The sequence below is a fragment of the Pangasianodon hypophthalmus genome, chromosome 13 (assembly GCF_027358585.1).
Source record: "Pangasianodon hypophthalmus isolate fPanHyp1 chromosome 13, fPanHyp1.pri, whole genome shotgun sequence".
In the NCBI taxonomy this organism is placed as follows: domain Eukaryota; kingdom Metazoa; phylum Chordata; class Actinopteri; order Siluriformes; family Pangasiidae; genus Pangasianodon; species Pangasianodon hypophthalmus.
The window spans coordinates 22,161,706-22,305,884 of NC_069722.1; the positions used below are offsets into that span (position 1 = coordinate 22,161,706).

The following is a 144,179-nucleotide window of genomic DNA, read 5'->3' on the forward strand; positions in this document are numbered from 1 at the left end:
TGGAATGGATCAATTTAATTTACTATGATGGGGATATTGCTAAGAAAGAATCACTTAAAGACAAGTTTGTCGTCTCTCAAGACACTTCCAGTAACACCGTGACCTTACGAGGACAGAACATGCAGACTGAAGACACAGCTGTGTATTACTGCACTCGAAGACCACACTGACACGACAAGCTGCAGCGCTGCACAAAAACATCATCTTCATCACAATGCAGTTCTGTATATAAATAATAACTACAATTAACTGATTAACTAATCCCCACGTTACATACACTTCAACCCAAACATTTAGATCATTTAATCATTTAAAAAAACTAATGCAAAAGTTTACTCAGTTCATAGTTATTATTAATAATATATTATTCTTATTTATCTTTTTAAATGAAATGCATCTGAATGTCCAGTTAATATTCCACTTGCTTCACATATTTGAAAGCAGTTTTTGACTTCATATAATTTAATTGAAATGATACTCACAATAATAGGCATGAAAAAAAAAATTGTTCTCTCAATGACTAATTCTTGATGTTGATTTAACACATAACTCATAAGAGAGAGGTATTAGAGGAATAACACACTTCAGCACATGCTACTGTAGGAAAATAAATAACTTTAAGGGGCAACAATAACACCACTTCAAGTGACACAGCATCCCACCACCCTGCCCTTGATTATTTTCCTATAACAGCATGCCCACAAGTGTTTTATTCCTTAATGAATCTGTCACTGAGCTACTCTGCCTCTGTGGTATTTATGGTAAAGGTGTTCATGTATTTTATCAGAAATATGCAACAGCAGTTTATTATGAATATCGGACCTAGTTACTGGTGTTTTATGGCTTGAGAGGGCAGTCTGTGTAAACTAAACCATCTCTAACTGCTCATTAATACACATTCAGCTTCTTTCTCCTCACAGACTGCAATGATTCACCATCATCTCACTCACATTAAACAACTGAAAGATAATCGCTCTTTGTTGCTAACATGATCATAGTATTATTGTGTTTTTCATTACACTTCTCTGCATAGGGAATAATAAATAACTCTAAATGCTTTAAACTATATCCTCATTCACGAAGCTTTAAGAACAGACAAGTGATTGGCATGAGCTCCTGACTGAATGAGTCAGTGATGATTTGTGACCTGCATTATTTCTGGAACTACATTCAGTTTCTATTCGATACAGTTTCTGAAATATTTGTGTTGTTCAGTGATTGTTAGTCAGAAAACTTCAGGTTCTTCTGAGTGTTACAGTGACACACAGTGATGTACTAAAAGGACATGATATCTAATGAGTAAAGAGCAGTTATGGACTTGACAGCATGAAACACAGCAGGAGTCTTACAGTGAGCTTTTTCTCTTCATGGCTATTCCTCTGGGAATCGTTTTATGTCTCTAGTGGGCGTGCCATGCAAACCAAATCCTGTGTTTGAACCATTTATGCTGATATACATTCAGCTCGACAACATACCATCAGTTTGTGTTCAGTTACAGCAACAGTAATCATTTTAATTCTGTGAGATGGGACTAGGCAGAGTTTTGAGTTTCTTTACTCTAGCAATGTTCATTCAATGTTAATATTAATATTTATTTCATATTTGAAAAAAAAAATATTTTTTACTTTAACACCTATCTTTGTGGGTATTCTTCTGTTTCAGATTCCTGCAGTCAGACACTGATTGAGTCTGATTCGGTGATCATTAAACCTGATCAATCTCATAAACTGACCTGCACAGCATCTGGATTGGACGTTAGTGGTTATTACATGGCTTGGATCAGACAGGCTCCTGGAAAAGGACTGAAATGGGTTGCAGCAATCTACTCTAGCAGTTACATATATTACTCCAGTGCAGCTAATGGCTGCTTCACCATCTCCAGAGACAACAGTAAGCTGCAGGTGTATCTGCACATGAACAGCGTGAGGACAGAAGACAATGCTGTGTATTACTGCGCTCGTGACCCACAGTGATACTTCTCCTTAGACATCAGTTCAAAAACACATGCTTGCTATAGTCATACGACAAGCTCACATTTTCATAGGCAGTATATTCATGGAGCTCAAAGAACCAAAATGTTTTGACTTTTACTGCATGTGGCTTATTGTAAACATTGTCTGGACATTTATGCTGGTATAAGATTACTTAGGTCAGAGTCAGTTCTGAATATATATATATATATATATATATGGTACAGAGGGTAATGTTGCCACCTCACAGCTTCAGGGCCCTCGGTTTGATCCTGGTCATACAAAATGCTCCAAATTATAATTCTTACTTCTTTTACTTACTACTTTAGTTCTATTTGAGTTTATTTTAACAAGTTGCCTTAAAGTTGCTTCACTTATTTTAGATCTGAATATTTTGAAAACTGGACCTTTTTGCCTCTAGAGGGCAGTCTTTGCAAACTCAACCATCTCAGTCTGTTGCTATCTGCACTTTTAGGCCCCGTCTCTTTTCACAGGCTGCTATGACTGCATCCAGCACCATGACTCTCAGATTAAACTCCAGGAAGATAATTGCTTGTTGTTGCTTATATCATTACTTTTGCAGAGTCTTGTGAGACAAAATATAATTAAATAAATGCAATGCTATTCCTTTTTATCTTCATTCTAAATTTATTCTTTATCCAATCAGAATGAGTCGGCGATGATGTGTGGTCTGCATTATTTCTGTAACCATATTAATTAATCAAAAAACATTAATGTCATTGTGTATAGTTCTGTGCTATAGAAGCAGATATGGTAATGGGGCAAAATAGCTCTTAAAGGCTTAATTGTAAAATACAGCTTGAGTCTTGCAATAAACATTTGCCCCTTAATGGCTATTTCTGTAATGTTTTTACACCTCTATTTCTAATGCAAATTAAGTGCCATGTTTAAAACCATATATGCTGATATATTCAGGAAATGTATTCATTTAGAGAACGTGCTATTTTTATTCCTTGAGATGCATCTGAGGAGAGTTTTGAGCTATGTTGCTGCATCACTGAGCATTGATTTTTGGTTTCACTCTTCATTAAATTTATTCTAAACATAAAAATGTGGTTTTATATAAGTACATATATTTATATAAGACCTGTCTCTGAATGTTATTGTTTTCAGATTCATGCAGTCAGACAATGATTGAATCAGACTCAGTGACCATCAAAGTTGGTGAATCACACACCCTGACCTGTACAGCCTCTGGATTTGATTTTAGTAGCTCTTGGATGGCTTGGGTCAAACATGTGCCTGGAAAAGGGCTGGAATTAATGGCTGCTTCACAATCTTCAGAGACAACAGTAAGATACAGGCGTATCTGCACATGAACGGAGTGAGGACAGAAGACACTGCAGTGTATTACTGCGCTAGAGAAGCACAGTGACAAATGAGGTTGCAGAGCTGTACACAAACCCCTTCATAATATGGAAGTATATCTTTTTTTTTTTATCTTAGTCACTTCAGAGCATATTTATAAGGAAAATCTTTTTCCAAATATTAAAAGTACAAAGACACGCCACATGGCAGCTTTCTCTAAAATATTAAACAAAAAGCATTTGTGTGTTAGTAAAACAGTGAGAGCAGCCATGTGGGAGAAGTCAATTACCCAGAATTCTCCAGGCTGATTAACCTGGATTGCCTGCAGCTGCCAGGCAGTTTACTTAAGGCCAGCCTTGAACACAACCCTTTGTCACACCTTTGTAGAGGGGTGACTGGTATGGTATGTTAGGACATTGCTTGAAGTAAGAGTATAAGGAAAAAGAAACAGAATATAAGACTTAAAAAGAATTACAAAAGAAAAGCAGAAAGAAAGGATAAGAGAGATTTAAGCATGGCCAAGAAAAGAGAATGAAACTAAGAAAAGATATAAGATACAGTTGAAAATGCAACAATTGAAAAGTGCACAAAACACACCCAGACCCTTCCCTAAACCTTCATCTTATCTATATATAAACTCTACTTGCCCATTTATCTCTAAGCAAGCAGGGGTTTTTCACTCCACGTTTGGTACCACACTGAGCTGTCCTGTAACAATAACAGCATGTCCCAAAGTGTTTTATTCCTCTATCACACTGTTTTGGGAAAAACTACATTTTTTTTTAATTAATTCAAGACTTGTGTTATAGCAGCATCAGCAGTTGGTCCCTCACCAGCCTCTCTCTTTTTCTCTCTCATGAAGTTGCAGCTTATGTTACTGAGAAACCACAAAGCCTTCCATTATCAAGACTTTCTGAAAACTTAGTTACAGCTTTACCTCTGACTGATACAAAGTCCTGACACTGGAGACTCCTTCCATGAATGCTAAACAAACATCTCTTCATAGAAACTCTCACCATATCAACAATTACACACATTTTTATTTATCTGTTTATGTGAAGAGCCATACAGTTATAAACCTTGCAGCCAGCACTACTGCCAGAGCTGCTGTTCTAGAAAATTAATCCACACCTTCTGACCAATCAGAACTGAGAATTCAACAGCACTGTGGTTTAAGAGACTTTAATCATCAGCACATTCAGTGTGTCTGACGGCACAGAACACAACAGTAATAAAATGTAAAGCGCAAGATTTTAAAACAATTTAAGTACTTTAATTGAATGAAGGACACTAGGGAAGAATACAGAGTAGACAGAAACTGGTCAAAAAAACTGAGTGACAAGAAAACAAATACAAAATTCATAAGTATTGCAGTTTGTTTACCTCCAGGCTTCACAGAGCGTTGGCCTTGAACTTGGTCCTCCTGCAGCTCTGCCTGTGTCACATCTCTCCCTAGTGGAGTGTGGAGTGTGACCCTGGACAGCCTGTGGCTGAGAATTTAATGCCTCTGAGTGGTCATAGACACGACACACCCTATTTAAATAGAGTGGGGTATATAAAGAATGTTTTTGGCTGTGTTGGTTATTCATTTTCTCTCTGATAACTACTCTGTGGAGCAGAAATTGCAGAAGGATGGTTTTAGGATATTGTATTGTATTGGTGTTAATTTCATGTAAGTTCCTGATTATCAGGTTTATTACTAGGAACCTCAAACATTTTCTCTTGATTGTCAGAAAATTATAATTATTTCTTTATTAATTAATTTGCTTTTATCATTATCTGCCAGATTCTTTTGGACAGTCCCTGACCTCCTCTGCTTCTGTGGTGAAGAGACCTGGAGAGTCAGTCACTCTGTCCTGTACTGTCTCCGGATTCTCAATGAGCAGCTACCACATGCACTGGATCCGTCAGAAACCAGGAAAAGGACTGGAGTGGATTGAATACATTGATAGTGGCAGTAGCACTAGCACAACATTCTCTCAGCCTCTGCAGGGCCAGTTCTCCATCACTAGAGACACCAATAAAAACATGCTGTACCTAGAAGTGAAGAGTCTGAAAGCTGAAGACACAGCTGTTTATTACTGTGCATGACACTCACACTGACACAACAGACTCCAGAGCTGTACAAAAACTTACACAAGCACGTCCTCATGAGCTGTAAATATTCCCTCAGCAGGAAGCTGAACCTCAGACACATTTTATTATATACAATATCCATTCATTTTAGTGCTCAGTTTTATTTCTCCTTTTGTCCAATTCCTCTGTAAAATTCTCAGCCTTTTCTTTTCATTATCTCTGGCTGGTGCTTAAGACTGAAGACAAACATGAAAGCAAAATTAAGTAAAAGCAAGGACATATTAAATGATAAAATGTAATTACGTTACATTAATTCTTAAAAGAAAAAAAAACTTAAAATATAACTCAAATCTTTTTGCAAATTTTTTCTTTTCTGTACTGTACTGTAGAAAGACTGCCATAATAACTGTTACAAAATGCATAACCCATACTGCATGCAAATCTCCCCAACCTCGTCTCCTGCTGAGGTTAAACCTCCTGGAGCCTCAGTGAAGTTGTCCTGTCAGATTTCTGGCTATGCCCTCACTAGCTACGGCACAGGCTGGATCAGGCAGCCTCCAGAAAAAGGCTTGGAGTGGATTGGGATCATATGGAGTGGTGGAAGCATAGACTCTGGAGCTTCCTTTAAAACTCGCTTCAGCATCTCCAGAGACACGAGCAACAATGTGCTTTACTTAGATATCAGCAGCCTGGTGCCAGAAGACATGGCTGTTTATTATTGTGCAAGATACACACAGCCGTACACCTCATTGAGAGGACTGTACAAAAATTAAACCCCACATACAGTATGTGTGATGTTTGTTTTGAGATCAAACATAAAAGGTACAATTTATGGAAGTCCATCACATCCTATAGACATAAATAAATATTAAATGATTTTAGACAAGATGAAAGCATCATAAATAATAGATGGATAGAAAAATCTATCCATCCCTAACATTTCACTAGTAGCTTTTCATTATGTCCTCTGAGTGGCGCTCTTTCTCTACTTACACACCATCTACCCAACATGTTGAGGTTGAAATGACAGAGATTAAAAGGAGTGAGAGAGGACTGATGTCCTCCCGGGATTTCCATCAAAGTCATAAAATCTATTTACACCATTGTTTAAAAACTAAGACATTACAGATCTATTATATCAGTGTCTCATTAAACCAGGCGGCATAATCCACACTGTTCGATGAATTAGTAAGTAAATAGTAGTAGTTATTATATTTTGTGAATGTGTACATCTTTTAATTTGCAGGAAATGTAGTTTGTCTTTAGTTCTGTTGCACCTTTGTGAAATCCTGTGATGCAAATGTGAACACTGTCTTTCAATGTCCTATAAAATATTAGAGGTGTTCTCGGTTTATATGTTTATATTGTGGGAAATAGAGCCAACTGAGTGTATTAGACAATGTTGCAATCAAGATCAAATAAAAATACACATGGAAGTGGGTAGGAGAGGAATTAAATAACAGTCCCATACACCTCTAGTATGAATGCTAACCGCCCCTAACCCTAATTTTGGCCTTTATAAAACGTTAGATAATTTATCTGTGGTGAGGATATCGGTATCATCACCCTAAATTAAGTATCTCTATATGTCCAGTTCCCTCTGTTATTGATATATGAATAACAAAAATTGGTAAAGGGTTTCTATAATGGAAAAGCAGATCTTTTCTATTACAACGCCACATATTCTCCATAAGATGAATCTCCACCTCATGATTTAAATACATTTAAAATACGTTCTCCTCCCATCATCAGCAGATAAGCAAATACAAGCGTCAGGGCTGGATATCACTCTATTTATGTGATGTGATGGTCTCTGTTAAACTGTGGAGAACAGAGAAGACCCCAGTACAAACAACACACACCATGTTCTCTACATCTCTACTGCTCCTGCTGGCAGCTGCTTCCTGTGAGTGCTTTATCACATTCATTCATTTACTACAATAACAATAAATGTGCAGCAGATATTGTGTGAGATATCACCATGTGTTTTTCTCCACAGATGTGCATGGTTTTGAACTGACTCAGCCTGCTTCCATGACAGTCCAGCCAGGCCAGAGTCTCTCCATCCCCTGCAAGGTTTCATATTCAGTTACGAGCGAGCATACAGGTTGGATCCGACAACCTGCAGGAAAAGCTCTGGAGTGGATTGGATACATCTATACCGATGGGAGTACATATTACAGTGACAAACTGAAAAAGTAGTTCAGCATCTCCAGAGACACGGCTACTAACACACTAACAATTCGAGGACAAAATCTGCAAACTGAAGACACAGCTGTGTATTACTGCGCAAAAGAGTCACAGTAACACAGAATAGTGGATTCCCCTTACAAAAACTTTCAGACATGTTAGAGACATCCTCTCAATGCAAATAATAAACCATCTCACTCACACTTTTACTTTTTATCCAGTTGAATGAATTTGTAATAGTTTCTGGCACTTTTAAACACACGAACATTTGATTTAAAATTTTAAAAAAATCTTCTAAAGAGGGTTCTTTTTTAAAACCATTATTAATCCCTTCATTAACAGAGTATTTAATCAACAGCTGGAATAAAAGGTTTAATATAATTCGGCTTCTATGAATGATTTCAACAAGGATTTAGCTCATTAATAAAATAGAATATCATTTAGCTTCTTGAACAGCATTTGCCTTTTATTATTAACACCATCGTGAAAGTCTTTCATTAACATACATTTTGTAGTATTTCCTACACTAGATCAGAGACAGGCTAAACTCTAATATCTATTAAAAGCTTGCCAATTAAAGCATTAGTGTTGAGTAATGCACTGATTCACGAGATCTCATCCATGGGCATAATAAGAATAATGTAGGGTAAACTATTACACACAATTAAAGAACAGACAGCTGCATTTCTATTTTTTTTTTTTTTTTTTTTTTTTTTTTTTTAAAAAGTGTTTCAAATCCATAATGTCCACATTGATTCCTCCACTGTGTGTTTCCTCTAAATAACAAACATGGTAAATAGGTTATGGTCAAACCAACAAAACAATAGAAGTGCAGTTTGTGTTTGTCCTTTTGTGTAATTTGTACTTTGATTAAACAATGTGTAATTAATACAACTACTTTTAGTTTCTCCTCTAAAGGCATTTTGGGGGAAAAAAGGAAGTTAGAGTAAATAATCAAGAAATCTATTCTCTGACATCAAGTAATTAATGAATAGCCAGAGAAAAATAATGCAGTTGTTTCTAGATCTCTAAATAAAAAGAGTGTATCTTATAATGGAGTTGTCTGAGCTAGTTGTTAAATTCAGATTAATTCACTAGACTCCGTGAAAACAATAAAGAAAGCAGTTAAAGCCTCTGAAAACACTGTTACTGATAGAACAATAAGTTTTGGTTACTTATAGCTTTTTGCTTTTACAACATTCAAATAACTTTTCTTTAACAGGTGTTCACTGTGTTGAGCTGATCCAGACCGGATCCACAGTATTAACCCCTGGTCAGTCAATGACTCTGACCTGTAAAGTGTCTGGATATTCAGTAACTGATAGCAGCTACTGTACACACTGGATACGACAACCTGCAGGAAAAACTCTGGAGTGGGTCGGATCTAATATGTGGGGGCGGTGACACTACAGTGAGAAACTGAAAAGCAGGTTTCAGATTTCCAGAGACACGTCCAGGAGCACAGTAACATTTAACAGGGCAGAAGATGCAGCTGTGTATTACTGCGCTCGTAATCCACACAGTGAGACAGATCAACAACATCCCTGTACAAAAACACCTCAAACAGTCTAAATTATAACAATGTCCACAAGACACAACACTTATCTTTCCAAGTCTAACTAAAAAAATAATTAATCTCACAAATTACAAGAAAAAGATTGAAGTTAGGTATTTTATAAATTGTTTGTAGTGTACATTTTAAACCATAATTCTACATCTCTAGCATTGCTGCACATTATACACACTATTATAATCACATCACTAATAAGACCTTGTTATACTGTAGCATCTTTGGCTGACAATCACTTCAACAAATTAGAGTTTGTGTGATCATTTGTGACAAAGTTTTGGAGCATTTTGTAATGACTTTTAAGAGAGAATTTTTCCATTATCATGATCCCAATATCCTCAAGCATAGATAATTATTATAATGCTAAATGTAGTATTTAAACCTTGTTGTGAATTTCACTGACACTTTAATATTTTATTGAAAATTATAGTATTTCTTAAAGAGAAATTTTACTTCCTTTCTTTAGAATGAAGTTGTAATAGTTTGTGTTGTAATTTAATAATAGTTATTTTTAAATGCAGTCGTTTTTAAATTTAAAAAATACGTTTTTCAACGATTGATCATTTTGAACTATTATTAATCCCTTCATTTTACAGAATATTCAACGAACAGTTGGAAGCAATGTGGAAGCAGTCTGGATTTTGTCTTTTTTTTTTTCCCCACTATTTGCATGATTTATGATTTTTTTTTGTGTGTTTCTCCTTACCTAAATTTACTTCCAATATGTAACAGCTTTAAAAAGCAAAATGAATGAAAAATTAAAAAGAACAAAAGAACTGAAAAAATATACAACCTACCCTCTTTTATCTCCGTCATCAGCAGGATGATCTTAAACCTCTGCTGGATTTGAGTGTTTCACAGTAACACAGTAGATGAACATGTTGTTGTGTTGACGGTTTAGTTGCTGTTCCCCTCTGTTACATCATCAGAACACGTTTATTCCATCATGACGTCACAGACCAAAACTCTCTTCCATTTTAATGAGAGATTTTTAGCAGCAATGTTTAAATAAGGTTTTAAGATCTAAATTCTCATTATATACTTTATGAATGGGGAATGAATGCTTTTCAACAGTGATTTAGCTCTTTACAAAAGTTTAATCCAGTTTTCAAGACTGTTGAAGGCTTTCAGTCAGTGATTATTGAACACATACACCATCAAGACTATTGAAAATGAATCATTGCCTTATTGCTTTGGAGTGTCACTCTGATGGATGGATGTCTCTGTAGGACACTACATTAATGCTGAGTCAGCACATACTGAGTTTCACTAGAACAAGGTCAGTGTTTAACTCTCTCCTGTACGGTCTCCTGGGTTTCACTTCCTGACTGGACAGAAGTGGAAAAGTGGAGAAGACTGGAAGAATTTGTTGCACTGGAGGAACAGGAGGAGTAGCGAATTTTTAACTTTAATAGTGTAATAGCAAATACTTTATTCTTTAACATGAAACTACTGTTTCATCATCATAAGCTGAATTCATGTAACCATATATTTGTCTTTTAATTTGAGGCGTATGTTTTCTTCTATACGTTTCTCTGTAATCTTGAGATGAGGACATGAGACTGATACTATTGCAAGGACATTCTGGTGTCTACTTTTGATAAACGCTGACTAACAAGTAAGACATATCTGTTAACTGGTTCCACTTTAACTTCTCACTAGAAACAGCTTCAGGGCCCTCGGTTTGATCCTGAGATTGGGTTACTGCCTGTGTGGAGTTTCATCTACTCCCTGTGTTAGTGCTGGTTTCCTCTGAGTTCTCTGTGTCCTTCCCACTGTCTAAAAACATACTGTTAGATAAATTAGGCATTATGTGAATGCGTGTGTGAATGGTGTCCTGTGATAGAATGGTGTCCCATCCAGGTTGTATTCTCGCATCGCTCCCAGTATTTCCTAGAATAGTCTCCAGATCCACTGCAACCCTGAACAGGATAAAGTCTTTAGTGTAGATGAATGAAGGAATATTTCCTTCAAATGTTATGTGCTCTCTCAAACCACTGCTGTTGTCTTTTAGTGACAAATGTTCGACATTGACGGATGTCTATGCCCATATAATAAAGTCTATTAAGGATTATTTAACAAGCGAAACTTGTTTGAGACAAGTGAGTGATCATTCACTCAAGGTTTGTATCATTCACATGATGCAAACCTTCACCACTTACAGCTGCATATAGAGAAATATCAGCCTCGGTCACTGTGGGCTTTGGAGAATTTAGCACTGCTTTTAGTTAAACGATGTTCCTTCCATTTTTGCTGCTGCTGGCAGCTTCATCCTGTGAGTTTCACTTCAGTAATGAACTCAGAGCTGCTAGCAGATTATTGCAGTTATAGCCTACTGTACATACATTTTTGACTGAAATTGTGACATCTCTTTTTTCAGATGTGGAATGTGCAGTAGAACTCACTCAGGTCACCTCAGTGATGTTAAAGCCAGGAGATTCTTTAACCCTCAGCTGTAAAGTATCCGGCTACTCTGTAACTGATAACAGCTACGCCACAGCTTGGATCTTGGAGTGGATAAACAACATTTGGGGTGGTGGAAATATTTTTAATAAAGAGTCTCTAAAAAGCAAGTTCAGTATTTCTAAAGATGGCTCCAGCAGCACGGTGACTGAGAGGACAGAATCTGCAGACAGAAGACACAGCTGTGTATTACTGCGCCCGTATACACACACTGATGCTTCTACTTAGCTGTCAATACAAAAACACATGCATGCTGTAGTCACAAACTGAGCTCATAGTTTCATCTTCGGCGAATTAGAACTAGGGGAACATTAAGACTAATACTGAACTCTATGACTTTCCTCTGCATTTAAAATCTGTTTATGTGAAACGTCCACAATTCAAGTTGTGTGTAAGTTGTTACTGTGGAATGATAAAGTATTACAATAAGCTAATTATTATAAACCTGTGATTTGCATTTCTATAACTGTCAGAGGTGCTTTTATAGAAAATTGATCAACACATTCTGACTAATCAGATTTGAGAATTCAACTGTACTGTGGTGTAAGTGTATTTAATATATTTAAATTTCTGTGAAGCTTCTTTATTTTGCTCTTTAAATTACATTTGAGAAGCACACTTCAGAGAGTGAAGAACAAACTCCATCATAAAGACACGGTTATAAATGACTTCATTTACCACTGATACTGTATCTGAGTGCTTTCTCTCTTTTAAACAAATACGTGGTGATACAAATGCTCCAATTAGGAATTCACACTTTCTTAATTTATCTTGCTGCTCCATGTGAGAAATTTTTATTGACAGCAAGAACATGTAAACCTTTTTCTTTAAAATGACTCATTCTAGTTGTGGATATTCTGAAAACTGGACCTTTGTGCCTCTAGAGGGCAGTCTGTACAAACTCAACCATCTCAATCTGTTGCTATCTGCACATTTAGGCATTCTCTCTGTTCACATTCTGCTATGACTGCATCCAGCACCATGACACTCAGATTAAACACAATTACATATCACATATTAGCAACCTGTGTAGTGTTGATCAGTAGATAAGGCTGTTTGTTATGGAGAACCTGATTTTATGGAAAATTCACAAGGATTTAACTGAGCAAGACGATTGAGTGTCTAATTTTATACAAATAAAACACTGCTTAAACTTTTTATTTGAAATGTGAATTTATATGAGGTTATAGTGTCCAACCATATACTTTTTTTTTTTCATTTGGAGACACTCTTATTAAAAATGATTTAAGGGTTCTTTAAAGGTTCACTGAAATATTAAGGGTTCTTGGTGCTTGCATCCCTTTCTGATTGTGAAACATTCTGTTGTGAACCTTATAATCATCCACTTATCTATGCAGCAGCCTGTGGTTGTGGATTTAATACATCCATAGTGGTCATGGACACTCCCTATTCAAATAGAGTCAGGTATAAACAGCATGTTCTTGGCTGTTCTAGTTTCCAGTGAGCTCTGTGATAGATAACACTTCCATACACTTTAAATATGGGTGAAGCAGAGTTCAGAGAAGGATGATTTTAGGATATTGTATTTTATTTGTACTAAATTCATGTAAGTTTGTTTTTTCATGTGATGAGCCATTCTGTCTTTATAAGCATTATAGCACAACATTACCTAGTTATACTCTTCTCTTCCAGATTCTTATGGACAGTCCCTGACCTCCTCTGCTTCTGTGGTGAAGAGACCTGGAGAGTCAGTCACTCTGTCCTGTACTGTCTCTGAATTCTCGCTGAGCAGCTACTACATGCACTGGATCCGTCAGAAACCAGGAAAAGGACTGGAGTGGATTGGATACATTGATAGTGGCAGTAGCACTAGCACTGTATTTGCTCAGTCTCTGCAGGGCCAGTTCTCCATCACTAGAGACACCAATAAAAACATGCTGTACCTAGAAGTGAAGAGTCTGAAAGCTGAAGACACGGCTGTTTATTACTGTGCAGGAGACTCACACTGACACAACGGACTCCAGAGCTGTACAAAAACTTGCACAAGCACATCCTCATATTCCCTCAGCAGGAAACTGAACCTCAGTTTATTATTTATAATAAACAACATCCATTCATTTTAGTGCTCAGTTTTATTTCTCCTTTTGACTCCATTAACAGTCAAAATTCCTCTGTAAAATTCTCAGCCTTTTCTTTTCATTATCTCTGGCTGGTGCTTAAAGCTGAAGACAAACATGTAAGCAAAATTAAGTAAAAGCAAAGACATATTAAATGATAAAACATTTAATTACATTACATTAATTCCTAAAAAAAAAGAGAGAGAAATCTTCTTGCTAATTTATTCTTTTATTCATATACAACACTGAAAATGTATTTGATTTATTTGTTCATTTGTTCCTTTAAGAACTTGTCTACACAATTTGATGAATAAAATGTTTGGAGAAATGCTGTACTGTAGAAAGACTGCCATAATAAGTGTTAAAAATCCATAACCCATACTGCATGCAAATCTCCCCAACCTCAGACAGATATAAATACACTGCAAGTACACAGCAGTCTCTGTATTTGGTCGAGTACAGCAGAGGAATCATGAGCTGGCCTCTTCTTCTGATATCCTCTGTGTCCTGTGAGTAAACACGTCTCTCCACACCTTACTCACCTTTTATACGCTCCATATTTCAGTCTGAGTTGAAGTGAAGTGTGTTTAATAACTTCTGTATGTTTTACCGCTCTCCTCTTCTCAGATGTGCATGGCATCAGTCTGACCTCGTCTCCTGCTGAGGTTAAACCTCCCGGAGCCTCAGTGAAGTTGTCCTGTCAGATTTCTGGCTATGCCCTCACTAGCTACGGCACAGGCTGGATCAGGCAGCCTCCAGGAAAAGGCTTGGAGTGGATCGGGATCATATGGAGTGGTGGAAGCATAGACTCTGGAGCTTCCTTTAAAACTCGCTTCAGCATCTCCAGAGACACGAGCAACAATGTGCTCTTAGATATCAGCAGCCTGGTGCCAGAAGACACGGCTGTTTATTATTGTGCAAGACACACACACAGCTGTACACCTCAGTGAGAGGACTGTACAGAAATTAAAACTCACATGTGTTGAGGTTAAAATGACTGAGAGATTAAAAAGGACTGAGAGAGGACTGATGTCCTCCTGGGATTTCCATCAAAGTCATAAAATTAATTTACACCATTGCTTAAAAACTACGACATTACAGATCTATCATATCAGTGTTTCATTAAACCAGGCTGCATAATCCACACTGTTTGAATTAGTAAGTAAATAGTAGTAGTTCTTATATTTTGTGAATGTGTACGTTTTAATTTGCAGGAAATGTAGGTTGTCTTTAGTTCTGTTACACCTTTATGAACTCCTAAACACTGTCATGCAAATCAAACCTCCTATAAAATATTAGCGGTGTTCTCAGTTTATATGTTTATATTGTGGGAAATAGAGCCTGTATAATAGATTGTATTAGACAATGTTGCAATCAAGTTCAAACAGAAATACACACAGAAGTGGCAGGAGAGGAATTTAAAAAAAACAAACAGTCCCATACACACACCTCTAGTATGAATGCTAACCGCCCCTAACCCTAATTTTGGCCTTTATAAAACATTGTTAGATAATACTAATATTCTCAACACAGATACATTATCCACCTAAATTTACTATCTGATCCTTGTTGCCAATTTCTCTATATGTACAGTTCCCTCTGTTATTGATGTATGAATAATGGAAGTTGGTAAAGATGTTTCTGTCAAGGAAAAGCAGGTCTGTTCTTTTATAAAACCACATAATCTCCATAAGATGAATCTCCACCTCATTTAAATATGCTTTAAATATGTTCTCCTCCCATCATCAGCAGATAAGCAAATACAAGCGTCAGGGCTGGATATCACTCTATTTATGTGATGTGATGGTCTCTGTTAAACTGTGGAGAACAGAGAAGATCCCAGTACAAACAACACGCAACATGTTCTCTACATCTCTACTGCTTCTGCTGGTAGCTGCTTCCTGTGAGTGCTTTATCAAATTCATTCATTTACTACAATAACAATAAATGTGCAGCAGACATTGTGTGAGATATCACCATGTGTTTTCCTCCACAGATGTGCATGGTTATGAACTGATTCAGCCTGCTTCCATCACAGCCAGGCCAGAGTCTCTCCATTCCCTGCAAGGTTTCATATTCAGTTACGAGTTCTGCTACATCTTGGATCCGACAACCTGCAGGAAAAGCTCTGGAGTGGATTGGAATCATCAGTAGTGGTGGGAGTACATATTACAGTGACAAACTGAAAAACAAAACAAGTTCAGCATCTCCAGAGACACTGCTACTAACACTAACAATTTGAGGACAGAATCTGCAAACTGAAGACACAGCTGTGTATTACTGCGCAAGAAACTCACAGTGACACAGAATAGTGGATTCCCCTTACAAAAACTTTGAGACATGTTAGAGACATCCTCTCAATGCAACTAATAAACCATCTCATTCAAACTTTTACTTTCTTTCACTGAAATGAATTTGTAATAGTTTCTGTCACTTTTAAACAGACAAACAGTATTTTTCCAGAATTGCGTCATTGAATTTTTTAATCCCTTCATTTTACTGAAATTTTAACCAATAGCTGGAATTAATTAATGTTTATTCAGTGGATTCAGGAATAATACAGCATGTTTCCAGCAGTGTGTTGTGTTTAACACACAGTCTGTTCTCATAGTTTGAGGTGCAATATTTAAAACAGCTGAAGGAGGCAGCAGAGCTCAACAAATAAAGTACAAAAAAAAGAATTCACAAACTGCATTCTCATGAGACTCATTCAGTATCACTTATTATCAAACACAAATCTGGATTTTGTCTTTTTGTTTCTTTAAACAGACGCTTTCACTGTTTGCATAAACTATTATTTATTATTTGTGTTTAACTCAGGATATGTAACATTTTGAAAATTAAAATAAATGAAGTTCTAATTAGGAACAAAAATACAGAATAAAATATACATATGCACATCAAGACTGTTGAAGGCTTTCAGTCAGTGGTTATTGAACACATACACTATCAAGACTAGTGAAAATGAATCATTGCCTTGTTGCTTTGGAGTGTCACTCTGATGAATGTATGTCTTTGTAGGAGACTATTCTCACTAGAAACAGTATAAAGAGCTATTAGAGAAAGACTGTTCTGAAGATGCTTTGTAAGTGTCTATTCTTCCTTTGAGTGATTGACAATAAATTAAGGTTGCTCATATGGGTTCATCACTTCATCAGTATGGAGGAGAATCCACAGCACAGGTTGAACAAATTAAAACACTACAAGGACAGAAACTGAAGACACAGTTGTGTATTATCTTTATTATGTAAAATGCAGGTTGTCATGTTACTGAGAATCCTCACACCACAGAAGGATGCTTCTGTCGTGTGAGGATTCTCAGTAACATGACAAGATGCCCTTTACAATGCTGTTAAATTGCAAAAAAAAATTAATGAATAAAACATGAGAATTAATAAATAAAAATAGATTTTCCTGCTCTTGATGAATACAAATTGCTGGTATATTGCTGTGTATGTTTCATGATATAATTTCTAACCTGAAAACACTTTATAGTACATAAATTTACCCATTAACAACTGCATAAAGCTTCATATTAGTTCAAACATAAACTCAAACAGGGTTGATAGATATACAGTATCTAAAAATAGACATTATGCAATGTTCCAAATTATGTACATATTTAAAATTTACTGATTAGACATGTTTGAAAGATGGGGCGGTTTACTCACATAGAAGAAGCCATCAAATGTACCCTAAGATAAGGAGTGTGTCTATGCAAAAGTCCTTCCCTGTTATATATTTAAGCAATGAAGACCGAGAGCTTTTACTTATTTTGATTCAACACACACCATGATCTCTACATCCCTACTGCTGCTGCTGCTGCTGGCAGCCGTACACTGTAAGCGTTTTTCCATTTGACATATAATCCAGTTTTGGTTACTTATAGCTTTTTGCTTTTACAACATTAAAAGAACTTTTCTTTAACAGGTGTTCACTGTGTTGAGTCAGTGATTTGTGACCTGCATTATTTCTGGAACTACATTCAGTTTCTGTTGGATAACCTGGATTAGACACACAGCTGAAAAAATGACAGTTTCTAAAATGTTTGTGGTGTTCAACGATTATCAGTGATCAGAAAACTTCATGTTCTTCTGGGTGTTACAGTGACACACAGTGATGTACTAAAAGAACATGATATCTAATGAGTAAAGAGCAGTTATGGACTTGACAGCGTGAAACACAGTTGGAGTCTTACAGTAAACTTTTTCTCTTCATGGCTATTCCTCTGGGAATCGTTTTATGTCTCTAGTGGGCGTGCCATGCAAACCAAATCCTGTGTTTGAACCATTTATGCTGATATACATTCAGCTCAACAACAGACCAGCAGTTTGTGTTCAGTTACAGCAACAATAATCATTTTAATTCTGTGAGATGGGACTAGGCAGAGTTTTAAGTTACTTTGCTCTAGCAAAGTTCATTCAATGATTATTATTTTTTATTATTTATTTTTTATTTATTATTTATTAATATTTTAAGTGTTATTATTTATTTCATAATTTAAAAAAAAACTTTTCTTTCTGTCTTTTTTTTTTTTTTACTTTAACATCTATCTTTCTGTATTCTTGTATTTCAGATTCCTGCAGTCAGACACTGATTGAGTCTGATTCGGTGATCATTAAACCTGATCAATCTCATAAACTGACCTGCACAGCATCTGGATTTGACTTTAGTAGACATTACATGGCTCGTATCAGACAGGCGTCTGGAAAAGGGCTGGAATTTGTTGCAACTATCGAGTATGATAGTGATAGGAAGTATTACTCCAGTGCAGTTAATGGCCGCTTCTCCATCTCCAGATACAACAGTAAGATGCAGGTGTATCTGCACATGAACAGAGTGAGGACAGAAGACACTGCAGTGTATTACAGCGCTAGAGAAGCACAGGGACACAGGAGGTTGCAGAGCTGTACACAAACCCCTTCATAATATGGGAGCATATCTTTTTTTTTTTTTTTTCATCCTAGTCACTTCAGAACATATTTATAAGGAAAACCTTTTTTCCCCAATATTTAAAGTAGAAAGACACTCCACATGTCAGCTTTCTCTAAAATATTAAACAAAAAGCATTTGTAATATTAGTAAGGAATAAAACACTTGGAGGCGTGCTGAAAATAATCAACAACAGGGTGGTGTTATGAAGCTTTGCTGAGTTCATCGTACCACTCTGAAGTTCATTATGTTCCTCTAACTGTAAGAGGACGCGCTACACCGCCGGCAGTCAGCAGAGGGCGGCAGCGGCGCACAGTGAGAGCGGCCATGTGGGAGAACTCAGTTACCCAGAATTCTCCAGCCTGATTAACCTGGATTGCCTGCAGCTGCCAGGCAGGTTACTTAAGGCCAGCCTTGAACACAGCCCTTTGTCGCACCTTTGTAGAGGGGTGACTGGTATGGTATGTCAGGGCTTTGCTTGAGGAAAAGGAAAAAGAAACAGAAGAAAGGGCTAAAAAAGAATTACTGAAAAGAAAAGCAGAAAGAAAATGGAGGAATGAAGGGACAAGAGAGATTTAAGGCATGGCCAAGAAAAGAGAATGAAACTAAGACAAAGATATAAGGCACAATTGAAAAGTGCACAAAACACACCCTGACCCTTCCCTAAACCTTCATCTTATCTATATATAAACGCTGCTTGCCCATTTTTCTTAAAACATCATTTTGCCAATTTATTCTTTCTTCACAAAGGACACTGAATAAATATTCAGATCAAATTTAATTCAATTATTTGTTCATTTGTTCCTTTAAGAACTTGAAAATGTTTGGAGAAATGCTGTACTGTAGAAAGACTGCCATAATAACTGTTGTTAAATACATAAGCCATACTGCATGCAAATCTCCCCAACCTCAGACAGATACAAATACACAGGCACAGCTGTACACCTCGGTGGGAGGGCTGTACAAAATAAAAAAAAAAAAATTACCCTCAGTAAAAATGCAAGAATGATCAAATTGACAAATACATTAGAATGCCAAAAACTTAAACTCTCCTTCACCAAAACACACAGTGAAACATATGTAAAGACTGTAAAGGGCAACACTGCAATATATTATATACACACCTTACATTTTTACAATGTGATTTGTGCTTAATGTGAAGATCACTTTTATATTTTGTCCCTTTAAAATAAGGATCAATTATTAAATTGACAAGTTTCACTAAACTTCACTTTCTAAAAATAATATAGTCCAGTCATTGTTGCATATAGTTTGGACGTTCTGCTGAAGCAATACGAGTTTGACCTAATATTAAGTCACGTGCATGCGTCACTTTTTATCCACTCCAAAACCTAATAATTAAAATATTTTCCACGACATTAAAAGAAGCACACACCACTTGACACATCAACATCAATTAGAACATCCTCAGCTTGTGGTTGAGGATTTATTACATCCATAGTGGTCATGGACACTCCTTATTCAAATAAAGTCTGGTATAAACAGCATGTTCATGGCTGGTCTGGTTATCAGTGTGCTCTAACACTTCCATACACTTTAAAACTGTTTGCAGACGAACTTTGAGAATGATTTTAGGATACTGTATTTTATTTGTGCTAATTTCATGTACGTTTCAGAGGTTTTCACACGATCCTAACAAGGAAAATTAAATATCTTCTCAGTGTTTGGCTCTGAGCATCATAACATTTATTCATAATCTCTCTTTTTTCAGATTCTTATGGACAGTCCCTGACCTCCTCTGCTTCTGTGGTGAAGAGACCTGGAGAGTCAGTCACTCTGTCCTGTACCGTGTCTGGACTCTCGCTTAGCTGGTTGCACTGGATCCGTCAGAAACCAGGACAAGGGCTGGAGTGGATCGGGCGCATTGACAGTGGCACTGGCACTATATTCTCTCAGTCTCTGCAGGGCCAGTTCTCCATTACTAAAGACACCAATAAAAACATGCTGTACCTAGAAGTGAAGAGTCTGAAAGCTGAAGACACGGCTGTTTATTACTGTGCACGAGACTCACACTGACACAACAGACTCCAGAGCTGTACAAAAACTTGCACAAGCACGTCCTCATGAGCTGTAAATATTCCCTCAGTAGGAAACTGCACCACAAACATTTATTATAAACACCACATTAACAGGGACTTGAATGCGAACCCGAAGGTGAACCTGAAGGTTGTGGGTTCGAGTCTCAGATCCGGCAGGGATTGTAGGTGGGGGGAGTGAATGACCAGCGCTCTCTCCCACCCTCAATACCACGACTGAGGTGAGACCCTTGAGCAAGGCACCGAACCCCCAACTTGCTCCCCGGGCGCCGCAGCGAAAAAAAAAAAAAAAGGCTGCCCCCTGCTCCGGGTGTGTGTTCACGGTGTGTGTGTGTTCACTACTGTGTATGTGCAATAAAAAAAAAGAATTTGGGTTAAATGCAGACCACAAATTCCGAATATGGGTCACCATACTTGGCCACAAGTCACTTCACTTTCAGTAAATATGTATCAAGAGAGGCTGCTTATATATGCTATAACATGAATGGTAACAGGAACTGGTTTTGTGGATTGTAACTATTACATGATGTGGCATTAGATGTGGCATTAGAGTAATAAGGCACCTAAGGATGTGCTGTTGGAGGAAAATACCAATAACCAACAGCATGACCAATACTGCATGCAAATCTCCACACCTCGCACAGATAAATAGACAGAGTTTTTCATATAACTGCCTTGTTATGCAAATTCCTCATTCCACCCATTCTCCACATGAAATGTTTTATGCAGTGGGTTAAATGCTTCCACATCTTAATTTTAATAATAATCACTAGCTGAAGATGTTAACTATGATTGAACTACATTTGTCTTTTTCAGAAGTCAAATGTTACATTATCATTATAAAATTGATTTTCATACTTATCATAGCAAGCATAATCAACTAAAATTTGTAAAGCATCTACAAAACATGAATCAGTGACGTTACCTTTTAATTAATAACCTTTTGCCGATTAGTTTATCGATATAAATGAGAATTTGAGGTGGTTATGCTTTGCTTCGTCAGTCTCTGAATGTCTTTAGCTAGTCTCTGGTCTGATGAGCTGCCTTTTACTAAATTTATATAAATGCATGTGTGATTGGACAAACTGCAACAGAGGATCTACCAAAGAAGCCACGATAGACATATGAAAAGAAAGCGACTCAAATCATTAACTATCAATACGGTCTGCTTAAATGTACATCCATGCTGCCAATGTTTGTTCACACTGGCAATTCCCTTGTACAGTATTCTACTCCATTCCATGCGCTCTACAAATGCTGGCTTCTTTGTACAGCTCACTTGCTGGGTTTAGCTTGTTGGGTCAGGTAGCTGGGTTCCCGTGACCCAAATTTGGGTTGACAATGGGGAAACCTCCAGCATGCTGGGTTGGGTATGCGGACCTGAAAGATTCATTTTCTGGAATTTTCTCCACTTCGTCTATCGAGACAGAACAACAGCCAGAAAAAGTCTGAAGTAAAATAAATCAGGTGCAGCTGTAAGAACGTTTTTATTCACATATAACTTAATTTTTAAATTTAGTTGAATCTTTTGAAATTACATTAACATTGTCAAACTTTTAACGTATAGGTAATGTTAGCCAAAAATGTACACCGGCTAACGTTATCTGAGGGGAAAAATGTTATATAGTAGCTCTAAATTAGATTACTTGGTGTAAATTTACATTTGATATTAATTTAGGGCTGTTATATAACTAGTAAAGCTACTTCTAGCTAGTTAAATGACCTCGTGTTTTCTGTCTAACATTAGCTCGCTAGCACTGGAGTCGCGTTAATGCTAATCCTGCGTTTGACATTCGTTAGCCTTCTGACAAAAAGTACGCTTGCTAACGTTATATGAGGGGAAAATATTGATGTTTGCATTTTACATACTTAATATCAAACCGCCTGATTTAGGGCTGCTATATGAATTGTCACTTCTGGCTAGTTAAAATTATCGTGTTTTCTTTTTGTATCTGGTTAGTTTCTTTGTAGAGTTGAATTAATGCTAATTCTGCGTCTGATATTCGTCACTTATGTGAGATAAAATGTACACTGATATAAGACGCTTTCACGCTACGTGTTTTTTGTAGAGAAAAACACCCCGAAGCTTCCTTTATGCTGATAAAAAGCTCATGTAACCACATTTTAGCCATAACAATTAAATTGGTGAGGCAATGTAGACCAAAAAGAAAGAAAAAACCCTCAACATGCTGAAGCTGTTTTGTTATCCAGATTATAGGCTACATTTTAAAAGAAAGAAAAAAGCCTGTCTAATGAATGGGTTTGTCAGTTACCACACACTGGAGATACATAACTGAACCTTGTAAAGTTCTAGACAGCTTTGTAGGTTTAAAAAAAATACATACTGAAGTAACAAAAAGTGTAGGCTTGAGAATAATACCACCCCAGCAACATGTTCAGTAGCTTTCATTCTGCGAGTACAGACCTTTTACTGATATCAAGTTCACAGTACATCACTGTTAAGTAGTCACATAGTGTAATGAATTAAAGGACTTCTGTACCTTGATGGGTGGGTTATCATGCAAATGTTGCACCGATTTACTTTTAAATGCCTGGAAGAGAAGCTGCTTCATCACCCAGATCCATGTCAAATCCACTGCATCTCTCAGTCCAGAACTGCCAGTCCATCTCTTCTGTCTTATCCCACTATCAGACCTGCTTCTTGTTTCTTTCGTCTGTTGTTCTCTCTCTCCTCTGTGAGCTAATAGTGCTCATGTCACGAGTACAGCATGATGTAGGTGTAACGATTCCACAAACACGTCATCTGCACAAACTACAGTTACATTTCAGCCTTTATTGATTTGTTCAGCACTAATTTAAGCAGTATTCATTCATTTATAACTTTATACAATTTGTTTTATCAACCATTATTATTACTGTTTTAAATGGATTTAAATTATAACATTTCCAACCAAAAAATGTTAAATATTTTAGGTGGTTCAAATAACTGTATGAAGGCAAAATTAAACATTCTTAATTTTCCAAAAGTGCATCCATATTTAAACTTTCCTCACCTGAATTCCGTGCAGGCCAGAAGTGAATTTGTTCCGGTGGTTTTTGTCCAGCAGTATATCGTGGTGATAACTACGACCACGCTGATTCGCACAGGCACAAAAACCTCCAGTCACGAGCAGTTTCACCTCGGGGGGCAAAATTCACATGAACTACTGTAAGCCTGCTAAATGTTTAAGAGGCTAATTCCCAAGTCCTCTAACTGTACACATGGCTCACTACGTACTGTGTAGAAAGCATGTTCATATCTGATCATGTAGAGCACTAATACAGGGAGCATCAGCCCTTAGGGGAAAAACGCGTTTCACATGTGAAAAACAAAGTAAAGTTCATTTCAACACGTTATACTGTAAACTAAACACTCGTGTCAATTCATGAGAATAATATGAGATCACGAGAAAATGAAAAATAAAATCCCAGAAGTGCAAAATCAAAACTGTGAAAATAAATGAATGGGGTTCGTCACATGCGCAAAAATAAAAACCCATCCTTTACATGTGATTAAAACTGTGAAACTCATAATGTGCAGTGTCTATAATCCCCGAGTGAACCATGTGATTATTTACATGTGAAGTTCGTGTGTTTTTTCTGTAAGAGAAACGTTACCGGTGTATTGGTGTTTGTGCGTTTGGTGTATTTCTAAGATCTAATGATGAAAAGGTATTCATCAAATAAATGTCGGTCAGTAATTGTTTTAGCGTGTGTCTGCCCGATTTAAAGGTTTTTACACGTCCCAGTACAGAAGGAACTTTGACACACAGCGACAGATAAATGCAAGAATTTAAAAGTCCAAACAGACTGAAAATGTCGAGAAGAATTATTTAATATCACAAAATAAAGTGTAGCCCGTTCAGAGGCTTTTTGTCGAATTGCTGTGCTGAGCCCTGTGGATTTAAGGTATTTGTTATAGTATGAATCACTGTGCAATATAGTGGCGCACAGTGATAACAACCATGACAAAATCTTCTTTGCCATAGAAGCCTCATGCAGTACATGGGTTTTGCTAATGTATTGCAATAGATGGAAAAAGTAACAAATATAAAAGAAAAACACTTAAATAATTCAAATAAGTATGTAGCAGGCCACAGCTTGTGCATCTGGCATTAGAAGAATTAATTTAAAGCCACAGTTAAAGTTTTTGTGTTTTTGTAGTGAGGTGCATCACTGTGTATGGGGGGGTGGCAGCACAGTGTTTTAAGCCATTACAAAAACCTGCTGCTGAGGGACTAATAAAATAAGTTTGAAATCATAGAAAGACAGATGCCACAAACACATTTTGAGCAAAAAAAAAAATCCCTCAAAATAGACTGTTTAAAAAATATAAAAATAATAAATATGCTGTTCAAAATTAGAAGTATTTGGGCAATTAACATGATTGTGGTCGTCACAGGTAATCCATGTGGTTACTCTGCTAGTGTATCAAATTGAAGGTAACTGTCTACATAAATTACCTTTGCACCACCTGGTTAAAAGTAATTGCAAAAATGGCTAAGAAGAGAGAACAAAGTTTAGAGAAAAGGTCTACCATAATCTGTTTGCACAGAGGAGGCCATTCTATTCAGCAAAACTTGTAAAAATGTTCAAAGATGAAGGAAATACAATGAAAATACAATGCACAGGCAGGGTACAACATCTCCCACCCCACCCCCAAAAAAAAACACCAGCAGACTGGGCAGGAGAAATGTGAGTAAAATCAAGAAAACAGGCAAGAAACAGTAGCTAGGATTGTTTCAGACATCAATGAGAATTATCAGATACAGCTAGAGCACAAACTATTCAAAACTAGATCAATGCGCATGAGTGCGGGAGAGTAATGTGACGGAAATCATTCATCAGTCTCGAGAGAGAGAAATTTGCAAGGAATATGCACAGAAAGGCAGCAGCTTCTGTCTTATCTTCAGATGAATCCACATTTAACTTGCATGGATCTGATGGTAGTGTTTGAGTGGTGAAAACCAGGAGAAGAATTCCAACCAAACTGCCCTGAGGTGGAAATGTCAGTCTGGGGCTGTTTTCCCTACAGTGGTGTAGGTGTGCTTGTGTTCACTGTTAGCATCATGAACACAAAAGTGTACAGAGGTATTTTAATGCAAACTTACAGAAATCAAAAAAAAAAAATATTCAGGATAATGATCCAAAGCATAGCAGCTACCTAACTTCTTTCCCTTAATGTATTAGTTAGGGTTCCCTTAACTAATACATTAAATAACTAATACATGAAAAAAATTTTTTTAAAAAGTTAACCAAATTAGTTCTCATGCTAATCATTTTCTTTCCCCTCATACAAGTGTTTTTTAAAAAAAAAAAAGGTAAACTTTTGGCATTGAAGTAGTTTGCTCAGTTAACATCTGGAAGTTGTTTCTGTAATGGAGTGCATCACTGTGCTGGCTGGGGCACAGTGTTTTATGCCATTACAAAAACCTATAGATCTATGGAAAGCAAATGAATCGTGTTTCAAGTCTCATGTTTGGTATTTGAAATGCTTGTAATATTTTAAAAGGAAAAGAACAATACAGCAATCTTGAAGATCGGCAACATAACTTTGACAATTGGTAAACTGCATAAACTGGGTTGAGAATAACTTAGTCACCGAATAAAGCATAGTCTGTTCTGAGGCTTTTTATCGAGTTTGTGTTTGAACACTGGGTATTTAAGGTATTTGTTATGGTATGCATCACTGCAATATAGCAGTACGCAGTGATAACAACCATGACAAAATCCTCATTAGGAGATTTTTTGATAGAAGCCTCATGCAGCACAACTCCCATCATACTGCAAATTGGTAGACAATTTTTACTAATAAGCAGACTCTAACCAAAAGTAGTATTAATTTATAGATCAACACAGTAAAAATGTCACTAGCTCAAGTCTACAAAAATATTGTTCTAATTTGTTTTAATTCCTTCAGAAATATCAAATCCCTTCAGATATATTAAAACATTGCCATTTGGTTTGATTTTAAATAATTAAATGAAAGGCAATAAAATCTACAATAAAAACAGGCAGCATAGCTTAAAAAGAGAAGGTTTGTCAGATAAATTTATAGCTTCCAAAGAATTTTCCAAATAAAAGTAATTATGGAGAACATAAGTAAAGAAATGGCAAAAACTTGTTGGTAAAATGGTCAGTTAACTGTATGGGTTATTTATGTAATACTAGGAGCCTGCCGGAAATTCAGAACTCTGTAATCCATGATGCAGGTGTTTCCTGATGAAGCCTTTAAGCCACTTGCACTAAGCACCAACTGGAAAGTACCATGAAGTATAAAGAAACTGTGCCCTCACGTTAAGGTCACAATTCCAAGAATAGTAACTTTTGTTGTTGACCAGGCATAAAGGAGGCAAATACAAAAAAGGAGGACATGAAGACATCACAGACCTCGAATTTAGGGGGCCGTGAACCCACTAGGAGAGTTTTTTTGTTTGTTTGTTATACCAGACACATAATTGTCTGTATATTTAAATATGGTTTTGTTACTTGTTAAGATAACTTAACTTATATACACACTATATGGCCAAAACTATATTTAGATATAATCACACTGGGGTTTTTTTTTGTTTGTTTGTTGAATATCATACTCCAAAACCATGGGCATTAATTTGGATGTAGTCCTCCCTTCACTGCTATAAAAGCCTCCACTCTTCTCGCAATTTTGGAATATGGCTATGCAGATTTGTGCTCATTGAAGGGAAATCTTAAAGCTACAGCATAAAGACATTGTAGACAAGTGTGCTTTCAACTTTGTGGCAACAGTTTGTGGTTACTGAGAGGAATATAATAAGGACTATCCATGATTAAGATTTTAACTACTATCTGACTTTCTCTAACCTTAAATAAGTAACATTGATGTTGGAGAACAGGGAAGTTTTCGTTTGATTTGAGTTGAGCTTTAAACCTCTTTGACAGTGTCTAGCAGCAGCCTGGCAGAGAAACAATGGGACACTGCAGGCTGGGTAAAAGATCCTCTGTTTGGATAGATGTTCTTTTCTTGTCCTAGTGTCAATCCCAGCTTCCTTCCTGCTGCTGTGCTTATTAGAATCTTTGTTTCTGCCCAGTGTCAGTTAAAGTGTCTGTTCAGAGGCTATGCTTCTGCGCATAAATTGTCAGTCTCTAAAATAACAATTTTTAAAATAAAGTAAAAACCCAGTGGATGTCCGCAGACATTTCTAGTTGAATAAAGATTTTACAAAATCCACATGAAGGAAGTGATGCCTTAAAAACTGACCATGTGTAATTAGATGATCGACTAGGAGAGTTTCTATTCGATCCTAAGGTTTGCGCATGAGGCCTGTCCTCTCAGATTCAGATCTCAGGTTTTCAAAGAAGGAGATTGAGATCACACCCAATACTTTTGCTATCCATTTTTGTCTGAATTTAGATATTGGTTTTGGTCCACCTATGGCCAAGTCTTATAAACAACCCTGGAGTACTAGCCGCAAAATCGCCCCAGGTATCAGTGTTCTTCCTTGTATGAATGTCTTTTATCACCATCATTCCAGAATGTGTAAGTCAAATCTGGCCACCACACATGATTCCAAATGTAGTTTTACTGATAAGAATACTTGTAATGAATACAATGACAATGAAAACAATGAATCCTGCCACAGCATCTCAATGGAGATGAAGGTATGAACATTGATTTGGCCATTTCGACACCTTGATTTCTTTCTTCTTTAGCCATTCAGATGTCAATTTGCTGGTGTGCTTGGGATCATTGTCCTGCTGCATGACCCAATTTCGGCCCAGCTTAAGCTGCTGGACAGATGGCCTCACATATTTGTCTCACGAATATGCTGGTATAAAGTGGAGTTCATCATTGTCTCAATGACTGCAAGTTTCCCAGGTCCTCTGGCTGCAAAAAAAGCCCAAATCACCCCTCCACCACCATGCTTGACAGTGAGTATGAGGCGTTTGGTTTTTGCCAAACATGTCTCTCTTCGTTTTGACCAAATGTCTCCACCTTGGACTCATCAGTCCAAAGCATATTGTTCCAGAAGGTTTTTTTTTTTTTTTTCAGATGCAATTTTGCAAACCTAAATTGTGCTAGCATGTTCTCTTTGGCTTTTTCCTAACCACCGTTTTTTAGTCTTTCTGATTGGAGTCATGAAGATAAATATTTAATCTGCCTACAGAGGTCTGTAGGTGCCAGGATGTAGCTCTTGGGTGTTTCTTTATATCTCTGAGCATTAAACAGTCTGACGTTGGAATGAATTTACTGGGATGCCCAGTCCTCGGAAGATTGGCAACTGTGTAGAAGGATTTCCATAATATGTATCACTGTAGAACGGTGAATTTTAAATTGTTTGGAGATGGCCTTATAACCCTTCCCAGATTGAGCAGCAACAATTGCTTGTCGGAGGTCTCGTAGGTGACTGATGTCCTTTGTTCTTGGCATGATGCAGAAACACAGCTGAGTGCTCCAGAACACCATACTGCCAAAAGTTCTGCTTTTATAGTCACACTTCTTGATTGTATGTATGTGATTATATACACACCGATCATTTTTTGATTGTGGAATTGGACTGGGGAATTTGGAGGTCAAGTTCCTCAAACTATTCCGTAACAATTTTTGCAGTGTCGAGTTCTGATGCTCACGTGCCCACTGTAGGACAGGGGTCAGCATGGGCACTCTGGACACCCCATGCGCAACAAGCTTTGATGCACTGTGTGTTCTGACACCCTTCTATCGTAGCCGGCATTAACTTTTTCAGCAATCTGTGTAGTAGGGATTCAATTCTATGGGATTCAACCAGATGGGCTAGCCTTCGCTCTCCACACGCGTCAATGAGCCTTGGGCGCCCATGATCCTGTTGCTGGTTCACTGGTTGTGCTTTCTTGGACCACTTTTGGTAGATACTAAAAATGGAAATGCTTTGACCCAGTCATCTAGCCATCACAATTTGGCCCATGTCAAAGTCGCTCAGATCCTTATGCTTGCTCATTTTTCCTGCTTCCAACACATCAACCTCAAGAACTGTTCACTTGCTGCCTAATATATCCCAACTCCTTAACAGGTGCCATTGTAATGAGAGAATCAGTTATTCACTTTTCTTGTCAGTGGTTTTAATGTTATGGCTGATTGGTGTTTGTGTGTGTGTGTATTCATTGTCATGAACACAATTTTGTTGGGTGAGTGTAATGTTTGCTCCATTAACATATGGGAGTTGTTTTTGTAACAGATTGTTACACAGATTGTAATGTTTAATATTTGAGAGAATCTGTAGAATTTTAGACCAAAAGATATTCTGGGGAGTTCTCACATGATGCATACCCATAATTAAAAAAAATTATATCACAATCTTTCATAAATTAATACAGCGGATCTTTTGAATGGTGAAAGAACACAGAGTATTTCAGCAGTGTTGAGGGTGGTTACAGATAATTTAATGCAACAGAAAATTATTTCATGGAGTTTATTGATATGTCACAGAAGACTTAATATTGGCATTTTTGCGTTTTGTAAAATAAAAATACTTTGTTTTCTTTTTGTCCTTTCTCTCAAGAATTACTGAATATTATGAACACAATTTGTCATTATTTTATTATATTATATTTGTTATTATATTTTCCATGAGCAACAACATGTTAGATGGAATCTTACCGCAGAATACTAAGATTCATTTATATTCTGGACCAATAAAGGCAAACATTTAAAATAATGACAAAAATATGATGCTAAAGTGGTGAGCTAGCTGTGGGTTATTTATAATATTAAGGAGTGTCCTGGAAACTTGAGACTCTGTTCTTCATGATGCAGGTGTTTCCTGATGAAGCCTATGGGCACCAAGGACCATAAATTATAGACAGAGTGCAGGCAGAACTATTACCACCCTTACTTTATGGCCATGATGTCATGCATACACTCCTATGCATGAAGGGAGAGGAAAAACACCATTAATTGGGAAAAACAGGGATATAAACAATAGCTACAGCCATGGTCAGACACAGAACAAAGAACTGGGTTAGAAATGGACACAAAGTCAGGGACTGGATTTTAGTTTAACTTTTCCACACACTGTTGCCCAACCTTGGGTTGCATCTGCAAGGCTGGAATGCTAGAAACAAAGCCTGGTTACAGACATCTGAGTCTGGTGCTATGTCACAAATGAGCAATTCAGATGTGATTTGTAGCAAAAAAAAAACACCTTGAAGTGGTATAAGAGAGAAACAGTAAGAGGAACTAGACTGAGTAATACCGGAAAGCAGGATTTTGATAGAGTTGTAGATAAAAGGCAAACAGCACTACCTATGACTGACTTGGGCAGAAACACAGACTGTCACTGCCTCTGATGTAAAAACAGATTATTTCTCACACTGGGGAGAAACAGAGATGGGGCAGTGATGAGAGGCTGAGATTCTCTGTTGTGAAAACAGAGGCTGGAATGAAGTTGGGACAAGAGCAGTGCCTGCACCTTGTGATTAATCTAAATCATTAAAAACAAATTGGAGTATCTGTTTCATAACAGATATTTTAGATGAGTCAGGTCAGATACTTTCATACTTGAGCACTTCATACATAGTCCTTTCCTATGAAGTATAAAGAATGTAGTAATGCAAATAGTCTAATCCCTGCAATTTTATACAATTTCATTACAGTTATTTTAACAGTCTAGGTTATGCCTCAAGTTATTTTGGAACAAGTTACAAGAATTGCATCTAAAAAATTTTATTAGATTGTGGCACGGGTGTCAATATATGCTGTGAATGTAGGTTTTGTATAACTTGTTTACTTTCCTTATTTCTTGATGTTGGCATTTATTTTTCAAATTGTATCATATGTTCTTTACTTTCATTTCTTTTCTTTCTTCTTTGCATCTTTTCTGTCGAAGAAGAGGAAGTATGAATTGGCTGTACCATTTTTATCATTTACCAGTCATAGGTAACCTATATCATGTATTACACTAAGCATATACAGTGGGGCAAAAAAGTATTTAGTCAGCCACCAATTGTGCAAGTTGTCCCACTTAAAAAGATGAGAGAGGCCTGTAATTTTCATCATAGGTACACTTCAACTATGAGAGACAGAATGGGGGGAAAGAATCCAGGAAATCGCATTGTAGGATTTTTAATGAATTAATTGGTAAATTCCTCAGTAAAATAAGTATTTGGTCACCTACAAACAAGCAAGATTTCTGGCTTTCACAGACCTGTAACTTCTTCTTTAAGAGGCTCCTCTGTCCTCCACTCGTTACCTGTTTTAATGGCACCTGTTTGAACTCGTTATCAGTATAAAAGACACCTGTCCACAACCTCAAACAGTCACACTCCAAACTCCACTATGGTCAAGACCAAAGAGCTGTCAAAGGACACCAGAAACAAAATTGTAGACCTGCACCAGGCTGGGAAGACTGAATCTGCAATAGGTAAGCAGCTTGGTGTGAAGAAATCAACTGTGGGAGCAATTATTAGAAAATGGAAGACATACAAGACCACTGATAATCTCCCTCGATCTGGGGCTCCACGCAAGATCTCACCCCGTGGGGTCAAAATGATCACAAGAACGGTGAGCAAAAATCCCAGAACCACACGGGGGGGACCTAGTGAATGACCTGCAGAGAGCTGGGACCAAAGTAACAAAGGCTACCATCAGTAACACAGTACACCGCCAGGGACTCCAATCCTGCAGTGCCAGACGTGTCCCCCTGCTTAAGCCAGTACATGTCCAGGCCCGTCTGAAGTTTGCTAGAGAGCATTTGGATGATCCAGAAGAGGATTGGGAGAATGTCATATGGTCAGATGAAACCAAAATAGAACTTTTTGGTAAAAACTCAACTTGGCATGTTTGGAGGAGAAAGAATGCTGAGTTGCATCCAAAGAACACCATACCTGCTGTGAAGCATGGGGGTGGAAACATCATGCTTTGGGGCTGTTTTTCTGCAAAGGGACCAGGACGACTGATCCGTGTAAAGGAAAGAATGAATGGGGCCATGTATCGTGAGATTTTGAGTGAAAACCTCCTTCCATCAGCAAGGGCACTGAAGATGAAACGTGGATGGATCTTTCAGCATGACAATGATCCCAAACACACCGCCCGGGCAACAAAGGAGTGGCTTCGTAAGAAGCATTTCAAGGTCCTGGAGTGGCCTAGCCAGTCTCCAGATCTCAACCCCATAGAAAATCTTTGGAGGGAGTTGAAAGTCCATGTTGCCCAGCGACAGCCCCAAAACATCACTGCTCTAGTGAAGATCTGCATGGAGGAATGGGCCAAAATACCAGCAACAGTGTGTGAAAACCTTGTGAAGATTTAGAGAAAACGTTTGACCTCTGTCATTGCCAACAAAGGGTATATAACAAAGTACTGAGATGAACTTTTGTTATTGACCAAATACTTATTTTCCACCATAATTTGTAAATAAATTCTTTAAAAATCAGACAATGTGATTTCCTGGATTCTTTCCCCCATTCTGTCTCTCATAGCTGAAGTGTACCTATGATGAAAATTACAGGCCTCTCTCATCTTTTTAAGTGGGAGAACTTGCACAATTGGTGGCTGACTAAATACTTTTTTGCCCCACTGTATTTGTTCTGTTAAATTTTGTGTCAGTTAGCTATGTTAGTCATGCTAGCTAAGCCGCCAGCCTTAGAGGTTTTTTGTTAGCTAAATAAGGCAATCGCTAAATACTGCAGCATCAGAAAGGAAGATCCTTGAACAAGGAAGCACTGTTAAAACAACACTTTTTTTTTTTTTTTTTTTATTAGCAACTTGCATTTAAACCACACAGAGGCTCACAGGTATGCAAAATATTGCTTGCTACAGAAACATAGTGACACAACATAGGCCCCTCCTCAAGGGTCAGCTGTCCTAGTAACCCAACAACCCAAAATGCAACACAACACAACTAGGCCTCGGAGTCCTGTACTGAGCCCTAAGTGGGTTCCTGGGGCTGATGCGGAGAAAGCTAATCTTGGTGCACCACTACAGTCCTCTGCCCTGTTCACCACTGAGTCTGCTCACCACTACACAAGGCCCCTGTGTATTGCTCTCTGAAGCTTGATACAGTTTTTCTTGCATTGCTGTGGGGGGTAATCCAACCTCTGCCCCTTCTGCAACAAATTCTGCATCTTCCCCTTGCACCTGGTGAAGATCCTCTATGCTGAAGCCTTGAACATTCTTGTCGCTCTGTGCGGTCTCTGCTGCTGTGCATCTCTCCTTTTGTTCTTGCTTAGACTCCAACCTTTCACAAGGTGCAGAAAGCTGGATTGAAGTGCTTTTTAGCATCTGGCCTCCAGAGTTACCTGGCCTTTCCATAGCATTGTGTGTATCATAGACACAATGTTTAAATAATCTAGACAGAGTGTTTGGGGGATCCCTCATGCAGTACCTTGTGGACTTGTTTGCCTGACGGCCATTCCTGCTACATTATCTTCATCCTTCTGCTGCTCTTCGACTTGCAAAGCCGCAAAAAACATAGATGCCACCATGTTCATCTTGTTAGCAATAAGCTAGACAGCTAATTTGGATGAATGATGTACATTTTCCTCCTCAAACAGCGAACAGTATACAGTCACGGTTTTAGATATTACATGCGAATTTGTCTGTATGCTGTTTGATCTAAAGCTAATAGTTGTATACACAGCATACCTCATTTAAAGGTAAGAAGTGCTACTTTGTACATTCCTGATGCTGTGCCCAGCCATGATGATTGACGTCACTCTGGGAAGACTGGGAAGGAGCTGGCAGTTGGGACTACCCCAAGTTGATGAGTAGGAATTTCAGGTTGAGGGGGGGGCATTTCCTTTGGCTTTTTACTGGTTGGAGGCAGGGAATATCCACGCATATCCACAACAGCAAAATCTGCATGTATTAGGACAACTTCCAAAGGCTGCATAGGCACCGATTCAGAGCACAAACAAACTTAAGTTCAAGCCGCATTCCTCTCATGCTTGCGATGAACTGAAACGAATCAAAGTATGACACCACATCTGGGCAGAAAAATATAGTATTGCTTCCTGTTGATTGCACATATCTTTTTTAAATGTGTAAACTGACTTTAAAAATAGCATTCTTGAAACACATGGAATCACGCACACTCTTGTGAAATCTCCCCCTTCCCTCTCTGATCTTTGTAATCTAAATGTAACCTTTGCATTCGATCTCACTCTGTGCACAGTCACTCTATCCGTGATCTCCATTTATGTCGAGGAAAAATATGACCCAAACTCCATAGGTATTCCCATTAACTTTTCTGCGTGTGATATTCCAGTAATGACTATTATTATTACTGTTAAAATGTGAACTTATTAATTATTATTCATAGTTGTATATTAATCAATTAATTATAGATGATTAATATTAGTTAAATAATTCAACAATAAAAGTGAAATGGAGTACAGTAAAAGTTTGGTGGGAAAAAAAATACCTGTTGGACTTGCAGGTACAGATGTTGGTGTTTACACTAATGCTCAGAAGTATTAACCAACGTGGAGTACTTCGACTACTGGGGAAAAGGGACACAAGTGACTGTGACCTCAGGTAAGTGTTGTAGTTTGTTGTTCCATTGTGATTGAGACTTATTTTTATTCATAAACAAATACCGTACAATTTTACCGAACAAATTTGAAACACATTGAAGCACGTGAACTGTAAGAAAGGGCAAGGCTGCTTAAGCATTCTACAAAAGTGAGAGAAAAAATAGTGACCGCTCTGCGAAAACAGCCCATTGAGGAGATTTTGTACAGAGGATCGGCCAATATATTCACTGTGATTACTACTTTGACTACTGGGGAAAAGGAACTTCAGTGACCGTGACTTCAGGTAGGACTACACTTATTAGACAGGTTTAATATAACCTTAAAATTACACAATTTTAGAAAATATACCTGGTATGCTCGAAGCACTTTTGTTTCCCATATTTGTACGGGTAGTGCCGTAAACTTTATCACTGTGACGGTGCTTTTGATTACTGGGGAAAGGGAACGACGGTGACTGTGACTTCAGGTAGGAAAATAAAGCCAAACCTCTTTTGATTAGCCTTCTCTAAAACAAACAATAATAGAAAAAACTGAAACAATTTAAGCCTGGTGTAGTGGTTTATATTCTTCAATTAAAATGCTTAGAAAATGTTAAACGAAGATGGTTCTCAGCGACTGCATTTGAAAATGTCGCACTTCATTTAAAAGAGAAAAATCCATCTGATTGTTGAAAAAAATAGCATATGTGTGTGTGTGTATATATATATATATATATATGTATATATATATATATGTATATATGTATTTTTTTTTATTATTATTATTCATTTTATATTTTTACGACTCGTACTCGTATAAACAAAGAAACTCAGCAGGGAATATGCTGTTATGTTTTAATGAAAAATGACACCTGGTGGATCTTTAACGCTGAGAAACGCGAACATCCAACTTTTCGGATATGATTTTTGTGAAGGACTTTTAGACATTATCAGTAATATATGGATAGGTCGGACAGCCAGGTCTTTTTGAACGATGTCAGAGTGGATTTGTGTCACTGTGACTACGCTTTTGACTACTGGGGAAAGGGAACGACGGTCACCGTTACTTCTGGTAAGAAAAACATTTTATCCCTGCCGTTAAACGAACATTAACCTGATTTTCGTTTTTGAAAATCGCACATTAACATTAGCACGTACTAACGTTTTATAGAAAATAACGGAAAAATAACACGAGGTTCCCTTGAAACTTGATTTTTTTTTAAATTTCAAGAGTTTAAGTTTTCAAACTCAGTTTTTAGTACACATTGGTAACGCTGTTAGTATACTACAAGATTGCGTTTTTTTCTGTTAAAAACAAACACATTTTTTTAATAAGCTGTAGGACTATTCAGAGTTTATAAGTTAAAGTTCTCTATTTGGTTGGATTTATTTATTTATTTATTTTAATGATGTGCGTATTAAGCGTCAATAAGCGGGATAATATTACTAATATGTAATGTAGTGTAGTGTAGTTGAGTGTAGTGAGGTGTGCTGGAAGTTGAACACTGTGTAACTGGGCTTTTGATTACTGGGGAAGAGGCACAGCTGTCACTGTAACAAGCGGTAAGTAATTCGGCGCTTTTACCCCAAACTTAATTTCTGTGATCATAAAGTGATATTTAATGGTCTAAAATGTAAACCCGAAAAAAATGTTAACGGACGTCAAAAAAGTATTTACATAATGTTTTAGTCCTTTTTTATCGTTATCAGATTGCGAGACTATTATGTTTAAAGTAAGTGACTTATTACTACTTCTAATAAATTGTGCATTTAATGTTATCTGTTCCTGCTTTAGACATACTTGTGTAGGCTAAAAATGTACGTTTAAAAAAAAAAAAGACCCGTTGTTAATGTTGTATGTTTGACGTGTTTTCGCTTATTCTCATCATTTACAAAATCATTTGGTGTGAAAAGTATTTAGCGTTTGTTTTGCGCTTCTCTGCTTTATAGGAGTCAGTTGGTTCAAGCAGCGTAAATCTAGAATTAAAATAAAAAAACACCGATAGATTCTGTGATGGATTCTTTCTGTGAAAGAAAATGACATAATTTGAGTGGTTTTACTTATTCTAATTTATCATTATTATTATTATTATTATTATTATTATTAATTTCAAACAGTGTATTTATGCCTTTATTTTGCGGTTATATGCTTAGTATGAGTCAGTAGGTTAAAGTTCATAAAGTAAATGATCTAGAATTAAAAATTTAAAAAAGCACCGTTAGCTTCAAAATACTGTAGTGATGAGTGTAATTCTGCTCAGTTCCGTAATAATAATAATAATAATAATAATAATAATAATAATAATAATAATAATAATAATAAATTGGTCGGCTTCAATGTAAACTAAATAAGTTTATATAAAAATACTCGGTAAATGGTTTTGAATCTGTTTTACGAGACTGGACTGTATTTATTATAATTTCGGGGTTTTACAGAAGCGTTTTTATATAAAGAAGTCAAATTTATTAGTTTTAGTTTTTGTTGACTTGTCTCATGTTTCAAAAAATTCGTACCTTACCAGAACGAATTAAATCGTAAGAAAAGGGCGTGTTTAGTGATCGCACCCTTTTTCTTCCCCACAACGTCAATCGTCTGAAATGCAACGAAATCTCATTCAGTTGTAAAACTGCGTACGGAGTTTGTGCGAGAGGTGAGACCGAGTTTATAATGATACCGTTTATGGGTCTTATGTATGTGTTTACAGTGTGTAGGCTCTGCCAAATGCCGTAAATGTAAATGTAGGCTATGTATGTACGCATTTGTTTGTTTGGAAGTTTATTAAGAAAAATAATGATTATTGCTGTTATACTTCTGAATGAATAATAATTATTATTAATTATTAAGAATTGATATTAATGAATTGTAAATTATTAAAGTTGTATGAATTACATACTTAAACGATGAGTAAATTGGAGCACATTAAATATTTAGATGTGTTATCTGATTAGAAAGTAGAAGAAAGTCCACTTTGATAAATGTAGCAGAGAAAAAAAATGTTGATTGCAAAAAAAATAAAAAATCAATTTCATTTTTGGCAGAGATTAAATCTAGTGTTGGTTTGTGCTCTATCTATCTATCTATCTATCTATCTGCAGCAGTGCAAGGCCCCCCGCAGTCCCTGTTTCCCGTGTGGCAGTGCGGCTCGGCCTCGGACGGTTTAATCACTCTTGGCTGCGTCACGCGCGATTTGGCCTCCGCCGACGGACTGATCTTCAAATGGGCGGATGAGAAAGGAAGCGCGCTGACTGACGTCGTGCAATACCCGGCGGTGCGCGGGAGCGGAGGGTTCACCTCGGTGAGCCAGGTGCGCGTCAAGGCTTCCGACTGGACCCAGAGCAAGAAGTTCACGTGCCGAGTCGAGAATGCCAAAGGATACAAAGAAGCGCTCTTGCAAAAGAAAGGTATGCGACAAAAACCTGGAACACCCTTTTATGTGTCCTTTCCAAACATGCAAACAGTGGCCACTTTAGTAGGTAACTACACCTGCCCCATACACACAGTATCAGACAAACAAAAAATGGTACTAAACTTTCCTTGTCACTGGGGTGGTACCGTCAAGGGTACAGCTTTTTGTACCTTTTAGTCTGTATCTTTTACGAGGAAACGTGAATATAGTGCACCTTTAAAAATAATTTAAGGTACAAAATTGGACCTTAAGGCCCACTTATGTACATTTAAAGCTTTACTCTAAAAGCTAATTAAAGGTACTCCACATGCACCTTCCCTGGTAAAATATACATATTAAAGGTATAAAAAACATACCCTTGATAGTACCACCCAGTGACAAGAAAAAAGATTGTACCTAGATTACTGATACTGTATATGGTAGGTGTATTTGATGAAATGGTCAATTAAGGAATACACACATTATATATTATGCCTAGCAAGCAAGCAAACAGTAATAAATATGCTAAAACAAATAAACATATATTGTATAACTATGCTTAAACATTTTATGAACATTTTAACTTCTGTACTACATCTGAAAGTGTTTACTCAACACATCATTAGCTTATGCTAAAGTGAATTTCCTGTAAAACTGCATCATTAAATAGAAGAGTTGAAACCAACAGCAACCATTTAATCGTGATATATTCAAGTTTCTTTTCTCTACTGGCACCAATCAGAGTTTCTGGTTTATCAATCAGAGATATGAAAAATTCAGATACAATACTCTTTTCACTCCAATAGCCTTAAAGGTCATACAGATGATTACCACTTTATAATAATTAGTGTTAATATTTCTCTTAGCTACATGTATAAGCTAATTTCAGTCTCAGTGTGAGCATTATTCTTTAAGAAAATGATGCAAAGGACATGAAATTAGACTGTAAACAGAATAAATGTCTACAATAGTTTCAATAGTTACTTTTTTTAAAGAGGATGTTGCATGTCTAATCACACTGAGACAGTCTGCTTTGGCCATTTAAAGTGTCTGACTAAATGTTTATTATTCCTAAAATGTCTATCCAATTTTTCAATTGCAATCAGCACTGGAATATTTCATGTCCAGAGTCAAACATTTTAAATTCCAAAGCTTATGTACACTGTGTTCTCTTTCTTTGCCATTGCTAAACGAAGCCTGTTCCCTTTTTTTTCACCTGTGGCTTATGACTTCTCGCATGCTTGTTGCCACAGTATGTTATCAAAATATATGCAAAAGTTTGCTGTGGCATCAACATTTATAAGAGATAAATTAGATTTAACAGAGTAGTAAACTATAAATTAAGGGTTCTCGGCCTCAGTTCCACAGATCCGATGCTCTGCATAGTGCAGAGTTTTCTCCTAATCCCTCTAAACCATACATGTCATTTGTCAACCCATAATTAGCTTAATATGTGCGGAAGAAAACGTGATGCGTGCTGCTATAGGAAAATGATCAATAATCAAGTTGGTGTAATGTGAAGTGTTTTATTCCACTTATACTACAGCAATTTGCAGATTTACAATGTTTAATCCCTCTTGAAGTTAATAAGAAATATAAGCTCTGTCTTTCCCCTGGCTGTGAAACTGGAGACTTCTTCCAGAAATGTTAACTAAATGTCTCCTTAAAGAAACCTTCACAATATCAACGATTATAAGATTTTATTTGATAAATAACACATTTAAAAAAAAAAATGTGTTTATTAGGCTCATATTATGTAGAGCATCAACTATTCAAGTATCTGCGTAAGTCGTTACTATAGAAATGCTAACATATCGATTGCATTAATACAAAATATAGACAATTTGGTAACATTAATTGAGAATTTGACAGCACTCTGATTTAAGATTGGATATTATGTAGTATAAAAAATTAGCACTTTTGTGGCCTTCATATACTGTGGCAACACAATCTATTCCTAAACTGCAATACCTGCTGTGCCCATTGCTGCTGCATACGGATCTGTGTGTGTTTGTTTTGCAGTTGTGCCCGAGCTCCCTGCATCTCTGCTTCTAACAACTCCAACCCAAACAGAAATAGACAATGGAACAGCTACCTTCATCTGCTTAGCTACACAATTTTCCCCTAAAACACACACATTTAAGTGGACTCGTGGCAGCACGGAACTCGGTAATAAGGTCAAACACACCATATTAAGCCCGGATAAAGATGCTTACACTGCTGTAAGTATTTTGGAAATCAGCGCCAATGAATGGACGGGTTCATCATCTCCAGTTAAGTGCGAATTCCACCAGAAGAAATGGACTGCGGCCAAAGAGGCGATTTATGGTATGTATTATTTTTTACTTAATTTTTTTATGTACCAGTTTGAAAGATCTGTCCGAACAGCTGAATTATTAACTTCTTCAATCAATTTGAAGCAGTTAGTTCCACTTAATTTAATTAAAACTTCCTCTAACTGGGTTTGAGCTCGATGGTATTCTTACACCATAGTATGAGGAACTGTTTTTGAGGACAGACTACAAAGCACTTGCTCTAAATGCTGGAAATGTAAATTTGCTTTAAAGTAATTATATGCCCTCTACTTTGAATGAAAATGGCAGTTATGTAAACTCTTATAACTTATATATTATATTAAAATACTATAGTAAAACTCTAGATTTTATGGTACATTTTCAGATTATACATTTACTGTGCTTTTTTTAATTCAAATACTCATTTGCTTCTTTAAGAACATTTTTTCTACACCTTCTTTACAGTGTCAGTTGACTCAAAACCACCACAGGTGAAAATAATCCCACCTTGCCCCAGGGACATGCTGCTCAAAAGAGCTGGCCAGCTCGAGTGCAGGGCCGAAGGACAGGTGGGCTTCAAGGGCATTAAATGGCTTATTGGCGGTACAGAGATCTCTTCCCTAGCGGAAAAAGACGTATCTGCGGAAACCACGGTCACACTCACGACCCCGATCAGTTTCGATGAGTGGAGCGATGGCACCAAATTCACCTGCGAAGTGGAACATTCAGCATTCGCCCTCCAGTATGAAACAGTAGACTACCAAAGAGTAAATGGTAGGAAATGCTTTTACTACTTATACGTAGTCTGGCTCTTTATTTGTATGATAAAGCTATGAGGAATTTTTTTTAAGAAGCAGAAAAGCACATTTTTTAAGGTGATATCTAATTAGATTGAAAATATGTGCAAATTATGATATATGAAAATTGTTTTTTTAGTTTATGCATGACCAATGTTCCCCAACATACGGAAACAATGCAAGAGAAGGAAACTGAGCATGTTTTGACCTGAACTGTGATTTCATATTCTTAGGCAAAAAGGAATGCCCCAAGGTTTACTTGCTCGCTCCACCAGAGAGCTCAGGTGAATCGGTGACCCTGACTTGCTATGTAAAAGACTTCTACCCTAAGGAGGTGGCTGTGTCTTGGCTTGTTAACGATGAACAAGTGGACGATGAGGGCGGCTATGAGCAGAACACCACTAGAGTTATCGAGAGAGGCAACCTCTTTTCAGTGTACAGCCAGCTGATTGTGAAAACTGCAGAATGGAAGAGTGGCGCCGTGTACAGCTGCAGGGTTTATCACGAGTCCATCGAGGACCCTGTGCGCCTCATATCCAGATCCATCACTATCACTTCAAATCCACCCACCTTAGTGAATCTCAGCCTGAACGTTCCACAAACCTGCCATACGTTTTAGAAATTGTGTTGTCTGCTTTTAATGCTTGTTTTATTTTTATTTTTGCCCTGTCTTCTATGTGTTTTTTTTTTTTTTTTTAATTAATGCAATGTCATTGTCTTGAAGTCTGTCTAATGCTTGTGTGTCCTTGGTTTTTGGAATATGTCTGATGCAATATTACACTGAAACAATGACAATAAAAAAATCCTTCAGCATGTACCCTGTGCAGTACGGAAATATTATAGTATTATATTACACTAACTTTATACATCACTATCTTAGCATATCCTAAATATGGATATCCCAAAATAATGCCATGGCTGCACCTGGACTGGATTTGACTTAAGACATTTTAGTCACAGCTGCTTTAATGTCCTCCTTCATCATTTTCTCAACAAATATACAATTAAAAAATAAGCAAATAATTAATATGGGCTTCAAAGATCTATCAAATATCTCTTTAAATTATTTCATAAAATTAAGAAAGACAAATCTATTAATAAACTATTAATTTTGTTAATAGAGAATGATCCAAAGCTTTCCCCCACAATTTCACAATGTGTGTGTGTGTGTGTGTGTGTTTGCATTTTTGCAATATTTTTGTCAAGCTTTTTTTGTTGTTCTGTGTTATTTACTAATAGTCACTATATCCTCAATTAGGCCGTAAATAAAAATGTTGCAATGATTTAGTGTAATACCGTTTAATCTGCAGCAAGCCAAGACATTCAGCCCCTCTTGTAATGTGGAGAACTTTTTCTGCCTTTTTCCTTGACAGGTTGGGGGTCACCGGTTTCATGTTTAACTTAGCAAAACTACATACATAGCATTCATATTAAAAATGCATTGATATTACATATAATGATACGCAATCTGAATTTTAGATAAATACAAACAACGTGTTGTGGCATTTTGTTTGTAGAACCTTTTGCTGATTTTGTACAGATACACCACTTTGATAAGTAACCACTTAAACACTAGTTTTCTACCCAATCAAGAGATAAATTAGTAAGACTATAAATCTATAGATCACACTAAATCACACTTAAGCAACCTATTCAAAAAATAAAATGGTTATTTGCCATTATATTTGCTATAATGTTTTGGATGCAGTAATAAAAGTTTTTAAAAGCACACCCCAAAACTACATAGATATGTAAGGAATAAAACACTTCAGAAAGTGCTGTTATAACCAAAGATGTGGTGGTGTGATGCAGACTGCAGTGAAGCACAGTTACAGAAAGTGTAATTTGTCACATTAGCGAGAAACTGCAAAGTGCAATGCCGTCTGTTTTAAAGACATTCCCATGTCACAAAAATTAATTACAGCTTCACCTCTGACTGTAAGAAAGTGAACACTAAAGACTCCTTCCATAAATATTAAACAAATGTTGTCTTACAGAAAACATTAATGATATTTTTTTAAAAAATGTTTATGTGCATGTTACTATAGAAACAATAACATTTTAGAACAAGCACCTTGTAGCCAGAACTACTGTCAGAGCTGATGTTATAGAAAAAAATCAACACCTTCTGACCAGAGTTGAGAATTCATCAGGACTGTGGTATGAAATTAAATAACAGTGACAGAATAGTACATTAAAATTTTGGCCAATTTAAACATAAACATTTCCATTTAATGAGAGCCAGAGCTTATGTAATGTTGTAAAATGTTGCATGAGACTTCATATTTAGTATGAAGAATCCACTTTTAATTCTTTATACTGTATATAGTGTCTAAGTTGCATTGTACCATACATCATTTATATTTAGTGTGTAAACTGTTACGTGTGTACTTTCTGTTCCTATTCTCATCAGATATAAATGTCCTTATATAAATGTGTGTGTGTGTGTGTGTATGCCAACAGATTGCCTGATGTTGACAGAGCTCTTCCACCATGAGGCAGAGATGATGGATGATGATAGCATGGCAAACACTGCCTTAACATTTGTATTTCTCTTCCTCATCACCCTCTTCTACAGCATCGGAGTGACTGTTATCAAGGTGAGACCTGATCAATAAACATAAACGGGGTGAATTCAGGTATACCAGGACAAACAAACAAAAAAAGTATTATGCAGATATTTTTTACTTAGTGTACTGTGTTTATATAATTTCACAGACTGATGTCAAGGTTTGTTTTTTAAAATCCCATATTACACTGTTGCTGCAAGAAATGAATCATAAAGTGCTGTTGATTTATGAAATCTGATTGGTCAAAAGGTGTTGACCATCTATAACAGCAGCTGACAATAATTCTAGCTGTACTTCAATTAGAGAGGTTGTTTTAAATAGTTAGTAAGTTATTATTTTTTCTATTCAAGGCAGAGAAAAAAAAGAGAGGCAGATGAAGGAAGTACTGTTTATATCTATTTTTATATTATTATAACATATTGTTCTTTAAAAGAAATTAAAAATTTAGAATCATTTGCAAATTACTGTGCTATAACAGGAATAAAGCACTTCAGGATGTGCTGTTATAGGAAAATAATCCACTTATAAATTTGGAAAATACTGAAGATTTTCTAAACACTGTTATTGTTATCACTCTAAGAATTTAATTATAGAACATTACAAAGAACACCATACAGTTGCAGTTAGCTTCCAAGTCAAATTTAATTGTCAATTTTACTTACTGTGCTGTGTTCACATAATATGGTATGGTTGACTTGGAAGTATGCTACAAATAAATAAATAAATAAATATTTTTAAAAAATCAGTTTTAATGTGTCATTAAGGATAAAAGTAAATGTCTAATGAAAATCTGAATGAAGAAAAAAATGTTTTAAGCTTCTTTAGAATATGATCAACAAACATTGTCTACACATTGTAAGTAGTCAACACCTTTAAAATGTCAGAAATGTATCGTGTGTTGGGGATTTTGTTTTATTAATGGCAGGAAAACTCTATATCTGAATTCACCCTAAAAGAGAGACAGAGATTTTTTTTATTTATAAAATACATGAATATACAGCATATTTCATATATTATTTCATTGCATAAGTAACAAAGAGAATATATTTTTATAACACATGATGAATGGCTACACTTTGTGATCTAATCAGTTTGAAATTGTGATTTCAGGTGAAATGAGTACAGAAACTACGAATGGAAATGAGTTTAGTCTTCTCTCTGTTTCTTCATTATTCTGTTCTGAGTTATACTTTCTGCTATTGCCTACTAGGCTACTTTCCACATATTTTATATCTGTAAATACTTTTGGACATTTAAATGTTGGACCTTTTCATGCTTTTACTCAAATCTCAAATAAATGTCTTACAAAATTATGCAATTAAAAGTCTCACTGTTTTCTACATCTTTATTTGAATTACTGTCGGCTTTAAAGTATGGTGTTTATTTTAATAAGTTTAAATTGAATAAATGTTTCAATGACAATAGTGTTTCTCTCAGTTTGTATTGTTGAAACATAGTAAAACTATTTTGTTATGATTCTTCTTCTTTTTTTTTTAGCTAATTTGTCTTTAGTTGTGCATTATAGTAAAGGCTTTATCATGTCACTGAGCAAACAACGAGAATAAAAAACACTCTTTACATAACAGGCAAAACACTGCATGTAAATGGTCTAATAATGGATGCAAATGGAGCACTTCTTCCTGTGCAGGTGTGTTTCACTTCATCTCAGAGATACAGATGATTTTCACTTCTTCTTTTGGAAGATTTTGCCGTTTATCTTTGGCCTGCTTGTTGCCTAACGTTCCAATCTGCTGTTTGCTGTGCTCGCTGAAGCCTGTCCTGCACACCTTCCTCTAGCCACACCACAAAACACCAAAAACGTTTAAAAAATGTGCGCACACACACTGAACCATTAACCTAAGGTTGTTTGTGTTTTGGTTTAGCTCTAGAATTATACTTATGTTGTTCTTAATCATTATTCATGCAAAAAAAAGAGGAGAACAATATCAAACACATGGTGATAAATACTTCATACTAAGCTCATTAGTTGTTACACTGAGTTCTGTTTTTGAAAACTCCCACAAACAACAGCCAAATAGACATAGATACGTAAGTTTAAAAAAAAAAAACTCTTTAATGAGTTGTTCTTTAACCAGTCCTGGCTACTACATCTAACAAACTAGTCTAGTTTTTCTCTGTAGAGTAGATTTTTTATCAGTAATGCAAATGAAATAAATACTGATTTAACTTTTATCTCCTGTGATGAGCTTGTTTGGCTTTGCTGTAGCTTTGGAGGCAGAAAATTAAGAGAAAAGATGTTGCGAATTTCCGAGAACATAAAATAATCAAGTTTTCATTTTTAGTTCTTTTGCGATGTTGGATTATTGAAATTAAAAATATTTTGCTTTAACATAACTGTACAGTAAATCTGCTTATATTCACTCACCAATAAGGCACTGGCACATTGTGCTCAATGTGTGTTTTTCTTACTTGTCTTTCTCAACCAACTTATGACCTGATTGGCCACGAGTTAAAAAAGGGCCTGATGTCACGACACACTTTTCTGAAAACTTGATGAAAAAATGATTAAATATAGCTTTCAATTATTTATCGATGCAACATGTAGAAGTGCCATCTTCTCTGATTTGTGCCAGGTATGTTTGAAACAGAGCTCCTTGTCATATATGAGATGCACTCATATTTCTTGTGATGACATCAGCAGCAGCATCATCATCATGTTTATAGTATAACAGTCTAACTGTTTTAGAGTTCCCTGCCCAAGTGTTGTGCCAGTATCTTAATACACATTAAAGGTGTAAGGGAAAAAGCTCAAATGTTAAGGAAGTTCTACTGAGCGCTAAATATATATGCCATGTACTTGAATTGTTTTTATCTCACTGTTTCTAGCTCAGCGTGTGGCTGAGCCCAGAATCACCATCAGTATCAAGACAACAGACAAGGATGTTGATCTGCTTTGTTGGTTGGATGGTTTTCATCCTAAAAAAATTGATGTTCAGTGGTACAAGGGTGATCAGGTGCTCAGACAGGGAGAAACCATCAAGATATTCGAAGATGTCAGCACTGGAGAAAAGGTGTATTCCGCAATGAGCCAAATCAGGATTAATGCACAGCAATGGAATGAAGGCACAGTGTTCGCCTGTAAGGCCACACACAACTCCAAGACCTTCAGTGAAACATGGAGCAAGTGCCAAGGTCAGTTCCACACAAAAACAATGGAAAATAAAAATCTTCCATGATGTCCAACTGTAAGTGAACAATCTCTTATATATTGCAGCTGCTCCCACATCCACACCACAGATACGTCTGGAGAAACCTCGTCTCATGTCAGTATTGACAGATTCACAAGTAACAGCCTCCTGTGTTGTTGAAACTGAGTACACCATCACCAAAGTGTCATGGCTTGTAGATGGAAAGCCAAAAACAGGCACAGCCATCTCGACGAGACTGGGCGAGACAGTTAGCAACCTGACTATCTCTACAGAAGAATGGAAAAACTCGGGGACAATAAAATGCACAGCTGAACATCTATGTTTCGGCAAAGTAGAGAAGACGATTGATATTATAGGTAAGTTCTGTATATAATTTAAAATATTATTATTTAGGGCAACTTAAAAAACACAGTTTACAACTTAGCTCGGTTGTGAAAAAATTCAGCCGCAGTGATAGGTGATGGGATTTTCCAGGTTGCCTCACATATATTAGTTATTTAAACAGTGAATATAAACACAGCATTTAGATGCATGGGGATCATCCTAAATGCCATGTGTGCACACATTGGGTTGCATGTTGAAAAATTAACGTAAAAATATTTCACTTTATCTAAACATTTTAACTTATGAGACTTTATCTTCATGTTCCTCAGAACCTGTGAAGAAAACTCCTACAGTGGAAATCAGGAGGATTCTTGCAGACATACTGAAGGGACACAGTGCAGTGCTGGAGTGTGTCGGAAGAGATCTGCCCTCTGGCGAGCTCTCTGTCACCTTCCAGGCCAATGAAGCCATGTTCCCTGACGTTCAGTACGTGGATCTGCCCAAAGGCCTGGAAACACTGACTGTACGCTTCACTGTTCCCAAATCACACCAAACCAAAGACAAACGTTTCACCTGTCAGATTCAGCAAAGCCATTCCATGCAGTGGAAGTCCAGTTCTACAGGAAAACTTTTTGGTGAGGAATATTTCAGTTTCAATATCTGTACCATCTGAATACAGGCAATATTAACAGCTCAAAATACCCTTCTTTCAATTTGTATTAAAAGAATAATACTTTAAATTTTTTTCCTATCATAAAACTTCATTACTTGGCAAAATTTATCTAACATACATGGCTTTTAAACATTGCGTTCATAACAGTATTTTAATATTACAATTAAATTTTAAAATATTTAATATTAAACTACAAATATCAAAATATTTATTTCACTGTGAAGACACTCTCAGGGGAAAGACCTTTTCATTAAAGCATGTTTTAAAATAATTGCTTTTTCATTTAATCAAGAAAATACCATGCACTCTCATAAAACATACTGTATTTTAAGCCAATTTCAGTATAAAATCTAACATAAATCCAATGATAATCATCGTTTTGGGAAATTCATCTGTAATATCCTCATAATTAGGGACAGTCATGAAGATGTAAAATTTCATGAATGCAGGTCATCTAGAAACATTGATTTTTGCTTCTAACTATAGAAAAAGTGACTTGTATGGGGAAAAAGGTTTTACAAATACAATGTGGTTTAAAGGGTTTATAAAGGCAATTTATGAGCATATGATAATGACACATAACTGGATGTCTATTTTAGGACACAAACTTTTCTCAGGGATGACATAACATGATTGTGCCAAGTGGGCAGAGTATATGCCTTCATCAAAGCTGTGAAGTTTCAGATAATGTGGTGGTCATAAGTAGACAAAAACAGTGACAAACATTTTTCTGTTCATTTCTGATATTTTTATTATTACATTCTAAGAGAAGACATAATATTGAAGCATTCAGTCCAGAATCGATGGATGTGACCAACATTGTTGTAATATCTTGACATGAGGATTTTTAAATCGATTTAGAGAGAAATTTATTTTTCATACAGTAGCTCATGTTAAAATATTTGCACTTCTCTCCAGATGACCCTTCAGTGGAACTTTCAGCTGTTTCCAGCATTGACAAATCCAGATCAATGACACAAAAACTTATTTGTTCTGGAACTGGATTTAACCCAAAGATCAAGTGGCTCCCTGAATCTTTGAACAATCCTCCTTATGAAGTAACGTTGCAAGCAGATGGACGTGTGAAAGTGTCCAGTGAGATATCAGTTCCTCAACAGGAGTGGAGTAATGGAGTGGAATTTAAGTGTGAGGTTAGTGATCAAGATCATCACAAACCTGTCCAGAAGAGCACCAGTGTTTGTGCAGGTATTCTAACAAAGGACTACTTAATGAAAAAAGTTCATGATCTTAAAATTTCATTAAACTCCATGAAACAGATGTGTGTACATAACTGTGAGTGAACAATATCTTATATATTGCAGCTCATTCAAATTACAAACCACCGATAAGTCTGGAGAAACCTCGTCTCATGTCAGTATTGACAGATTCACAAGTAACAGCCTCCTGTGTTGTTGAAACTGAGTACACCATCACTAAAGTGTCATGGCTTGTAGATGGAAAGCCAAAAACAGGCACAGCCATCTCGACAAGACTGGGCGAGACTGTTAGCAACCTGACTATCTCTACAGAAGAATGGAAAAACTTGCAGACACTAAAATGCACGGCTGAACATCTATGTTTCGACAAAGTAGAGAAGACGGTTAATATTATAGGTAAGTTCTGTATATAATTTAAATTATTTAGAGGCAACTTAAAGAACACAGTTTACAACTTAGCTCGGTTGTGAAAAAATTCAGCCACAGTGATAGGTGATGGGATTTTCCAGGTTGCCTCACATATATTAGTTATTTAAACAGTGAATATAAACACAGCATTTAGATGCATGGGGATCATCCTAAATGCCATGTGTGCACACATTGGGTTGCATGTTGAAAAATTAACGTAAAAATATTTCACTTTATCTAAACATTTTAACTTATGAGACTTTATCTTCATGTTCCTCAGAACCTGTGAAGAAAACTCCTACAGTGGAGATCAGGAGGATTCTTGCAGACATACTGAAGGGACACAGTGCAGTGCTGGAGTGTGTCGGAAGAGATCTGCCCTCTGGTGAGCTCTCTGTCACCTTCCAGGCCAATGAAGCCATGTTCCCTGACGTTCAGTACGTGGATCTGCCCAAAGGCCTGGACACACTGATTGTACGTGTCACTGTTCCCAAAACACATCAAACCAAAGACAAACGTTTCACCTGTCAGATTCAGCAAAGCCGTTTCATAAAGTGGAAGTCCAGTTCTACAGGAAAACTTTTTGGTGAGGAATATTTCAATCTCAGTCTCTTCATTGTTTGAATATTGGCAATATTTAGAGGTCAAAATGACACACAGCACAGTCAGCACGGTGTGTGTATTCTCGCTCTCAAATTTCCTCAACCTTAGCTCATCACTTGAGTTCATAATTGGTTTAAACTTGATGTACATGGGAATTTTTTTTATCCTGCTTGTGCAGTTATTTTTGTTTGTATCTGTCCATGATATTTTCTTAGAAATTCAACTGGTTATATTTCCAAAGATATAACCAATTGTATAATGCTTTAAATGCATTTTGTTCAGGTTAATGAATGTGGTCTTTGTTTGTTCCACAAGCTTCCTATTTTTTCATACCTCACATGAAAGTAAAAACCTCCCATTTTACTTATTGTTACATCCTGCAGAATTGTGATTCCTCTATTCTAGACCTGTAAAGCAGAAACATGTCTCGCTGCAACATTTTGACAATGTGATGTGATTTGCAATGCAAAATGCCCGCTTTTTCTAAATATGAAACTGAAAAGGGTATTTTATTCCCCTCATGAGGGGGCATTTTAAAATATATTTTTGCAATGAAATGTCAAAAGATTACCTGGATCAGCAGTAAAACACAAAATAAGTTGGTTTAAATCTGTGTAGCCAGAAAGAAAGTCTTTACATTTCATGCTAAAATATTTGAGCTTCTCTCCAGGTGACCCTTCAGTGGAACTTTCAGTTGTTTCCAGTGTGGCTCAATCTGCAACAACGACACAAAAACTTCTTTGCTCTGGAACTGGACTTAACCCAGAGATCAAGTGGCTCCCTGAATCTGTGGGTAACGCTCCTAGGGAAGTAACAGTGGAAGGTGATGGACGTGTGAAAGTGTCCAGTGAGCTATCGGTTCCACAGCAAGAGTGGAATAGTGGAGTTAAATTTACCTGTCAAGTCAGCGATCAGGATCCTCTCAAACCTGCCGAGAAGAGCACCAATGTTTGTGCAGGTATTCTAATAATGGCCCACGTATCAGAAAAGTTAATGATCTTTATACCAAATCCAAATCTTAGACGCATGTATGTGTCTGTACATCTCTACACTAATGCCATTTCTTTATCTCCAGTGACTCCAGCTTTTGCTCAGACAGCAGAGGTTTTCCTGTTAGCTCCCTCCATCAGTGATATGAGAGCAAATGATCAGGTCTCTGTCACATGTCTGCTGGTGGGCCACAGGCTCAAGGACTTCACGATTATTTGGAAAGTAGGAAAGGACAGTTCCTCTCACGGTGTGACCACACACACTCCCAAAGCCCACAGCAATGGAACAGAGAGTCTCCAAAGTGTTCAAAAGGTTCCGGCTGCAATGTGGAACGCATACACAAGTGTCTCCTGTGAGGTGAAACACCTCTGCTCCAACAAAACACAGCAACACATCATCTCTAAAACCAGAGGCAAGTGCTTACAGAAAAGCAGACCTTTAAGGACCTATTTTTTATTCTTTTGTGAAAAGAGAGGAAAACCCTTCATGTGCTTGAATCACGTCACATTGCATTCATTTATTATATCCACACACCTGCCATCGGCCTACCAAGCATGTTAAGGGGTTTGATGTGTCTTTTTCCATAAACGTAATAAAAGATGTAAGTAATAGAACACTTGGAGGCATGGTCTTATAGGAAAATAATAATTGACAAGATGATGCAGTTACTGTTACCACCCTAAAGTTGATTATTTTCCTATAACAGCATCTCAAAGTGTTTATTCCTCTTATATCACAGCAATTTGTCAACAATTACACTTTTTATTTATTAAAGAATGACCGTGATACTTTTTATCCATTAAAAGTTATATGGAATATTGTGGAATGCCTGCAAAACTAGTTATCACACACAGCTATAAACAGTCATATTCTCACTTTCTCTTGAGGTTAATAAGACAAAAATGCAGCTTTTTACTTAAAAGCTGACACACAATGTCCATCCTTCAACTTAAAGCAACAGCTTTACCACTGACTGTCACAAAGCACTGACACTGGAGACTCCTTCCAGAAATGTGAAATAAATGTCTCCTTACAGAAGGCTTGACCATATCAATGATTAAGGGCTTTTCTTGTTCTATTCTTCATTATTAGACTTAACTGTGATTAATTAGCAATAAGTCTGTATTTTAAATAACTGTTGAATTCTGGCAATTCTGACCTGATATTTGCTTTTTTCATTTCCATCCTCAGAAGTCAAAAGTCCCACCATCCGAATTTTCATTCCCAGTGACGACGATCTCTCAGGATTTCACAACACATCTCTTCTCTGCTTGATCGACGGCTTCCACCCTGCTGATATCTCTGTGCACTGGGAGCTGAACGGCAAACGGCTGGATGCGTCTCGCTTCACCAACAGTCCAGTCGGCATTCGCTCTGCATGGGGTGGTTATTCCATGCACAGTGCACTGATATTACTAGCATCAAAAAGGGAAGATGGCAATTTTTCCTGTGTGGTCAGCCACGAGTCATCCAAAGAGCCGATCATCAGCACAATAGACAACATATACGGTGAGTAACGTGTCACATCCTGTCTCTAGTGGAAGCAGCTTGTTTCATTTATTTGTAATTTATATGGGGTTTCTTAATCTGAACTACAAATGACTGTGACTTTCCCGATAATCTAATGTTGACTATTACTTAGTAGTTTTCATGAATCACACAATTCATGAAGTGTAGTTACTGTTACCATCCTGAAGATGATTATTTTCCTATTACAGCATGGCACAGTGTGTTTTACTCTTCTTACACCACAGCAGTTTGTCAACGATTACAATTTTTATTTATTAAAGAATGTAATTTCAAGTCTTCCTGTTATAAAAGCACTTAGACTGGAGACTCCTTCCAAAAATGATAAACATCTCCTTAGAGAAAGCTTCACTATGTTAATGGATGTACTTTTTTTGCTGTTGTTAAATCATAAGATTTTTAAATTAAGATTTTTTTATAGTATACGCTTAGAGCCTTTGTTATAAATAAAAATACATTCTGACCAATCAGATTTAAGAATTCAACAGTGCTGTCATATCTATTACATTTAATCATTATATTATACTGATTATTATAACTGATTTAAATTATCGGTATATCCCATGATCATAATTTACCATCAAATACTTATACCTGTTCCACTATAAGCAATGTCTGATTGTTATTGCCACTGAAATTTTTTTTTCCACACCTCCCTCCTGGTCCATCATCCAGCCTCTGTGAATGAATGTCCTCCCTCTGTGGAGCTGCTGCAGGGTCGAGATGAGCTGGTGTGTCTGGTGTATGGTTACAGCCCCTCTGCCATTAACATCACCTGGCTCCAAAACAGTGTGAGTGTACAGCATGAGCATAGAACCAGCAGCTCTGCCAAAGGGCCGGATGGGAAATTCAGCATTAAAAGCCACCTGAATGTCAAGGCCTCTGAATGGGCACCTGGAGCCACATACACGTGCCATGTCGAGCATATTACTGGCGTCGTCACTCGCAGCATCTCCAAAACAGGTGATTTTTTTTTTTTTTGCTAGACATTACTAGTGTAGTCCTACAATCTATCCTGTATCATATATAGTTCTGTTGAAGAATGCTAGCGTCTTTAGTGTTTGGTTCTCATTTCTACAATAGTCAAAGTTCAGATTACTCAACAACTACTGACCAATCAGAATCAGTATAAATACATTTAGTTCATCTGAGAACAAAAAAAACTCTCCCTTTTATTTCATGAACTAGGGGTACGAAGTGGATCTTTACTGCTAGGTTCTCTTTAGGTTAAAGTACAGTGACAAAATGACTAAAAATCCTTTCTTCTTACAGAATTTACTGAAGAGACGATATACTTTGATGAGAACAAGTCTGATGCTAGCACTCTGGACCAGGCTGAGGAAACCTGGAACATGGCCTGTGCCTTCATCATACTCTTCATCATCTCTCTCCTCTATGGCTGTTCAGTGACTCTGGTCAAAGTGTAAACTGCTTGATCAGCTGTTTAGGGCACCTTTTAGAGTTTAGATTAAGACTTATGTAATGCTTTATTGCTGTATTGTATTTGTCTGAATGAAAACAAAACAATTCTTAATGACTATTTTTAAGTTGATAGATGCAATGAGTAAAAAGGGAAATAAATAAAGAAAAAAATAAATTAACTTGTTACTTGATGCTGGAAATTAGAGTTTCTTGCAGCTGTTGTTTTTTCTTTTTTTATTCAAATGAACGATACACACCGATCAGCTATAACATTAAAACCACTGACAGGTGAAGTAAATAACAATGATTACCTTGTTACAATGGTACCTGTCAAAGTGTGGGATAGTGAACGGTCAGTTCTCGAAGTTAATGTGTTGGAAGCAGGAAAAATGGCCAAGTGTAAGGATCTGAGCGACTTTGACAAGGGCCAAACTGTGATGGCTAGACGACTTGGTCAAAGGATCTCCAAAACAGCAGGTCTTTGTGGAGTGTTCCCACTATGCAATTCCCAGTATCCATCGAAAGACAACCAATGAACCGGCGACAGGGTCATGGGCGCCCAAGGCTCACTGAAGCGCGTGGGGAGCGAAGGCTAGCCCGCCTGGTCCGATCCCACAGAAGAGCTACTGTAACACAAATTGCTGAAAAAGTTAATGCTGGCTATGATAGAAAGGTGTCAGAACACACAGTGCATAAGGGGCTGTTTAGCCACAGACCAGTCAGAGTGCCCATGCTGACCACTGCTGAAAGCGCCTACAGTGGGCACGTTAGCATCAGAACTTGACCATGGAGCAATGGAATAAGGTCGCCTGGTCTAACGAATCACGTTTTCTTTTACATCATGTGGAAGGCCAGGTGCATGTGCGTCACTTACGTGGGGAAGAGATGGCACCAGGATGCACTATGGGAAGTAGGCAAGCCGGCAGAGGCAGTGTGATGCTCTGGGCAGTGTTCTGCTGGGAAACCTTGGGTCCTGGCATTCATGTGGATGTTACTTTGACACATACCACCTACCTAAACATTGTTGCAGACCAGGTACACCCATTCATGAAAACGGTATTCCCTATTGGCAGTGGCCTCTTTCAGCAGGATAATGCCCTGCCACACTGCAAAAATTGTTCAGGAATTGTTTGTGGAACATGACAAAAAGTTCAAGGTGTTGATTGGCCTTCAAATTCCCCACATCTCAACCCAATTGAGCATCTGTGGTATGTGCTGGACAAACAAGTCCAATCCATGGAAGCCCCATCTCACAACTTACAGGACTTAAAGGATCTGCTGCTCTTGGTGTCAGATACCACAGCACATCTTAAGAGGTCTTGTGGAGTCCATACCTCGACAGGTCAGAGCTGTTTTGGCAGCACAAGGGGGACCTACACAATATTAGGCAGGTTGTTTTAATGTTATGGCTGATCAGTGTATATTCAAAACCATTCTTTAATTTGAATTAAATTTGTATTAAAAATTAAAAAAGCAGTGCCAGTATAGTTTTGATTATTAATTATTCACTATTTCACCAGAAGATGGAAACATATCTCAAGTTTTCTAATCAAAATATAATAAATGAATGAATAAAATAACTCACATACAACAGACTCCCTGAGAATGAGACACAAAATGTTCATTAGGATCCTTTCTTTCAGTTCCTACAACTACATGTGTCTAATTTACCAGAAAGATAGTTTGTTAAGGCTTCTGAAATTCAAAATAAAAGATAATGACTATGTGTTATTAATAGGCTGAGATTATCAATATTATTCTATGCCTGCCAGTCTGACAAAATATCAAAATTAAAATGTCATTTAACATGCAGACAATCCTTTCCAGTCCAGAGGTGACAGCACACACACACTCAGGACACACTTAACAATATACATGCACTTGTCAGCTTGCACCTCACCTGCCTCTCACATAAGAGTTCAAGTTCAAGTTCAATTTATTTATATAGCACCATTTACAACAGCAGCAGCTGACCAATTTACAGCATCAAATAAAATAAGTAGAAAATAAAACAAAGTTAATAAATAAAATCACAGCTAAGAGCATAAGAGTGTAATATTACACATTTTTGTTGCCTAAACTTCAAACTTAACAGCGTGACAAAACCACATGCAGATCACCTAAACCAGAGTTTCTCAAACTTTCTGCAGTCAGGGAGCCCTTTCCAGAGTGAAAGAATTTCAATGGGCCCACTTCTTGATCTTGATTTAACTTGAAGAAGAACAGTGCAAATATGCAATGTATTTGAGCAATTCGAGTTTTTTGTTTGTTTTTTAAATTTTTCTGAACTTTCCACTCATCCAGACGTGGGTTTGAAACACTGTGCATGATAACAGTACTTCCCGGTTTTTCATTTTTAAATTGTTATTTATACTTGTTTTAGTTTTAGGTTAACCCTTTCTTTTAACTTTCTTTTCAAGTGAGACGTTAATTACACTCACAGCTATGATAACCAAATAATAACCACAACCTTTAGACTATAAGATAAGTAATCTCCACCACTGCCATGTGATTTAAAAAAAAAAAAAATTTTAAAGAAAAAAAGCATCCCTTCCCTATACATCACCCCACTGTGAGAACCTAAACTACAATTTAAATAAAAGAATAGAAAAGTACCATATGAACAGAGATTAAGAAAGAGTGCACACACACACAAGCGCATACACACATCAATTATATATATATAAAAAAGTGGCACAAACTAATATTTTGTTGCACTGCATTTAGCTTTGATTACGGCACGCATTCTTCCTGGCATTGTTTCAACAACCTTATGCAACTTCACAACATTTATTTCCATCCAGAGTTGCATTCATTTTTGGCTGAGATTCTTGCATTGAGGACAGGAGAGTCTAACCACTCCGTAAAGTCTTCTCCAGCACATCCCAAAGACTTTCAATGAGGTTAAGGTCAGGACTCTGTGGTGGCCAATTCATGTGTGAAAATGATGCCTCATGCTCCCTGAACGACTCTTTTACAAGTTAAGCCTGATGAATCTTGGCATTTTCATCCTGGAATATGCCTGTGCTGTCAGACAAGGAAAAAATCCATTGATGGGATAACCTGGTCATTCAGTACATTCAGGTGCTCAGCTAACTTCATTTTATTGCCACACAATGAGGCTGAGCCTCGACCTGACCAGCTGATGCAACCCCACATCATAACACTGCCTCCAGAGGCTTGTACAGTAGGCACTATGCATGACGGGTGAATCCCTTCATGCATTTCCCTTCTTACCCTGACACGCCAATTGCTTTGGAATAGGGTAAATCTGATTTTATCAGACCACATGACCTTTTTCCATTGCTCCACAGTCCAATCTTTATGCTCCCTAGCAAATTGAAGTCATTTTTTCCGATTAGTCTCACTAACAAATGGCTTTCTTGTGGCCACACAGCTGTTTAGTCCAAATCCTGTAAGTTCTCATCACATTGTGCGTGTGGAAATGCTCTTACTTTCACTATTAAACATAGCCGTGAGTTCTCCCGTCGATTTTTTTATGATGAGACATCACCAAACGTTTTAAAGATCTCCGATCACGATCATTCAAGAGTTTTTTCCGACTATATTTCTGCTGTAAAGTTGACGGTTCACCACTATCCTTCCAGGCTTTAATAATGCACTGGACATTTCATAACCCAGTTCCAGTGATTTCAGCAATCTCCTTAGTTGTTTTCTTTGCTTGATGCAGGCCAACAATTTTCCCCTTCAGTAACATCTTTTCCACGACCATGGGATACGTAATCTGCCATGGTTGTTTAAGAAATGAGAAGCTACACACTGCATCAGTTAAGGTTAAAAGAATTGTTGCCAGCTGAAACATATTAATCACTGCAGTAATGATCCGATCATAGGCTCTTAAGTATTTGCTTATTTAAACCCAAACAGCGACCTTTTTTTGGCCAGGCAGTGTATTTTATATATATATGTATGAATATTTTTTAGATTTTACGTTAAGTGAAAGCCTGTCCATTCTTAGTCATGTATATCAGTGTATAGTATTTTATCACAAACTCATTGTGGCTTGAACTTTAACAGCTGGGGCTGATTTGATTAACAAAGCAGAACACTTAAACGCTTGATAGAGCTCACATCTTTACATGCGTGTGTTTCGGTGTGTATCTTTGTGCTTCAGGCTCTGATAGTCACAGCTGGAGTGAGAAAAGTTTAGAAACTGCGAATAGGAAAATTACGCAGGAAAATTTGCATTGCAAAGTACCTAAACGAAAATTATCTTTATCTTTTTATATTTAAATTATTATTTCATTTTTACACTGTGTACACAGTTATACTAAATTCATGCTACAGTGTAGTCTTATCATATGAAACTGCTTATATATATTTGTGTATGTTAAGTATACAAGTCCAGTGTGCTTTGCAGTTTGAGCAGATTATGAACATTTTAGAATTATTGCAAATATTTATCAATACAAATTACAAATGTCTGTATTTATTTTCAAACATAACCATATTACGTAGACAAAGTTTGCTCAAAATCCGAACTAAAAACGCAGCCTACAGTGACATTGCATTTTTTTTAAAAACTTTTGCATGAATCTCTTCATATATAGAAAATGTAACATGAATCAAAACTAAATAATTAACTTACAAATAACAGTGTAATATGTAACTAAGTAGGTTGGTGCTTGTGGTTATTATAAGTAACTAAGAGTTTTACATTTTTTAAAGCATCCGTCATGGTTACTGAATAACGACTCTCACAGGAACAGGATGCATCTGTTCTCTAAACCTCAGCACCTTGTGCTTTCTTTTCCCAAAAATGTAAATACCAAAACAACAACAAAAAACTTTTTAATTAACTTTAATGTCAGAAAGCTCTTCATATTGTGTTTCTTTTTGTTTCTATTCAGATCCATTGATTTTTTTTTTACATGCCATTTAACATTTGATTTTAGAAACCTGATAAACCACAAGAATCAACTGCACAATTCTAAAACTGTAATCCTTGGGCTATTTTTTCCCTTTTTTACCATCATCCTCAGTGTGTGGGAGACAATGAGCTTATGAGTGCTGAAATTCCCAGCTGTTTCCGATATGCGAAATTTTTTTTACATGGCCCTAAATGAGTTTAACTGTATTTTTAACTGTTCATATATGTTACATCCATTACCTGATTTGTGAAGGTTAACAACCATCTATCCCTAAGGTGTTGACAATTCTTTGCTTTGGTTGCCTGTGCATTTGACTAACCGTTCGTCTTTTTGTGTATCCATCTGTGCATCTGTCCGTGTTCAGAGCAGCCTGGCCGGCCCTCAAGTTGTTCCCAGCCATGTTGTGACACAGTCGCATTTTGAAGGGTTCAACAATATCATCTCATGATTTTTGTTGTCTTTTTTGGGTGTCAATCACATTAGCAAAGGGCTGAGTGAACTCTACATACCTTGGAAATAGACTCATTGCACATACACTGACGACCAGATTGCAGGGTGACCATGTGACAGAACTCCATTTCTCTACCTAAGATTAGGTGCCTCAATCTTAAAAACCTGTTGGATGACTTTACAATGTGCTACAAGGGTCAACCTGTAGGACATTCCCTACCATGTCCAGTACACACCTTGCAGCTGAAGAATAGCTAATTGGTCATAAAACCAGCTATTCTTCAGGCACAATGTCTGTCTAACCAGAATGTTGGGCTACAGGATTACTGATCACTGTTGCCTATAAACACAGTACTACTGCTATGTAACCCCGTTTAGATGTCTCCATAACTATGTCTTTGACATGCACAAGAATGAATTATTTCACTTATTTATTTTCAAATATTTACAACAATATTTGAAAATGGAACAAACTGAAACTGCACACATTGGAAATTTGCAAAAGGCAGACTTCACACACGTCTCAGACTTTTCTTCCATCATTTCTAAAATGGGCATTTTTCTATTTGCATAGTTAACTATAAAACAAACTGCTGCACATGAAACAAAAAAAGTATCATAATCTAAATCTAAATCCAAATATATGCAAAGTAAGTGCCAAAAACTGATTTCTGTTTCTGTTTCAAAACTGTTTCTTATGCAGCATCAACTGTGTAGTGTTGAGGCTCATTTGCTAGATGGGTTTGTATTACTAACATTATGAAATAAGACATTCAATAGCCAAAGAAATTTAAAAAGCAGAGCCAGAAAAAAAAATATAAAAATCGGCCAAGTCCTCTCACAGTGAAAAAACACATCCAACCAGCCCTTTATTCTTAAGCACACAATCAGTCCATTTTTAAACAAGCCAATTATTTTTCTATATCTAAGAACTTAATTTTAAAGAATTCACTGCTGATCAGTTTACAGGACCAGTAGTTTGTATTAGCTATATGTCGTGACAATCAGTTTACCTCGGAAGGTCTTTCAGAGTCTCTGGCTGTTTTGGCTTGTGTGAGTGTGTGTGAGCCTGCCCACATCCCCTGAGCCCAGCTGCGGTTATGTGAAAGCCACTTAGCTGCAGAGCCACGGTCCAGTTTAAAAAGCTGCTCCTGTTCCTGATTGACAGCTGCGTAACGAATGCTCAGTTTGGGGTTCGGTATCAGTGCTGCTGAAAGCAAGCGGCATCCAGCTGCCAAATACACACTCTCCATCGCCATCTCACTGCCAGTGCGCCTAAAACACACAAACAGTCATTACATCAGAAAATTCCCAGTGAATCAGTGCTTCTGCATCAGGCTTTGAATACATTTCCAGACCAAGGGGTTTTAGAGGTCATGGAGAAAGAAGCTGAATATATGCCTTCATATACATGTATGCAGTCAATGTGTTTTATTTGCCAATTGCACAGCTGACACACGGAAAACTGCACATTGAAATTCTTATGGTAGTTCCACTGACAAATACTGCACATACGTATATTAATATAATATCAGTACAGACATTTGACCTTTGCTGTGACCTTGACTCTTTGGATCAACTCCAAAATCTAATCAGTTCATCTGCTGGTTACAATGATAATTCCGTCTAAATCCTTCAAACACATTAAACCAGTCGTTCTTGAGATATTGTGCTCTCGACAAGCTCGGGTGGACAAACGGACAGACAAATGGATGGATTGATGGCAAAAATCATAAATACCCACAAAATGGGCCCTGAGTAAGTAACATCTCTGTCTGATAAACAGAAAGGAAGCTACTGAAAACAAACTACAGTATTTCAGACATTTGGCCTTGCTGTGACCTTTTGCCTGGTTGGACGTTGGACAGTTCATCTGCTGGTTACAATGATAATTGCATACATACCCTACAAACACTCGTTCTTGAGACATCACGCTAACGAGAATCTCGGACTGAGAGAAGGACAACCCGAAAACATGATGCCTCCACAACCTATTGGCGGACTCATAAGAAACTATTCAGGATGCCTTTGCTTACCAAGGGATAGCTTGGACGATTAACTTGTACACTATGTGGCCAAAATTTTGTGGACACCTGACCATCACACCCATATGTGCTTTCTGTGCTGTGACATAGTTTAGACATAGTTTAGACATAGTTTGCCATGGTTGGACCTCAACCCCACTGAACAACTTTGGGATGAACTGAAGCAGACTGCACCCCGGGCCTCCATGCCCGACATCAGTGCCTGACCTCACTAACGCTCTTGTGGCTGAATGAGCAAACCCCCACAGCAAAACAATTAAAAAAATAGGATCTAAAGGCAGGTATGAACTGAAATAGCAAGAGTAACCATTTTGAGGGGAATCAGACATCCAGCACCATGAGATATGTAAGATGTGAGGAACCACTTGCACTGTGAGCACTTACCGTTTGAGTGTGATGAGCAGTGGCTGGGAAGAGTCACTGGGATTTTCAAGGCTTGTACAGATGCAGGCAATGAACATCTCAAATAACAGAGTCATCTCAATCTCTGTGAGACAACAGGGCAGGGCCAAGCAATCCTTCTCACACACAACCCCAGAGTAATAACCTGCAGAATGAGCACCTGACAGGCAGGGGGGAAGACAGTTTCAGCATAAATACAGCATTAAGTTAATACGCAGAATTCATCTAAAGCTTCTAAACTGGTAACTTAATGCATCATATACTAACGTGTTACAGAGCATTTCTCTTTCTCTTTTTATTCCTTTAGTATTTGTGAAAAGGAGGTGGAAAAAATGTTTAAAATAAATAACAATAATGCAATAATGCAATGTGTTCGCAATAATGTTTTAAGCTTAAACATATAGAGTCACTGTATGGTTGTATAATGGCACTGAATCTATTTCTGTAATGTCTAACAAGATTGGACAGAGTTCCAAACAAATTCTTTTTTTAATTTTATATATAATTTTTAAAATTTTGTATCAACTAATGATTACACTATACGTGCAATGGAAAAGTTTTGCCAAGGTTGTTGCAAGATCAACAGAAAAAGAACAGAAAAAGAAAAAAATATCAGAGCAGAGTATGTGACTCACGTTTGAACAGAGTCCTGGCACGGCTCCAACTGTTCTGTTTGCCTAGTTTGTGGATGAGATGTTGAAGTTCCGACAAGTCCAGTGGGATTCCCTGAGTCAGCATGAATTCGAGTGTGTCTGCAGCAACCGGCAACACCTGATTCATCACACACCTTCGAAGGTGTGCATTAAACATGGTATTGTACTCACCCGCCTGAACACCATCTAATCAGCAGGCATACAACACATTTAGATATAAACCACAAACCTATCAAAATCCCTGGAAAGTACATACAATAATTTAAAAACAATATCTGGATATTTTTATATGCAATTTTGGTAGGTTTTTTATTCTGACCTATGCAATTTGACGAAAGTATGTGGACACTTGACCATCACACCAGCATGACACCAAATAACGTGAAATCGTTTTTTCAATAAAAACTAATAAAGAATGAAGTGAGGGTCTCATGACTCACCTATTGGCTGTCTGAGACCGGGCAGGTTAGTGAGGACCTCCAATGTGTCTCTGTATGACGTCTTCTCAGCAAGCAGAGTCAGTACTCTCCTGCGGTTCTGTACGTCTTCCTGCTCACACGGCCATGCACTTGAGCTCACGAACCATTCATTAGCTACAAATCACACACAAACACAAAAAAAGAGCATTTGTCTCATTTTCAAACTTGGCTGCTTAAGCCATTTGTCCCATGATTCTAATTTCTTTATATTTATTTATTTTCCCCGCCGATGTATGGTTATAGAAATAATGTCAAGTTCACAAACGGTCTGAAATTGTAGGCCATCCAAAAAAATTTGCTAAAATCATGGGAGGAACTACAAAAAGAGTTTGCCATATACTCTTTACACCCACTTGATGATGTGCAGATTTTTACTGTTACTTCTACAGCAACTGAAAGGGATATATTCCAGAAAACAGTGAAATCAGAAATCAAAAGGGGAAAAGATGAGAGGCCAGATTACATGGGGAACACTCCCTGGTGTAAAAATATGTCAAAGCATTTTACAGATTGGAGGAAGATTGCTTGAAGAATATGTCTATGAACTAGAAGATGAATATATGAATATATATGAATATATTTCTCCCCAGCAGAAAAGATTGAAAGTCACAAAACATCACTAAGGGTAGTTTCAGCTGTAATATGTTCAGCGACAAGAAAAACGACTGCAATTTCCAAGTGTCCAAGACCAAAGTGAGGTGTAATCACTGTGGAAAGCTGGGAAATTGGGTCAAAAATTGTACAAGGAAACAGCACAGAGAATCTCACAAAAATCTAAATTGTGATCCATCAAACAGTTTGGTCCAGCGGTTCAGACACACAAACAACATTGCTTGATGCAGTGGCCAACTAACAGTTAAACTAGAATACCCCTCCATCAGACTTGTGCTTGCTGCTGTCCACCAGGTAGCCGATGGTTTCTATGCGCAAGTGACTACTGAAGGAGAAGAATTTCTCATTGGCACTGGTGCTTAACTTATTGTTATCCCAGCCTCCCTGAAAGTTCCCTTATCTCCACACCAGATTAAGGACCACGATGCTTCTGAAAAAGCCATCACTCTGCATGAATCAATTCCACTACAGCTAAATAAGGCACCACTGTTGTTACTGCCACCATCTGGCAAGGTCGAGTACACCAACCACTTCTAAGAATGGTTATACTTTCCAGCATTGTCTGGTGTATTTAAAAAAAAAAAAAAAAAAAAGCACACCCCTACATATTTCACTACTTCAAATGTTCCAAACTGAAATCAGGTGCACACGATCAGGTGCTAATGATTAGAACACTATTAGAGAAATCTGAAGAAATCTGATCTGGTTTACTCTTTGTTATTGGAGTGTGTGGTATCATCATGCCTAGATCAGAAGAGGCCTTCAGAAAGAATGTTGAAGATGCCTGAGATGGGGTTTTACAAGATTTCCAAAATATTGGAAATCAATCATTCCACTGTCCAGATCACCATCTACAAAATGAGAATATTTAAAACCACTGCCAACTTGTCCAGGCCAAGCAGCCCCAGCTAATTTAATCAGAGAGCAGCATGTAAGATGTGAAAAGAAGTCTCTAAAACCCCAGAATTTCAACAGAGGAGATGCAGGGAGCACTCACTGTTGATGAGAAAGTGCAGACCCCTATCATTAGAAAGAGACAGCACAAATTTAACCTACATTGAAAGTCTGCCAGGAGGAAGCCTTTGTTGTCTAAAAGGAACATCAGGGCAAGACTAAATTTGCTAAAGAACATCTAGGCAAGGACCAGGCCTTCTGGAAAAATGTACTATGATTAGATGAGTCAAAGATAGAGTTGTTTGGTCACAGTACCAGAAGCCGTTTGCAGATGTTTGGCGAAAACCAAAGATATTATTGGATCAGAAGAACCACCATACCAACTTTTAAGCATGGTGGTAGAAATGTTATGGTTTGGGGCTGCTTTGCTGCCTCGTAGTTGTATAATTGACTATGAATTCTATTTCATAACAGAGGCCCACATGGTCTCTATATTTCTGCTCTCAAAGTCTTCTTCAAACGGTAGATTGTGATACCTTCACCCCTGCCCTGTGGAGGTTGTTGTTGATGTCACTGACTGCTTTTTTTTGGGGTTTTCTCCACAGTTTTCACAATGTTTTTGTCATGAACTGCTGTTGTCTAGTTGTTAGTAAACCAGTGGTTTCTTTCCTTTCTAGGACAAACTGTCATACTGGTTATGCCCAATGCTTGTGCAACTGAACTGATCGATTTTCCCTCTTTTCTAAGCTTCAAAATGGCTTGGTTTTCTCTCATAGACAGCTTTCTGGTGTTCATGTTGGTTTATCCTTTTTCACAACAAATGCACTCTTCACAAGCGAAATTCAGGGCTCAAACCAAGAGTAGACATTCGGAGAGCTATTAATGGTTTAAACAAGCAATCGAGCAGGGCAAACCTGGGCATCAAGAAACACCTGTCGTTCCAATATTCTTGATCACTTGAAAAATAGGTGGGTTCAAACAAAAGGTGCCAAGTTGCAAGATGTTTAACACATCTAGATGTAAATATCAGGTAATGAAAGCTGAAATTCTGATCTCATATTCGTCTTTTGATCTCAAACCCAAAAGTCTTCAGTGGATAACAACAAAAGAACTGGCCTTGCCATTCCAATACTTTCAGAGGGGACCATATAGTGTAGCATGTTGGATCAGTTGCAGTGAGTGGATACAGGGATCCACTGGAGAACAGCATGCAAGAGAAGAGCTGTACCCCAATCTCGAGATCTTCTCAAGAAGACATGGAACAAGCACCTGAGAGAAAAATAGCCACGTGCTCCTAATGTTGTCAAATAGAAACCTATACAACCAAGTCAGGTTAGCAATATGAGAAGAGAAAGATATGGAAAAAGGATGTAAATGACACTCTCCGGGTCTTCTTTTTTTACACTAGATGGCAGCAGTAAGTAGCAAATGGTCCACACACATGCGCGCACACACACACACACACACACACACACACACACACACACACACACACACACACAATTACTGTGGCACATTCAGGACATGGATATAGATACATTATTTCTATAATCATAAATCAAACAGTACGAAAATGTTACTGAAATGCCAGTAATACACAGTACTGCAATAAAGGACTCCAAATGCAAAAAACCTTGTCCAGTATTTGTGCTAATTCAGAACAATAAGTAAGCCACTGAAAATTAAGAATTCACAATACTAGCAAACAACATTCCAAAAAAAAAAAAAAAAAACTTATTCTACACACCTGGTAGGGCTGTGATATATGGCCAAAAATCCCATTACAACTTTTCCATACCATAGCATTTATTGAAAGCTTATTGACCATTTTGTATTTTTCAATTTCACACTCAATTTTGAGTCTGAGTAACAGTTTGAACCAAAAAAAAAAGCCTTATCTGGTGTAATAACATTTTTTTTATGTTATTACTGATCTGTCTTATCAGTCTCTGGCAATCTTTGCAAACATCACTGCTGCATGGGAAATCTGATTTTAAAAAACTAAAAAAAAAAAAAAAAAAAGAAAAACACCAGTGAAACACTGCAGAGGGTGTGTGCTCTTTTCTCCGTAAGTTCAAAATAGCAAACTCTTATTTATGCTAGTTTGCGCTTACTGCGTGCTGACTAGCATGGGTACATTTCTTCTCCCTTCCTGCCTCTAGATTAAAAAGTACACACTGCTATCCAATCAAAAATTAACAGATCCAATGATCTAGGGATAAAGACATCTGGTGAACTAGGGTTCTAATGGGCCAGGGATTTCATAAAGCAGAGAAAGCTATTCTCTGGATCTTGGGATCCAGTGATTTGCAATTCCATCTACCGACCCAGTGATCTGGTGTGTGTAGGGGGATGTGTTACCCAGGAATCTAGTGAGCCAGCGATCAATCAATCAAGGGATCTAAAGATCTAGGGACTGATCTAGGGATCAGTTAATCGATCCAAGAGATACAAGAATCAGCCCAGGATTCATCTGAACCATCGATTTTAATGTAGGCTGTTACCTTTGAGGATATTCAGTGCTCCTTCTATGCTGCCACTGTTAAGGAAGAACTCCGTTGCAATGGTGACAAGCTGACAGCGAGATGTTCCATTTTCACTACTAAAGAGCCCTTTGAGCATAGTGAATTCCAGCTCCAATCTAGACATCACGCACAACAGCTTCAAACCCTACACAGACACAGACAAACCAAAAGCAAGTTTCCTTTAAAAAAACATAAATATTCATAATATTTCATAAGCTCTAACACACCTTTTCGACTCATGAGAACCTTTTTTCAATTATTACCAAAACAGTGAATATAAGCAGAGGTTAGCTTGAGAACTAATCTGCATGCACAAACACACCTTGGTCCAGTCTTGGGTTCTGTGATAGCTGAGCATCAGTGAGACTCCTACTCGTCCCAGAAAGCTTTTAACCATCTCGTCTGACGGCATTTCCTGACAAACTAGACAGGACCACACACATACAGACTTCTGATATAAATGTATAGTTGGTGTTGCATATGAAAATGTACAGCTGTGTAGAGCAAACCTATGTAAAAGTAAGTACTTATGCATGCAGCTAACATTTATTTGAGTAGCAAAGACCGATATTTCAAGCAACTGAACAAAATAAAATGCAATAACTGAGTATTTGACATTTAAACCATATTTAAGAGTCAAATGTGTGCTGGGAATTATTTTGCTTTACTTAATCAAACAACTAAATAACAGAAGCTTAAATAACAAAAGCATAGCATTTCACTTTTTAGACTGCAAAGGAAAGATCAGCAGCCGATTAGAATTAATTTCAATATTAATTCTGCCTCAGACAGAGTGAACATAATCAGAAGTGCTACACAATGCATTTGTAACACACACAGTGGTGAAAATTGCGCCTTTAAATATGCAACAAAATCATAAGATTGTAAAATATCAATTTCAGCAAAAACTTTATTTTTGATTTAATATTATATAGTCCCCTCTGAAAGTATTGGAACGGGAAGGCCAGTTCTTTTTCTTTTCTTTTTTTTTTGGCGTTATACACTGAAGACTTTTGGGTTTAAGATCAAAAGATGAATATGGGATGACAGACCAGAATTTTTACCTTTAATTTCTTGATATTTACATCTAGATGTGTTAATCAACTTAAAACATGGCACCTTTTGTTGGAACCCACCCATTTTTCAAGTGATCAAAAATAATAGAACACCTTGATACCCAGGTGTGCCCTGTTAGATTGATTGTTTAAACAATTAACAGCTCTGAAAGTCTACTCTTGGTGTGAGCCCTGGGTTTCACCTGTGAAGACTGCATTTGTTGTTTAAAAGGATAAATCAAGATGAAGACCAGAGAGCTGCCAATGGGAGTAAAGAGGGAAATCAGTTAGAGTCACTGCACAAGTACTGCGCATAGCCAGTTAAACAATTTGCAATGTCTTGAAAAAGAAAGAAACCACTGGTGTACTAACAACCAGACATGGAACAGATCGGCCAAGGAAAACGACAGCAGTTAATGACAGAAACATTGTGATAGTGGTGAAGAAAAACCCCAAAACAGTTAGTGACATCACCAACAACCTCCACAGGCAGGGATGAAGGTATCACAATCCACCATTTAAAGATGATTTCGGAAGCAGAAATATAGAGGCCTTACCACAAGATACACACCACTCATCAGCAGTAAGAATCGAAATGCCAGATTGGAATTCACAAAGAAATATAGAGAGGAGCCACAAATGTTCTGGAACCAAGATAGGTAACCTCTAAGTATGGAGAAAGAAAGAATCTGCTCAGGATCCAAAAACATGCGAGCTCATCGGTCAAGCATGGTGGAGGTAGTGTCATGACTTGGGTTTGCATGGCTGCTTTTGGAATGAGCTCGTTAATCTTTATAAATGGTGTAACTCATGATGGCAACAGCAGAATGAATTCAGAAGTCTACAGAAATATTCTGTCTGCCAATTAACAGAGAAATGCATGGAATATAATTGGAAGAAACTGAGCAAGACCCAGAGACCCTACCAACACACTACCAACACAACAAAGGACTTCGTCAGGGGAGAAAGTGGAAGGTTTTAGACTGGCCAAGTCAATCACCAGACCTAAACCCAACTGAGCATGCATTTCACCTCCTGAAGAGGAAACTGAACAGATAAATCAACCAAAACAAACAACAACTGAAGGAAGCTGCAGTACCAATGAAGAATTCAACAGTTTGGTGATGTCAATGGGTCGTAGGCTTGATGCAGTTACTGCAAGCAAGGGATATGCAACCAAATATTAAGTGTTGTTTCCTTTAAAATTATCTTTTGCTCACCTAAAATTGGGTGGTCTGCCACCAAAGCACATCGATCCAATACTTTTGATACTTTCTTTCAATAGTTTTAGAGGGGACTATATATTTACCAGCCACTTTGATTTTTTTCTTTTTGCTGATATTTAGCTAGAATTCACCTTTCTTGGGTTATCCACAATCCATGTTATTATCTGCCATCTTCCAACAAACAGTTTGGCAAAATTCCAAATGGCTCAGTATTCACCATACATGCTAACTACATAGAGTAACATAATGGCTTTGTAGTGCAGTACACATCTAATAAAATATATACATAAATAAATATATACATAAATCACCAGATTAAGAGATAAAGCAACTCATCAAAATTGGTTGAATGCAATTCTACACATTCAAACTGCATCAGGTTAAGCTCTGATTATCGGTTAAGAACTGCCATGGAAAAAGCCAGTTTTCGGCAGTTGGACACGTGAAAAGCAATTAATTGCGTGTACCTGACTCAGCGAATGGTTCATAAGGCAGAGTCAGTTTGTCTTTAGGCTCTTTCAGCAGCGCCATGGTGACACAGCAGCAGAACCTTGACAGCTCTACTGCACTGTGACGACCACCACACACAGTGCAGAACACGCGTGCTAGAGCAGGCCAGTCCTCTTGCTGCCTACAGAGCTACACACATTCGCACAAATAAATGTTGAACCTTAATAGCAGAATTTACTTCATGCAGCTTAATATTTACACAATCAAACTGCTAGAGAAATACAAGCATGTTTAACAGATTGCAACATTTAATGGTGTACCTTTTTTGTACAGTTTATCTGCAAAACAGGATTCCAAGTTTATTTAATGGTTTGTTCTTATTGATAAATTACAAGATATTTTATAGCATTTTTATTAGTAAGCTCAAATCCCCATTTACATGCTGTAATTCAGTTATGTGAACATGCCTCATCAAGGTATAACAATGTATAACAATGTACAATACATCACTGTTAAGTCTTATTTAAGGCATTAAATCTTCAAATAAGCTCAGCCAGAAAAGGAAATACAAACACTATATCAAGTGATTATGGACATAATTATCAACACAGAAAACCATAATTGGAAGAAACGGACAACCAGACAGATAGAGAAACATCCAGCAAACACAGAAAGTTTCCCTAATGTTAGCATTCTTTTCTCCTTTGGTTATTTTTGGGCGAATACCATTATGGGAACATTTGATGTTGATTAATAAAGTGAGCACTGTTCCCAAAATGGTTATATAACAACTGACATGGTACATTTACCAGAAATTATTTTACTGTACTGTATTTTTAACTAATTAATGCACAAAAAACTACCTGAAAAACCAAATAGGAACCAAAATAAGATCCGTTTGTTTAGGCACTCAAAAAAACCAAACATTTCTTGAACATTCTGGGAACCAATAATTGTTAGCTGGGTAGACAGACAAATACATTTCTGCAAACATAGACTGACAGTCTTTCTCGTTTTCAAAATGTGTATGTCTGAGGGATAAATAAACAATAAAGAAAAAGGCAGCATAGCACTAGGAGTAAATGTGTATATTGTTTGTCTCACCTCCAATCGGACTACAGCCTGGGCCAACTCCGACAGCTCAGCAGTGTGTGGGTTAGTGGCCAGAGCCCTGCACACACACAGCAGGTGTTTGCATAGGGTGGTATGCATGGCAGTGTAAATGTATCTGTACTTTTAGTGTTTAGTTTTTAGCACATCTTAATATGAAACTGCTAAACTTTTTTAGACTTTTAAAACAATATAGTTTTAAAAACCTTATAACCTTATACAGTTACGGTTTTGTAACTGAGAAACACAGCTTTAATAGGAAAAGCTACTGCAGAATTATGGTTTCTAATTATTTCAGTTGTTAATTCAGCAAAATTAATACAACTTACATTTTAAATTTAATGTTCTATAAATTGTAAAGGTACTTAAAACAACATTAAGTAGGCAAGTGTGTGGAAAAGACCCACCTGCATTTTACTGCGCAAAAAATGTCCATTTGATGTCTGGGTACGTGCAAAGACTCAAGATGAAGCTGCATCATCTCGCACTGCTCAACACTGAACACACCCCCCACCTCTGTAATCTATACATACACGTGAACAGTGTCAATATTCACCGCTTCTCCAAAGGCTAGTTTAGCCAAACAGGAGTGCCAGCAGTACACAACGTTTCTCCGTTCATTAACACAGTCATTCAGTCAGGCATTATATTTTCAATAGTCCTTTCACAAATCTCTTGTTTAATATTAATTGGCTCCTCACGGCAGACATTTTCACAGTTGATATGAGCTCAAATTGTTTGTACACGTCCGAGTACAAGACAGCAAAGAAACAAGCAGCTTTTTTTTTTATCACTTTATTTCCTTACCATTAAAATTGTTTTCAAATATTAAATTTGACACTTTCACTGTCGGCTTATTTATTTATTTCTGCTAAAAATTTCAGCCTTTTCTCTTTCTTGTCATTTTTGGCCAAACATTTTTCAGTGGCATCCCTAATAAAAATAATTAAATAATTATTAACTAATGTATGCTCCACTTTAATGTTAAGTCAGGCATACATTTAACGCATTTTATTTCTCGTTGATAAACTCAAAATGTTCTCCATTTACCTTGATAGAAAGCAAGGGCACCACATCAGTGCATTTTACAAGCGAAAAAATCTACTTGACATTAGAGCACCGACCAAAACATTACTGTCAGATGGGGCACAGCTTCCAGGGGTATCAGTTAATACCAAAGAGTTCAAAGCATACTATATATTCAGCTTCTACGTTCATTTATTGATGGCTCATGTACTGGTTTTATTTATGGAAAAATAGGACCACGCACTTGGCTTATATTTTATATGATACCTTGTACTAGCGTATTGAGATTTTAAAATGCGAAGCTCCCGCACAAAATGCTTTATGGTTGTCAGGTCCAAGAAAGCTGGTGGTCCCGATAACGCCCTTCCAATCTCCAATAAAAAAAAAAATTGTTAAACTGTTAAAGAGCAAGCCTTGATCGTTGAAATTGAACATAAAATTGAACCATGAATTATTCCCAATTTAGAAAGTGCCTGAGTAAGTGCTTTAAACTCAATAAATGACAAAAAGCTTGGTTGCACTTGAGCTTAACTGCGCTTCAGTCATCTTTGCTTAACACCACACTGATAAAACATGACACGTTGATGAAATCCATGTGTGTATATCACCTTTGACGTGAGAAGTATGAGCTCCGGTACAAAATTTAGGATTCCTCTATCCCGAACATGTTCATAAAGTGCCATCACAAATTCAAGAGGAGGCTGATCACACACAGACACACACAATCAGTAGCTAATTTCAAGCATTTTTATATTGTTCATATTGTAAAGACTGTTAAGCAAGAAGATACACTGCACATAATATTGCTCTTTCAAAAAATGTGTTCTCCGAACATGCCAGTGATGTTTGTATATGAAAACAGAGAATTCCTTTAAATTTGCCAAATTAATTCACCGCTGACATTTAAATAACATTCTTAATTGTTAATTTGGGAATAAGTTCCATTACCAGGAAGTATGTAATTTACACTCTCATTTACTCATCCATACTCACCATTCTCTTGTGTGTGAGGAGTGTGTTTATAACTGACACCAGGTCCCTGAGCAGTGCCAGGTTGAGCAGAGATGAGAGCAACTGGTTCGTGATGTTCTGACTGAAACTCACACCAGGAGAATTGGTCCTGTAATAAGCAACAAAAACCTCCACTGGAGAAAACACAGAGAGAGAGTGAGAAAGATCGATGACCTCTATCACACTGGAGCACAAGTTTCACACAGACAAAAACACAGTAACACAGTGGTTCCTAAAAGATGTCAGTAAAGGTGATGGGGGAAAAAATAGCCAATTATTAGATGCATTGTGATATTTTCTTGTAAGATACTGCACAAACCATCTCAATTTGACCTTTACATACATAGTGTTACATAAACGCATTTTATATATTTAAAATATGTGCATTTATTTGACTTTAACTCCCTGTAAAGTCATTATGTGATGTTTCAGTGCTCTACTCTGTACATTTCAGGTATCTTTTCCTGGACCAACAGACCAGGAAGAAACTACTAGACAGGCCTACTGCCATGCTGATTCATTTGCAGAGCATCAGTGTGTGTTGATCTGTGTCTGCCATGCATCCCATTGAAGGCGTATTTGAACGGGCGGCAGTAAATTTTGTTGTGGTGACAGCGACTCCATGAAGCGTCTTAGTGTGACTCATCAGTACGTTAAAGCAGGATTCAGTCTCCCTGTGTGGGAGTGTGAAGCACTAAACATTGTGCACATAGCTTTAATAGTGCTCATCTCTCACCTGCTCGCTGGACAATTGGAGGACTTCCAACACGACAGAACTTCTGCACAATATCCATGCAAAACTGTACCAGAATCAAGCAGATTATCTTGGAGATCAATTAACTATACATTTACATGGTTTTTAACTCTTTCATTCAAACACACACCTTTTCATCCTCATCCCTGGGCACATGAAGGAACCAGCACACATTCCGCAAGCATGAGTGATGCTCACTGAAGTAGTACCAGCAATACTGGTAAAAGAAAGCACCAGATTCAGAGATTCCTGCACAGATTATCAGGATGTAGTATTTTTTTTTTTTCTTTAGTGGACTAGTTACTCACAGAAGATGTTAATGGTCTCACAACGTTGATATCTTTCCCAGCAGTAGTATGAACTGCACAATAGTGACAAGGCATTGTATTTAATGTGATGTAAAACACTACATTACACCTACATATATGTTAAGGGATGGACAAGGTGTCTATAGGTATCCTCAAGTTAAATCAAAATTAAAAAAAAAAAAAAAAAAATCAATATTGCTACCCAGTGTTTTATGTTGAAATACATCCAAAATTTCTGGTTATATGTCATGGGTAAGGTATCAGATATCTGCAACACCGGCATCCCAGTATGCCTTATTATCCCAGTATGCCTTATTATACCATTACTTTACAACATTATTATCTAAATGTATATAGAAACAGCATGTGCTGCTGAAAACTGTGAAGCCAAGCTAAGGCTTGCAAGGTTCTGGATAGAAGTTGTATATATGAGTGTGTGTCTATGGACATCCATGGCATGTGATTATTCACAACATTCTGAGGACCCACCATTATTGCGTGCATCATCCACCAGCCATGTCAATCCAGTATTCACTGTGTTGACATTCAGATCGGTACTTTTTTTCTCATCCAGGTTATTATTACAATCTGGAACCATCTGAAAGGAAACACGACTCCAAACGCTTACACCATTACCAGCATTTGTAATGTGCTGATCTTCAGAATACCAGTCCTTTAAGCAAAAAACTGGATGAACAATGTAGGTGCTGCCACAGTACCACCTTGCACTGACCTGCTCTTGCTTGACTAATGGGTTAACCGGGAGCCACTTTATACCAAACGTCGGCTGACTTTTGGAGCCCTTAGCCAGTTCATTAGCCTCCCCTGAGTGATTGAGAAAAACACAAAATCCATTTCAAAATCTAATTTCTAAATCTTCAGCACCAGTATTTTCTGCTGCAGTCTACAACTGTTGAACACATCTTAATTTTTGGCTCTTATAAATCATAAAGCTTTTATTCTAGGGGTGCACAACTCCAGTCCTGAAAGGAAATCATCACAATATGCTGGATTCCATCCCTCCAAGACTAGAGTAGTGCACCACTGTTTTATTCAAGTTAATGGGAAACACTTAAGGGTCACAGACCTCTGCAAAAACCATCATGATTCTCCAAATGGACATCACCGGCAGTCTGAACATTTTTCCTGGGACTTTAGGAGAAATATAAAATATTCAAGATTTATTCAAGCGACATTCAAATATTAGCTAATCACAAACTCAGTATCATGAGGTACTGTCCAAAACAAGTTAAATGTATAAACAATCATCATGGGAAAATTTATTCTACCATGTTGTTATTTTGAGATACTTATGGTGTAATATTTTAAAGAGTTTGTATAAGATATATACATACATATACATATATATAATATACATATAAATATATATATATATATCTATTAGTCAAGTCCATAAGTATTTGGACAGTGACACAATTTTCGTAATTTTGCCTCTGTACTCCACCAGAATCACATCTGAAATGAAGAAATCAAGATGTGATTGAAGTACAGTACTTTAATTCAAAGGTGTTTAACAAAAATATTGCATTAACTGTTTAGGAATTACATTTTTACAGAATTCCTCAATTTTCACAGCCTCAAAAGTAATTGGACAATTGACTGATTAGTTGTTTCATGGCCAGGTGTGGCCTGTTTCCTCGTTATTTTATGACAAATGTGGTGATTTTTATAAACTTATGTATCTTTCCCAAGGACATGTGTGTGTGTGTTAGTCTGTCAAGAGACTTGCTTTATACTCTTATCACAAAGCAGTCTTTCTCGCTTTCTTATATATATCTGTGTGTGTATATCCATGTGCAGTCCGATGTCCCTCATTGCACTCTGAGGTAAGGTATGTTTGGTAAGGTAAGAGTGACTACCCGGGCTCGTGAACAATTGCTCATTGAATACAATATTTGCTTGAGCATATTCAAGGGTTTGGTAGATTTCTCAGGTGAATTTCCACCACGCAAATTAAGGAGATAAAAGATCCAAAGTTGATTCCAAGCACTGAATTTGCATTGATTAGCTGTTCATGGGAACTTTCAATATGCAGCGATGCAAGCGAAGGAGACCATCATTAGGCTGAAAAAACAAAACAGACCTATCTTTAGGAGTGGCCAAATCAACAATTTGGTACATCCTTAAAAAGAAGGAATGCACTGGCGAGCTCAGCAACACCAAAAGGCCTGCAAGGCCATGGAAGACAACTAAAGTGGATGATCATGGAATTCTTTCCTTGTTGAAGAAAAACTCAATCACAAAATCTAGCCAAGTCAAGAATACTCTGGAGGAACTGGGCATATCATTGACAAAATCTGCAATCAAAAGACGCCTTCATGAATGTAAATGCAGACAGTTTATCTCAAGATGCAAACCACTGGTAATATTCAAGAACAAAGTCCAGATTAGATTTGCTAAAAAACCTCAAAAAAAAAAAAAACCTCAAAAAAAAAAAAAAAAAAACATGCCCAGTTCTGATGCAAGATTAATTTGTACCAGAATGATGGGAAGAGAAGAGTATGGAGAAGGAAAGGAAGGGCTCATGATCCAAAGCCTACCACATCATCTTTCAAACATGTGGAGGCAGTGTTATGGCATGGGCATGTATGGCTTTCAATGGAACTGGGTCACTGGTGTTTATTGATGATGTGACTGCTGATAGAAGTAGCAGGATGAATTCTGAAGTGTATAAAGCTATACTGCTCGGATTCAGTCAAATGTTGCAAAATTGCAAAAATGGTACTTCCAAGTACAGATGGATAATGACCCAAAACATACTGTGAAAGCAAACCAAGGGCTTGTTAAGGCAAAGAAATTAAGTGTTCTTAAATGTCAAATGACCTCAACCCAATTGAGCATGTTTTTCACTTACTGAAGACTGAAAGCAGAAAGACTCACAAACAAGCAGCAACTGAAGGCAGCTGCAGTAAAAGCCTGGCAAAGCATCTCAAGGGAGGAAACTCAGCATTTGGTGATGTCCATGGGTTCCAGATTTAAGGCGGTCATTGATTGCAAAGGATCTGCATCCATGTATTAAAAATAATCCTAATATTTATGATTGTTAGTTTGTCCAATTACTTTTGAGCCTGTGAAAATTGAGGGACAAAATGGCTGTAAATTCCTAAACGGTTAATGCAATATTTGTTAATTCCCTTAAATTAAAGCTGAAATCTACACTTGAATCACATCTTGATTGCTTCATTTCAAATCCACTGTTGTGGTGTACAGAGGAAAAATTATGAAAATTGTGTCACAGTCCAAAGACTTATGGACCTGACTGTGCATGTACTGTATATAAACATTAAAACCACTGACAGAAGGTGAATAACATTGATTATCTCATTATAAAGGCACCTGTCAAAGAGTGGGACACATTAGGCAGCAAGTGAACAGTCAGTGGGTTGGAAGCAGGCAAAATGGGTTCAAGGTGTTGACTTAGCCTCCAAATTCCCCAGATCTCAAGCCAATCTGTGGGATGTGCTGGACAAACAAGTCCAATCCATGGAGGGCCCACCTCGCAACCTACAGGAATTAGGATCTGCTGCTAACGTCTTGGTGTCAGATACCACAGCACACCTTCAGCGGTCTTGTGAAGTCCATGCCTCAACAGGTCAGAGCTGTTTTGGGGGCACAAGGGGGACACAATATTAGGCAGGTGGCTTTAATGTTATAGCTGATCTGTGTATATAGAAGGCCAAATCAATATCTTGAACTTTATCATGTACCTCAAACCATTCCTGAATAATTTTTGCAGTGTGGCAGGGTGCACTGGCCTGCTGAAAGAGGCCACTGCCATTAGGGAATACAGATGCCATGAAAAGGTGTACTTGGTCTGCAACAGTGTTTAGGTAGGTGGTACATGTCAAAGTAACATCCACATGAATGCTAGGATCCAAGGTTTTCCAGCAGAACATTGCCCAGAGAATTACACTGCCTCCGTTGGCTCGCCTTCTTCCAATTGTCTATCCTGTTGCCATCTCTTCCCCAGGTAAGCAACGCACACATACCAGACTGTCCACATGATGTAAAAGAAAACATGAAACCAGGCCACCTTCTTCCATTGCTCCATTGTCTAGTTCTGATGCTCATGTGCCCATTGTAGGCGCTTTTGGCCGTGGACAGGAGTCAGCATGGGGACTCTGATCGGTCTGTGACTATGTAGACCTATACTCAGCAAGCTGCGATGCACTGTGTGTACTGACACCTTTCTATCATAGCGAGCATTAACTTTTTGAGCAATTTGTGCTACAGTAGCTCTTCTGTGGGATCGGAGCAGACAGGCTAGCCTTTGTTCCCCATGCACGTCAACGAGCCTTAGGCACCCATGACCCTGTTGCCGGTTCACCAGTTGTCCTTCCTTAGACCACTTTTGGTAGGTTCTAACCTCTGTAATACCGGGAACACCCCAGAAGACCTGCCATTTTGGAGATGCTCTGACCCAGTGGTCTAGCCCTCACAATCTGGTCCTTGACAAAGTCACTCAGATCCTTACTCTTGCCCATTTTTCCTGCTTCCGACACATCAATTTTGAGAACTGACTGTTCACTTGCTGCCTAATATATCCAACCACTTGACAGGTGCCATTGTGACGAGATAATCAATGTTATTCAATTCACCTGTCAGTGGTTTTAATGTTATGGCTGATATGGCTGGTATGTGTGTGTATGTATATATATATATATATATATATATATATATATATATATATATATATATATATATATATATATATATATATACACAGGGTGTCCCAAAAGTCTCCATACACGGGGGACTACGTATGCCAGTACCACATCGGTTATGCCTTCTTCAGCGGATGTTTGTGGACGTCCACTTCTTGGTTGGTCCGCAACGCCACCAGTCTTTTCGAATTTGTTAATAAGTTTGGCAACAGTGTCGTGTGTGATGTGTCTGCCACGTTTCCTATTAAATTCCATTGCAACCTTGCGACCGATCCATCCATGAGAATGATTTCAATATGTTTGTCTTTTGTCAAAGCCATTCTTAAAGGCTATCTGAAAAAATTATATAATATAAACTAAATATGAAAAATTTTGGAGGACATTTTGCTAACAAGTGTTAATGTATGGAGACTTTTGGGACACGCTATAAAAAAAACTTTATGTGTTTCTAAAATAAGCTCTATCTTAAGTGTAACAGTGGTATTATAACGTTATATTTAGAAGCATTACCTAAGATGAATACACAAGAGAAGCAAAGGCCAATTAATATTTATGCTCTGTACACACAGAAGAGCAAAAATAAATAAATAAATAAATATTTAAATGATCATTTCAGACGTTCCAACCTTTGCACATTTGGCACAGGAGCTTCGTATTTTAACAGTGGAATGCAAAAAATACGCCAAAAGCGCAATCAGCTTTTTTCCCCTAATAAAAAAATTTGATGAACCAATAGGCATATAAATCCAAAATGACTAACAGGCACGCAGATATTTTGAGCTCTTCACTTGAAAGACGCACTGATGCCAAGTTCTCAACTTTTTTTTTTTTAGTTCATTAATGTGAAATGGGGGGGAGCACAAGCTCACAAATAACTGGGAAGTGGGGCTCATGGGGGAGTTTTGCTAGCTGGAATGTCAAAACCTGATGCTCCGTATCTCAAAAAAACCTCTTAAAATCTTAAGGTTCAGTCTGTGTTAAGTTCATGAAATACAAGAAATGTGCCTGATTATACACACCTACATACCTTTCTGACTCTAAGCCCCAGACTATCCTGTTGGGTTTTCTGACCAAGGTTGCCTGGTCAGTCTGCATGCACATGTTCTTTCCCCTCTGAACTGCAGCTGGATTGGCTTTTGAGGCTGAATTTCCTGATGTACCCATAACAATGGCCCCAAAGAGATCTGGGTCATCTTGAATGACATCGAGCACAATTGCATCATCCTCGTAAGCTCGCACAACATCCAGGTCGTCACCAGTAACCACTGAGCCCTCTGTGGCAGGAAGAGGTGAAGGACTTCTGTTAGCCTTGCCAATCTCACACATCTCGTCTTGTAGCAATAAATATTCTGCGTCACATTCCTCAGGTCTTTCGGCAGGAGACGGGCTACTGATTTCTTCCCCACTAGAGGAAATGGAGTCTCTGTTTGTCATGGATTTAAAGGGTGTGTCCCAGCTACTGCCTCCAAAGCAGGTTGGGGATGAAGTGTTTTGGTCAGCAGTTTTATCAGACGTCTGCTTCTCTTTGGGATGTACCATCACTGAGGAAGTGTGCTTTGGTTCCACACTGGAAGGTACCTTCACAGTGGGGGTCTGTGGTTCTTCTCTGGAATGTACAATACATGACAAAGTTTGAAAAGCACTTTGTTGGAGGTCTGGAAGGGGATCTGGAAGACGGAAGGTTGTAGCCTCTGTACCATTCTCATTATCCTGAAGACACTTACTTGACTTGGAACTCTGTGTCCTATTCATGGAGGAATCACCAAGATCATCAGACTCGGTGTCCACAGCACTGATTGACTCAGCAGGAATCACATTTAGCTTGCCACTATTCATGACTTTTGGGGAACGAATATCCATAGCCTGAGAATCATTTTCATGTACAAAACCAAGACTAGATGGGTTCTGCTGAAACACACTGCAGGAATGCTTGAAGAGTTCCCCCTGACTACTATCTGATGTCGAAACTTTTCCTGGATTTTTCTGGAATTCTGATTGATCTTTTGAAGTCTCCTCAAGAGTTGGAGAGGCCAGAACACCGTCACTCTGTGCTGTAAATTGTAGTTGCCCTTGGCTATTTTGAACCACAACACTCCTACCGTGTGGTTCGAAACCTATAAGGTTTTCATTCGTGTTCTTCCCAACTGTGCCTTCAGAACTTGTATTGAAATCCATTTGCATGTTATTGCTCACATTTTTTGTGCCTTCTGAAGCCTCCATGGTCACAATCCATCGAGGGCCAGTACGGATGGATCCCTTCATTTCACAAGGAGGACCGTGTCTGGGAAAGGGCCAAGACCTGTAAGTGCGGGCACAGGATAAGCGGGGCCGCAACATATAAGCAGTGGTTCTCTGGCAGGAGTTAGCATCCCCCACTGAGCTATCATTCAATCCATTCTCCACCAGACAACTGTCATTTGTGTCTACCTCTCTAACTGTAAAGTTGTCAGCTAAATCCACATGTTGAAAGAGTTCAGAGGAAGAAAAGCCATTGCAGGCATGAACACGTCGTAGTAACAAAGGGGGCACACGGCGTACTGAAGCAGCTTTGACCTCCTGAACTTCTCTTGACCCTTCTGCCCCATAACCAGCAGTCTCAACAAAATGCTGAACCTCCCCAAGTTTTAAGGGTACACATGCAGTCCCCCCAACAGAGGACAGTCTCATTCTCTCACAGTCTGGCATCCTCAAAATCTGTTTATCCGAAGACTCAGACCACCCCTCAATATCTTCTGCTACATCCAAAATGCGCTCGCCAACAGAAAATCCCAAAACTTGATTACCTGATGAGAGAGAAGCACAGCTATTGGTTGGAGTACACACCTCCCAGGATTGATTGCCAATCCACTTCCCACAGTTCCCACTGCCTTGAGAATCAAGGCGCATCAGTGACTTGAATTCTTTGCTGAAGCATTTCACTCTTTTGTGCTTCCTCTTTTGCAGCAGCACCGCTGGCAAAATGCACGAGAAGTCACGTGAGGTCACATCAAACACATGGGCTACATCACAGAGTTTCACCTTGAGGTGCCTCCTGAACCAGATAATCAGCCTGGTTGTCATCTTAGCCCGTGCCACAGGATGAACCATGGTCCGTTCCAGCCTTCTTGGCCGGCTCGGGCGTCTTGATCCATCTTTATAGACATGAGCGTTTTTTTTACGAGCAGGAGGGGTATATTTTACATCACCACACAAGGCACAGCATGCATTTTTAACAGATCGTTTGACTTGTCTCCCTGAACCAAGTCTTGAGATTGAACCAAAGTGTTTCCTCAGTCCAGCTTTCCTATTAAAATCTGAAATAAGACACAGACAGTCATCGGGGAATGGATAAAGATTTCATGCATATGTCCTATGTCATCCACCAACATCAAAGCAACCCTGAATATGAAACAAAACGGTTGTACTACCAAGGAAAGTAATACAAGTTTAACAGAGGTCTAGAGCTGTGTTAGAGTACCTTATGAGGTAAAAACAGCCCAGTGGTCTGTTATAGTGGCACATAGGTGTGTTGAAGTGTGATGTCTGCCAATAAAGGAGGCTGCGTCATAGGGCTTTATTGTTTCTTAGTTTACAAACTATTACTTTTGTCACATTCATCTGCAACAAATATGTTCAGAACTGTAACTGAATGTTGTGCTTATATAAAATGTAATCCACAGCAAATTCTCCCTGTTGGTAGTATTTTTCACCTGTCCCACACTACTCAGTGTATGCATACCTGCATAATGGGTATATGCATGTAAATGTCATGGAGTGGGTCAATTTAGAGGCAAACACACAGTCTAAAAATCAGATTTAGAAAATAAATTTCATTTGCACCTCTGTGTTAAAATCTAGAATACATTACTACATCTTTTCCACAAAGGGGGTAGATTCCTAGTGTTGCCCACACCTACGTGATACTTTGGGGCTGTGTCCAGGTATACTGACGAGCACAGTTGAGGCCAACAGTTTACATACTCCTAAGCTAAAGACATTCCAACTCAATTTTTCCCACCTCCACACATTTCATGTTACCATACATTTCCTGTGTTAAGTCAATTAAGGTATATACTTTATTTTCATAAAAATTAATCATTTCAAAATAACATTTCCAATGATGTGTGACAACACTTTGAACGTACTTACATTTGCCTCAGACTGTTTGTAACTGACCTATGCTTGAATAATTAGCAGCCACTCACAAGCTTACTCTCGTCTTTTAGCAGTAGCTAAAAACAGTGATCTACAGAGATCTAGTGTTTAGATCCCAGACACACTTTTTCAGTCCACAAATTTTCTGTAGGATTCAGGTCAGGGTTTGTAATGGCCACTCTAGTACTTTGGAAGTAGGATTTAGGTTCATTCCCTGGATTGTCCTGCTGGAAGACCCAGTTGCAACCAAGTTTTAACTTCCTGGCTTGAGGTTTGGCTTCAGTATTTCTAGATAATCCTCTATAATCTATTTGTACACCAGTCCCTTTTCCAGGAAAACATCCCCGCAACATGATGCTACCATGCCAATGCATCACAGGACGATATCCTTTGGATTTAAAGACTTATCCATTCCCAACATACATAGCGCTGATCATTATGACCAAACAGTTCGATTTTGTACCATCTGACCAGGGAATACTCCTCCAAAAGTCTGGTAATCACCTGCAAACTTAAGTCTGCTTTTTAATGCCAGGCTTAGAATAGGGACTTCTTCCTTGCACAATAGCCTTTCACGCCATTATGAAGTAGTACGCTCTTAATAGTGGATGCACATACTTTGGTAGCTGATCCCTCCGACTCCTTCACCAGCTGCTTTGCTGTGGTCTTGGGGTTCAGCTGAAAATTTTGGACCCAAGTTCGTTCACCCCTGGGAGCTCATTTGAGCCTCTTTCCTGAAAAATTCAGTGTCTGTGTGGTCGCAAGATTTTTATATTTGCAGAAAATTGTTTGTACATATGTATGTGTTAACTTCTGTTATTTGGAAATTGCTCCTAAGGAAGAACCAGACTTGTGGAGGAGGTGAAAAACTGTGTTTAGCCTGGGTGTATGTAAACCATTGGCCTCAACTGTACATTTTCCAATTTTTTTTTTTAAATTGCATTTTATTCATCATTTCATTTAGAGAAAACTACATCGTTTCTAATATGGCCATGACATGAACACAGCTTAGGGTCAGGGTGAGAGGCACTAACGAAAGAGAAGAACCAGACAGACCTAGTAAACTTTCTCCTATCCTAGAGAATATATGAATGGATAGTAACTACTCTTTGAGTCTGGCTGCTAGCTAGTAACTTCCAATTGCAAAGATGACAACAAATTACTGCATTAGTAGTCAGTCAAGCAAATCCACAATACTGCTACATTCTGTAAGTCTCCTGAAAGCTCTCACCTTTCACACACACAACATACAGAAGCACATGAGCAACCATCACCAACACAAATGACAGTCCACTCTAATACATTAATGTTACTTATCAAACAAAAATATGGACTTAATGACTTGTTAAACAAAATAGTTGTCAGCTATTTTCCATCATAGTTTGGCATTCTTTGAGCACATGGTGATTCCCTAGTCAACTAGTAAAACCAATAATAAATTGGTTTAGATCAATCACACAAAGCATATACAAGTTGCAGAATGAGACTGGTAAACAAGAAATTGTTGCCCACGACATGGCAACACTTTGAATGTACTATCATTCGACTCAGACTGTTCACAACAGACATGCACTTGAATAACTAGTAGCCACTCATAGCTTCTGCTCCTTTTAGTTAAAAAAAAATTGATCTAAAGTTTACTGATACATTAACACTTTCGCTTATATCAGCATGTTTTTCTCTTCCACGAGGGCCACAATACTGTGCTGTAACATGTACACATTTCAAATTTCAACTACACTATATCACATTTGGGAGGCAATCATATGTCCAGCTGCATAAACATGGATAATGGCAAACAAACATGGCAGCTCTTTCTTCATCACTTATCTGTTTTGTTCTGCAAAATAAATCAACACATCTATCTCTGCAGCAATTCTGTGTCTTTCACCACCTGCTGTTTTTGTTGTTGTTGTTTTTTTTTGTTTACTTTTCAGTTGTCAAGCCGGGGTTGTCATGCCTGTGCACCTATCAAACCCTATACAGTGCTAGTATTGCGAAATGCACTGTCACACTTTAAAAAGGTTGTATTAAAATACAATGACCTTTTGTCTGCGGCAAAAGCAACCTGCCAACACTGGGATGTTATGAAGTCTGCTCAGCTCACAGCCCTCTCGAAGTCATTCTGCACCCTTTGCAAAGTGTCCTAGAAAAAGGTACACCAAGTTCTTTTTAGTTCTTTCATCATTTGATGTATACCACCAGCCTTGGAAAGGGGTGTGGGGATGGAGGGAGAGCTGAGAGTATGGTAGACAGCAAAATCCTTTACAGTCGAGCTGAAGCAGGTGATGAGACACAAAGACTCCACTGAAGGTCTTATTCCATGACATCATACAGTATAGATAACACAGATCCTGATGATTTTTGTGGGAAACTTACAACAGGCAAAACTATCTATGCAGAATCCAACAAGATCAACTTGTTCCTACTGGCTCACCCAACATTCACACTAGCGAGCCACAAGCTGCTTGTGTCCCTTGTAGTTTGTCTCTTTTGGGGGTGTGGAGAGAGGGCCATTGTTGTCGCATGTGAGCGTGCACTGTCTGTCCAGCTCCGTTGAAAAAAAAAAGAGAGTGTCATGCCCAAAATGTGAAAATGTGCATGTTAGGTGCCAGGCGTATTCATATTAGCAGCATAAGCTAACTGTACTAGCTACAAACACTATCCAGAGACACCAATGATCTTTGCTATTTGCTTCCGAGCTTTATTTTTCTTCATACTGTCTCTATACAAGTTTAAGGTGAGATTGTTTTACATTTTTATTTTTATTCCTTCCCCCCCATCCCCCTGAATCAAGCACTACTACTATTAGTTCCTAGTAGGTAGGAACTACAGTTGAAAATGCGGCTCGGTGTGGCACGTGTACGTAGAAAATTTTACATTTACGGCATTTGGCAAACGCCCTTATCCAGAGCGACTTACAATTATCTCATTTACACAACTGGGCAGTTGAGGATTAAGGGGCTTGTGTTTTGTGTTAGGTTGTGACACTGGGCCCAAAGTGATAGTGTGTTTGATGTAGTGTCATTGCTGTGTATTGTACACAGTGCTTTAGTGATGTCTTAGGGCTGAATTACAGCTGAATTACATTTCAGCCTAAAATGTCTTACAGCAATGTTCTAATGCACGCTTAGTAGTAAAGGTACCAAACCATGCTTTTCCTTGTCGCTAGGTTGGGACCATCAAGGGGTATGCACCTTTTACTGGAAACCTTCAAAAATAATTTAAGGTACATGACTGGACCTTAAGGGCCACTACCACTAGTAAGGGTGCTTTCGCACATGCAGCGTTTACTCTGTTTTGTCCATTTTGTGTTTTTCCCCTTGGTGTGGTTCTTTAGGCAGGAGAGAATACAGCAAGCACTCTCGGATAAGGACTTAAACAACGGAAAGCATCTGAGCGAGGTGGTCTCTCTGCTTCCAACTGAACTCTAGCGTGGTTTGATTCGCAGTGAGAAAGTAATGCGTCACTGAATTGCCCAGACCGCAGGGCGTGACCCGAACACAATGTGTTTTGGGCTGCAGCATTTTTGTAGACGTGAGCTGCTAAATTGATCCAAAGGACAGAGCTGTAGCTCTGCTGAAACACCACGTGCTCTGAATATTTGGACCAACAAACAAAAAGAGAAAAATGCTTAATGTGACACACTAAATGTTTGAAACTAGTTGTTTATACAAATTACCTCGGCATTTATTTAGCGCTGGCTCCATGTTCTCTGTGCTCAGGTGATTTTTTTTTTTTTAGATTTCTGTGCACACTCATGAAAGGTTTGTTTATCTTTTTTTTCCAATGAGAATAAGTAAGACTGATGGACGAACAAGATTTACGAGTACGTTTTCAGCCCTACATTGCACCTCTGACAAGTTTTTTTTTGTTGTTGTTCTTCAATTAATCATGTGCAGTGTGAAAATAAAACAAACCAAATAGCAAATGAAGCAACAGTATTAATTTCACTTGGATTCAGACTCAGTAAACTGACAAGTGTGAAAGCCCGCTAAAAACTAATTAAAGGTACTTTCCTTGGTAAAAGATCAAGTCTAAGTGCACCTACACTCTCAGAATTAAAGATACCAAACTGTATCTTTCCTTCTCGCTGAGGTTGTACCTTTAGTATGTATCTTTCACATGGAAATTCAAACATATTGGGGATGTACCTTTAAAGCTGTACTAATTAATTACTAATTACATCACATGGCACTTCCCCAGGTAGAAGGGTGATGGTACCACTCCAGCAACAAAGTCCAGTTTGCCTTTGTGTATCTGTGTGCTACTGGAAGTCCAAAAAAACAAAAAAACACCGTTCAAACACCCCCCCGAAAAAAAAAAGTGTTTAACCTATTCTTACTTGGTCTTAGATGAGCAGCTCGTCCATCTTTCTTCTCAGGAGCCCCTAGTCGTATTTTTTCCGTTTTAACCCCGGACTTGCTCACACCCTGATTAGCTACTGACTTTCCCGCAGATCCTGCATGCGGATCGATCGCGTCCCCGCTCGCGCTTGTCGTCTCGACTCGCACGTCTCCGTTTAAATAACGCGACACGGTGCACGACACGCTCTGCTCGGACTCGGCGTCCCTCGCGGACTTCTCGCCGCCGCAAAAACGCAGCGCCAGGTGCAAATGGCAGCGGATTTGTTTGCGCCGCGACGCACTGTTATTGTTATTATTATTATTATTATTAGGAGTAGTTGTAGTATTACTGCAGTCTCGGAGCGTGCACGGAGCCCGACTCGGCTCGAGCGGCTCTTCTTTCGAATGCACCGATGTATCGCACGTCGGAATAGCTGTCATACGTGTCGGTTCATGCTGATGCGCTTCTCGCGGTCCTGATGGGGCGCGGGACGGTTCACACGGCGCAGATCCTGCACGTGAACCGGTCGCGTGCACGTTAGCGACGGGATCGGTGCACTCTGACCCCGACGACCTGGCAAGGCGTCGTCGTTTCGGCACCGAGCCTTGCTCAAGCCTGAACGCATTTCGGTTCAATTTTATGCGGGAACCTCCGTTTGAGGGCTGCATTTCTTTTATTGAACTTATCTACACCACAGCTCGCGCACCAACCTTTACCTTACCTGCTAAACTAACAACACAGAAACTCGTTTTTACGATTTTTTTCAACAACTAAAACAGGAAAACAGAACAACTCGAGAACTATTTAAGTATTCTCAGTTAGCCTGTATAGCCAGTTCAAAAGTTAGCTAAATTTTAGCACTAATATAAATAGCTAGCGTCGTGTGACACAGTCTTGCTAATTTATGCTAATATAGCTAGCTAGCTCTGATGTCACACCGTATTTATATACAGTGGGGGCCGTGGTGTCTTTAAACTAATTTGCTCAAATAAAAAGATTGTGTTTGCAAAGAAAATGAAAGATTCTTATACCACACTTATGATGAATAATTGATTTGCTGAACATTTTCCTCCGCCGAATTAAATATAACGTCTGACTTAAATCAATTTAATAACAGCTAACCGCGCCTGGAAGTTTTGCGCATGCGCAATGGTGCGCAGTGACAAGGCGATTGGTTAGAGTGGAATGGTTTTAATAAAACGGGCAGACAGTAGGCTCAATAAACTACAATTATGGAACATTTAATAAAATGTATTTACTCAACTTGTACAGATTGTTTTTAAATTGTTTTCCTCATGGAGTGATGAATTCTCTTATAATGCATGTGATGGCCTAAAGTCAGTAAAACTTGTAATTGTTAAGTCTAATTTTTAAGAATAATTGTTAAGTCTTTTTTTTCTTTCAGCTTTAAAATTACTTTGTAATTAATACATTGATTAAAACAAGCTTTCAGGTAAACACAGGTTATGTAATGAATAACATGACAGACCGTGCTGTAAGACGAAAATATTGCACACGGGGGGAGGGTGTGATGCTGCACAACGCGCAAGGGGAGTGGCACTATCGCCTGGAAGTGCATTATTATAGTCTAACAGCATGGTCTGGTGTGAGTTATTCCACTTATACTACAGCGATTTGTAAACGATTGCAATGTTTATTTTATTTATGAACGACACATCGCACCTTTTAACAGTTTATAGTTAGATTTAATGCTGTGGAACGTCCAAGAAACAAGTTAGTTCCTGTTCTCACCAATGTTATAGCAACGATAAACAGTCATTCCCTCACTAGTCCCTCTCTCTCTCTATCTCTCTCCACCTATCAAAAACACAGCCTGTCATTTTATCAAAAAAACACGGAAAGTGTGAACTCCTTTGTCCCACAGACTTTCCTGAAGTGGGAAACTTTGACTATTACAAAGCACTAGCAACCGAGACTCCTTCCATAAATGTTAAATAAATGTCTATTAAAAAAATGTCAAATCAACGATTATACATTTTACTTTGTTAAACAACACATTGTTTAAAATCCGGTTGTTGTTAGCCTTAGATTATGTGGAGTGTCCGCCCTACAAGTCCCTGTTTATGAGCTGTTACTAAACATGTTAGAACAAGCACATTACTATTAACCTATTGTTCATGAAACAGCTGGAACTACTGTCCGAGATGTACTGTTATACAAAAATAATGCACACCTTCTGACCAATCAGATTCGAGAATTCCCACCGCACGTGTCAGAGCAGAAAAGAAAAAAAGATGACAAACACACATAACTACATACAAATTATATTAAAAAGAAATAATTATGTGACATTCATAATAACATCATACATTTTTAACAATTTTTTTCTTCTTCTATTCAATTATTATTTATCTAATTAAAAAAATAAAAAGTGACAGGCCATGCTGTTATAGGAAAATAATCCACAATGGGGTGGTGTGATGTGGCCCATTGCAAAGTGGAACTGATTATTTTCCTATAACAGCATGGCCCGAAGTGTTTTATTCCTCATCTCCCGCAGCAATTTGCCAACATTTAAAATTTTTTAATTTGTTAATGAATAACATGTCATGTTTTGATAGCTACATTTAATGTTATGATACGTCCATGAGATGTTCTCACTTATGTTATAGCCACTATAAACAGTTGTTCCCTCACTAGGCTCTCTTTTTTTGTCTCTTGAACTTAATAAGGCAAAAACATTCAGCTTGTCATGTTACTAAGAAACTGCAAAGTCCTCTGTCCTGATCACTCTCCTGTTAAACCTTACTGACCATTACAAAGCGCTGACACTGGAGAATCCCACCATAAATTTTAACAATCCTAACATCTCCTAACAGAAAGCTTCACCATATCAATAAGTGTAGATTTTTCTTTGTTAAATAACAACACATTTGTTTAAACTGTTTATTATTATAATACGAGTCCCTGCATAAGTCATTGCTATACAAAAAATTACGTATTAGAATGAGTGCATGTAAACCTGATTTGTAGTTGCACTACTGTCAGAGCTAAAAATTGACATTAATCAATACCTCCTGACCAATCAGATTCAAGAATCAATTGTGCTTAGTGAGTAAAAATTACTATCGCTTTGAGAGCTTTCAGGTAAAGGCAGGTTATGTTTGAACTACCATATGTGGATGAATTACTCAAAGCATTTTTTTTTTAATTATTATCATTTAAATGCAACCGACATGCGTTTACAAAAAAATGACAAGTTATAAAGAGCAGAAAAGAAAACCAGGAGCAAGGATGACAAAAACATGCAAACTACATAATTAATTTAAAAAAAGAAGCAATTAAGTCACATTCATAATAACATCATATATTTAAACAGTCATGAATAAACTTACTATTTGCCCATTAAAATCATGATATTCCCAATGTACCCAGTTTCAGAATCTTCATATGAGAAGTAACATAACTTTAACTGAAAATGATTATTACTCAAAGGCTTAACATTCATCTTTGCTTCATTGAAATGTCATCATGAGTCAGACCAGATATTTGATATTTGTTTGAATGAGTTGCTGCCTATTTCAGCTTATTTGAAAATTGCACGGAAATTCACGAGTACAAATATACACAAAGATATCAGTGAAGGCTGGTTATATTTTCCAATTCACATTGCATGATGCAGTGGAGTTGCTGACTACCAGTGAAACCGCAACCATTTTATCCAGGTGATTACAGCACATGGGAACTAAATCTTCAGGCTAAAAAAATTTCCCATAAAAATGGCTAGTTAGTAGTCTAAGATAAAGTCTACTAGGCTAGTAGGCGATTAGAGTTTCAATTGGTTCTTTGTTTCCAAATCTGACATTGTTCATGAATTAATAGGATTGACCATAGATAAGGACCTGCAAGAAATACTGCTTCTCCTTTACTGTAACACATGATGTCACTATTTCTTCACACTGGAAATGTTAATTTAGTTCGGTATAATACTGTATATAATATGCCTCTATAGAATCCCTCAGTACAGATTCATTTTACGAGCACAATCCAACCATTCAAAACTATTCAGATAATTTTGGCTCATTATTTAAATGTGTACAATAATATTTCGGCCAAAGAGCTTTTTATTGCTGAACCTTCCACTCACTTTTTGTTATTATTCACATAAATACTGTGGCTTTTTTTTTTTTTTTTTTGAGTTACTGACCAGCCCAACAAGCTGATAACTTGAAAACCTAAACAGTAAATTTGATATCATTGATAGCGGTAGGTTGTGATTTCCACCACTGTAACAAAGTGTTTAAAATCGCAGACCCCCTGACACAAAATTGGAACAGAATTCACTATAACCTCACAATGTGACCTTCACCTTCACCTGTGACATCATCATGTTCCTGTAGGTATTACACAGCTCAAAACCTGTGTGCTGCTCATCTGTCAATATCAGTACAAATTATTCAAGGAATAAAGCATGATGGGGAGTGCTGTTTTAGGAAAATAATCAATGACAGGGTGCTGTAATGGAACTTGATGTGAAGTGGAGTTACTGTTGCCACCCTGATGTTTATTATTTTCCTATAACAGTGTTTTATTCTACTTAAAAACAGTAATTTTCCAACAATTACATTTTTGTATTAATCAAAGTATAACACGTCATACTTTCCCTCTGTTTATAGTTTAGGTTTAATGTGTGATGTTGTGAACTGCAATATACACATCTCCTTACAGAAAACTTCACTATATCACTGAGCATTCGATTAAATCCGTTTATGTGGGGCGTCCATCATACAAGTCCCTGTGAATGAGCTGTTACTATAGAAACAATAGCAATACCACTCCCATCAGGATAGAAATGTTTCATCATAGGATGAAGTTGTTCTTTCAGGTGAACTTTGTATTGATTTGCAGTGACCTGCTAAGGATAAATGAAGCCAGACCGTGACAGCAAATATAAATACCCCACCCCAAAGCAGAGCAATATTATCATGAAACTAGAATCCATAAAAGCAACATGCATTCAGACACCCCTAATGTAGTAGCAGGGCTCACTGACATCCGCTTGGGTTTCATCATTCGAGCAGTACACACAGTGAGGATTAATCTGCACAGTATTGGAGAAGAAATTGGGTCTCTTTTGTGCTGTGTTGTTCCGGGTCAGCTCGCGCTCGACTCGAACAGGTCAGTGCTCACAATCAGACGTGACTCGAACAGCCATGGGGAATGAAGTTTGTATGATCAGATCAAGAGCAGGTGATTGAATGAACAGGCAAGCAAGGGTCTAAATATCTGAGACCACCACCAAAAACTAATTTATTAAATCAAAGCACAAAGAGGATGGCAAAAGACATGTGATTTGGACATTTTGTTGTTGTTTTTTTTTTAACATGCATCACACTGATATACTGTATATTAATTTGTCAGACACTTTTATCCAAAATGACAGACATATAGCTGAGCTGAAAGTGGCCTTTTTCACACTCCTGGGATTTGAACTGGGATAACAGCATTCAGATCACTAGTATGTCATCATTTTATACTAGTTTTGTTTTGATAATGAATTATTTACCTTAATCCTACAGCATAGCCCAAGTGTATGCAGCATTAACAGGTTTCATCCAACATATACATTTTTAAAAGTTATCGTTTAACCAGAAATGGAATTTACACAATTTGTCTCTCATTCCAAATGTAATCAGCTAATTCTGGCATATAAAGGTTGTTCCTTTAGGTTTATAAAGCAGCTACAAAGCAAATGTAGCTAACAAATAAGGGAAGCTTATACTTGTCACATAAAGCAGGGTGGAGGTAGATGCAAGTGATAAATGCAGATTTTAGTTTTAATGAAAACACAAACAATGCAAATAGACTCATAAAACATGAACTAGGATAACTAGGCAAAAGCAAACATGGTTGACCTGCTGGCTACATTAGCCTCGTAGCTCCAGTGCAAAACTGAATGCAAACTCTAGACATAAAACACTTTTGGCTGATCTACTAAATTTTTGGTGGACTCTTAAAATTTAATTTTTGGCCACATTTCTGTTTAAGGGCCTGGTTCTTTTGGCCTAGTTCAGTTTTGGTCGCTAGCACAGAAAAATTCTGGAGCAAATTTCAAGTAACATATTGCACATGGGAATATTTTTTTCCTATATTGGTGTAGCATGATCTTAAAAATCCATCCTGAATGATGTGTATAATTAATCTTTATTATGTGATCTTAAGTGGTGTCCAAGATTTATGTTATAATGAAATTCTGAGCTGACTTGTTTTGGTTAAAACTTTCATCTACCTGTTAGTCAGTTTTCACTTGCTGATAGTGGCATCAGTGGAATTTAGCCCTTGCTTCATCTCTATATAAAGAGAGCGATGCAGCAGTGCTTTAGTTTTAAAGTCTGTCCAGCACTCTCACGTCATCATCTGTACACCCTGTTCAAACAGATCGGCTTCCAAAACTTCAACTTTCATGCTAATACAGCCATCAATGTCCTTACACTCGTAATCTTGTAGATCACTGACGAGTTGATCCGAGTCTAACTCAGCGCAACTGCATCATATAGCGGTGTTGCATCCTGGAACGTTGAGTCCAACGTTGCTGGAAAATCTTGAGTGAAAAAAGAAGTTCTAGCTATTTTGTTGTTAGAGGCTAACAAGGAAACATTATGCTATCCCTTATGTTTGAGATTTTTTTGACATTGTGACTGTGCTAACAATAACAATGCCTCACTGTGACGTCAGCACAGCACACAACAGCTAACTTCAGCTAAAGAATATTGGTATAGTACTAATGGTAAAACAAAGAGCAAATTACATCTCTATCTTCATACTTGTCCCTCAGAAGCTCCACTACGACTTTCACTGAAATTGCATCAGGTTTTTGAGCAATCAATCGGGTGTGGAGGTCTGCTCTGCAACTTGCAAATGAAAACAAGAAATATAGAAGTCATAAGAAAAAGTACCTTGCTACCTTTCTGCCTCTGAGTCTAGCCATGCAAGAGTATCTATTTTGCAAATAGACCCTGGCAGCGACAGCATGAGTGTTTACTGTGATCACACCCCACGGCTCAAGTCCAAGGAAAAACAGCCTTGGGGAAGAAATAATTGCAGGCGTGAGTGGGGATTTCAGCCTTCGACATGAGGGGGTTGTGCATGGCGACTGGGGGGAGCTTTCATAATTCAAAGCCTGCAGACAAGCGCTTTTCTAATGCTCTCATCAGAGGTATGACTGCTCTCATGTATCACCGCTTTCTCTCACTGACGGTAAGTTGTGTCTAGGAAGATGATGGCAATTTATGAATTTTCTTTCATCTTTGCCTGTGTACCACTGACTCTGCTCCCCCTTCGGTCTTTATGTGGCTGTGTTTCATTTCTCTGAGAAAACAACCGTCTCAATACACCCTGTGTGCCATGAAACACAGCTCATCATTAGGCTTGATGAGAAAGAGGTTTAGAGGTTTAAAATACTATGACCCTTGGGACATTACAGAGTGATAGAAATGAAAACATTTTCATTTTATTAAACTCATTTACTCATCTGCTTAAGTGGTTAAGTAAGGACGGCGATATATGGTTTGCAAATAAAATCATTTGGAAATTAAGGGCTTCTTTAAATGCAGAGCTGCTTGTTCTAATTACGCTATTATGATCTCATTTTTGCTGAACACAGATAAACAGACATTAAAATGAATTCTAACAACTGCCATCATCAAGAATCCTAAAAAAAAAAAATTTTAGAAAGTGCACATTGGTAACACAGGTGTCGCCAGAAAAGAAAACATCATGCACTATTGCAGTGTATTTAGTACCTAGCTTGACTGCTAATCACCTAAACAAATGACATACAGTCATACATATCTAGTACTGTATTTTATTTGATTGCACAATTATTACACTCTAAAATTTGTAAGCTAATTCACTTTTTCCAGCCATTTTTCAGTGTTAAAACTGACATACACACTCAGTCCCTGATTTAACATAATCTGAAAGGTTTGTTTGTGTGAGGAGAAAGATGTGAAAACTTGATTACAAACTTGATTACACCCACAAAAAAAAATACGTAAGCTGATTATATGCAGGGTCTATGGAAGCTTGCATTTTTCAAGTAAGCAAAAATTCACATGTTGTCCAGTTTGCACATTTGCTTTAGTGAATATGCAGTGTGGGGTGTTTATACCTAAAAGTGGAAAATACAGGGTGATGTTTATGCAACTCGATTCATTTAGCTCCTACAGTGTGATTCACTGAAGCCGGAAAGATACATTGGAAAATATATATATACAGACTCCACATGACCTCTGAATGGCACAAAGATATTATCAGCACAAAGATATTATCAGCACATCCTTTAAGTCCTGTACGTTGCGAGGTGGGGCCTCCATGGATCAGACTTGTTTGTCCAGCACATCCCACAGATGCTTGATCGGACTGATATCTGGGGAATTTGGAGGCCAAGTCAACATCTTGAACTCTTTGTCATGTTCCTCAAACCATTCCTGAACAATTTTTGCAGTGTAGCAGGGTGCTTATCCTGCTGAAAGAGGACACTGCCATTATGGAATACCGTTTCCATGAAGGAGTGTACTTGGTCTGCAACAATATTTATGTAGGTGGTACGTGTGAAAGTAACATCCACATGAATGCCAGGACCCAAGGTTTCCTGGCAGAAAGTTGCCCAGAGCATCACACTGCCTCCGTTGGTTTGCCTTCTTCCCATAGTGCATCCTGGTGCCATCTCTTCCAGAGGTAAGTGACGCGCACACACCTGGCCATCCATATAATGTAAAAGAAAATGTGACTCATCAGACCAGGCCACTTTCTTCCATTGGTCCTTGGTCCAGTTCTGATGCTCACTTGCCCACTGTAGGTGCTTTCGGCAGTGGACAGGGGTCAGCATGGACACTCTGACAGCTACGCAGTCCCATATGTAGCAAGCTGCGATGCACTGTGTGTTCTGAAACCTTTCTGTCAGAGCCAGCATTAACTTTTTGAGCAATTTTGCTACAGTAGCTCTTCAGCTACTGGGATCAGACCTGACGGGTTAGCCTTCACTCCCCACACGCATCAATGAGCCTTAGGCACCCAGGACCCTGTTGCCGGTTCACCAGTTGTCCTTCCTTGGACACCTTTGGTAGGTACTAACCGCTGCATGCTGGGAACACTCCACAAAGACCTGCCATTTTGGAGATGCTCTGACTCAGTTGTCTAGCCATCACAGTTTGGCCCTTCACTCAGATCCTTATGTTTGCACATTCTTCCTGCTTCCAATACATCAGCTTTGAGAACTGACTGTTCACTTTGCTACCTAATATATCCCATCCCTTGACAGGCGCCATTGATATAATCTTTGTTATTCACTTCACTGGTCAGTAGTTTTAATGTTATGGCTGATCGGTATGTATATGTGTCAAACAGGAAATAGTTACATGAAATCAGAAATATAATTATAAAGTTATAATCCTGAATATATAAATGTAAATCCGAATATATAATTATAACTCTGAATATATAAATGTAAATCATGAATATATAAATGTAAATCGAAATATATTGTTATAACTCTTAATATATAAATATAAATCCAAATATATAAATGTAAATCTGATTACATAGTTATAACTCTGAATATGTAAATGTAAATCAGAATATTATAAAAATATTAATACATTTTATCAGGCATATTGATAGACAAGCTCTTAATTTTTCCATATTTGACTAAACCAATAAACATGCTTGGTGTAATCAGTTTTTGTTTTTGTCTCAATAAAATCATTGTTCGTCAACAAATTGTTGACAATTTCCCTCTCAGTCATGCCGAATTCTGCAGAAAAGCTACATAGCACTAACACTGCTAACAGACTGTGAGGACCCTTTGGCACTATGGCCAGGCTTTGGTAAAGTAGAGGAACATACCCCCTTTGGTTAGGATAAGTGATGTGCACTTAAAATAATTATATAATAGTACAGTATTTGCATTGATAAATGTATACAAGATGTATAGACCTACTGTTTTCATAAAAAAATTCAATACATCTGTCTACTGACATGCCTGATCATTAATATATATTTATATTGAGATGTAGACAATATATATTCAGATTTGCATTTATATATTCAGAGTTATAACTATATATTCAGATTTTCATTTACATATTCAGAGTTATAACTATATGTTCAGATATGCATTTATATATTCAGAATTATAACTTTATATTCAGGATTTATAAATATATATTCACAAATTCAGGTCAAGACACACATTAACATGCAATTTAGTGAAGCCAATCCACTTCCTGGTAGATATCTAAATATCTATTTATATGTAAATATGTTTTTATGTTTATCTTGCTTGATTTAAAAGCTAAGGTTAGTGAAAGCTAAGGTTAGTGTGTGTGTGTGTGTGTGTGTGTGTGTGTGTGTGTGCGCGTGTGCGCGTGTGTTCAAAACATCTGGTCCTCGGGGCTTAACTACAAGTGGCAATTTCTCAGATAAACCTAGAGGCGGCTGCATCAAATATTAAAAGCATTACATTAAAAATGTAAAGGTTTACAAAACATTGCGTGCATTTTGTCTTCCAAAGTGTAACATCCTAATCAAACTGATTCCTCAAGAATCTCAAAACATGTTTTTGTTTGCCATTTCACTCTCATTATGTTTGTTAGGGGGGAAATAACCACAGTTCCGTAAATCTGGTCCATACTGACCACACTGACTTTGAATTTAAAAATCAATCATCATATCACCATCATATCACAATAACACTGATCCAAGTTTTCTATATAACCTTATTTGAAAACATTAGAGAGGATTGGAAATAATGGTATCTTTATTTGAAATGGAAATCCTCCGTCCCTTGAGGTGCTACTGAAGTTCAGAATGAGGATCCTAATTAAAACCTAGGAGACACAAGCCAACGCAACACGTCAGATACATTGAATTATAAATATATAAATAAATGACATGAAACATGAAAAAGGTCTTATTTATGAAAAGGCTGAATAATTCAGTGCTTTCTTAAGGAACGAGTGATAATGACGGTGACGTCTGGTGTATGGTGACGCAAATTTAAGACATTCAGACATGGGGAAGTCTCACTGAGCCACTACAAATCAAAAGCCACCTCCTCTAACGTTCCATTCCAGTCTTTTGGCTTTTGAGAAGTGAGACCTTTTTTTGCCTTCCAGTGGTTATTTATTCATGTCATGTATCTGATGTATATTTCAACACCTGAAAATATTTCAGTGGTCAGAATGACACTTATGCAACTCATTGATTTATGAATTATCAATACAAAATCCCATGTGAATTTAAATCATCAATCAATATGAAAAGCACCCATGGACAGATATTTACTAAAACATTAATGCAATGGTTCTGAAAAGTTTTAGAATCCTTGCCTTAATGACATTTCCAACACAGTTATATAAACACACAAATTCTTTTTTTTATTTATTCCACTTGAGCAGTGAGTGTTCAGCTCCCTGGCAGTGGTAAGACCTTATATCTGTCCATGGTAATTAGTTTCACCTCCTCTTAATCTGAAACCGAGCCTCTTCATCACACACATAGCCACTTCCTTTCCTATATTCATCTCGAACGGATGTCTCTGCAGTATTGGCCAAGTTCCCTGACATTCGTTATGCAGTCTCTGAGTCCTTTTGCATATATTTCCATATATTGACCAATATTCATCTCTAATGTTTTATTGTATCCTGAGGATACACTGCCTTGCCTAAGTATTCACTCTCTTTGAACTTTTCCATATTTTGTAGTGCTACAACCTGCAAATGAAATGGAAAGTTTAGCAAAGCCCCAAAACTGCTCATCACCAGAACATCATCCTCACAGTGAAGCATGGTGGTGGTAGAATCATGTGTTGATGCTCTACATCAGGAGGGACTGCTTAGTTGATCAGGGTTGAGGGTATTATGAATGCAGGCCAATTCTAGAAGAAACATCTTCCAGTCTGCAATAGACTTAAGACTGGGGCTAAGGTTCACCTTCAAACAATGTAATGACTCTAATCATACTGCCAAAGCTACACTGGAGTGGTTCAAATCAAGAACATGTTAGAATGGCCAAGACCTCAATCCAGTTGAAAATCTGCAACAAGACTCGAAAACAGGAAGTTCAACAAGGATCCCCATCTAATCTCACAGAGCTTGAGCAATTTTGTTTAATTAAACTTTGGGTCACAATAAAAATATTTTGCACCTTCAAACGTTAGACATGTTAAATTGGTTAAAAAAAAAAAAAAATCCCAATTGGGTCGATATCAATTCCGGGTTGTAACACTACAAAATGTGGAAAAGTTCAAAGTGGGGGTGAACACTTATGCAAGACACTTTTGAAACTGTAAACTGGATGTTTTTCCAGCTAGCCATTTTAGATGTGTTTTCTCGGTTGTTGTGTGTGTGTTTGTGGGCATGCATCTGCAGCTGGGGTCTGTTTGAAGTGCTTGTCGTCTTTTTAACGTTCAGTTTTACGATGAGTTTTGTGAGTCCTGACTGTGCATTTTGGTTAACTGATTGTGGTTTGAGGTGTGGATGTAAAACGAAAAAAAGGAAAAAGCACTCTAAGAATTCGGGCCAGACATATGGCCAGCTTCTGCTTTGCACTAGAAAGTTGGACCACCCTCGGTGAAGATCTGAGAGTGTAGTAGATGATGGAGATATAGAAATGATGGTCCAAGGGAAAGGAAGTAGATAGTAAAGCTAAATTATTATAAGCATAGGCTTCAGGAGTTTTGCACTTAGAGTCATCATCATCTGTTGGGCAACCACTTCTGACTGGTACTGGTTGTAAAGGAAGAGTGATACTCTTTGCCTTGTCCATGATGATGATGATCAGGTCAGCAGAAGTGGTGTGACTAAGGCAGCTGCCCTTTATGGATGATCTGATGGCAAGGTGTAGATGGATCCTCCTGTGGTTAGAAAAGTTAGAAGGGCACAACTACATCTGAAGATGGGTTGTTACAACTAAATAGAAATGTATTAGCTAGGATAAAGGCATTCAGTTGGTCTTTCTCCCAAACATGACTAGCTGCTCAAGCCTGCTCGAACCAGAAAAAAAAAGCAATAGGTTGAGAGGTTCAGGGTTTATCTTGTATGTCCTTTAACTGCACAGAAATGCATTTTATACACTTGAGGAGACAAACAGTTAAAGGTGCATTGTCAAGATTAGGTCTCTAGTGGTTATTGTAGGTAAAGTACAACAATGTTGCAATTTTTTGTTTTTTTGTTTTTACTTTTTGAACTTGCTTCCCTTTCCTGCCCAAACAAAGCACTCCCCCAGAATCTACGGTGGCCATCAAAGTTCACTTAGAGTTAACATTATCAACATACAATACCTATGTAGGCTATAAAACATATTATAGCCTACATATAATATAGTCTCCTTAGAGTACACTAATTGTTGATTTGCTAACTACAAATCAGTTTACAATTTGTTTTGTAGACAATGTTTAAAGTTACATATTAAACCATGTAGCTATAGATGTGTTAATGAGAATCTGATAAATTTAATAAAACGATAAACAGGAGAGAAGCAAAAAGAATATGATGTGGCTGGACTCCGTACACAGATCAGCATACCGCATTTAAACTCCGGTGCTCATTCATACATAAATTGGTTAATGACATTTATTCTCATTGTAAAGTAACAAGCTACAAGGTTGTATTTTCTTCATCTGTTTGCAAATTGAATCCGTTCATTGAATGAATCCAATCCAGCTTTCCAAATGGAATTTCTTAGCCACATAACACAGTCTATTTCCTCTAACTTACATTTCCATATATGATAGTGTTTAAATTTTGGGAATTTTGAAATTGTACACTGGAGATATTTACAGCTAGCCAGTTTAGACACATTTAGACACACCACAGAGCATCCAAACTACGAATATACAGATATACTATACTAGATATATCCAGTTTGCGTGTTATAACTTTCCAAATCAAACACTTTGTAGCAAAGCCTAAAAAGAAGATGAGCATATGGGTGATTTCATGCTTTCTCTTGAAAAACAGAAAGCATATGGGAACTTCAAACAAATTCTGGTCCACAAGTTGCAGCAGCCTCCCACAGAACCAGATGCTACATTTTAACTAATATATATATATATATATATATATATATATATATATATATATATATTAAAAAAAAAAAAACTCTTTTGGTCTTGCGCTTTGCAATTTAAACACCGGACAAAATCACAACTCTTGGTTATCTTGAATAGTTTGGTCTAGCAAAAAATAATATTGTTAATAAGCATGCTTAGTAAAATCTCACCATAGACCTTATTGGACCTTTAACAAGAATGTTGTTGTGTTCATTTTAGTGAATATTGTCTTTTGTGTTCCACAAGTATAGATGCTTTGGCCCCTTTTATTTATTTATTTATTTATTTATTTATTTATCTATTTATTTATTTACATGTTCATAGGAATAATTGCTGTTTTGATATTAGGATCCGATATATATGAATTCTTTGTTATGACCTAAAATGTATATATGATATCAGCGGATAGGCCTCACAGGCCAGCAATAGGACAGAAGAAACTAATAATGTGAATAAGATCTAAGTAAATGTACAACTCAGAGGTGCTAAAATCTATGGTTTAGCCTTAGCATTTATGATTACTGACCCCTTGGTATGATGATATGGTAGACAACATTGCTTTTTTGCTTTTTCAGCTACAACAGTAGTCAAACTAAACACAAATAAAATTCACTTGATAGAAAAGCCAATTCACTGAAGGGGAAAGGACACAGCATGTGAAAGGCACACATTTGTGTCTGGTAATGGCAACATTCATGGCATCAACTATATCTAGGTGAACTTCAACATCTGAATTTGCAAAACTGTCTTGTGAGACAATAGAATTCAAGATGGTGGGTCTATGGTTTCTGGTGGGTAAAAAAAGAGCCACTAATTAGCAGTTATCTTGCTATTTTTGCTGTTGCTTGATACACATCTGAAGAAGAAACATTACCTCGACACTCTCTCCAATATCACACACATCAGAACCAACAAAGTGTTGCAAAGGGGTGTTATACAACAGCTAAGAAAAAATCTGGCTTGATCTGAGTAGGTGGAAATTAAAATAAGTCAGCAGTATGCAAAAAGGTGGAATGTGCTTTTTTTAATATAAAAAAAAACAAGTATCTTGCATGTAGAGTGCATGTGTCTTGCAGTCATGTTCAGGTGTTCAGGTTCACCAGCTTACTGATCACACACACCTGAACTCAATCAATCAATCACAGCCACACAGTATTTAAGGACACCACACCAGTTCACAGTGAGGTATATGCTCTGTGTCTAATACCAGGTGATGCTAAGCCTTTATGCTGGTATTGGCTATCTGATTTTTGCCTTTTGTTTTTGCCTAGTTTGTGTTGTTTGGATTATCCAGCAAGCTTTTGAATAAAGCTCTTGTTTACCTGTCTGTATCTGCCACCTGACATCTTTCACAACAGTTGTAGATATATTTATTAGGTGGTGCACTTGACTGCAGATCAATGCTAATTTTGTATATAAAAATGTATAAAGTAATCTTATACACTCAGTGGGTGGTTTATAAATCCAAACATTTCAGTAGTTTATCACTTCAACCCATATATCATTTATCTATATGTTTTTTTTCTTTCTGTCTGCTAGGATTTTCTTGTTAGAAATCCTGGTGTATCTGATAACTGACCAAAGCCAGAAACACACGTTGCTTTATATAAACTATTGTTTGCTGCTTACCATTATATAATTCTTTTCACTTTTGGCAAGATTTATAGCTGTGCTTGTGGAAAATCTGATGGATACATCTGCCTTTTATTTATTTATTTGTTTAAAATGAATACAATGATTTCCCCATGGATATAAAGTGAAGAGAAAGCATTCAGTGGTATTAAATATGAAAACTCCCACTTTGAGGAGAAATCTGATTGTATTTCAGAATACAGAATTTAAAATGTCTGCTGCATTGCCAGCAATTGAAAATGTCATTTTAACTGATACCTCCAGAAATAAGCATGAATATACAGCAGGAAATACATGCTGGAAGAACATGATGAAATAAAAAGGGGGTAAAAAAAAAAGTAATAAAGAAAAATATGATAAGTGAGGAATAAAACACTTGGGGGCGTGCTGTTATAGGAAAATAATCAACGAGTGAGTGGTGTGATCTAGCCTGATGCGATTTTAGCACCCCCAAGTTATGTTATACTACCTTTAAACAGTCATTCCATTACCAGCCTAGCTTTATTTTCCTCTTTGTTGAAGTAAATAAGACAAAATGCAGTATCTCATGTTCCTGAAGAAACTACAAAGTGTAAATTCCTATTTTAACTATTATCAGAGTTGCTGTAATAGAAAACCAAACACCTTCTAACCAATCAGAATCCAGAATTGAACAGTGCTGTGGTATAAATGTATACACCATACAATTTAGCAATTGGTGATAAGCTCTTCTGGCCAATGTTGAAACGCAGATTGCTCTGGAAAGTCCACAGGAAATATTTTTAATTCCTTAAGCTCACAGTGGAACTGTAGTAAACAGGATGAAACATACAGCAAGCCTGTTATTGCGCTTCATATGTGTGCTCAGCAATGATAATACGCACAGTGCAAATGCAATATTCACTCAGCGTGATGTGCAATTACTAGCAGACACCCACCTTGTTTGTTGACTTTTCCTGATATGAACGAGCCTATACGGTGAGAAGCGATATAATAAAAGCTGAGATCAATCTTCATCGGTGACATATGTAAACGAGCCGGAAATCTCCCTCCCCTGGGTCAGACAGATCCATGTGCCTTGCTTACTCTGATAACCTTTACCAAGGTCCAACAGCATTGCTTTATCGATTAGTCAATTACTGTATTTGCTTTTCTGATTGTAGAATTACTGAGCTGGTTCAAGGGGACAAGAAAGCATGGCTGAAAGGGCACAAACTAAAATGAGGCTTAAAGGAGAACTTTTCAGAGAGAGATGGCTGAGACTGGGAGAAAGTTTCAGCCACTCCAGATGCAGCTTAATTAAATGTACAAGTGCACATTACCAAGGCAAGAGACGGGCCATCTGCTGCTCCTGCGAAGACATGCCAGGGATGAAATATTCATACACACACACAGAAATTCTTTTAAAAATGTGTTTCTAAAACTGCTAACTGCTATCACACCGTCTCTTGCTCTGTACTTTGTAAAATCTCCATGCCAATTAGTGTGCAGCAGAGCTAGGATGTGACCTCTTGGCATGCACACAGCTTAGCATATTAGCTCACAGTATCTGGAAATGTTTTTCTTTCTTTTTTTTTTTCTCTAAATCACAGTCCGGAGCATCTCAAGCCTCTTATTAGAGCTTCAACCTTTTCTCACTGTCAACCCTAGGGAGAGGAACTTAACCAGGCAGTGTCCATTACAAACCACTGTTAAGTGCAGCGTTAATGAAACCTGATGGACAGATCCGTGTTGCCGCTTCATAAACTTTCACACTTAGGCCACACTTTTCTCAGGAGTTCCACCAGACTTTCCTCGTGACACCCAGCAAGGCATGTGGTGTTGACGGCAATGAACAGAAGCTTTAAAAAGCATTTAATAGAGTTGTGTCTGAAGTCAGAGACGTTTGGTTTTCCGCTGTGTATGCATTACCAGATGTTAGCTCTTAAGATTCTTGTTAACAAAACAACCTCAGGGACAAAGTTAACTCACTGCCTTAGCAGTTTGTATTGGCTGGTCCCATGTGGATGCTGTAAAGATTTGCACTTCCCAAAAAAAACAGTGGATAATCGCCTCGAGGCTTCTACCTAAGAACGTCTGCTGTAATCATAAACAGTCTTATTCACAATATGCTCATAGCAACGCATCCACTTAGCAACTCACTTTATAGTGTACAGTTGTAGAAGAGTAATGATTTTTAATAACACCATCAGGTGTTACCCAGAAGAGGATGAGTTCCCTTTTGAGTCTGGTTCCTCTCAAGCTTTTTTCCTCCTGTCATTTATATTTATTATTCTTATTCTTATTATAATTATTACTATTATTATTATTCATTCATCTTCAATCAGTGCTTTATCCTGGTCAGTATGGTGGTGAATCCGGAGCCTATTCTGGGAAAACTGGACACGAGGCAGGAATACACCCTGGCTGGGTTGCTAGTCCATTTTATTTTATTTTATTTTTAATTTTATTTTATTTTTAATAGATTATTAGGCTGCATGTAAGTGATTCTCTGACAGCCCTGTTTAAACTCACAATTTAAACTCACAATTTTCCACTCACCAGTAACTGCTCTAATGCCACTGCACCATGCTCTAAGTATAAATATACTGTAGAACATGATATGATATATGATATGAAGGCAAGAATCCATTCTTTAGACCTTCTGATTTAGTACTAACATCTTATATTTATAAAGAATCAGATCAGAATATAAATTAAAATAATAATAAATAATCATCAGCAAGTGTTTGTGCACTTTGGATCCTGAGTCATTCTGGCATTTATTTTCATTGCCTTCGTGCATTCATTTTCTCCAGATGAGCTGACTAACGCATTTTTAGCGCAAGTGCCCAGAGGACAGGACATGAAAAAAAAATCAGGTCTTAAGGTGTTAAAGGAGTGAGAATGGCTAATTACACTGTCTGTTGTTTGTAATTAATGTGTTTGTTGACAGATTAATGTTCTGTTGAGTTGCCACCATGACTGGCAGATTCTCAAAACGCTGACTAATGGAGCCTGTCAAACTGTTTACAACTCGCCAAAGCCTGAAATATTTGTGGCTTTTCAGCTGAACAAGCAACAAGTCATATTCCTGGAATTGACAAGCTTATACTTACGCCAGAATGCAAGAATTTTAATATATATTCATCTGAACGATTAACAAAAATGACGTCTTGACATCAACATGCCAAATTACAAAGAATTAGATGAAATGAGCTTTAAACACCTGATCCCTTTGTTCATACATGAGGGCATGGTGGCTTAGTAGCTAGCACTATTGCCTTGCACCTCTGGGGTTTGGGATTCAAATGCCGCCACTGCCCTGAGTGCATGGAATTTGCATCTTCTCCCCGTGCTTCAGAGTCTCCTCCGGGTACTCCGGTTTCCTCCCCTGTCCAATGACATGCATTGTAGGCTGATTTTAGCATTTCCAAATTGTCTGTAGTGTATGAAGGGCGTGTGAGTGATTGTGCCCTGCGATGGGTTGGCACCCCGTCCAGGGTGTCCCCTGCCTTGTGCCCCGAGTCCCCTGGGATAGGTTCCAGACCCCCCCCCCCCCCCCCCCCTGCGACCCTGAATGAGAATGGATGGATGGAAGTAATACATCGAACATTTGTCTCCTTGATTCTGCTTAGCATCTCACATCAACCATTGCGGATAATGACAAGAGGTAGGGATGTGATTTATGGAGATCTGCGTTGAAATGCACTTGTTAATATCTCAATAACTGTAATATTGTCAGTATATTCCCAACGGTTATCATAGTTTGCCATTACACAAGGTAAATACATAATACTGTTGGTTGTCATTAAACTTACAGTCCATAGCCTGCAAGTGGCAAGCATGCAAGTGGCAATTAGCATTATTATAGCAGCATCATTAGCCATGCTAGTGGAAATTTTCATTAATGTAGGACCTACAAAGGAGAGACAGAAACAAACTGCTCAGATTCTAGTTAAAGTTCCAGTTCCATTTGAACTCTGAGTAAGCAACTTAAGTTCAAAAGTTACATCAATATTTACTTAGGGAAAGTTACTTGTATTCAGAGCCAGGTTTTGCAGCTACTTAAGTCGATTTTCTGTTAAATTATCCACACGTGGCTCACACTTCTGAGGCTGCCAGACTTGAGTAGAAACATCAGAGATGCACACAAAAAATCAGTGGGATAGAAAATGCAGACTGAAGAAAGAGATCACATTTTCTTCTTTGCTGTCAAACGTAATATGATGTAAAAACGAGACATTTGAAATGGGAAAAAAACTAATACAATGATATACAAAGGAGAGGACGGCAAGCATTGAAATAAATATCTAACACTAGTCTAGCATATTGCCAAAATATTGCTGCATGGATAGCTGTAATTATCATAGCGTGTAATTATCATATTGGTCATATCACTACAAATTTGATTTGATTTAACAATATGGCTTCCAACATCATTATTTGGAAACTTATAAAATAGCACTTGATCCAGCACATCCTACTGTATTGCATTTTAGTCATTTTATTATTATTTTTCAGAGAAGCAATGTCTCTGATTAAGACTTAAAAACTTTTTTGTGCTACTTAAAGGGATGATACAATTAATTAATTATTAAGGTCTTATTTATGTATTTAATATTGGCCTCAAATGACATTCCATAATTACTGGTGTATTTACAGGCCAAAACAAGTCAGTGTGACATATTTTGGTTACATAAAACTGTCAAACAGCATTGCTGGAAAGAGATTTTTCATCTTTTCTTGTGCAGTTCCAAGCTTCTTAAGAGCAGCTGCACAGACATGATGCAAACAACATTGAAACTCCTTAACATAATTCAGAACATTGGCTGCAGATTCATCAGTATCCCACTGGTCCCTGAGCCCAGCTAATGGAGAAAGAACTGTGATGCCAAAACCTAGCTCATTTGGACTAAACCCTGTGCTATCTTGAACCAACTCGCTTGCAGCAAGCAATTGCCAGGGCAAACACTCTTCAAAATCTTGTGACAGCTCAGTGAAGTAAGAGCACAACATTGATTTAAGATTCTGGCCAACTAGCCAGACTGTACCGACTAGATTTATTGGCAAAGTAGAACCCATAATACACATGAAAACTCTCACTTAAATGACCTCAGGTACAAGCCGGCCCCAGTGTGCTATATACAAACACACAAGTGGCTTTGTGTAGTAAGGAAATATTGGCTACCTGGAAAGGACAAAATGAATAATTTAGCATAATTGCCTAAAGCAACAACATAGAGATTATTATCACATTTCCCTTTGCTTCTCTCTTTCACTCATTAGGAAGGTTCATCCAGCTCTCTCTCATCTAAAATAATAATCTGTCTCTCATTTTCCACCACAGAGGCAGAAAGTCATTAAGTAAGTAATTGAGGGTAGCCAGTCCCAAAATAATCTAAGTTTCTGGCAAGAACTGATTAAATTTTCACCTAGACTGTTTAATCTAGAGGATTTTGTCTCTCAATTACTATAAATAATACTATTCATTCATAATCTGTATATCAAGACAGTCCTTGCGGTAACTGTATTACCAGAGAGAAGAAACAGAGAGAAAGTAAGAAACCAACACATTTTAGGACAAAATGAGAATTTCATAATATACAATACGGTGTAAAAGGCTTAAGCACAAGTAAAGAAATTCTCTAAAGAAAAAATGGCTTCAATTTAAAATAATGACATGAGCATTTCTATGTATAAAAATTACCTTAAAGAGCAGTAAAAAAAATATATATGGCAATGGCATGTTTCCCTAGAACTTTCCCTAGTTGTAGCGCCAATTACAGAGAACTGCTGGACCTAATGATTAATGCTTTGCTCGAATGGAAATGAGATGTTCTCAGATGAGAACCTTTTGCTCTGAACCAACTTTGGCTTTCCAGCAACTTATCTGCCATTACTTCTTGCTTCTCCAAACGCTATGGTTCAATATACGACACAAACGTTAGAACATGTAGAATCTGTTTTTAGCAACACTTATTCATCATAGTTATGATTTTTTTTTCCTGAGCTTTCAAACAATGTAATCTCAGTTGCAGTGGAACTGTCCATATTCCCACAATACATCAATATGCCAAGCATATGTCAGTTTTAACAGAGAGAGATGGCTGTGAGTTGGAGTGATTATGAACACTGAAATTGGGGTGTAATAAAATAAAAATTGTAACGTTAGCTACATTGATTAGCCTGAGTGCAGCCTAGGATTTAGCTGAGTATATGGAATTATATGTCATGGAGACAGACAGATGGATGCAGGTGCAGGGTTATGGTTTTTTATTAAAAAAAATCACTCAGGCAAGCAAACAGAAGGGTTAGGCAATACTCAAAACAAGAGGCATGCTCAGAGTCAGGAGACTGAAGGAAGAGAGGCCATCTGGGTTTTCTTGGGGGAAGTCATTTTGCTTTTTTCACACAAAGGGGATTTCTGCACCCTTCAGCCAGTTTTACAGTTATCATATCCCTGTATCTTCATCATAATTCTTCTCTTTGGGGTTGATTCTACACAAGCTTCTTTGATTCACCCTTTTGGAGTACCATTTGAGATGTTGCAGTGTTGCTGAAGATTTGGATGAAATGTTTGTAGAAGTTTGTAAACCCTAGGAAACTTTGCATGTCTTTGACACTTTGGGGAGTGACCAGTTGGGGAGTGCTACTGCTTGGACTTGTGGTGGTGTCCATTACCACACTCTCTTGATGTACATCCTGGAAATCTAACTTGGGACTTTTGAAATTTGCACTTTCTTTCTTTGACAATGAGGTTCTTCTGCCTGAGTCTCTGTAATACCTTTTTAATGTGTTGAATATGTTGGGCTAATGAGTTTGAGTAGATCATCATCAATGTTGTCAATCGTGAATTTACCCAGCATATTTCTGAGGGGCATCAACAAGAACATATGCCATTACCAGGAATTTACAGTGTCCTGAGGTTGAACAGAACTGGGACTCTGAGATCTTCTTTATTTGAGGACCGTATACAGATGAATGTCCAAGACACAGAGAGTGTCTAGTGACAATTCATCTAGTGTCTCTGCAAGCCAGCTCTTTGACCACATCTCTTATTAAACCCTGGTGAAAAGTGGCAATGAGAGCAGACTCGTTCCATCTGCTTCCAAATGCTGACTTGCAAAACTCTAAGGCTCATGAGACACTTTACTGCTACGTTGCCATCGATAGGGTGATGGAATACATTGCAAAACCAATCCACAGACTTGATGAGTGCTCTTCCAATTAGCACCCAAATAATCTGAGCTAACTTGTCTTTGTCTGACTGGATCTCTTGAGAAGATAGGTATATCACGCACTCTAGTAGGAAGCCTTGGGAAACCCTGAAGAATCTCCATTATATATGGTGAGTTGTGAGATGAGAGGGAGTGGATTCTACCATGACTGAACCTGGGATCATTAGTAGTTGACACTGTTATAAGGTGTCATGAGATTTCTGCAGGATCATCTTCTCACAAGTCACAAGTCTCAGTGGTGAGCTTAGCTCCCAGTAAATATAGTGAGGCAGTAATGATGGCAGCAAAGATGTTAAAGGTTTTCGAGTAGTTTACCAGGACTTTCCTGCCTGCGTCGGCATTTAAACTGTACTGTTTCTTCCTTTTTTATCAATAATTTTGCGCTATTGTTGTCATCTGCTGTATTTTTCACTTTCCTTTCTGCCGTATTTTAATTTTTTTGAAGAACGCTTTTGTTGTTTGTCTAAAGACAGCAAGCAGAGGCCATCCACGCTGGATCCATGCCTTCTAAAGTAATATCAACTAATCTTCATCTAAGGTACATTAAATAACATGGCAAAGATTCAGCTTGTTCAGTGTGTCGAGTGCAGGATGTTTAGTCATTCTTCCTCCGTTGTCAGTAATAGCTTTATTTGTGATAAGTGTTTATTAGTTAGCTCTCTGACGGAGAAGACTGCAGCATTAGAGGTGCACATCCAGAGTCTAGAGAGGGTTAGTGAGAGCGGTGTAGTTTCTGTAGGGGAAAGTCTGGATGCCTTAGGCAGAGTTAGCAATCCCCCAACTCTGGCATTAGAGCCCTCACAGCTGGACGAATGGGTGTCGGCTCGGCGGCACAATCGCAAAGCCAAAGCTAATGCTAAGGCTCGCCCACGGGAGTACCACTCCTCTCCGCTTCACGTGGGTAACAGGTTTGCTCTCCTCAGTGAAGCACCCACTGAAAAACCTGAAAGAGCTCTGATTATAGGAGATAACTATCTTAAGACAATTACTTAAAGCAATTACTGAAGACGAATAAAAAAAATGAATGAATGAATGTTATTAGAAAAGGTGACATCCATCACGGATGTAGCACTGATTTAGTCATGCTATTTTTATGATGGAGCTTGTAATGTAGCTTTACCTGACTGCATTAAAAGGAGTCTATTCACAAAGTGAAACCGGTGGTAGTTGGTAACTTGTGAACAATTACTTTGTGTGCTAAAGAAGCAGCAAATTGGATTTCCTGCCTTTGCACAGCCACTATGTAATATTTACTTTAGGTTTTTAGGTACTTAGCTAATGACTCTGCCATACAGACTCCTTTCCAAACACCCAATTAAAAAAACTCCAGATTTTCTTCAACAAAGAACTATTATTAGAGGATTACAGGATTCTTTTGCTCATCAATGTTCAGATCTCTACTTGGAACTTCCGCCAGGTTGTTGCCATGGAATTATTCCTGTAATGTATTTCTGTATTTTCTTTTGTGATTCTAAATCTTTTTAAAGGGCAGATGTCCATTGTTACTGCATCAAAAACTGTTTAATTCAATCCTCTCTCAATGAGGCAATTAAACAACTGTTTGTCATTTAGTTTGTAGCAAAAATACAACAGTGTGCGGCTTGCCAGGTCGAAAAATGGTTTAATTTATCAGGGTGACAGAGTAATTGTGTTTTTGGACAACATCCATTTACTGATGTCGAGGAAGGATGGCACTTGACACAATCAAAGTTTCACTGACTGCTTTTCCAGCAATAACAATCAAACAGCTGTGCTTCCACACACACACACACACACACACACACATCCTGCTGCTGCTGGCATCATGCAAAGCACCTTGACTTGTGTCTTTTGTTTTCCTCTAGCGCCGATCAATATTATAGATTGCCATACCTCCAAGGACTCCGGCTTTAACAGAGATCCTCAGATAACTGCTTTAATTAGGATAGACAAAACAGAATCCAATCTCTGGGGAAAAGAAAAAAACAAATGAAAAAAATCTGTGTACTTCCAGAAAGTTGCATTTAAATCAGTCCCAGAAATCTGTCTAAGTACAATTTTTCCGGTTAATAAAACCATGTATTTACATATTTAAATGCACCAAATTTATATTTATATTTAGAAACAAAATCTCTTCGGAGCACAAACCAGCAGGTCAGACAGTAATGAAATGCAGGTTAATTGTACTTTATTATTTGATAATATTTCAGACTACATGAAACCAACTGAAACAGCACTCTGTGCTGATGAGCTATAAGGAGGTCTCTTGACGGATATGAGCTTCCATGCTGTGTGCTCTCAGTTCCAGGATTAACTGATTGCAGCTTAGCCCTCAGGACATCCACATGAGTGCATTTTAAGAATTGGTACATCCTTAAATTGTGACTTGATATACAGATACTTATTCATTCATTAACATCATAGCCTAGGGCTCCCGAGTGGCGCAACAGCAAAGCATTCACCCTTTGTCAGGAAAAATCGTGAGTTCAAATCCTGATGATGAGTGTTCTCTTGACTCCAAGGAGTCAAACGAACACTAATAACACGCGTGTCTATGAGCTCAAGTATGCGGAAGAGGGCAGATAGAGCAGATTCCTCCAAGACTCTGCTCTGTGGTGCAACCTCCACCAGTTCCTACTTTCACATATGCGCATTCATAACCACATTCTGAACAACTTTACATGTTTAATGCAGCTGATTCAGATATTTTTTTTTAAATTACATATTTTATTCATTCATATACATTGAAGAGAGAGACAGAGAAAGAAACTGCAAAAGAACAGTCAACAGCTTCTATAAAATCTTGCATATACATGTGCATATCCAGTGAAGCCAAGCCATGTATTTAAAGACTTGCTTTCAAAATGTACAAAAATCGAAGAGAGAGGTGGAACCAGGTAAATGGTCATCCATGGATCACTGTGGCTTCTGTGAAACCATCCAGTTCATACTTTTAAACTTTTTTTTAATGGCCTGGGTCTGCCTTTTCAAAAACATTGTCTGTGATCAGCTTCGCTGGGGAGCAGCTAGGATAACTCCCAGTCTATTTTCTCTAAATCTTCCTCTATGTTATGGAGATGAGGAAGAGGTAGAGGAGGGGGAATGATGACAGGTGCCTCTTTCAGCTTTACCCAGGTGCCTCTCCAGGCCTGATTCATTCTGTGTGAAGTGCCATTGGCTCCGGCATCTCATAAATGCAGCACAATGAGCCACCGCCTCTCCTACACCGCCACGTACAAAGATAATTACAGCAGCTTTTTTTCTGTGCTTTGGCGTCCTTGTTGGATTGCAAATTCGCAATTGGAGACAAGAGTGCAGCTCGAGTTTGAGGCACGCAATGAGCAATCATCTTGAAAATACCGAATTCACACAGACATCTCAGGAAAAAAGTGTAGTCGTGATCTGTCGTTAACTCTGGGCTATTACTCGTTAGTTTAAAGTATCTCTCATGCAGAAGTGCTGATAATGAATGAGGGGGCAGTTAGCATGATTCAATATTATTTTAACTGAAAGGATTTAAGAGTGATGCTCTGAGGTATCCAATGGGAGGCAAGAGGATAATTAATATTGTTCAACTGAAAATAGTTGGGTATTACCATCTATGGCTGATTTTTTTTTTTTTATTAATTTATTTATTTTTATTAATTAAGAAAGGACGCATGATACTTTTTGCCACTTGCATTTACTTTCAGTGTTGTGAAACGTCACAATGCATTAGTTCCTGTTAACACTTACATTATAACAGTTATAAAGAGTCATTCCCTCACTAGCCTCTTGTTTTTTTCTCTTTTCAAGCTGAAAAAATGCATATTGTCATGTTACTGTGATTTTAAAAAAAAAAGTTTTTCCCTTGTCAGAAAACTTACAAAGTTACAAAGTGCTGTCACTGGAGACTTCTGTAAATCTTTATTAAACATTTCCTCACTGAAGACTACACCATATCAACAATTAATCACCACCTAATTAATCAGAATTAAGCATTTACCAGTACTGTGATATAAAACTCTTATAAATAAATAAATAAAAATGAAAGGAAAGTGATTTGAAACAAGTGAAACAAGACCATAAAATAAGCACATTAAGATGATTTTAAAAAATAAAAAATGAAATAGTGTCATGGCAGCACTGAATATGGGGCAGAACTACGATTCCCATCAGCTCTTGCACATCACCTGACCATGACACGCCCCATGTTACATGACTGTTCGCACTTGATTCTCATTTATGTTTAATGAGCGTTGTATTTAAGCCCTGGTCTTTGCTTTTGCTTTTGTCATTTGTTGTTGTGTGTTTAAAAAATAAACTGCCTGCATTTGCATCCACCTCTGCTACTAAATCCTAATATAAAGGCAATATACAGTCAGATTTAGTGCAACACATTTACATACTCCACAAAATGATACAAGCAAAAACAGGAAAAAAAATAAATAAAAAAGGGACATGAAGTGTACTACAGTCATGAGAACAAGTTTGATCAACAAGAAGTTTGATAACAAACTGGATCCAGAGCCTTCAGGGCAGTAACTAAAGCCTGCCTATAAATCACCTCCCAGTAATCAAGAACTGGCAGGAATGTTGCCTCAACAATCGTATTGCTATTGTGCAAACGGAAACAGTTAATGAAAAATCCTGCTTTGTCTAGCAGGCCAACATTTTTTAAATGTAATATCAGATTAAAAAAATAGGAAGTCTGCAATAATATTGTCATGTGACGTGAACATTCGGGATCCTGTTTAGTCCAAATATTTATATCTGTATTCGCGACTGTTCTACACACATCTTTATTGTTTTCATTTGTACATGCCTGTGATATGTTCTATTGAATGCATTTGGTTCTATTTCCCAAAATATAAACAATCTAATAGCAAAATTAAACCACAGTGACCCTGACCAGGCAGTTACTAAGGATGTACGAATGAACTTGGTAAAAGCATTGAATTAAATGCATTGTTTTTACCTGAGTTTTGTATCTGACTGCTCAACTGCATGAAAGTACAAACCTCGAGCTTGGGCAACATTATGTCCCACAGGATCCCTGTCCTGATGCATACCTCTAGTTTTAACCAGCCGTGTGAATCTTTTTGTCAAAATAAAAGTGCTCTTCCTATCTGTATCTGTATTTGCATCTGTTTAGGACAAAATACCTTTTATAATCTATTCGTATTTGGTTGCATCCCTAATTTGTGTATATATACTGTATAGTTAGACACCATTTATGCTTCAGCTCATCCAGGTGAGAGATCTTGCTTTGAGTCACCTGTCTCCTTGGTTTTACAAAAACATGGAGAGCGATGCGATTAATTTCCCAGTATAGCAGTGTCACACACATGCACACACATTAATACCAGTCTGAATTATTTACGTTGTTTACCGAAGTCAGGGTGTATGGCCTGTCATTCTGACACCTGAGGCAATAAGGGTGGCGTTAACCCCATCACTTAACCTCAGTGGTTTACTTCTTTCATTTTCTTTTTCTTCTCTTTAGAATGAACAATTTATCACTCTCTGAACAACCTGCTCAGATACAGACCTTTTTTCTGTGCCTGAGATTCACATTCGCTCTTAGTGGATAGTGGATGGTATTTTTCTAGGGATTTGACTTCCGTGGGCTGAAATGTGATAATTAACCATCATATCCACTAAGTTTAATCATACCTCTAATTACACAGACAGAGATTCTTGTTACCCGTTCATCTGCAGGAGGCAAAATTTAGCGACGATCTCTTTTCTGCCGACTTTCTTTGCGCATGATCTCGCCAGAAGTCATTCGCAATTACTTTTAATACGATTTCAGTTAATGGCAGGTTTAATCCTTTTTCCAAGAAGCTATAGACTGTTACCTTTGACCTGTGACCTTCCTCTAAAACTTGTCTTAGTTGTTGCACCTAGCCAAAGAAAACTCTTTTTCAAATGAGATACAGTAAGCAGCACTTAATGCACTCGCAGAAGAATTACACCTCACCTATATAGACAATTACTGAGCATAATGATTTAATGCTGTAATTGTCCCTAGAGTGAACCCACTCAACCTGTCTGACGGTTTGTTTGAAGATAGACAGACAGATAGACAGACAGATAGCGACTGAGAACAAAGGGCTTTCTTAAAAGCATCTAAATGTTAATAAAGAGTAGTAACCTAAAATTTAAGACTAGGCTGTCATGTCTGCTGACTAATGCATACAGGACAAATGCAAGGTTGTTTCTTTTGCAAAAAAAAAAAAATGTAAACGCAAATGATATTTGAGTCCAATAAAGGTCTTTACTGGAAAAATGTACATACTGAGTGTACCATGTTCATGTCACAGCTATCTGTTTCTGTTTAGTCCACCAATCTTTATTTGCATTTAACTAGGAAGTGGGCGTGGCCAGCTACCTCACTCATGTTTACAATTGGTCTCGGCCAGATGCTTTGTGGAACTTTCAGGCAAGCTTTCTATTGATTAAGCTAGACAGCTATCTTTCAAAACAATGATCTCTTGCCCAAATCAGGGAACTGTTGTTTATAGTTGACAAAAAATAGCCATCTAATAATATCGGATCAGAATAGCGTCAATTTACATTATAATGCCTGTATGATTTTCCAGGAAGATTTGTTTTTAATAATGATCAAGAACAATCATTTAAGAACAACGAACAATGCATGAGCTATGGAACCGTGGGTCTGTAAATAAAAGTATGTATATTATGAATTTCGGGCTAGTATGTACAGAATAGTGCATCACCTGTTCTGAGCCATTTTAATGAACTTGGCTCAAGCTTGCATTGCATGCAAGTAAAAACCTCCCACTTGTGCCTGTAGGCCTATTTGTATCTGTTTACAACACATTATCAGTTCAATCCAAATGTATTCGTGTTTGGTTACATCCTTAAGAGGTAGAAATGGTTGCTCTCGCAGCATGGTGTGTGAATTCTGCCTCATTTCCACATCAATTCCTAAAGTGTCTCAACTAGAAATGTGTGCAGGGATGTTTTTTGTTTGTACCTGCCTGTGATATTTTCTAAGAAATTTAGTTGGTTATTTTACCCAAAATAAAAATATAAAAACATAAATATTAACTAGCAGTCTAATTTAAACCACTGGTTTAAGCATGCACAAGAGGAAAGTAAAAAAAAAAAAGTCATGTGACTTTTTTTTGTTGTTGTTATCGTTGTTGCTTCTCGCAGGATCTAGTCTCAGATAGATGCCCTTTCAATCAAAAAAAAAAAAAAAAAAAAAAGTCTGCCTACTATTTGTATCTGTTTTTGTATTCATTTAGTTCGCATTATCTGTTCAAGCTGAATAATGTATACATCTGTATTGTTTACCAGGTTAATTTATTCAGATCATTAAAATATGATTAGATGTTTGTTCACAAGGCACAAGAAATGTGGACATGACCTAAATCAGAAGGGTCTTTGTTTTTTTTTCTGTATTTTTAAATGAACCCTACCACTATGGAAAATGCTGGAAAGAAAACTGCCGAGGTAGATATCCCAGAATTATGTGTGTATTCTGCCGCTGACAGTTCCTCAACCTCTGTACACCTCTAGTCTCAACCAGATGCTTGATAAATCTTTCTGGCAAGCTTACGCACACCCGTAGGCTTCATATCTGACTGCTCGCCCGCATTAATGTAGAAACCTCCCACTCATATAACTTTTTTGTGTGGGTGTCCCATGGGATCCCAGCTCTGACAAACTCTAATGAAACTTTCTGGCAAGCACGTTTCCTATTTCTATCTGTTTAGAACACAATATCTGTTCATCCTGAATAATTTATTTGTATCGGGTTACATTCCTATTACACAACGAAGTCAAAATTCAATATATTCTCTACTTAAAATCAAAACTCCCACACACTGCATCTTAATGCCCAGGGACACTCACCTGCAAGGGTTTATATGAAGTACTCATTTTACTTCCAAAAATGAAAAAACTTTTCTTTCAAGCTCTAAATCTACTGTAATAGTAGCAAGGTGTAATGTGTGGTGAATCCATGATGTATCGTCAGCGTTCATGGCGGGGTCAAAACACATGCAGACATTTTGAAAGTAAGTGAAAATAAACAGGCATGGCTCAACAAGAAAAGAAACTAGAAATGAAAACAAGGCTTGGACTTGTCTTTATTTGTCACATTTAAAGTAACTATGACTCAATCAAGACTCCTTCCATAAATGTTAAACAAACATCTTCTTAGATGAAACTTCACCATATGTTTTTCTTGTTAAATAACATTTATTTTTTATTATTAGATTTAGTTTATGTGAAGCGTCTGCCATAAAAGTCAATGTAAATTAGTTGTTACTATAGAAACAATAACATGTTAGAACGAGTGCATTAATATAAACCCATGATTTGCAGCCAGGTAGAAATTATTCAGTAGCTTCTGACCAATCGGAATTGAGAAGTTAACAGTGCAGGGTTATAAACTCTAATAAAACCTACACCCAACAGCTCTTTACATTCAACAATTTCTGCCTCTCATGTCTTTCATTGCCTGTGTACGTGTTTTTTTGTTACTCGTAACTATTGTTAGGTCCCGTGTTTACTATACAGCAGCACCTGTGGCTTCTAAACACCACTGAGGCGAGACGTTTCTCCAGCTCAAGCTTGTAACCTCAGGCCACTACTTCCAAAGGAAGCACGCAAGGAAATTACCACCCAAAGGGAAAATTGTAGTGCATGCTATCATTCCTATCTTATCACCACGATTCACTGAGCTGACACTAAGCTGAACGACCCATAACGCATTATTCACTGGCTTTTCATGTCTTCTCAGGTGTAAAACATCAGCGAGATTGCTCTCAAACCAACGGCATCGCATGGAACCAAATCAGCTTAATGGAAGCCGAGCCTTTAGAAAACCGTGTCCAGCTGCCACAGCATGTAAACCGGCTTTGCTCAATAAGACCAAGGTTGTCAATCACCCTTCACAGTTCATTTGTGACATTCCAGTGTCAATGCTGTGACCTGTTATCCAACTGAGAGGCAAGGTTTCTGAACTTGGCCTGTTACGGCAGACCGAAAACATGCAACAGGAGGTTCTAACGTGTACCTGGAAAAAAAAAAGGGAGTGCAATCACACCAACACCTCCCACGCGCCAGCCAATCAATTCTCACGCCCCACTGCACCTCCCACGCAAGTGTTCTCACACTGGCCAAGCAAATGCTACCCCCTGATAACCGATACAGTCTGCAAGAAAGAGGCTTTTCTATTTCTTTCCATTTGCAAATGACTTATGGTACTTTCCAAACATTTGATTCCACTACCAAAGGTATTATTATTATTATTATTATTATTATTATTATTATTATTATTATTATTATTGTTTTCTTATATATTTCTGGATTATGAGAAATGTTAAATGGTTAGGTATCATTAATAAACTATAAACTAATGCTTTATATAAGGAATAAAACACAATGGGTCACAACCCATTCCTTTTATAGGAATATAATCAGTGAGGGTGTGGTGAGATGCCCCCCAGTGTGAAGCAGTGTTACTGGAATTTGATTATTTTCCTATAATAACACATGCTGAAGTGTTTATTCCTCTTATACCACAGTAATTTGCCAATGATTACATTTTTTCATTTAATAAAACATTGTCATACTTTTTATCCATTTGTAGTTACATTTAATGCTGCGAAAATAAGTTAGTTCCTGTTCTCACTTATGCTATAGCAGCATCAGCCTCTCTTTTTAAGTTCATACAAAATGTAACTTGTCATGTTACAGAGAAACCACATACTACTTACTACACACCTACTTCTTTAGACTTTCCCGGAAAACTTGGACAGCTTTATCCCTGTCCGTTACAAAGCGTGGAACTGGAGACTCCTACAATACATTTCTGTCTCTCCTCACAGAAAAAGAGATCACTGGTCACTCAAAAGAGATCATTAGGATTTCAACAGAGGTTAAATTGTATGGAGTTGTGAACGAGGACTTTATAAAGATTGATATTTGTTGAACAGCTGATATAAATGGGGTGGTGCCGTCTTTATAGATCAGTTATAATAATGTCGAGTTATAATAAGTTATAATGAGTTATTATAATAAAAACATCCGTGAATCAAGTTTTCACTTACACTCTAGCAGCTATAAACAGTCGTTGCCTCACCAGTCTCCCTTTTTTCTTTCATAAGACAAAAATGCAGCTCGTCATGCTACAGAGAAACTGCAAAGCATAATCTCCTCTATCCTGAAAACTTCCTGTGTTGGAAAATGAAAAAAAAAATAGTTACAGCTTCACCTCAGTGCTGAAACTGGAGACTCCTTCCATAAAAGTTAAATAAATGTCTCCTCACAGAGAACTTCACCATATCAACAGTTACACGTGAGTTGTTAATGCATTTACGTAGCATGTCTGCCGTGCGAGTCCCTGTGTAACATGCTACTATAGAAACGATAATGTATTACAACAATCCGTAAATATTTAAGTAAACCTTGTGGAAGAATTACTATGAGAGTTGCTGTTATAGAAAATTACAAGAGAAACACCTTCTGACCAATCAGAATTGAGAATTCAGTCTAACGACTTAATATCCCAGGATACACTGGTCTAAGAAGTATATATTGTTCCTGTTATTTTCACTGTAGAATAATTCACCACTGTATGATGAATAACTTTCAAAAAGGCTTAATTATAGTTAAGTATACAGTAGGAAGCAGTTAATTACACTTAAATCCAGTGCATTCAATCTGCTACTGTTGCACAATGTCTTTTCATCTGCAGACAAACAAAAAATGCAAATTTGGAAATACTGGAAAGAAGAAAGTCCTTAAGAGAGAGATAAAAGTGGTTTATAGACATGCACAGATTTACTCGCTGACCAAAAAGCATGCGCTGAGCCTCTCATTCTGTTAAACTGCACTTGTAAAGCATATCAGTGATTACACAGAGAATTATTGGTGGAGTTTAAGTTTGTCTTTATCATGGGGCAAACATTTTTTTTATTCACTCAGTTATTTACAAGTGCTGACGTACAGAGGGAGAGCAGCAACGCAGATTGTGTGTGTGTGTGTGTGTGTGTGTGTGTGTGTGATTACGTCACAGCTGGGTAGGCTTTATAAATGCTTCTCGCTTTTCTTCATGAGAACAACTGCTTTCACTCTCATAAGAGCAGCACGTGCTCCTCAACAAGACAAGGTAAAACCCTTTATCTGTCTGCATGTCTCTCTATCTATCTATCTATCTATCTATCTGTCTATCTATCTATATTACATATATTATACAAATACTATAGTGTTGGTGGGAAATATTTAACAACTATAATGTGCTGATTTGCTCAAAAGTCATAATTTTGGCTGAAATTTATGTGAAACCTTCTTTAAAACTCTAAAAACTGTTATTTAACAGTTTTTTTATGATTAATGTTTTTACATTACAATTACTTCTTTCTTACTTTTTATTTTGCAGATGTTGTACACATGTTTAGTAATACTTTTTAATTATTTTAATGTTTTATTTTACTGACAGCTTTTGATTTGATTTAATTTTACTTATTTATTTGTACTTTTGTATTTTATTTCTTTTTTTTTTTACCTATTATGCAATAAGTTGTTCTCATGCTTCTCTATCTATCTATCTGTCTATCTATCTATCTATCTATCTATCTGATTTGCTCAAATTCATTACTAAATTCTACAATATTTCAATAGGAGATAACATTCAGTAAGTAGCAGATCTTGTACTTACAATTGTTCTCTTTTTGTCTCTCTAATTCCACCTTCCTCAAACACACACATAAACACACACATACACACAGGATGAACTGTGGTGTGTGTGTGTGCGTGCTTCTGGCCGCCTTCTCGGTCACCTTTGCGGCTCGCACCCGCTCCTCTCCCGCGCAGGATGAGAACGATGCTCTGCCCTCGCAGATGGACTCCAGTGTGAGCGCGGGACACGATGCCAACCCCCGCGCCAACCTCAACGAGCTGCTGGCCAGACTTATCTCCAGGAAAGGTGAGAAACACACACTTTCACACACACACACACACACACAGAGTGACTAGGGTTAAACTGACAGGTATGTACTACTACCTGCATTTAAAATTGTTTAGAGAGAGAGGGAGAGAGTGAGGGAGGGAGGGAAAGACAGAGAGATCAGAGAGACAGAGAGAAAGAAAGAGTGAGAGCGAGATACAGAGAGAGGGACAGAGAAACTGAGAGAAAGACAGAAACAGAGAGAGAGAAATCAGAGAGAGAGAGTGAGAGAGAGAGGGACAGAGAGAACCCGAGAGCAAGACAGAAACAGAGAGAGAGAGAGAAACAGCTTTTAATTAATTCTGTGAAGATGAATTTTGTTGATTTTATACTGATTCTCAATTTTACAGATTTTTTTCCTGTTTTTTCAGACTTTTTTTTATTCATTTTATCTAGATTTGAATTATTTGTTTTAAATTATTCTAGTTTCTTTTAATTTACATTTTCAAAATTATTTTTAATTAGTATTTTCCTTTTTGATCCTTTCTATGAATTTCATTTATTTGGTTGTCTACGGAAATAAGAGGGTTTGAATCTAATTGAAAATCAGAAGAGAGACAAAGAACGAGAGAGAGAGAGAGAGAGAGAGAGAGAGAGAAAGGAGAGAATAAATTTAAAAAACCTTTTTTTATGTCTTTGTCAAGAAAAAAGATTTTAAAAAGACTGCTTGAAAAAAGGAGGATTAGTGCAGTGCTCATCATTATCTTTACTGTGTGTGTGTGTGTGTGTGTGTGTGTGATGAAGTTCCTCAGTTCATCAGTTATTTTCAAAGTCCAGTGCAGTCGTATCCCAGGGCAACGCTGCAATTTAGCTTAAAGCAAGACGGTAAAAATGTCCAACTGCTAAACACACTGAATAATGAGGTTGCATTAGTGGCTCAACAGCTGATTTACTGAGAATTGGCTATAACATACATCACAACATGCAACACACACACACTGCTGCATTTCTCGACCTTTCAGAATATCATCATTACACCTGCATTCCTTCTGCAGGTAAGAGGAAGAGACACACACACACATGAAGACACACACACACACACACACACACACCATTAGGACTGAAAGTATTCTTTCAGAGCTAATTCCAAAGCCGGAGAATTTTGGATGTGTGTGTGTGTGTGTGTGTGTGCGTGTGTGTGTGTGCGTGTGTGTGTGTGTGTGTGTGTGTGTGTGTGTTCAAATGATGACTGAATTAACAAAAACAAAGGGAAAAAAAAAACATTTCTCATCAACAAAGCGCATTGTGCTATGAATTTTTTTCTTATCTTCTTTTTTAATTAATTCATTTGTTTGTTTTTACATCTATTTAGTGGTTTAAATTCACTAACTGTCCTGCAGTGTGATTTATAGCAAGTTTGTAAGGTTAAAAAAAGAATTGAAAAATAAATTTCATCAAATTCCATAAATACATAAATTATGTGTGATGTAAATTGGTGCCGAAAAAAAAAGAAAAATGATCAAATGTGCGGATTTTTTTTAAATTACATTTCCTAGTAACCAATAATTTATATAAGTGTTTTCTTAAAATGAACACCATCTGAAAAAAAATCCACTTCTGTTTTTTTTTTCCATTTACCAAAATACAGCATACCATAGTGACACTCTGTCTATGTCTGTCTCTATCTCAGTTATCTATCTGTGTCCTGGCAAATTAATAGACGTTTAATTATATGCCACAGCAGTTTTATTAAATCATTTTATTTGTTTTTGTCAGCAGAGGATTCAGAAGGCTTTCATTACCTCGACTAATGGTTTGCTGAACTTCAGTATAATTGAAATGTGTTACAACATCTCAGTGTGACGTGTTCAGCCTTCTGGCTGTTTCTGAAAACACGGTAACACGAACAGGCCTAAACAGGAACCTCAAACAGCTGGGTGCGCGCCTGAGAGAAGGATATTAGCTTACAGCTTCAGTGCCGTCTAATTGCGAATCCTCCCAGGGCGTAATTCCCTTTGTTCCTTCTCTTTTGAGCGTGCTAGCATAATCGTGGCTGAGCACGAACTACAAGGCACTTCGGATAAATGCCATCGCAACGGTCAACAACAGTAAACACTGAGTTGCATCACATGCACCATCATGGCCCAGGGCTTCTGAGTGAAGTGCTTAGTGCTGTGGTTCGGAGGAATCGCACTACAGTTAGCAGTGCACAGAGCGACTGTGTGCATGTGGGTGCATTGCACGTAGACATGTAGCGTGGGCTGAAACGCAACAGCTAGGCAACATTTAAAAGAAACCAGTTAGCATTAATCTCCTAATAGGCCCAACCACACATCTACACACACGCACACACATCCACACACACATACACTTTCCCTCTGTGTGTGTCTGTGCGAATTACTTTGCAAGTGTGGGAAGTGTGAACTTCACACACATCTATAATTTGCACTGAAGCGGACTAGAAATGTGTGTGTTGCACGTGGTAAGAAGTCTCCCATCTGTTGCATTAGTATCACACCTAACAGCATTTTCAGCAACTTTCACCAACACACACACACCGTGCCACGATACTGAAAAAAGTTTTTGGCCATTCCTACTGAAAGGGACAGTCTGCACGATAATCCTAGATATTTTGCTCAATACTGGAATTGCAAAATATTATTCACAATTCTTCAGGAACGAATGAAGCTTAGCATTTTATCATTTTAAGTAAACAAAAACAGGCTTTTGTTTGATGGTGTACAAAAAATTTATATCACTAGACAATTGGACATTTCCCAAACAAATGTATTAGTTTTATTCAAGAATTAAAAAAAAAAAAAAACAACAGGAATACCAGAAATTTAGTCTATTGAAATGCCATTAAGTATAGCATAATGTTTTTAAAAATTCAATAAATAAATATATAAAATACGAGGCATACTACTATACTATTTTCTACACTTATAAGAAAAGACCAATGCTTAACAAAAAAAATTCCTATAAAATTCTAAGAATTTATTGTAAGGACTTGTGTTTTGTATATTTCATTTATTTATATTATTATTTTAGTTTTCCTTTTTCTATTTTTCTTGTAATAATTAGAAAATATTAAATATATATCTAAACAGACAAACAGGAAAACTATGGCTCGACATTTAATGCTCCATAGTCAATAAAAGCTAACTTTAACCAACTAGCTCCAGCTACCTTTAGCTAAGCTTGAAGCCCAAACTTGTGTTCACTACTACTATATGATTATTTGTTCACTTTTTAGAAATTAGGTATTAGATGTAAAAAGGTAGGTGTTTTGCTCTGTCGTTATATGAACCAACATTTCACATTTACATGCTAGACTCTCGCAGATACTTTCATCCAAACCTACAAGTGCGAATCACTTAAAGAGCTGAGAGCTGAAAGCTTCACAGGTGCCGTCAGACAAAAAAGGAGCAAAAACTAAGATGAATGTCTCCATCTGCCATCTCTGCGCTATTAAGTGTGAGCTGAAATTAGCACTCTTTCTGCTATTCAGCTAATTAGGCTTTAATTAAGGCTGATCAGTAAGACGTTTGCTCGTTTTAACTTACAAACAGGTCCAGAACTTCTGCTTATGTCTTAGAAAACCTAGAAAAGAAGAATCGTTTGCTAAATCTGACAGAGAAATGTGTGTAACATGGTGGAACGATGCACTAATATTCCACCTTTAACACAAAATGCTAGATTCCCAACATGTCTCATTTAAATGGTAAAAACTGTGAGAACACGCCTAGCATAAGATAGCTAATGACTGAAGGCATTTCTGTAGCTAGCACGAAGTCTTGTACTGTATTTACACAATGGAAAGGCACAATGACACTGGAAATGTGACAAAAGTGTCTGGAATAACTACATTTCCCTCAGATATGTTGGTACATTACTAAGAAAAGACTCCATACAACTAAAATTACAGTGTATTAGCATTAGCTGTAAACCAAGCTGGGTTGCAGCATTTTGAGTAATTCAACTTAGCAGACAGTTGATAGTGCAAGACTGGGACATTAATAAGAATCTTCTTATAAACACGGTGAACATGATGCTATTTAAACATAGACAGTTTAGTTAACACTCTTTAGGAATCATTTCTATGATTTATTTATTATTTATATTATTTTATACTCTGAGGAATTCTTAGATGTAGCTGAATTAGCAAACCATATACGAAGGAAATTTGTTAACATATATTTTTAAGATGTTAATTTAATTGAGGTAATTAGAAAAAAACATTTAAAGTGTTTTATATAGAGTATATTGACATAGATTGCATATGGTATATCTGGAAATTGAATGGAGACCATCTGTATGTAGGATAAAATAAGAAAATATATGCACATTTTTCTTCAAAATGGGGAAAGTACAAGTTTGAAGTACCCCCGAGACGTCTCTAACGATGCATCCGAGCATGGATCGGAGCCAGAAATGCAAAAGAAGCTCTTGGACGTGGGTGAAATGAATCAGAGAGAGAACATCTGGAGCAGATATGCATCTGTCATACCAATTCCAACAAAGATGAAAACCTACGCTTCTTGCTTCCGTGTCTGTCTCTCCTTCTGTCAAAGTCTCATTTACTGACAGAGAGAAACTTCACAAAGTGAGAGCCTCTCTATCGCAGCAAAAGTCTCATTAATAGAGTTGAGTGCAGAAGTTTTCACGATAATCCATGGGTAAAATGTGCCTCTACTTTACAATTCATATGTAAAAAATTGAACTCAAAGAAGGTACCAATTGAACATAAAGGATTAAGCAAAATCAGAAGAAAAAAAAATTGGAAAAAAAAACAACAATAAGAAGACTTCACCAGACCTGATATGAAGGAGGAACTATATGACACCTGGAAGATTTACAACAAAAATGTCAAAAATAATGTATTATTATTTAAATAATGTAATGTAATGTAATAGTAAATGATTATGAGGTGTTTATCCAAACTGGGACCCCAACATAAGTAGAGGGAATGGACTTTTTTTTTTTTTTTTTTTTTAAGACAGGGACAAACTGAATTCTTGTCTTCAGTAAATGCTGTATCCTGATCAGGGTTGTTAATAACTAATGTGTTTTTTTTTCTTTTGGGAAATAGAACGAACTAAATTCATTAGAATATGTTATAGGCAAGTACCAACAAGAGTAGGCAGGATTGGGATTAAAAAAAAAAAAAAAAAACAGCCCTGCACGCCATTGGGAAATTAGCTGCTAGGAAATTATTCGAGAATATTTATATCACAGTCAGGCAGGGAAAAAGCAAATATGATATCACTTTGAATTTTTCTATTGTTAATATCATCTAGACTACTTGACCATTTGATAATGAAGAAATAATGCTGTTAACTCAAAAATGGTTTCAAAATCTGATTTATGTTATAAATGTTTCAAGATTTTAGGTTTAAGTTTCACTCTAGTAGGGAAGCAACCAAATATGAATACATTATATTGAATGAACAGATCATGCTTTCTAAATGGATACAAATACAACTACGAATAGGAGGCACACTATTTTTTTTTTAATTCATGGAACAAGTGCAAGTCACACTTAAGGGAGGTTTTTACATTTATTAATGAGATATAAAGCTCATGAGGACAAACAAAAACCACGATTGTTAATGTGAGCGATGCATTTACAGCATTCATTCATTCATCCTTAGTAACTGCCTGGGCTGCTGTGGTTTAAATTAGGCTACCAGTTTGTTTATATTTTACAGAATAGAACCAACTAAATTCGTAAGAATATATCACTGGCAGGTGTAAACAAAAGTAATAATTGATTAAGAAAACTCCTGCGCACATTTCTATTTTAAAGAAAGAAAGAAAAATATCTTCAGGTTTTAGGCCACGCTCGAATTCTGATACACTGCATTGCATTACACCTCTACACTCTAGGCTTAACTCACCATGCACCACAAATTTCAATATGTGATCTCTTGCATGAAAGTACAGCTAAATTAAACTTCATTTCATTCTCACTCTGGTCTCTCTCAGGTTCTGTTCGTCGGAACTCGATGGCGAACAGCAAGGCAAGCGCTTTGAGTGCTAACCACCGGATAAAAGACCGAGACTACCTGGGCTGGATGGACTTCGGTCGCCGGAGTGCCGAGGAATATGATTACTCCTCATGAGGGACCACGCCTCACCCCTCACTTTCCCAAATAAAGAATATATTTATTACTATTCGCCCTCTTCTTATAATGATGCTGATGATGTATTTGATGTATATGTTTGTAAATTGATGATGCAATATACACTTATGCCAAATTTTTTCAGAAAGGTCTAAGTTTTTTTTTTTATTTTTGTCATTTGCTTTTGTGGTCTTGTGAGTGACTGGGGAAAAGAAAGCTGGTCTGGGTGACACAGCGCTGTTTATGTGTTTCCAATAAACCAGGTCAGAATTCGACTTTGGCCTCAAACCCTGCAGGCTCTGTCCTTCAAAATCATTGCTCATGACACTATATTACCCACAAGTTCTAGTGCTAATGGGGGCAGGTGACCACAAAAAGCTTGTGCAATAGGATCTGGGGAAAAGTGCTAAGAGGTGTTAAGTGCTTCATGGTTAATGATGCATCATGGAAGTGGAAATGAAGTTTACCGCCTCAAACGCAACACTCAAGACAACATGGATGATGGAGAGGATGGTACTGCTTTGCCCATCATTACAATGAAAAGTATTTTGCATTTTGTTACATATCATTACATAATTATTGTTATTGTTTCGTTATCTGACTAATGAGAACAGATGAAGTAACAGTTCACCTACAGGAATGGAAAACGTGTACTGAAAATCAGATATAAAGCATTTTATGATATTCCACAAACACATGCTAGATTCAAAACAGGTAGTGTTCACAGTGTTTATGAGGAGATTCCATTTTTTTGAAAAATCGGAAGGTTGATCATCCGAAATATGTCAACAATAACAATTTTTTTTAAAGAAAAACACATCATATTTACTAGATAATAGTTACATTAAACACTGGGGAATGTCTGCAAAACAAGTTCCTGTTATCTTTGTTATACTGTAGCACACTCGTTTCCTCAACAATTCAATTAAATTCAATTTTACTTGTATAGGGTGTTTAACAATGGACATTGTCAAACAGCAGCTTTATAGAAATCTGGATATAAAATTTTAATTTTAATTTAAATTCAAAGACCCCATCCCGATAACTTTCCTGTGTCAGAAGTTGCAGTTTTATCTGTGACTGTTAAAAAGCGCTGACACTGGAGACTCCTTCCAAATTCTAAATAAACATCTCCTCACCGAAAACTTCACCATATCAAAATTTACATATGTATAATTAGTTTGTGTGGAGTGTCTGACATACTGTACAATTCCCTGCGTAAGTTGTTACTCCAGATAACGATAACGAATTAGAACAAGAGCAATAATATAAGCCTGCAATTTGAATTACACCCTACAATTCTACTGTCATAGCTGCTGTTATAAAAGGTTAATCAACACCTTCTGACCAATCAGGCTTGAAAACACAACATAATATTGTTGAAATTGTACGGATGGTATTGATAATTGCTCCGTTAATTCTGCAGCCCCTGTATATCATTGTGACTCTTTCATCATACTCGATGAAAGAACACATTGTATGTCTGACGTCAGCAGTGAGCTCACACAAATCACAACCTGTACAAGTGTCAGACTTATCCCAATGTGTTACACTGAAAAATGCACACCATCGAAAGGGAAAAGAAAGAGAAAGCAAAAAAAAAATCTTGCCCCGATCAATTGGCGAAAATGACTACCCAAAGGAGCGAACTCAATCTCAGAAAGTGTGAAATAGTGAGAATGTGTGCTACTGATGCAATTATTGTAGCCATGAATCACATGGCCTACATACTGAGTTCTTTTCTATAGCTGACCCTCTAACATCCTATGTGCCCACCCCCCCCCACCCACCCACACACACACACACACACACACACACACACACACACACACACACACACACACACAAAAAACAATATTGAAGATATTTACAATTGCTGATCTGCTTTATATCTAACCTCTGTTGACCTTTAATAAAAGGAAGATCATACAAAGCTGTAATGCAATATGATCAAATGTTAATCTCATCACTGTCCCCGTTAACGGATCAGCACATGTATTATCCAAAACCAGCTTATTGCACCAAATTACCTTCTTATTAGATTGGGGTTAGCTTGACGTATGAATGGCATTGCAATTACCTGCCATTGTGCAATCACCCGCAGGTGGTGAATCGTGTATAGGAATGTGGTTCTCAGTAAGATAATATCACTGCTTATCATCAAAATATATTTGGTTATAGCATGTGTAATGCATTTTATTTGTGTGATTTCTGAATTGTTTTTTTTTTCTCCACCATGACTGTCAAACTCCAGTCATTGAAGAACACTATAAAGCACTGGTTCATACCTGTTAATTAGGGACTAAAACATTACTACATACCCATTATCTAGGGACGGAAAATGTTACTTTATATCCAATATGTAGGGAATAACAGGCTTTATTTCCTACAGTAAGGTCCAAAATTCTGACACCACACTGAAAATTTGGGATTTTTCTTTTTGTCATAAAATGCATTAGCCAGATCATACCAGCTCTATAATACATACTGTAATATACATACAGTATGTGTTACAGTGGGTAGAATTGGTTCCTCACAGCTCCAGGGTTTGATCCTGAGCTCGGATTACTGTCTGTGTGGAATTGTTTTATATGTTTTCCCTGCATCTGCGTGGGTTTCCTCTAGGTTCTCCAGTTTCCTCCACCCCAAAAACATTCCAGTAGATAGATTGGCTATGCTAGATGTGAAATAGAGACAAAGCAGCTTTGTCTCTTTTCTATTCATTGCACCAAAGATGGTTAGAAACCATGAGGAGGTTAGAAAAAAACACTGAGATTTATTGGTAAAAGTTGCCAAGTCATTATCAAGACATTATCAAGATAATAAGTCAGTTCAATAAAGTTCAGGCAAAATTAGAAGGCTTGGTACTGTCTTTGATATAAGAGCCAGGCTTTGCAGTGTGAGTGTGTACTCTTGATTAATTATAGACACAAAAGGAATGCACTAATCAGTCAGCTAGTGCCTCAACAGGCAATGCAGACACATGGCTCAGTTGTCATGAGAACCACAATAGCAAGGTGCAGAACAGGAGGTCCTGAAACAGGAGCTGAAAAAGTGGTAGCACTCCAAAATATTGGCCCTGTCAAGTAAGGAACCAGAAAAACATCCAAGATTCTCAACAGACAAACAGGAAATGAAGAATATGTCTTCTAAGGGTCTGCTGTGTTAAGATAAATAAAGTACGAAAGTGCTGGGTTATTTTTTATTGCAAGATCGGATGGGATGAGATGGATGGATGGATGGATGGATGGAGAAGGTGACTGATCTTTGAGAGAAACTATTTTGTCACAACTGCAAACAAGGCACATCAAATTACAACCTAAAAACACAAGCAATCACATGAGCAAAGGAGTGGGAAGGTAGCAAGCAATTATATTCAAGTTTTGGTCAAATAAACTGCCAGATCTCAGCAGACTGGAGCTTAAAAACTGTTGAGTCAGGATTCTTGAGTGCAGACAAATTTATGGACTGGAGTTCCTGCGAATCAGATGAGTCAGGAGCCTCGGGTGCTGGTGATTTAGGAAAGCAAATCAGGTAAATCAAGAGTCTGCATTTTATCAGTTGGCGCACCAGCAGATCAGGAGTGTCAGAAAGCCGGAGATTAGAAAACCTTTTGCCCTATTTCCTAATTCAGGAGCGTCAAGCAGTGGAGGGCCAGTAGCAAGACCAACCCTGGAGAGGGAAGCCCAGTCTGAGGTAATAGGTACTACCATTATGTTGACAACAGAGTCCTTGTTGCTGGTAAGTGAAAGGCATAGCAGCTGTAGACTAGTGGGAATTAAGGAATTATTTGGCGTACAGTCTAAAATTCGGTTTAGAGTCCATCATACGCGTCCATATGACTAATTATTAAAACCTGTGATTTGCCTTGTACCTGGAACAATGGTCAGAGCTGCTGTTATAGAAAATTAATCAACACCTTCTGACTGATCAGATTCAAGCAGTTAACAGTGCCATGGTATAAAATTAAAGCACAAGTAAACATAAAATCAACCTAGCAAGTATTATACTGCTCCTGCTTAGAATCTGCATTATTTGTTCAGTGAAAAGGAAATTGCTTCCCATTGTAATGCTTTCTGGTTATGTTCTGTGCTTGAGACCAAGTTACTGGATACATCTGACCTCCATGAACTGTTTCTGTGCTGTACGGACTATGCAACCTCTGTGCTTAGTTGAACAAATCAATATAGTAGTGGAGGACAACATCTCATGAGTACATACCACTACACACATAGTCCTGTCTGAAAGCATGATGGCCTCAACAAGCAATTACTTCTGGTATTTAATATCCAACTCAGTGACGCAAATGGCTTGCAAGCATCGGAGATTCTGCACAGACAAATGAAGAAGTAATGAAGAATTTGGCTTCTGAAGTTCTGCCATGTTTTGACAAGAATCATTTCCTGCAGTGGATTAAATGATCTAGAATGTTCTAAAGTCCTGGTTAATTTTTTTTTTATTTATGTTTATGCCAAGATGTGGATTTAGTTTCCGACATCGCTTTAAATCATTAAGTACATCCAGTACCATCCAACTATTAAATTAAATGAACTACTAATGAAACTCAACAAACATCGCTACACTAAATACAAGTGATGCAGATTCAGGTCAAAAGTGACAGATAATGTTCACATCAGACTTCAGAGTGGGGAAAAAAGTTATCTCAGTGACTTTGACCGTGGCATGGTTGTTGTGGCTGATTTGAGTATTTCAGAAACTGCTGATCTCCTGGGATTTTCATGCAAAACTGTCTCTAGTGTTTTTTAACAGTATGGTGCAAAAAACATAAAACATCCAGCAAGCAGAGCCCTGCAGGTGGAAACGGCAGGTGGAGCAGAGTGGGCAGACTGGTATGAGTTCGCAGGAAGGCTTTGGCAACTCACTCAGCCACTCTTTACAACCAAGGCGTGCAGAAAATCATCGAACCATGAGGCAGATGGGCTCCAAAAGCAGAAGGTTCCACTTCCTGTGAGCCAAGAACAGGAACCTGAGGCTACAGTGGGCACAGGCTCACTGAAACTGGGCAGCCAAAGAATGGAAAAAGATAAGATGATGTTTTTTTCAATCTTCAACTTTCCAGTTTTGGTGAGCCTGTGCCCATTGGAGCAGGATATATCTTTTGATTTGTGTAAAATTTAAAAAGATTGTTAGGTTATCATGAGCGCAACTGCATATGAAAACCACACCCCTACTTTTACTCTGTGCTGATCCACTCACTCCCCCTTGTGGACAATCTTCAACATGTAACTGATTGAGAGAATAAGTGTCATAAAACAAACAACCTTTATATCTGCACATACTTCAGTTTTACTTACTGCTATTCTCTGTTCCTTTAATTAAATCTTTTCCTCTGGAGCTTCTTTTTCCAAACATAAGTTGGCTGAAAGGAAATAAATTACACGGAAGGTGTCAGACGGTTTGTTCTGTTCTGACATCATACAAACGTTTTGCTGGCTGTGAAAAAGACCTTCGAATGTTTCAGAGACAGTTTAGTTTTATACATAGTAATGAACACTATTTATTCGTTAAAAATGTACTACTATTCCATATCCAATGCAAAAGAGCTACAGTCAGTAATCGTTCACCTTCTGTACATGTTATGGTAGACATGGTCTTGCTACAGTCTAATACTGTAAATGATAATAATGAATATAGCAGCATGTCCTCTGTCCTCTAGATCAGTGCTTCAGTGTGGGATCTGTGAAACATAGCCAGGGGGTCCATGATCTTTTTTAATGTAGCTACAACAGTGGAAATCACAACCTGTAATTAACAAACTTATTATATTTATGTAGGCCTTCATACTGTTCTTCATATTCTTCTTCTTCTTCTTATAATTATTCTATCCAAAAAATGTCTTCCATTTTTTTCTCAGCTTTTGACATAGAACCATAAAGACTAAGATCCTAAACAGTGTCCTTTACTGACAGATTGGAGATACTTTTTCTGCATAGAAATTCTCCAAAGTGGGATTTTTTTTGGAAAACCACAGCAACCACCTTGCAACTACTTGCAATACCATAGCAGCTACATAACATAAGATAACTAACTACATGTGTTAACCTTTTAACTTTTTTAAACTTCAAAAAACATGGTTTACCTTTTAATACTAAACCTTTTACCTTTTAACTTTATAACCTTTTAGCCGTTTAATCTTTAAAAGTTTAATTATTTAACATTTTTAAAATGTTACTGACAGTAACAATGAAACATTGTCTACTTGAAGTGAAACTATCTTCAATATAGACAAATTTATCTTGTATTTCCTCAAACTACTGGCAGATAATATTTCTAATTTTCAGTATTTATTTGTTGAAAGAAGCAAAATAATCTGCCAATAGAATAAGAAAATTTAAAGCTTGAAATGAGTTAAAGCATTTAAAAAAGGCTGAAATATCTTGTATTTGATTTATAATAATCTTTATAAGAGGCCTCTGTCACACAACACAAAGTTTGTTCACTTCCCTTCTAGTTACTGTTGAGTTCTTATGACTATTAGCCTGTTTGACTGGTCATCGGAATTGAATGGATTTAATCCAAACTTTATTTATAGACCAACTTGTTTTTATGAGTTATTAATGTTGACCTGGACCTAATGTGCTCTGCTGAAGGAAAATTCATGAATTAAAAAGCTCTATGACTAAAAAAGTAGACAATGAATTAATGTACACATTATTTAAATGTTCATGAAATGCATGACAATATAATTCTGTACTCAGTATAATTCATACTGAAACACATCTGGAGAAATTTAGATATGCATTCAAATAATGCCCTCTGCTGGCCAACAAGAGAAATGCAGACTGGAAAACCACACTGTTGATGCTCACTGAGCAACATCCCTAATTTCACCATTCTTCCGTTCTAAGTTCAAATTACACATATTCTTTTTCCTTTCCAACCAGGGCTTCTTTGTGATTTTACATAACCTTGTATTTCCTGATTTCCTGTTATTATTATTTAACTGCATTATTGTTATGATGTCACTGGTACATCATTGTGGAATCACTGGCATCATGGCGATATCATTACGATGGCACCGCAATACTACTGTGATGTCACTGTGCCATCATTGTGACATCACTGTTACAGTATTGTGAAATTGCTGTCGCATCATTGCAACATCATTGTGGCATCAATGCAACATCAAAGTGACATTACTATGACATCATTGTGTCATCACTGTTACGTCACTGCAACATCACTGTGGCATGACTGTTATGTCTTTGTGACATCATTATGCATCACTGTTACATTATTGTGCACACACAGACAAACATACACATATGCTATGGATATTTGTGTTTGAAAGCTGCATTTCTTGCCAATTTGACTGAATAGTGACCGAATAGTGTTTCAGCAGTAATTATCATAATTTCTGAGCTAAGACTAATTCATGGCAGAAAGATATCACGCTTTTGTCATGATGTGTATTTTGCGAATGAAGCACTAGAAACATTAAATCTGTTGACACTGAGATGGGAGGACATCAGTTTTGTTTTTTTTTATAATAATACATTTTAAATATAATGCTCATTTTTGTATGTTATAATTATTGCTGGTGGCCTGTAGTCTTTGGCTAACCTGTATGATACTATGTTTTATTTGTCTCACTGATATTACATTAGGTTACATCAGGGACGCATAAGTAACATCTGGACCCCTGGACACATGAACCATTGTATGGTGACCTGAACACCAAACCGCAATCACTACATTATACATCCATTATGAGTATTTAATTAGCCTTGGTGATATGCAGAAGGCAGTCTTTTTTTTTTTTTAGACGACTGGTTTCCGACTGGTTAGTTCGTCATTCATTTTTAATCCAACCCATTTAAAAATGAACATTCTCTGGCTTCTCTTTCCTCTTTAAGTTTGTTTTCAATTGACCCACTTAGTATGGGTTTATGGTTATCCAAGTTTTTGTTCTTTTACCTGCTTATCTGGCTCCAGGTCTAAACATTTAGCACCTAAGTGACTACTCACTGCTTATCAATTCAGACACACACACACACCAGTAACATTTCCAAATTTATTTCAGAATCAGTGGCTTTACATTCATTGGCTCATGTTCTATTAACTCGCTGATGTTGATATGTGTTGTGTGTGACTTAGCATAATTGCCAGTCAGTCTAATTGCTAGTCAGTGCCCAATAGGCCCGGTCCGTAATCCATCCCTGCATATCATATATCGTGAAAATCTCTTAAAATATTGCTATATTGCTCACCCCTTCTGTACACTATATGGCCCAAAGTTTGTGGACACCTGACCATCACACCCATTTGTGGTTCTTCCCCAAACCGTTGGCACAAATTTGGAAGCACACAATTGTATAGAATGCCTTTGTATGCTGTAGCATTAAGATTTTCCTTCACTGGAACTAAGAGGCCCAAACCTGTTCCAGCATGACCATGCCTCTGTACACAAAACGAGGTCCATGAAGATACGGCATGCCAAGTTTGGTGTGGAAGAATTTGAGTGGCCTACATAGAGCCCTGACCTCAACCCCACTGAACACCTTTGGGATGAACTGGAACACCAACTGCGTACCAGGCCTCCTCATCCACCATCAGTGCCTGATCTCACTAATGATCTTGTGACTGAATGATCACAAATCCCCAAAACCACACTCCAAAACTCCATATTAATGCCCATGCTTTTGGAATTAGATGTTCAACAAGCAAACTGTATATGGGTGTGATGATCTGGTGTCCATATACTATTGGCCATGTAGTGTTGGTGAAATTCCTGTATTTACCCTGAATTATATTGATTTTGCCTGGTTTAATGCTTGATGGTTCTTTCTTTATGGTATTACCCCCTAAATGTCTGTGAGGGAAAGTGTTGAAGCTCTACTTTGGGTTTTGCACACTACTGTGCGTAATATATATATATAGGGTTATGGGCAGGTAAGAGAGGACTCTGTTTTCAAGTCAGAGAGCGCTCTAGTGCAAACAGGCTGAATTTTGCTTTTGGAGGGCATAACTTAAACTTATATACATATAATACAGTATTTTGAGTGTTTATGTGTAGTCTATTTGAGACTAGTCTGCTTGGGAAGTTTCGGAGCTAGGATCATCTCGTCTCCTTGGGGTCCAGGGCCCTTCATAGCCATGCTTGCTCCGACCACAGCTGGGTAGCTTCGATTGCGCCTTAACCCTTCATTTAGGGGTGTAAAAGGAGAGCCTGTCCTCCTCAGGCCACCTAGCGGGCCCAGTATGGGATGCGGCCCTGAGATCCCACTGGCTCCTGGACTTGCCAGCCCCAGCCTCTTTAGCTTATCCACCAGGTTCAGGTTGTACACGCTGACATCCGTCTGGCTCTCACAATCCCTCGCCTGAGTCACCCCCGCCACCTCTTTCAGAATGGACCGTGCTGGCTTAGAGGCTAGGAAGTTCTCATAGGATGGGCTTTTGAACGAAAAGTCAGCAGGGTTGTCCGGATCAACAGCGTGGGGGCTTGGAGTGTGTCGGGCAGGGGAGTTTGGTGGAGTGGAGGGTTTCTGAGAGTCCGGAGGGGACGATGGAGGGAGGACAGAGGTGGATAAATGGACACCACCACTCACCCTGTCCCAGCTAAGCGGCTGATAGACGGCTGCAGAGATCCCACGCTCCTGTAGGAGGCGCACTAACCCCAGTGACGTGCTGAAGGTCTTCGTAGAGTCACGTAAGTTGGTGAAGGACTGGGACTGGGAGAGGCTTAAACGGCGTGGCGTGCAGGGCGTGGCCGCGGGGGTGGAGCGAAGGCTGGATGACATCGCACATGAGGAGGTTGGGGCAGGGTTTAGACTGGAGAGAGAAGAAGAATATGAGTACTGGCAGTTTGTTTATTTACATTAAAGTGAATTTAGAGTGAAAGAGCAGAATGTCTGACCTGGGAGTGACTCTAGTGACCTCATCAGATGGGTGGAGGATCCTGCAGGTAGTGAACGTGTAAGTGGAGCTGGTGTGGGCCATGCACTTACCCGGGTAGTGCACTGCAAAACACGCAATAAAATCTCATCAGAATCCTTTTTTACATAGTACAGAATGCAGAAACGAATCTGTACAGCGTACATTATTACTGAAATACATAAGCGTCCTTACCGGTAGCATGAAATACCGTATAAAGGCATAAAGTTGCATGTTACTGTATGTATTATTTAAATACAGTGACCCCACCTGAGAACTCTGCAGAGACATGGCCAGTGCTGAGGCAGGGGGACGGAGAGGCTGACGGGGCGTGGCCAAGACCGGGATTGGCTGCAGTGGTGGTGGTGGGAAGGTTCTGGAAATACTGCTCTCCTGGCTCATCCTCCTCATAGTCGCTGTAGTGATAGACCTCCTCTAGATCGAGTTCCAGAGGACGGAAACCCTTAGGGACGACACCGGGACGGGCGTCCAAAATCCCGCCTAGGTTAGGCTGAGCTAACTGCTGCCAGTGCTGCAAGGTGGCGGAGCCTGAGAGAGCAAGAGAGAGAGAAAGAAAAGAAGAATGTAAATCATACACTGAGTTGACATTTTTAACTCCTTTGATCAAAATGTTTTATTTTTTCTTTGGTTAACAGTTTCATACGTTACCCACAATGCCTGAAGTTTCTCACCTTCCAATGGTTTGACAATCTGCAGCTTGTCTGGGAGATACGGCCGGCTCGGCCACACACCCAGCGACATGATGCTCTCTCCAGACACGATGCCAGACAGAAGTGGAGTATCATGATGCCTCCTCTCACGCGCCTCCTCAAAGAAACGGCGTTCACTCAGGCAGTTCTGCCGGCGCAGTGAGAGCCGGCGCAATGCCAGCTTCAGGTCTTCTGAGCTAGAACGCTTCTCAGGGCCATCAGAACTGGATACAGAGGGAAAAAATGCCACACCCGCACACAGGAGAATTTTTTCTGAACCAGAATGTACAGCTACCCTATTATGAACAATGTAAGCTTTTAAGTATGGACTTGTTTATGATATGATGCTAACTGGCAGTTGTAATGTTAGTGCTCTAAACTCTAGTGCAAATCCAAATAAGCTCTGGGTCCCAAACATTCCTGGTTGTTTACCTAAAACGTTTGCTTACATTATAATTAATGCTTCTAAGAGTCAGTGCTAAGCCCCACCCACCTGGCATCTGATGACTCCGCCTCCAGGAGCATGCTTTGTTCACGGTTATCAAGGGCAGCCATGTTGTCAGTGTTGCTGTCAGAGAGGGCGGAACTTAGGGACGAGAGTGTCTGATTGGAGCCTGGGATATTAGCAGAAGGCGGAGGCAGCAAGCGTTGCCTGACTGACTGGTTAATGTTTTTAACCGTCTCAAACACACGCTTATGACGCACCCTGCAAACATACACATCTAAACTCAGTACAAAAAAACTCCTAAAATGTTATAGAGGTGTGAACTGTTCACATGCTTCATGAAAGGGATTTAAAAGAGAGAGAGAAGGAATTCCAGTACTATTTTTTAAAACACTGTTGTTGACTCCTTCTAAGGCGTGTGAAGTGTATAACTCCTGCACCACATGAGTGGCCACTTGCAGCACAAAAGGAGGCGTGTATAGCAGGAAGTGATGTAGGATGAATTATTTCCCAAAGAAATGACAGGGAATGGTTAGAGTCAGTCTAATGGACTGGTCAGCATGATGGACTTTACAGTGTAAATGTGAGGTCCAGCTCATCTAATCAAGAATGTGAGATTGTTATGTAGTCTTCTGTAGGCCTAAAGTTTACCATTACTAGTGTCCAATATTTTATTGTGTTTTGTTCACTTTTGTTTCAGCAAGCATCTGTCATGTACAGATGGAGCTGTCATCTACACAAACCTCAGTTTGAATGCAACTCAAATGTCATATTTCAGAAACACTGGAGCGTATTTTGTTACATTTGTACTGTAAATGGTTTCATTTGTTAAGATCACAATGCATTCTGGGTAACTTCTGCTCCTGAATTTACAGTCTTGTAGAACTCAACTAATGACTACACGTAATGGAAATGGAAAAAAGGAATTCAACGAGGGTGTCTTAAAAGTAATATTGGAATATAGATAAACATGATAAACAAAAATATGGAAAAATAAAACCTTCATACTTTTGCTCCTCGTGTTCAGGGTGCTCATGACTCAACTCCATCCTCATAGTGCCCTCAATTTCAGCGGCCAGAGAGTCCTGACACACACACACACACACACACACACACACGAACGATTGTCTTACTTTCCTTGTGAGGATCTTTCACTGCCAGCCAAATGTCACCACAAGATCAAAACTGGAAGATATTCCAATCACGTGCACACAGGCTTTGCCAGTCATAAACATTTTTGCCTTCTGGTTTGATCTGATTGGCTGAAAGAAATAATTCTAGTTCTAGATGTAGGTATAACATTAGTTAGCAAACGTAATACACAAATGTTCCATCCGGGGTGTATTCCGGCCTCATGTCCAGCATTCCCAGGATAGGCGCCGGATCCCCCACAACACTGACCAGGATAAAGCAGTTACTGAACATGAAGGAGTTAATGAATGAACATTTAACATATTGTTATATTAAGCAGTACTACAGGATAATAGTGTGTGTGTGTTTGTGCACCATAGGGAACGGTCCAAGAGGATGGTAACGTCGCGGTGTTCCAGCAGACACACTCCTGTTCCGCAGGTTCTTCAGCTCTTCCTGAGCCTCATGCAGCATCTCAATACACTCCAAATACTTTTCCCCGAGCTCCTGAAGCTGTGTGTTTGACAAACAAGAGTGGATTAGATGATTATAACAAGTCTAAAAAAAATAAAATAAAATAAAATAATAAAAGATTAGAAACTGCCTATGATGTCACAGATTACTGAGTACTGCTATACCTCAGCTGTGAGTTGCCTCTGGGCGTCTTTAGCTGCCACCAGATGCTGAGACAGCTCCTCATTCTCCAGAGCGTGCTGTCAACACACACACATGCACCAGTGAATGAATGTAAATTTTCTCTTTTAAACTGATTTTTCTGTGTGAGTGTAGACGCTCACCGTTTTGGCCTTTTTCTGCAAGTCGACAACCTGCGAGAGCAAGTGTGTGATTTCCTCCTGCTGGCGAGCCGCATCCTCTGTCTTCCTGGTCAGTTCCTCCGCTATGGTGGAGATCTGCAGACTGGACTGTCCTGGAGACCATATTCAGAGTTGAGTTAAGCACACAGAGTGAGGATTTAATAAAACTACAGACTTATGTGCTATTAAGAAGTTGCATCAGAGTTACACACGTGGGGAAGAGTTTGAGAAAAACAGAGGCATGTCTTAGTTATGCACGATTCTGACCATAGACTTAAGCACATTTTTCCGGTGTAATGTTGGCTCAAGTGAGGAACAGTATTAAGTCAGGCACCACTGTCTGACAGTTAATTTATGACAAAAAATAAAATGCAAAAAAACTGGATATGCTATTTTAGTCAAGTGCTATTTTATAAGTTGGTGGAGGCCATATTGTTAAATTAAATTATGTGATTAATATATTGTCAGTATACTAGACTCCTATTAGATTTATTTCAATATTCACTATCATCTCATTCATAAATCATCATATTAGTCTTTTAAAATTTATTTTCATTTAAAATCGCTTTTATGATATATTGCATTTAACAGCAAAGAAAAAGACGCTCTTTCCTTCTTCAGTCCACATTTTCTATCTCTAATTTTTTCGGGTTTGCGTTTAAAGGTGGTGATCTAGACTCGATTGAAAAAGCTTGTCTCAGACACTTCTACTAAAAAAAAAAAAAATCTGGCATTCTTGGAGTTATGTACCACACGCAGGTAATTTACATAATCTGAAAGAAGTGCCTCGAAAATTGACCCGACTCTGAATACAGTTAACTTTCCCCATGTAAATGTTGATGTAACTCTTGGACTTAAGTCACCAACCTGTGGCTTGTTTAACTTACTGAGTTCCTTCACACAGTCGTTCACCAGCTGCTGCTCTTTCTCTTCATACGTCTCTGTCTCTGACTTCAGATGGCTCGCCTAAACAGAGAAACACACACACACACACACACCATTTGCCATTTGAGTGTGCTGGACGGTCCAATTTTAAAAATACATCATATCTGTTTATAACCACAATACTGTAGAATTCTCGATTCTGATTGGTCAGAGGATGTTGATTAATTTTCTGGAACAGCAGCTCTGACAATAGTTCAGCTGGAACGTTTATATTAATACGGTATTGGTTCTATAGTAACAAATTACACAAGGATTACCACATAAACAGATTACAAAACATGTAATTGTTAATATGGTGAGGTTTTCTGTATGGAGATGCTTATTTAGCATTTTATGGAAGGAGTCTCCAGTGTCAGTGCTTTCTAACAGTCAGACGTAAAGCTATAACTTTACACTTTCCAACATGGAAAAGTCTTGAGGACAGAGGAATTTTGGAAATTTGACAGGAACAGATCTCTTCTATCACTATATGTGTGTCTTCCTGTGTGTATTATATAAACCTCTGATCGGAGAGAGAGGTTCTCCTCTTCAAGGTCTCTGAGTTTCTTCTGAAGCACATCCACATTGGAGCCGCTCAGGAAAGGCAGCGGCATCCTGCCATGCCGACCTCTGACCCCGCAAACACAACACAGAGCAGCTTGTTACCATGGCGCCTCTATAACACATTTACACAGTTACTACAGTGCGCAGGAAAGGCAGGGATGTACTTATTATTCACAAATCCACATTTACATTGAGAATGTACACTTTTTTAAAATTAGTTTTTTCTCTTTTAATCAGACTAACTGCGAAGACGTGGCATCCTCCTCGCTCTCCTCCGCTGCGTTGGTGTAGAACTGCAAAAGCTCATCTTTCAGATTTAGCTCATGATGGAGCTGGGCCACCTGAGAGAGAGAGAGAGAGAGAGAGAGAGAGAGAGAGAAAACGAGAACTAACTTGCCTCCAGACATTTCACACCATTAACTGTAACTATAAATGGATAAAAAAAAAATTTGCCATTCTTTAATAAATACAAAGTTGTAATCGTTGGCAAATTTGCAGTGGTATAAGAGGAATAAAACACTTCAGGGTGTGCTGTTATTGGAAAATAATCAGTTTCAGGGTGGTAACAGGAAGCATCAGGCCACTCCTCATTGATTATTTTCCTGTAACAGGACGACCACAAATGTTTTACATTACATTTCATTTATTTTACATACATAATCTGACATTAAAGATCATATAAATTAATAATATTGTGTAATATTATAAAACAAAATATTGTGTTTGTTCAGCATTGGAGTTAAACATCCAAGACTCCTGTCCTCAACCGAATAAATCCCCTAGAACTTGTGTCTAGTTAGTGTTCCTACAAGCAAGTCAGCCATTTTAAGAAACATCCCAAATACTACAAGTCATGCCTAGTTACTGTTTTTACTCAAACATCTGCTGAAAGCAGAGAATATTTAGAATCAGTTCAAATAAGACACCGTATAATAGTAATAGTGGGTGTTCAAATGTTGTGTTTGCTAATTTCCCTCGCTAAGGAGGCTCTCTGTGCTCTGAGCATAAGTCAGGTTTAACACCAAGAAATGGCACTAACTAGTTGAGTTCATTAAGTTCATAAAGTTAGTAAGCTACATTATTTAAAGCATATAGCTAAATGTTGGATTCGTTTAGTATTAGCATTAGTGTTCTGTCTGGCGTAGCTGAATGTGTGACTATTTGCTAATCATCTAGCATGCTACTTCTATTATCCATTTATTCACCATGTAGA

The 144,179-nt window shown here is 37.8% G+C and overlaps 4 protein-coding genes and 3 gene segments (V, D, J or C); 5 read left to right on the forward strand and 2 right to left on the reverse strand.

The window, feature by feature from the left end:
- The window catches only part of LOC128319798 (immunoglobulin heavy variable 2-5-like), a 573-nt gene extending 282 nt beyond the window's left edge, over positions 1 to 291 (forward strand). The window contains 1 exon segment of the V gene segment in view: positions 1 to 291. This exon segment is cut by the window's left edge and continues 156 nt beyond it. Coding sequence covers positions 1 to 170 — 170 coding nt within the window.
- Positions 292 to 4,902: 4,611 nt separating this feature from the next.
- Positions 4,903 to 5,569, forward strand: LOC128319800 (immunoglobulin heavy variable 3-48-like). The segment is given in 2 exon segments: positions 4,903 to 4,971; positions 5,086 to 5,569. Coding segments are annotated over 2 exon segments (345 nt in total).
- An 8,579-nt stretch (positions 5,570 to 14,148) lies between these two features.
- LOC128319768 (Ig heavy chain V region MC101-like) lies at positions 14,149 to 14,626 on the forward strand. The segment is given in 2 exon segments: positions 14,149 to 14,185; positions 14,304 to 14,626. Coding segments are annotated over 2 exon segments (360 nt in total).
- A 5,525-nt stretch (positions 14,627 to 20,151) lies between these two features.
- On the forward strand, positions 20,152 to 56,239 carry LOC113546929 (uncharacterized). The gene is given in 16 exon segments (XM_053239149.1): positions 20,152 to 20,234; positions 20,341 to 20,627; positions 31,054 to 31,064; positions 36,605 to 36,690; positions 38,224 to 38,529; positions 47,022 to 47,327; positions 47,410 to 47,700; positions 47,998 to 48,303; positions 49,260 to 49,547; positions 49,664 to 49,954; positions 50,247 to 50,552; positions 51,240 to 51,527; positions 51,645 to 51,971; positions 52,751 to 53,068; positions 53,762 to 54,049; positions 54,359 to 56,239. Coding segments are annotated over 16 exon segments (3,894 nt in total). The 5' UTR covers positions 20,152 to 20,194; the 3' UTR covers positions 54,514 to 56,239.
- Positions 56,240 to 59,251: 3,012 nt separating this feature from the next.
- topaz1 (testis and ovary specific TOPAZ 1) lies at positions 59,252 to 88,703 on the reverse strand. Of its 4 annotated transcripts, none has more exons than XM_026947029.3 (19): positions 88,598 to 88,703; positions 80,113 to 82,378; positions 75,488 to 75,552; positions 75,134 to 75,225; positions 74,890 to 74,998; positions 74,401 to 74,453; positions 74,223 to 74,309; positions 74,075 to 74,138; positions 73,321 to 73,472; positions 72,936 to 73,028; positions 71,709 to 71,824; positions 71,296 to 71,362; positions 70,209 to 70,380; positions 67,783 to 67,883; positions 67,440 to 67,605; positions 63,391 to 63,543; positions 62,933 to 63,136; positions 62,280 to 62,457; positions 59,252 to 61,125 (listed from the first exon to the last, which is right to left on the reverse strand). In XM_026947029.3, exons 1-19 carry the CDS (start codon positions 88,629 to 88,631, stop codon positions 60,855 to 60,857), a joined length of 4,443 nt encoding a protein of 1,480 aa, XP_026802830.3. In that variant the 5' UTR covers positions 88,632 to 88,703; the 3' UTR covers positions 59,252 to 60,854. The 4 variants fall into 4 exon arrangements, with proteins under 4 accessions (XP_026802830.3, XP_034165572.2, XP_026802828.3 ...); XM_034309681.2 differs by having other exon boundaries at positions 62,933 to 63,049; positions 87,565 to 88,703; XM_026947027.3 differs by having other exon boundaries at positions 87,565 to 88,703.
- A 32,760-nt stretch (positions 88,704 to 121,463) lies between these two features.
- cckb (cholecystokinin b) lies at positions 121,464 to 128,619 on the forward strand. Its single transcript, XM_026947097.3, has 3 exons — positions 121,464 to 121,581; positions 122,201 to 122,397; positions 128,347 to 128,619. The coding sequence occupies exons 2-3, from the start codon at positions 122,202 to 122,204 to the stop codon at positions 128,481 to 128,483; spliced, it is 333 nt and encodes a 110-aa protein (XP_026802898.1). The 5' UTR covers positions 121,464 to 121,581; position 122,201; the 3' UTR covers positions 128,484 to 128,619.
- Positions 128,620 to 136,504: 7,885 nt separating this feature from the next.
- The window catches only part of trak1b (trafficking protein, kinesin binding 1b), a 14,266-nt gene continuing 6,591 nt past the window's right edge, over positions 136,505 to 144,179 (reverse strand). For 2 of the 3 annotated variants that reach the window (XM_026947008.3, XM_034309657.2), the window contains exons 5-16: positions 143,210 to 143,307; positions 142,924 to 143,032; positions 142,366 to 142,444; positions 141,461 to 141,591; positions 141,302 to 141,376; positions 141,039 to 141,176; positions 140,541 to 140,617; positions 139,581 to 139,793; positions 139,070 to 139,311; positions 138,648 to 138,926; positions 138,361 to 138,463; positions 136,505 to 138,275 (exon numbers count right to left, since the gene is read on the reverse strand). In XM_026947008.3, the coding sequence (XP_026802809.2) occupies positions 137,522 to 138,275; positions 138,361 to 138,463; positions 138,648 to 138,926; positions 139,070 to 139,311; positions 139,581 to 139,793; positions 140,541 to 140,617; positions 141,039 to 141,176; positions 141,302 to 141,376; positions 141,461 to 141,591; positions 142,366 to 142,444; positions 142,924 to 143,032; positions 143,210 to 143,307 (2,298 nt within the window). In that variant the 3' untranslated portion in view covers positions 136,505 to 137,521. Of the gene's footprint in view, positions 138,276 to 138,360; positions 138,464 to 138,647; positions 138,927 to 139,069; positions 139,312 to 139,580; positions 139,794 to 140,540; positions 140,618 to 141,038; positions 141,177 to 141,301; positions 141,377 to 141,460; positions 141,592 to 142,365; positions 142,445 to 142,923; positions 143,079 to 143,209; positions 143,308 to 144,179 lie in introns of those variants that run through there. The other variant, XM_034309658.2, reaches the window with a different exon arrangement.

Excerpts from the sequence above, each read along its gene's own strand:
- topaz1 (XM_026947027.3), bottom strand. The coding sequence starts at position 88,234 with ATGCAGCCCTCAAACGGAGGTTCCCGCATAAAATTGAACCGAAATGCG. Across the intron at positions 82,379-87,564 it reads AGCTGCTCATCTAAGACCAA|ATTTTAATAGGAAAGCTGGA; the intron begins GTAAGAATAGGT and ends GTCTTATTTCAG. Across the intron at positions 74,999-75,133 it reads CATTAGTCAAGCAAGAGCAG|ATGGTTCCAGATTGTAATAA; the intron begins GTCAGTGCAAGG and ends GTTTCCTTTCAG.
- cckb (XM_026947097.3), top strand. The coding sequence starts at position 122,202 with ATGAACTGTGGTGTGTGTGTGTGCGTGCTTCTGGCCGCCTTCTCGGTC. Across the intron at positions 122,398-128,346 it reads CAGACTTATCTCCAGGAAAG|GTTCTGTTCGTCGGAACTCG; the intron begins GTGAGAAACACA and ends GGTCTCTCTCAG.